Source organism: Amblyomma mixtum, chromosome 2, assembly GCF_055824585.1.
Source record: "Amblyomma mixtum isolate Tamu chromosome 2, ASM5582458v1, whole genome shotgun sequence".
Lineage (NCBI taxonomy): Eukaryota > Metazoa > Arthropoda > Arachnida > Ixodida > Ixodidae > Amblyomma > Amblyomma mixtum.
In genome coordinates, this window is record NC_143013.1 from 279,896,038 (window position 1) to 280,008,769 (window position 112,732).

General features: G+C 47.3%; 2 protein-coding genes across 3 annotated transcripts; one reads left to right on the forward strand and one right to left on the reverse strand.

Annotated features, from left to right (window-relative positions):
* Window positions 1-31,719: 31,719 nt before the first annotated feature.
* On the reverse strand, window positions 31,720-61,845 carry LOC149364138 (uncharacterized). Its single transcript, XM_089574130.1, has 7 exons — window positions 61,533-61,845; window positions 47,742-47,910; window positions 45,983-46,017; window positions 43,382-43,460; window positions 41,910-41,962; window positions 34,485-34,566; window positions 31,720-32,229 (listed from the first exon to the last, which is right to left on the reverse strand). The coding sequence occupies exons 1-7, from the start codon at window positions 61,563-61,565 to the stop codon at window positions 31,991-31,993; spliced, it is 690 nt and encodes a 229-aa protein (XP_089430256.1). The 5' UTR covers window positions 61,566-61,845; the 3' UTR covers window positions 31,720-31,990.
* Window positions 61,846-62,055: 210 nt separating this feature from the next.
* On the forward strand, window positions 62,056-107,467 carry LOC149364139 (uncharacterized). 2 transcript variants are annotated; one of them, XM_089574127.1, is made up of 13 exons: window positions 62,056-62,173; window positions 91,383-91,435; window positions 92,551-92,722; window positions 94,233-94,321; window positions 94,550-94,721; window positions 96,388-96,428; window positions 97,795-97,966; window positions 98,594-98,655; window positions 99,446-99,617; window positions 100,092-100,153; window positions 104,990-105,161; window positions 105,809-105,909; window positions 107,212-107,467. In XM_089574127.1, exons 1-13 carry the CDS (start codon window positions 62,157-62,159, stop codon window positions 107,433-107,435), a joined length of 1,509 nt encoding a protein of 502 aa, XP_089430253.1. In that variant the 5' UTR covers window positions 62,056-62,156; the 3' UTR covers window positions 107,436-107,467. The 2 variants fall into 2 exon arrangements, with proteins under 2 accessions (XP_089430253.1, XP_089430255.1); XM_089574129.1 differs by lacking the exon at window positions 62,056-62,173 and adding an exon at window positions 89,292-89,882.
* The last annotated feature ends 5,265 nt before the right edge of the window (window positions 107,468-112,732 follow it).

The following is a 112,732-nucleotide window of genomic DNA, read 5'->3' on the forward strand; positions in this document are numbered from 1 at the left end:
AGTGAAATTTTCAGCAAGGGGCCGTTTTAATTAAAATAAAGGCCACTGGTAAAGAAGAGAAAGTATTTCCTCATAAGGTCACTTTCAATTAAAAAAAAAGATCGTTTCTGCATGTGACTTCATAAAACCCCGCATGTAACCACTGTTATAGCACTTGTTCCAAGTCTTTCTTTGCGCGTACGTGTGTATTATGATCACACATGCAGAAAATGTTTTAGTGTGCGTACTTGCGTGTAATGCGCGTGCGTATGCGTGTGATTGCGCACTGACCAACCTACGAGAGTCGGGCAACTTTATGCTCATGTAGTGACTGGGTTAGGCAAGTTAATGACAACGTTCCTGATCATAATATAAATTGCATGTGCGCATCGGCGGTTGGGTTATGAAGGGGCAGCCTACGCCACCACAAAACAAGCAAAAAAATCTCCTCTTCGGGGGAAAAAAACGCTGCCAAGGATCCAACGAAGTTTCCACCCTAGTCCTGAGATAAGACCACCGAGATTTTTCGCAACTGAGCGGCCACATTCACGGCTGAACTACTCTTCAATAGGGGCCAGTGGGTTCTTATCAAGGAGCCTGACTAGAACCGGGCCGTCCGACAAGCGTTTCATGCTATGGTGGACGGATATCACTTATGCGCAAGCTCTGTGGTTCGCGTCGTATTTTTTTTTTACTGTTTTCGTATTGTTGGTTTTTCTTGAGCTCATTTCACTTAGAAAGAAAATATGTAAGGTTGACTCTCAAAGGTCGTTCTTTCCTTGTATAAATTGTGTTTTCGCAGTAACAACAACAACAAAAAATATACTTGAAGAGAGAGAACAGAACGAAAAAGAATTGAAAGCGGGAAAGAAAGTGCCGAAGTTATTTTATTGCAGGCTCTCGAACGTCGAGGTCTCAGTAGTACCGAAAATGTTGCACGAAAGGAAAAAAGTTGTGGTGACCGAAGCAGAATGAATTTGCTAGAGCCCATCGTTCACAGAAAGGCTACATTGTATTCGGGAAGCGTGATTTAAAAACAAGTCCAATACTTAAAAAAATAGATACGAACTGCATGTAACAAGGTGCATCGATAAATGGCGAAAAGAAAACTTGTAGCGAGTACCGGTAGTTCTTGTTTTATTGTTTGATTTTCACAGATACGAAAGCTCATTTAACTACACTGCAGACTCTGTGCAAACACATTTTAGTTGTGTAATATAATTGATTGCAACCAACTTTGTAAAGCCTGAAATAATTATGGACGAAATCAACGGGATTTCAGGACGTCTCTGGTAGTGTCTTTTTCTTTTTGAAAAAAAAAAAACAAAAAAAAAACAGCTTCTCTCCCAACGGCTTTTCGCCGGTTGCAAGGCATAAAGCGAAGAAAGCATGGTCTGCAGCTTATGCCAGCAAGCTGGCCATCGACCTATCAATATAATGCTCAGTGCGTTACTGGTCGAAGTATGCACCTTTTATTTTCAGCATACTTTGAGTCAAGACCCTCCTGCAGACAGCCATAGTATCAAATTTTTGCCAATGAAAACTGATATACAAACGATAATGCTGGTGGGCCTTAGGAACATTTGTTAACATAACATGGCTGCTATAGGCATGCTGATGGTTGTATAAGGCCTGTAAGGTGAAGTTACAATACGCATAACAATCGGAGTGGCTCCTAAGGATGGAAGACGAAGTTAATAACCGACTTTTCGCAGTTCTGTATCACCACAGGTTCAGTGACGTTTCCCTGCGTGACCTGTTTCTTGTAAAGAAAAATAGAACTAATTGTTTCTCTGATCTGCGGAAAAAATAGTATGGAGAACGAGCGCTAGCGCATGCTTCAGAATACCGCTAGCATAACTAGTACTGCGCGTCGTTGGAAAGAAGAAATCAGCTGACTTCGTTGAGAAACACAGCTGTTACGAAGAGCTACAACTGTGTGAACTCACCGAAAATCTATATGCGCTCCTATTTGTGCATCAATTTGCAGTCATATGCTGTTTGCTTTTACTTTAAGATAGCATTTAGGCACCAGAAAATTTGGTCATGCACTTTCTCCCAATACTATTCTTAGCTTCATTCATAGTGACACGCACAAATTTTCCTTCTTTCCTCAAACCATCCGAGACTGAAATCTGCTGCCGAATGATGTTGTCCCCTACACATATTTAGCTGCCTTTCAGACGGCTTGTCTAACCGGCATTGGGAGTGAGCGCCGTGATTTTTGGACTTGGTTCCTTTTTGTTACTTGTAATATTTGTGCGATTGCAGAAGTTTGTTTTCTTGTTGTTTTCTTTTGAAGTACTCCATGCTAACCAGAATGTACGCATTTTTTTTAGTCCCTTTTCTGCAGCAGCCACCTGCGTGAGGCTAGCAGTATGTTGAAAATAAAATAAATATCTGTCCCTCAAGCGCGGCATGCCTGCTGAGCACCCTTTCTGGTTTCCCTCACGAGGACAGCGAGAATTTGTCTAGCCGGCTTAACGGTATCAAGGAAGGCTGTGAAAACCAGGGTCACAAAGCGATGAAAAAACTCGAACATATCCCCACAAAACATTCAGATCACAAAATTTTAGCAGCATGCTCGTCAAGCAGTACTACTCTCATCACCGTTATTCCGCATTAAGAGTCTTTAGCTGCACGTTTATTTTAGTGTGAAAGCACTATTGAACTCCTAACGTGGAAAATGCCTGTCCGTGGTAAGGCCTTTGAAGTTAGTAATGGATGCGGGAAATGGCAGGAATTAAACGACTTTTTGAATGTCTGCCGATGGCTATGCTGGTTCCGGGCAGGGTCGTTAATGACAGTGGCACTGATAAAGGCATTTAAGCTGAAGGTCTTTATGATAAAGGCCTTTAGACGAATGGCATTTAGGATGAAGGCCTTCAAGTGAAACGCCTCCGGGGTAAAGGTCTTTGCCAAATACCTTTGGGGTAGATCCCTTATGGTGAAGACCTTTACGGTGAAGGCCTTCAGGGCAAATGCCTTAACTGCAAAAGCCTTCAGGTTCCCAGTCTTTGTGGTAAAGGCTATTAGGTTAAACGCCTGCAGTTCAAAGGCCTTTAGTGCAAACGTCTTTAGGTCTTAAGGATGCTTTTCAATTCACAGCTCGTAAGGACCCCAAGTGCCCATCTTAACATTTTTTTCCGTTTTAGCCTTTATTCTAGCATCCTTCCGTTCCGTTAAACCAACCTCACTCAACGAAAGCTACTGGTTCACTTATTGCCTCTAAAATTTTATTATTGATATAGTGTAGGTAATTTCTCGCCGTTTTATTTCCTGTTACGTTAATTCATGACCGCAGCTCTGCGAACGTTTATCTTGAGAGCCTGGCTCGGCTCTCTTCTCCCGGCTCCTGCGGTTGTCTTCGGAGGACGCTCGGCGGAGCAGTGACAAGTGAAACAAATCGTCCATCTCGCTAAGCAAGGAAGGCACACACAAAAGAAGCTAACAAAAACGTGACCACCAATCAAAAGCTGCAGACACCTCCGTGGGCCTCTATTGACGTCGGCGTGGCGAGAGCAGTAAGGCGTGAAGATTCTCTTAGCTTCGTCCCCCCCCCCCCTCCTTTTATCCTCATCCTCCCAGATTCATTGCACTAGGCTTCGTGGGAGATGGAGGGAATTGACCTGCGGGACGGCAAAATGACGTGAAGACAAAGCTGACAGAAGGCGGCTGTGGTGGTGGGCTCGAGAAATGCCTGCCATTCGGCTGCGTGAAAACGCCGCACTTGGATGAGTGAAACAATAGAGAAGAAAAAGAAAAAAAGAGAGAGAGAATCTTGGCCTCGGCTTCCTCATTGTTGGCTGCTGTGCGCTGTGCCTTTTTTGTCTTTTATTCGTAGCAGTAGAGAAGAAGGAAACAGTATTTCAGAAAACAAAATTTTATCTATATTCGCTGGAAGTTTTCGCCTTATAGTTCTCTGATCTGTTTGTTTCGACCATTTTTGACATTTTTTTTTCTGTCGTCTTAAAGCGCTCAGGCTAAGCGAAGATAAGGGGCTTGCGTTAACACTTAAGGCCAACCCTGCTTTCAGAGCTCGGCCTGTTTCCCGGGAGAATAGCGTCCGCGGTTGTTCGAAAATAAACAAAAATATAGCTGAAGGCGTGCCTTCCACGCCCTGATGTTGCCGGAAAAAAAGCAAAAAACAAAGAAATACAGTAATGTCGTAGTAGAGGTGTGCAACGCAGAAATGAAAGGAAGGGAAAGGAGAAGGCCCTGGAACCCCTGCTATACGTCCTGGCGTACCGCACCAGAAATGCAACGCCACAGCAGAAGCAGCAAGAGCGTAGAAACCAGGCGCTGACCGGCCGTGTGGACGACGCCGCCTGGCGAAAGCAATCCTGCCCGCTGTCTTCGTCTGCTGACTTGAATGTTCAGAATACGAGAAGAAATAAGAAGACCAATGCGAGCGGCGCCAGCCGCCCGTTTTTTCCCAGTTTTTCAGTCCAACCAGCCTTAGCGGCGGTTTGGTCAGCAAGAAATGCGCCTCATATCCCGCCCGCCGCAGCCATGTTTTTGAACCTTTTCTTGTTTTTTGGCGGCTCAACATCAGACCACCTCAAGGGCTTCAGGTCTTCACGGCCATTATTTATTTTCTTTCTGTAATCCTGTTTCCTGGTTTCCTGAAAGGAGAAGGATCTGGCGTGAGGTTTTCTTTCGTATCTGAAGGAATGGTTGTGGACGCTAAGCGTGCTGATTGCACTCTGTATGCTTGTCATTGCGGATAAGCACCACCTGCAGGCGTTGCCCAACAGGGATGCTATCCACTAAACACAGAATGAGAATTGAACGAAGAAGAGCTGAGCAGCGGCCCCGAGGAACTGATACCGCCATGCACTAAGCAGGGAAATATGAGAAAAGTGCAGACGGAACCTGGTTGCGTCATAGCAGGCAAAGGGGAATTAAAAATAAACAATGATGACATTGATGACAATGGATGCGGTTATTAAACATGCGAGTGATCTCGTATGTGAACGGCTAGCCCAGATCACGAAGAAGAAGAGGGTTTGAACAGGGCATGTAATGCAAATGGAAGAAAAAGAAAAACCGATTGTGTGATGTCCGAGGACATCATCATCATCATCATCAAAGCGCGCTCGGAAGCAGCTTGTCCACCGCATCGCGTGCTCTGTTTTACTGTTGTTTGACCTGCACGCTATTTTATCTATACCAACGTGTCTGTGCAAGAGTGGCGCAATTTATTAAACTCTTTTATGCACGAATCAATAAATTGTGTTGGTCTATTTATAAAAATAGTTCAGAGTAAATATTAAATGCCATGAACGCGCCCTTATATGTTCGTATTACTTCCTCAGAGCTAGAAACCTGCTAGGCTATCGCCGAAGGAGCGCATTTCTTGGTCGCGAGTGGTCTTTAAAAGTGCTCTTGGCGATAATTACGTGCGCAGATAAATCTACACTTTTTCTTCGTGCTCAGTTTTAGGCATACTAGGCTGATGTACAGCCGAATGAGGGTAACATCTTCTCCTCTACGACACCTTTGCCGCGTACTCTGAGTTGAAGCGGCAGTTCAGACCAAGACTTCGCGATTTTCTACTACGCGGCCCATTGCCTATACTGCGGTATTTATCTACGCTACTATGTAAGTGCCACAGTGACGCATGGTCAATACAGGCTGCTTCTGCACTTTACGGACACGATGCAGCCGCGCCGTCTCACCGGTATTTGCGGCAGCTAGGGCAGGATTGGGCAGGCGGAACTTGTTCTGCGCAACGTGTGAAATTCACTACGGGCATCAGCGCCAAGCATCTTGTTGACATTTCCGACGTTGCGGTGGGAAAAAGGTCAGAGTGTCAAATCTTCGCTGAAGCTACGATTTCCAGGATCACATGACACGGATCTTTTGAAATTGAAATGTCAGAGGTTCGCACATCAGTTTCACTTGGACCATAGTTTCAGCGAATATATCTTTACCTTCATTACAATTAGTTTTGCATTTACTTTGAGTACATGAATGGAGGAAACAAACACACTGCGTAATGTTTAAAAGACGGAACCTAATGAAAACGCTCAAAGGTGCACGACAATGCGGCGTTGCAGGCATTCTTTATGATACCCGTGTTTGCGGTTCACCATATAAAGAAAATAAATATTAGAGGAAACCTTTCAGAACCATCGGAGAGTATTGAGCAGAGGAAGAGTGCAGCAAGAGCACAGAACATTTGTGAGAACACAGGATTTTATGCATTCACTTTTGCGGGGTCATGTTTACTACAGCACCCTGATATAGACAAAGAGAATGCAGTCTCACCACTGCAGTTTCCGAGCGCAATTAGTTAATTTGCTTTAGCGCAGCCCACCAATAACAAAGAAAAAAGGAATAAAAGAAGAAGGTTATGATGATGATGATGTGAAAATTTATTAAAAAGTAAAAAAAAAAATGGCTGAATAAACGATCCAGATACAAATGACCTTCAAACCTTTCCTGGGCCCATGATACCTGTTTCTCTGAACGAGAACAGCGGCGTCCCTTTCATTTCTTTTTAAAAAGGCGAGAACTTCCGGTTGACCGGAGGTGGTAACGAGAAAATTTCACGACAAACGACATCAGATCTACCCGGGCGGGAATTGAACAAGGGAAGGGAAGCGACCCGTTCCTTACGGTCAAACCGAATTTCGTTCGAACAAAGAGCGTCCAGATAAGGAATTATTGTCTTCGAAAACACGATAAAAAAAAGGAATGTTACACATTGTTGTATTCGCCGCTGAATCAGCTTGAAACCGCCCACCTTCTGAAGACTGCCAACCGGTCAATCGCTAAAAAACGCTGAACACAACAACGACGACCGCAACAAAAACAAAACGAAAACAAAAACGTGATCATGCGCTAACTTAGTTGACCAGAAACGAAGAAAAGTGGCCTGAAAGAAATAAAACTGCCGGAAGCTTACACTAAACAGGAAAGGGAAAAACAAAATGAGGTGTGAACGAGCCGAAAGGAAGACGGTTGTGTACGGAACAATAAAGACGCGTCGGCAACGCGGCCTGCCAACTGTAATGACGCCCACGGCCCGTCTTTCTCTGCGCTTGCCTGCTTCGCCATTTCCTGTCTCTGGCTCGCGTCTTTTTACACTTCACCATTCTTCTCTTACACGAGCACCGAAGCGGCTGTTGGAAAGCAGGAAGAACGTAAACCTGCCACCCTCATTGTACACCTGGTTCGCAGCAGTCGGAGAAAGACCGAAAGGGGGAAGCGGAAAATAGAACACATGTCCCTTGAAGCGTTTTCTTTGGAGGCGTGTAAACAAACTTAGTGGAAGTCTGTGTTTTAGCGGTTGTGTTAGACTGGGAGCTGGAATTGATTGCGCGGTTACGATTGTGTTACTGCTATCAGTCCACAGAGCGGCAAGCAGGTGTAAATCACGTAAACAGTGTGAAAAAAACAAGCATGAGAATCACTGGTTTATTAACTGAAACCGAAAGTTCGTAATACTAGTTTAAAACGAAGCACGCACAGCCAAGGGAAATGCGACCACGAAAAGATATTAGTTGCTTAGAAACAAATACAGGCAGGTTTCATTAACCCTTCCGCACACAGGTCATCGCCTTTTAACAGTGAAAATACACTGCTCTAGCATTCAGTCCTCGATCCCATATTGCTTCTCGCGTTTCAGTTCCTTTGTTCTTCTTTCATCAGACATTTACAGCGCGTCACTCTTTGCACTGGTAGAAAGGTACTGAGCGAGCAGGCTGCTCATGCGTTCCCTGCCGGATGCTGGTAGAAACCTAACGAACTCCTTTTCAGAATTATTCCTATGTGTCATATTGGAGCCCGACTAATAACTGCCTTAAAAATAGCGGCCCTCTTACACCTCGAGTGAAGCCTCCGAGCGTTAGATGACGTTCCGCTTAAATGATGCCGAATGATCGCCCACATTCGGGAGGCATGACTCGCCGCACGTCTTTTTGAATGAGAACAGTTTCGCTTTTACGAATGTTTCTTTCGAGTGTGTGGTCCACGCGGGGACGACGTGGTGGTTCTTCGCTTGCCTTCATCTCAGAATCTTTTACTGCGTTAGCAGTACTAGTCTCACTCTGCGAAAACACTTGTCTGGGTGGTCCAAGACACAGTTCCACCGCCACTCTCAGTCTACCTTCACACCCTATCCCCTCTCACCTACAGTGAACCCTTTGGACGCTCCTTCCACCTCGCACTAACCCTACTTTACCCTTCACAAGCACCACCCTTCATAACGCCCTCACTCAGTAGAAGCCCATGTAGCAGCGTGTTGAACTTAGAAAAGCGCAATAAAAAGACAGGGACAAGAAGAAGAAGAAGCACGCAGGACAAACGCTTGACATCAACTAGTTCTTTACTCGGGAAAAAACACATATATACAGATACATAGAGGGCGGAAACAAATTATTAACTAAACAATGAATCGGCTTTACCACAAGTGTGTTTAGCGTGAACAGGCATCAAGGTAAGCAATTTCCTTGCGTGATAAGGTCAGGGAAGGAGTGCTGATACAATTTTCAGCTTTCTTTACAATACGATAGGCCTCTATAATTTCTCTGTGAAGCCTCTCTTTTCCTTTACCGCACGTGCGTGTGGCATTGAACTGCGGCTCATTTGCTTGGCATTTTTTACATGACTTGCAGTGTTCTGCTAGGTGCCCATCCGTTGCTACAGCTTGCACAGCACGACGGTGTTCCCTCAACCTATCGTTCAGGCACCTGCCTGTCTGGCCAATGTACGATTTCTTGCACGAGAGCGGAATCTCGTAGACCACCCCTGTGACACAGGTTGTGAAACGGGTGGCATGCTTCGTTGTGCACCCAGGATGATCATTCAGCTCGTTGACAGCACGACACATTTGTGAGAGCTTATTGGGCGCTGAAAATACGACGGATACCCCGCACTTCTCGGCCACTTTTTTAAGCCGGTGCGACACGTTGTGTATGTAGGGGATCACCGCCGGACGCCTAGTCTGGGGTGCCTTTTCTTTTCGCTTCCCAGAGTTTAGCTCCTTCACTAGGCTTTCAACCACAGAGGCGATGAGTTCTTGTGGGAAACCAGCCCTTTTCAGGCGCTGTGACTGCATGTGCACACTGGCCGAGACTTTATGCTTACACGATTTGTTGAGGGCCTCACGTATGCAATTTAGGGCAATCCCCCTGTTTACTACCTTTGAGTCGGCCGAATCATAGTTCAAAATGTCTTTTTTGGTACGCGGCTGATACACCCAGCAGACTTTATCCTTATCTAGAGTTAAACAAACGTCAAGGTACTGCAGACTGCCTTTGATAGGATCCTCACACGTAAACTGCAGACCATGGGAATAATTTTCGAACACCTTGATGACATTTTTTATAGCATTGCTACTTTGGCCACCTTCTGACGATTTCATAACCACAAGATAATCATCCACATACCTAAACACTTTGACAACAACAGATTTATCAAGGCTGTCGCTAATGCGCCTGTCACAATGGGCTAAAAAGGCGTCACTTAAAATGGGGGCAAGGCAGGAACCAATGCATATGCCTTCTTTTTGAAGAAAAGACTGTCCGTTATGAATAACAAATGTTGATGCAAGGTAAAAACGAAGCACTTCTAAGAAGTTGTCAATAGATAAACCCGTCAAGTTTTGGAATGCGACAGCACCCGATGCTTTGATAAGATCTCTTACAGCCCGCAGCATATCCGACTGTGGGATAGAATAAAACAAATCTACCACATCCAAAGAGAAAGCGTACAGGCTCTCAGAAGCTTGTCCCCTGTTCTTTAGGTAGCTTGTGACTTCCGACGAACTTCTAATCATGAAAGGATCCATGAAAGGTAACGAGCTGATATGCTTCTGCAAAAATCTGGATACCGCACCTTTCCAGGAGTCCCTTTCCGTAACAATGGCACGAAAAGGCACCCCTTCCTTGTGGGTTTTTGCAGAAAAAAATGCACGCAACCCGTCTCTTTTTGCTGCTGAGATACTTTTGTACAAATTCGGTAGATTCAAACTATCACATAGTTCGAACGCTCGTTTTTTCACTTTTGCCCGGGAAGAGGTAAAGTTAACAAAATTCTTATTAAATGCCTGATCGGCCTTTTCACGGTACAAAGAATTTGGCATGACGACAAACCCTCCTTCCTTGTCGCTAACCAACAGGGCTAAGTCATTGTTTCGAAGGTAGTTAATAGCAGAAATTACATCTTTGTTCCTCTTTCTGACGTTCTTTTTGGATGAAATGCAGTCAACGGCTTCGGAAATAAACCGACCCTTGTCCTCCGCATCAACATGTGCTGCTACTCCCCTGACCATAGCCAGAAGACCAACAGGAGATTCATTAGGTTCTTTGCTAAATTTCGGGCCACAACGCAACACCTCAGCCACGGGTTGCGGTAAAGAACATTCACCGAGGCAAGCCACCTTTCCCGACGATACTTCATTCTTTTGTCTTGACTTGGACCAGGCACACAGAGAGGGCAGAGTCCGATTCCACAGGAAATCCGTTTGCTTGGCGGCTTCACGTGTCAAACGACGAAACAGAACGTCACCGACTTCACCAGCAAGTTCCACTGAAGACGAAAACGCGCGCAGAACCACCTGGAGATGTCGCACCTGTCGCCAAATTTCGGAACGGACTATCTTGGTGATTCTTCTTGCATGCCTCGAAGAAGGGAAGCATGGTTTGAAGATACCTTGCAGCTCGTCAGGAACAAGATGATGACGAAGGCAAAAAGAATAGGATCTTGCTCTACAAGTAGTGACAGCAATAAGGTTGACTAAGGTAACTGAAGGATTCACACATAAAGAAAGAGGTAACACAGGGCCCAGTGTACTAGAAAGGACTTCAAGCAATGCAGAAAGTTGGGGAGTTGGTAATACATGAGACGGGTTGCGTGCCTTTTTTTCTGCAAAAACCCACAAGGAAGGGGTGCCTTTTCGTGCCATTGTTACGGAAAGGGACTCCTGGCAAGGTGCGGTATCCAGATTTTTTCAGAAGCATATCAGCTCGTTACCTTTCATGGACCCTTTCATGATTCGAAGTTCGTCGGAAGTCATAAGCTACCTAAAGAACAGGGGACAAGCTTCTGAGAGCCTGTACGCTTTCTCTTTGGATGTGGTAGATTTGTTTTATTCTATCCCACAGTCGGATATGCTGCGGGCTGTAAGAGATCTTATCGAAGCATCGGGTGCTGTCGCATTCCAAAACTTGACGGGTTTATCTATTGACAACTTCTTAGAAGTGCTTCGTTTTTACCTTGCATCAACATTTGTTATTCATAACGGACAGTCTTTTCTTCAAAAAGAAGGCATATGCATTGGTTCCTGCCTTGCCCCCATTTTAAGTGACGTCTTTTTAGCCCATTGTGACAGGCGCATTAGCGACAGCCTTGATAAATCTTTTGTTGTCAAAGTGTTTAGGTATGTGGATGATTATCTTGTGGTTATGAAATCGTCAGGAGGTGGCCAAAGTAGCAATGCTATAAAAAATGTCATCAAGGTGTTCGAAAATTATTCCCACGGTCTGCAGTTTACGTGTGAGGATCCTATCAAAGGCAGTCTGCAGTACCTTGACGTTTGTTTAACTCTAGATAAGGATAAAGTCTGCTGGGTGTATCAGCCGTGTACCAAAAAAGACATTTTGAACTATGATTCGGCCCACTCAAAGGTAGTAAAGAGGGGGATTGCCCTAAATTGCATACGTGAGGCACTCAACAAATCGTGTAAGCATAAAGTCTCGGCCAGTGTGCAGATGCAGTCACAGCGCCTGAAAAGGGCTGGTTTCCCACAAGAACTCATCGCCTCTGTGGTTGAAAGCCTAGTGAAGGAGCTAAACTCTGGGAAGCGAAAAGAAAAGGCACCCCAGACTAGGCGTCCGGCGGTGATCCCCTACATACACAACGTGTCGCACCGGCTTAAAAAAGTGGCCGAGAAGTGCGGGGTATCCGTCGTGTTTTCAGCGCCCAATAAGCTCTCACAAATGTGTCGTGCTGTCAACGAGGTGAATGACCATCCTGGGTGCACAACGAAGCATGCCACCCGTTTCACAACTTGTGTCACAGGGGTGGTCTACGAGATTCCGCTCTCGTGCAAGAAATCGTACATTGGCCAGACAGGCAGGTGCCTGAACGATAGGTTGAGGGAACACCGTCGTGCTGTGCAAGCTGTAGCAACGGATGGGCACCTAGCAGAACACTGCAAGTCTTGTAAAAAATGCAAAGCAAATGAGCCGGAGTTCAATGCCACACGCACGTGCGGTAAAGGAAAACAGAGGCTTCACAGAGAAATTATAGAGGCCTATCGTATTGTAAAGAAAGCTGAAAATTGTATCAGCACTCCTTCCCTGACCTTATCACGCAAGGAAATTGCTTACCTTGATACCTGTTCACGCTAAACACACTTGTGATAAAGCCGATTCATTGTTTGGTTAATAATTTGTTTCCGCCCTCTATGTATCTGTATATATGTGTTTTTTCCCGAGTAAAGAACTAGTTGATGTCAAGCGTTTGTCCTGCGTGCTTCTTCTTCTTCTTGTCCCTGTCTTTTTATTGCGCTTTTCTAAGTTCAACATGTATTACCAACTCGCCCAACTTTCTGCATTGCTTGTAGCAGCGTGGGCTAGCAACACCCACCAGTCACCTCCCCGTCCGAAGTATTATCCAAAGTCTCCCTCTTCACCCGACCCTCCGTAGCATGGGGGTGCCCTCTATGGAACACTTCCCACCCCATGCAGCAAATGCACCTTTCCCTCATTAAAAAATTAATTTTCTCTGCAACAAAGGTGAAAACATAAAATCATTAGCGAGCCATAATAGCCATGTCGAAATAAAAGCGTAATGAACTGCGGCAAAAGGGAAAGGCGCCAAATCGGTAAGCATTAAAGGAAAAAGCATGATCCTAAAAGCGAATCTTGGTTGCGCATTTCATCGCATAAGACCATTTCAGCATCTGTCACTTTTTCTGTGTGCCTCTGTTCATTAAAAAGGAGTAAGTGAAACCTTCGCATGCACCGTACACGGATGGCTTAAAGGTAGCTAGAATGCCCGACGTGGCGCACTAGTGTCAATGGCGTCATTTTTCCATCCTTTCCTGAGTTTGCAGCCCGGTTTGAACCCCACCCAAGCTATAATTCTCTTATCGGTCCCTTCCCGCGGTGCGGAGATCACGGTATTGAAAAAAAAAATACAGGTGGAACTAAACGTGCGTAAATACTGTACAACATATGTGAAGAATCTGGAAGTATTTTTTTTCTTTCTTCTCTACGTCACCACAATTTTTATTATGTATAGTGCGCATGTGTCTAACGACGTTCACTTCTGTAGCCTCTCTGCGACAGGTGTAATAAAACAGCTGAGTTCAGATCGAAAGCTGAACAAGTAGGCAAGCGCTCTTACTTTTTAGATGCCTAAAAAAAAAGCGAACACACACACACATGACTAAGCGCACAAACATATCAGAAAAGAAAGCAGCATATAAGTTTTTGTCCATCTTGAACTCTGGAGCTCCTCCAATTAGGCACACAGCCTGAGTGTGCAGGCGATGTATTTGTTGTATTTCGGGCACCAGGGTAGACATTACTGGTACAGAAAATAACGCACGTTTCTCTTTAGAGCAACGCCTTTAATTATTCGATTATTTCTGGCAAATGAATTGTCATTTTATGAGTTATTATTTTTTCCACCTCCTCAGCCAGAAACTGAACATATCTCAAAAATTTTTTAATCACATCCTCGCCGCTGCTAACATTTCCGGCTATCTTGACACGCAGCCTTAGAGGATGCGTCCGAAGTGTGGCGGTTACTTCCCATCCCCATTCCGGTAACCAAGACCACGGAAGTGTTCCGGTATCGGGATATCAGGGTCGAAGCACATTCCTTCTTCGCGGTGAGGGAAGTCTCCCCTGGAGATGCAGACGCAGTTTCCTCCGCATCGGTCGTAGGCGTCGCACTACGAGAAAGAGAGAAAGAGAAAGAGAGAGAAAGAGAGACCGCCGTCGCAGCGATTTCCCGAGTAACAACGTTCGGTGTAAAAAGAAAAATGAGTCCAGCGATCGACTATTGCAGCTATGGAATAGATCGCAAAACGTCCGTGATTTAGTTTTCTAAGTTTTGTCGCCGTTGTCCCGCAAAAGATAGAGCTGATACAATGCAGGAAATTGTCTTCTTTTCTCTACATAATTTCTTTCGGACTGCTCAAGCAGCGAAGTAAATTATTCAGCCAATGGCCTGTAAGAGTGTGCAGCACCTAGTGTGTCAAAGTATCTGCCTTTCCTTCTGCTACTCGTGGTCTTCTCATTATCATTATCTGAAAACACTGCGTAGAAGGCATTAGTGCCACTGGTCTAACGAAATCTCCTGCCTCGCTCATTGGTGTTTGATTCTACTGCCCCAGAGGATATATATTTCAGCTCATTTATGCATTTCTTGGCTGTCTTCGGCCCTTGAACGCTTGCTTTCCTTGGAACAGTTACCATCTAGCCGAAAGACACGTTCTTTTTAATGCAATAGCATTAGAACTCACCCCGGGAAAAACTGTGTCTGCGGAAACTAAGCTCGCCGATTGGCTGGAGGGAAGGTACAGGCTTGGTCAAAAGTCTAAAGGCCAAAGGCTTTCGCTTCAGCCGCATAACAGAGCCATTACGGCAATATTAAACACTGAAGTACCTTGAAATGCTACAAAAGGTTTCTTCCTGCGAGAGAGAAGCTTCCTGCTTGACTTGTGTTTTGAATGACCCGCTACAAGGAGCATTCTTTTTTTTTATTCGAGATGTTTGCCATTAGGCATAATGTAAAAGGGAAAGAAAGTTATAAGAAGGAGTGTAAACAAGCCTCGCTTAAAAAGTGGCAAAAGTTCACTACAAAGCGATTGTCATGAGTCCGCTTGCGATAATCGCCTGCAACGTCCCATCGCATTCCGCTGCAGATGAACGTTGTGGCCTTAGTACTTTTGACCTAGACTGCGCGGTACCAAACAGAAGCTTCCCTGGTTCCTGGAGTGCAGTAAGATCACCGGAAGGGAAGTTACCAGACCGGAGCCCTCCAATTGGTTGGGGTAAGTGACCAGACCGGAAACGACATCACTTTCGGTAAAGGCATTAGCAGTCCCGAATATGGTCGTATTGCGAACACATGATGGAATTAGTGTCCATGTGAAACTTCCTCTTAGTCCTACGTTTTCCTTCGCAATACCTGCGAAAGGCCATTTCGTGACAGTAAATACAATGAATAAAATTCTCACTCTTCGGAGACAGTGCATGTGTCGCAGGTACAGCTGGTAGTCTCTCTGGTTTTGTGACCTGGAAATAAATGAGGGTTGGTATTTAGTGTACGGGCATCCTTGGACCAGGTGTACTCGCATACCGCGTACTCGCGTAGCGCAACCCCTCAAAATATTTAGTCAATGTATTCGAGACTGTTGCCTTCCGCATGATGTCGAAAAAGAAAATTTATTTCTCATGCGCGCTGCGAAGCAGCACAGATCGCTTAGCTTTACATAATGATAACTGTTATCTCTATTGTCGCGTGGCTTTGACTTCTTTCCAGAAACGACGGAGGCCATTCCTCAGTCGAACTGAAAACCCGAACCCCATATGATGACAATGTACCACTGCATGGTAGTTAGTAAAGAAGGTGATGGAAAACATTTGCGCTTAATTTCCGAGTTTTTGATTTCCGATACCCCTGCGGAGATTATATGCCTGAATATAGGTTCCTGTGATGCCTGTTGTGTTCTTGATAAATGCATAATGACGCTCTTGTATAATCGGGTACACAAGTTCCCATGACGCGGTAGCACCTGCCAGAAATGTATCGCTGGTGGCGCTATATTGTTGTGTCGCCATGTCCATTCCCGCTAGAAGGGGCGGTCGTCTAAGTATGTCCCCGGAACGGTGTTCCAATCCTTCAGCTTGATACGCGAAGCAACGCTCCGACAGCCCGCAGCAACAAGCAGCCGGCAAAATCGAAAAAGAAACGTCGCTTGCCGACGGCTCCTACTACTGGAGGTCACGGTGGCGGCATACGCCGGATAGGGCGTCAGCTTGTCGATTTTGGCTTGTGAATTGCTTCTCGCGCCGAACGAAAGGAATGCAAAGCAGACGCTTCCAGACGAACGCCCCTTGGCACGCGGAATGGACGTTCCATTTTCGGACCACCAGGTGGATCTGGTGATGCAGCGATGGATTAGAGCCAGCGGCTGCACGTCCTGGACACTTGTGTCTTCTTGTGTACTCTATAGTACAGTACATACACATGCTTTTGTTTGAATTATTTCTCGTAACACGTCTGAAAGAAAGTTATTTGCACAGCTTTATAGTGACACGTCCAGGAAAAACACTGGACCGATCTGAATAACTATGTGCAAGGAACTGTGAACCGTGTTTTCTTGTTTATGTCCAGTACCGTTGCGTTGGTTCGTCGTACTCTGCCAGAAACTTTCGTTCTGATGAAATGTTTGCGGGCAACTCACACTTCAGTATCAGCCGCACGTCGCTGTAGAACGATGAATCCGCACTCAAAACGCGCATATATGAGCTAAATCCATTTAGTATGCCTATTATTTTTCGCTGATGAACTAAAATTAGCCGACCTGGCGCGCGATCACTATGACAAGGTATGAAGGTATGAAAAAAAAAAAGGGGGGGGGGGGGGGCATGTTCAAATGGCCAGCAACGCTAAAGTTTTTTTCTTCTCGTCAGACGCCTGGCCCGAATCAATGGTATACTATGTATAGTTAAGCTGAAGTGAATATAGAGACTTTTGGGAACCTCACGAAAAAAAGGTCGCATGAAATCTGCGGTATTGTTGCACATGACAATATTCTCTCTAAAATTGTAAACCATTCGCGTATAAGTCGAAATGTTGCACGAGTGGCTCTGAAGAAAATTTGCGAACGAAAGTCGAGAACTACACGTCAGTAATTGAGATGCTATGTGCACAATACTTACGGGTATGGATCCGGATAGCGGTATGGATATGAATGTCGCTCCGCCACGACAGCGAACGTGCTCAGGACCAAGCACAGGGATACGACGTGAAGTAGCTTCATGCTAAATGCAGTTGGTGCAGATGACCTGCTTCCGTGCATCGTCGTTGGAGCAACGTGGCTGTGGCTAACGAGTGAGCCGATTTATAGCCCACTGCATGCCCCCCGTTGCAACAAGTAGATATGTTTTCTTAGTACAGTGTTTTCCTCTGAATTCCCAATGACTCAAGAGACTAAGAAAAAATGTATTGTGTAAGTTAAAGCTATTTTAATTCGTACGACTCGCTTTGACGTCGATGAGCCGTGTGGTCGCCTATATTTGCGTAATAGTCCCTTAGGCCATCCATTGTTTCCCAACTTCCTTTTAAATACCGAATGAAGCATTGGCGCTGTTCCAGGATTCACAGGAACTGTGAAGTTCTCTGAAAAAGAGATGGGGCTCAGTTTACACAGGTCATGGGTAGTTACATAATTAAAACCCGAAAAAATAGGACGGACTGTATCCTCAGTAGTGGAAAACAGGCGCGCTCAGCAGTTCATTCGAGGCTTTTTAAGGAAACCTGTGCAGCCTCTCTTCATATGAGCACACAATAGGTTTTATTCGCCCGCTCTACGAGTGAAGATATTTTAATTATTACCGGAGAGGTGCGCCCGATAGTTAACCTGCATGCTACTCCGACGCCCGTTGGTGTTTCTTAATATGCTATAGATGTAATATCAGGCTGCTATGTTCTTTTCGACGTTGCGTTCTTGACTAAGCCATGTATATCGTTTCCACTAAAATTGCTTGTTTGTGAGAAAAAAAATATTGCGAAAAGAAAGGCACGTGTGCAGGAGTGGACGGGACTATTCACTTTGTCCCTAGACTGTTTCACCAACTTGTCGAACAATCCACGCTTTTACTTGTTTCTGCTTTACGGGGGTCGTATAGTTTACGAGTGGATTTAACTCCCGTCGTTTTAGAGCATAATCCATGCTCGGATTAACGATTTTCAGAGAACAGCTAAAACGTAAAGCTGCGCCACACAAATCGAGGAGTTGCAAGGAGAGGATAAAAATATTCGTTTGGGTATTGTGGAAGGCATAGTTGTCCGTGGGTTGTGCAGGACCAGTCCATTTTTCCGCCTTTGAAGTTTCATAAAAGCAGTTGAACAGGAACAGTAGAAGTGAAACGGCTATTGAGTCTTGCGCGCAATACCGTGCGTATAAAAAGGCCGACTGTTCCGCTCTTTTCTGGGAAGCTTGAGTATAGGCAAGGTTTCTTGGAAACGTATGCTGGCGTACTGTGTTTCTGAAAACAGCGCCTCTGTCTCTAAGCAGTTTTTTTCACGGAAGGGCTTCTGCGGTGGGCTTTTGTCACGTTCAATGTTTCAAGCGTTCACAGAAATGACGTTCTTCTCGGCGTGATGGACGTTATTTCTGGTAAAGCGATACGATCCGTTATTGGCTTGAGTCATTGTCCGCAGCTGCTTCATGCTCTCGCACCGCTTCTCGTTCTTTTGTCGCGAAAACATATTAAAGACGCTCCATGGTCTCTACTCAAAAGACTACTGTAAAAAGGCGTGTATATCCATGCCGAGCGTAGATCTGACAGTCCTTTCCCACTTGCAGTCTCGACACTCATGGAGACAGCGGCAACCTGCCCCTGTGGGGCCGTTCACTACCAAGTGGTATTTTGAGCCACCATTGTGCTCGATGGGCATTGGACGCAATTTCGAGACTCGTAATCGAAATTCTAAGAGTAATTGAAAGCAGCCGTTTACTACTTTGAGTGACAGCTGGCAATCTACATCGATGGTGGTACCTCTAAATGTTAGCGCGCAGAAATTGGACGCTGGTCCTGCCCGAATTTTTATCCGGATTCAGTCCTGCCATCTATTAAACGCCCTAAAATGTGCTAATCGTTTATTGAAAAGGATTTCTGCGTATACATACTCCTGATGAAGAAATAGACAGAACATATATTATTTTCGGGAAATGCGCGTGGTAATATGTTTTAATTAATTGGCCATTTACAGTCACACCGGGAGCGAGATATATGTCAGAATCCCGCCCTCCTCGCCGTTGTTGATATTTTGGCGCAGCCTTTGCGGAAGCGTCCACTCTGTGGTGGCCACTTCCCACGATGGTGGCCGTGACCGGAGAAATGTTGCTCTATCCTGGCTCTTGGGTCGAAACGCACTCCTTCTTCGGCGTGAAGAAAAACTCCTCTGGAGATAGAGAAGCAGCCTCCTGGTTATTTATCTCTCGTGGTCCGGATCTGCGTCCACTACCTGCCACAGATACATGTATTTCGTCACCCCTTACAGCGCCTCGCTACCGTTTGCAAACTGCTGTTCCCTTCCGAGACTGTTGAACATTATTTTGGTTTTCTGCGAGTTAATCTTCGGTCCAACTATTCTGCTCTACATGTCCACAGACTAATGCTATACTATTTTCACCCTAATATTTTCAGCAACTTATTCTTCGGGAGCACTTTCATCACGCAGTGGAACCGCCTAACACCCTGTGTTTTTGCCGCACGTGATACTTCAGATTTCGAAGGATGCATGCTTCATTTTATTTGTTCAAATGGGCAGTGAAGATAAATTAAAGTGGCCTGCATCAATAGGCTGAGGCACTACGGCACAACGACAAAGAGACCACTGCCACCGAAAAAGGAGCTTTTATAAGCGAGAAAAGACTCTAAAAACAAAATAAAGGTATCGCCACCACCAGCCGATTTCCCAGGTAAATTGCGTGCGTCGACACCGATTTGCCTATTTGCCTATATATATATTTTCCTGTCGCATTCCATTGTTCTATGTGCAAAACTAGTCGTCTGCGCATATCCTTCTTCCTTTCCAGAAAAAGCGTCGCTGCGTTTCGCCCCTCTTTTGTTGTCTTGACTGTGTTCATGTTCTTTGTTGTTCACGTGTCAGATCGATTGCACGTAGCGTTCGCTTTCTTCTATTGCATTATTGTTTCGCCTGGATTTTGTTTTCTTATTGTTCCTCGCCCGCTCTGCTGGGGCGTCGATCTGCGCTATTCTTCAAAATAAATAAATAAGACGTACTCAATTTTCGATGGCCGATAAAATAAGGCCTCAAGAGGGCTGTTGTAAACTCGCTATACCATGTGCGTGAGCAACATATTCCTTCACTAGGCGATGTAAAGTGTATGAAACTTTACGCTACCTTAAGCCACGCTCGAATGGAGCGCTTTTTGTACGCGAGATGGCGCAGTATATGAAACGCACGCGGCTGTTCAGCCAATCTAAGGCCGCTCGGGGGTGTGCGTTTCATACGCTTCATGGGGGCCAGGCTTTACAGTTGCATCATTCGCCCTGCTTCTAATGAGCCCGTATTGTAGCGAAAGCTACATTGGGCACGAACTTGCGATTTCGCAGTGGCGGTACTCCGTTGCAGTGGCCGTTGCCAAGCAACCGCCGCAGCCGTCGGCCGCCGCGCGCCATCTGGCACCTCTCGCCGAGCCATCTGGCATGACGTCACACCGCGCACCTCGCCACGGAGCCGCCGCCGCCGTTTGGTATGACGTCACACCGCTTGCATCGTCGTTGCGCTTGCTTTCGCTACGTATATCCTGGCATAGCCGAGCTAAGCCACTGCCAATTTTTTCACACACATACTACTCCCGATGCTGGTTTCAACTGAAGCCTAGCTTTTTCATTGTCCTTGTTGGTTTACGTAAAATATATGATACTGTGACTTTGATTCACACCAATAAACACTCAACGGTGGAAGGCCGCGGAAAGATCTTTAATACTGGGCCTTTAGTGCGCAACTTTTCACTGAAAACCCATAAATGCTTTAATATGTGTGAAAATATACCGTCGCCTGCGTTGCGACCAAATAATCGCCCAGTGCAAATACTTGCTGCGCAAACTGAAGCGACTCGTGATGCCGGAAAGGCAAATAGTACCTGCAGCAGGCAGCTCTACTGAAATAAAAGGCCTGCGGTGCGCTTGAAGGGAAAATTGTCTCTACAAAGGGCATTCGGTTCAGAAACCAAGTCCAGAAAATCACCAAAGTCTAGGTTAATACACGAAGCTCTTACAAACAGAGGAAATCAGTACAAACGCATCTAGTTTACACACCTGTCACCATGTGCAGCGTGACGGTGAAGTTAAATATCACCGCGGGAATTTCGAATGTTCTGGACATCCTATCGGTTAACCCCAACGCTGATACTAAACTAAGGGACTACTCTCAATTCACCATAAGCAGTTATGCGAAGGGCAGAATTTCTCAGGCAGCATTGAGTCTACTGGTAAAAAGAAAAAAACTTAGAACTATTGAGTTGATATGGGTCCCGGCTCACTCGGGGAACCCTGGTAACAAAGTGGCACGCATCAAAGCTCGAGTATTCGTCAGCCGTGCAGGGGAAGCGGCAGTTACTCAGAGTTTCTCGAAGGATGTCCTAGCATCATATCACGACATTACTAATCATTTTAAACTAGAAAGGAGGATCTTCCCTCCTCCAAACAAAACCTTAGATAAGGAGCAGGAGACCACATTGAGGCAACTCCGGACGCGATCCTTCATGACTACCTACTTACTATCAAAATTCTATCCCGGTGATTACGACCCGGAATGTACGCTATGTGGCGAAACAGCCACTTAGATCACATATTGCGGAACTGTAAAGAGGAGCCGCCACCGATATCTCTAATACAAGTTCCTACTCTCGAGCAATGGAAGGCCGTGTTGTTCAGCTCAGAGCTGGGCGTTCAAACCCGGACCACTGAATGGGTTACTCACGTCGCTGTCAGCCGTGGACTGATAGCCACCTAGCACAGATCATGGACATTTTGCCTTTTCTGACGGAATAAATGTTTTGAAATCCAATTTATATGGCTGTCGGAAATAGTTGGGGCGGGCGCACGAAGCATTTTATAGGTGAGATTTTGTAGGTATAGGAGATAGAGTGAGCCATGGTAGTCACCAGATGCGCTCAGAATATCGCGGTACTGTACGGTTTTCTAAAAATTACAAGTTAAAAATACCCCGTTTGGGTTACCCAGTGTTAACTGCTGGAGGCCGACAGATGACGCTAGTTGCTGAACAAGCAATAAAAAGCTGTGCATGTAGCACTCGCCACCCAAGGTCGCAAGGTGTCTGAATCCCTGAATAACGCAGATGCACTGGGAACCCGCCGTGGTAACTGGTGACAGCGGCTGCAGCAGCGCAGTACTCACAAAATGAAACATCGCAGAGGAAGCTATATCTTCCTGTGAGCGCACACACAGCTGCAAGTACCTAATATTTTTGGGTGCTCCTGCACCACTACCTCGAAGTGCTTTCCATTTTGCGTCATCTGACGGCACAAAAACTGGTCACAACTTGAAAACAGCAGGCTACGTTAGCCTTGTTCGGGTGCATTTTCTTTTTCCTGTTCTGTAGTTGAATGTTTGTATTTTTACTTCTGAAGCATTAAAGAGGCTATCTTGTTCCACAAGACTTCCTTTTACTGGTCTCCGAACCTTAACTCCTCTCTTCGCCAGTGCAAAATCGCGGCAGTGAGCAGAGGTGGAAGCGCTCTGCTCCATTGTTGTCATCAATATGTCAACAGCACCAGTGATGTAGTAGGCTCAAGTGGATGTACCGCTCTAATATAGAGCCCCGGTCCAGTAATGAAGAGAGATGTCCGATTCCGTTTCAAACATAAGTGGCCAAGAATGTATTTTTGTTTCGAGTTTTGTTTGTGTTATTTTCTAATCATATCTCTCCAAGAAGGTTTGTTTTAGTGTTATTTGTTTTATTTGCTTCCTTTACCTAATTTCCTCTATTAGAATATGATTTTTTTTACAATATCTATTTTCTGAACAAATGAAAATTGTAAACTTCTAGTTTACTTCCATCCGCTTTCATTAGCTTTCCTTTGTGGTGTTACACAGCGTCAAATTTTTCACAATGGCAAGGATGGTCCGAGTTTCATGTTTACCCTGTCTTAGCATTGACGTAACGGGAAAAAAGCCATTCTTTGCAACCTAAGGCAAGAAGTGTTTCCTGGGGCTCGTTCAGCTTTTTATATTGGATGCCTAGTGCTGCTTTCCGAGAAAGTTCAATCACTCTCTTTTTCTCTGTCGTATAACGGAAACCGAATGCAGCGTGGAGTAGTTGCAATTAAAGGCGATGACAGAAAAGAAAACTGGAGAAAGAATGGACAAACAAGGTGTGCCGTTGGAAATTCGTGGGTCTAATCAGAGATTATTCCCTTGCCTTTCTTCCTTCACGGATGGTCGTTTGAAAGGATCTAATGGTATTAGCTGATGCTTCCGAAGGGGCCGCGGGCCGCGAAACAGTTGTCAGGGAGGAGTCGGGCAATGATTTGTGTTTGCCCAGGCAGCGCCGTACACCTGCGGCCTTATCGGCAACGCCCCTTCTCCGTCCAGGCCGGCCGCACATGATGCCCGCTCACGGGTTCCGTGTTTTCTCGCACTTAGCCCGCACGCATCAAAGTGAGCATCATGCAGGACAGGGAAGATTCGTCGGCCTCTCTTTGCGCGCAAGCAAAGAGGGAATACTCAACACATTGTGTTGCTTTACGTGTTGTGCTTCTTCGCCTAGATAACGCTAAAAACGAGTTTCCGACAACGGAAACATATTCAAGAATGCTCAGTGAGTTGTAAAGTTAGAGAAAATACGAAATCCGTCGAGGCTGAATACAAAAGCCAGGGGTGAAAGCAACAAAATATCGACTGCACTAAAAGTTTTATGAAATGTCTGTATTTTTTCAACTCCAAAGGCACGATTTTGCAGGAAAGGTCAAACGATAACAGTGCATTCGAAGCTTGCCCACATGCGAAGCTTGCCGCTCAGATGCGACAAACCATGCTAAGGTATCTGAGAAAGCAGTATAAAATTATGACAATAAGTTCAGCGTACACAATAGCATGCTTAGCTTTCGTTCAGTGGAGAGAAGCACATTGTCAAAGCAGGCACGCAGAGTCCACCATCCTTCCGTGAGATGACAATGTCTGTTTCTCAAAGGCTTCTGCATCGGAGATGTGCTCCGCAGTCGCATCTTTTTACCTATCACTCTAAGTACGAATACGCCTATATGGGAGTAAAGAGGGAGTGACCTGTCCCCCAGCGCACTCCCTTTCGTGTGCACTAGAGGACAACTTTACTCCCTTGCTAGTCCTTTCTGTTTAGAGTGAACACCGGTTTGAACCTGAGCGCACCTTCGCTACCCCAGGGAAAGCGATCAGGAGGTCAGGAACCCGTTCGCAGCTTTAAGCAACACCAGCCGAATTGACCGTCAACGTTGACCGGTCAATAAGCTGCTTCACCTTGTTACCTCAGCAAGCGAACCAGACCCGCCAGAAAAAAAGCAGAACCCAAGCACCTATAAAGAGGTGAGCGAACGCGACCTACATACGAATCATCCGTTCAGAAATATAGAGCGGCGGCTGCTCGGAAAAGATTCCGCTTTTCTGGCGTCCCAAGCTCCGACACGTTTCAGTTCCTTCTTTGTCTTTTCATTGCCCTCCGCTTCATGGCGCTCTTGATGGTGCTCCGGCGGCAGCAAGCCTTTTGTCTTGCGTCTGCTCAGTTCGCCAATCAATCGGCTTCGACGCGCCGACACCCTCGCTGCCTCTCCCACTGGAGCCATAGACGAGACCTGGGAGCCAATGGGAAATTCCATTATACTCATTTCTCGCCTTCCCCCCCACCCGCCCCGAGTCGTCTCCGCTCGATTGAAAAGAAATTTCTCGCCCTTCGCGAAGCGCTATTTCAAGCCGTTATATGTGAAGAACCCTGCAGCCAATAAAAGGAAGCCCCTCAGAAAAAGCAAGAACAGCAGCAGCCATGCCTTGAGCCGTCTCATTCGCTTTTAAAGCTTCCAGAGGGCGCCCCCGTTCCTTTCGGCTTTATTTGCACCGACGAAGGTAACAAGGAAGGCTGATTTACTTTCATTTGGCCCGTAGCTTCTGATTGTCTCCCGCGCCCTTTTCGCTACATCGGCTCAACACGGAGGTGTACGCACACAAATCCACTCTTCTTTTTCGAACAGTACAGTCGAATTGACTCCACCGTAGGGTTTGCCGCTCCATTCTTGTTTGGTTTAGGAATTCCCTTTTCAGCCATTCTCCTTAGTTTTTCATCTTTTCTCGTCGAATAAGCTGTTAAGTTTTTCTTTCCTCGTTGGGTTTAGAACACTGTCTTAGTACGTGCGAGGCTTTACTGACTGTAAAAAAAATAAAAAGGAGGAATGCGCTGGATATGAGAGACTGGAAACTTCAAGTACCGGATAGATACGGCCACGTACCTCGGTCTCAGTAGGCCTACAGAAGAGCACGCTGGAAAACGAGAGTCTAGCGACTTTAACTGCCGACAGATAAGAAAGCGGGCAAGGCACGGCAGTTCGGTCTGAGCTAAATGTAGCGTGAAAGAAACAGACTGGGATTTGGTAAGCAGAATTGAAAACTTGAGTTGTTTGTTGCCGCTACCGACACTGACTTTTTCTCTACGTGTCGCTATCTCCTTCAAGGGTCAGCAGCCACGCAGAATGGAAGTCGTATGTTTAATGTATTTTGGGGTTTATTAAATTTACGACGAAAACTGCTTTTCATGCAGGTACCGAAAAAAGTTTATTTGTCGAGATATAGCGCAGAGCTCACACATGTTTTTGAGTTACCTCTTAAGCTGCTCAGATAGCATTTCTTTCCCTAGGATTAGCTTTCAAGACGAGCTGTCTTATATAAGCGCGCGTCTCAGTGCACCTCGAATGACCGTCAATATGGCCTTCCCATGACAGGGTTGTAACCTTGCGCAGACTTGCGCACACCGAGTCAATCACTAAAATCGAATAAAAAGCTCGTAGGACACCAAATTCTGTCATATGTTGTATTGGTTTAGTTTAAGGTTCTCCGAATAATTTCGACCACCAGGGGCTCTTTTTGATGTGCATTGACACCACACACTCAGGCGGGGTTGTAGTATTTGGTGCCTTTCGAGACAGCAGCCGAGCACCATAACCAATGAGCCACCGCGACGGCATACCTTTCGCATAATAATGAATAGCCCTCTCGGCCGAGAATTTTCATTTCGATCGCGGATTTTTTTGGTTTGTGCTTTCACATGTGCAAGGCCGTATGACTGCAGTCAAAATTTAAAGCTCGTCGTGCAAGTGCTAATGAATTTAGCGGTACGACGTACAAATTGGACATCGGGGCTCAGTGGGTATAAAATGCTTAACGGACCGCTTTGGTTTGCAGCAATTCACAACATAGAAGTGAAGAAAAAGTGTATTACTTTTGTAATAAGGGAGTAATCACTCATTGGCATCCACCCAAGCGCAGCCATACGGCTACAAAGGAAAACTATACAGCTTTCTCAGAAACCTCGTAGTTAAAGAAAAATTCGTCCTGGTCCGGGGTTCGAACCCGGGACCACCGCTTCACCAGCAACGACACCGTGCAGCAGGTCCATGTTTCTTACACCACGCAGCTAAGTGCAAAATAGAGAACAGTGATGCCAATAGCAACAGGAATCCCGTAGGAGTTATCCTAGCAAAAATTAATATCATTTTCACGAATTCCTATGGCGCGAGTGGAAATTTTTGTACTGTGGTGTGAAGTGAGTGATCTACTTTAGGGTCATTCAATGGTCCAATGAACTTCATAGTTGTGAACGTACACTGTTCCAAGCGATTCAGTGTCGACCGCGTCGCTAGTCGCTATCTATGGCTTACAACATGCATCAACAGGGATGATAGTTTGGACGAGTTGGAGTAGATGCACGTTCGGTGCATTCAGCGCGAAACAAAACGAAAACGAACAGCGCTGGTGTACGAGTATGTTTCTCTTTTTCGTCGTGGTTTCGTTTCGCGCTGAATTTTCCAAACATACCTCGGTCAACAACGTGGGCGTTGGCATCGATTCAAGTGTATATACAATTAAATAAATATTTCTAGAGTGCTCCACATCTACGTATACACATACTGGATGTCCCAGCTAAAAGTAACCAGTCATTTAAAAAGGACGGACTTCCCTAGTCGAGTGAAACGAATTGAGTGCTTGCTTTTCTCCGGAGCGCTGACTCCGATGGGGATTTGAGTGTGCTCTGCGCAATGCAGTGTGTGGTAAATGCTTCTGCATTGAAGTCTGTACACTGATTGCATCCTTTAACACAACTTGTTGCAGAGAAAGAAGCTTAGGTATACGCTCGAGCGAAGTTTCAAAGTGCGGCAGCTTCTCATTTCAGTGCCCTTGACTACCGGCAATGTAACAGACATTGGGCGCTATTTGGCCGCGCATAATGAATGAAAGAGTGACATGCATGCAACTGAGTATTACGCACGGCTCGGTATTGAACTTATTTACCCATAATAAATTTAATCCACTTGCCTGAAAGAGTTAAGGAGCAGTTCCTTTATGAAAAGTGCTGGGCCACCGACATCTTATTTGTACTTAGGCGTCTTCTTGTTTAATTTGCAAGCGCTTATTAAATCCTTCGTGTGTGCGGGCACCATAGAGTACGCGCACAGTCATTTTAAAGAAGAAGCTTCTTTTTTCAAGACAGCTACTTAAGAATACAGATATATAGTCCCAAGGAGGCCAAGCTGATTTAATGCAGTGCCATCGAATGTGACGAAGAAAGGGTTAACTTAAAGCCGGTTGACACTTTCAGGCTCCACTTATAATTTCGATTGAAAAGAAATATTACTAGGGCCTAAATAGCCGATCTGGTCTTCAATGAAGCCAACTGGTTACTCTTCCATCTAAACACTTCAATAGTAGTAAATTTTTTTCACAAATGTACATATAACTTCTTGCAACTATAAAAATAGTTTGAAATTGGTATTAAAACACCACGATTTGGGAAACTAAGATCCTAGGACTCGTGCGATCAATCTATTTTGCGTGGGTGCATATGACGGTAAAAAAATTGTGAAGAGCATGCTACTTCGCTCACTCTTTTGAGAATTATTTTCTCGTACGCTAGGTAGTACAAAAATCAGCCTGTACGCAAAATGTAGGATGCCAAATTCACCTGCAAGGGAAAAAAAATCAGTGTTAGGTTGAGCACACACCGTGAAAAAGTTGAGAATTAGCAATGCGCACAAATGTGTACAAGCGCTTTAAAGGATTATATTCAGTGCTTACTACGGGCTTTTACTCTAAATACTCAGCTTCAACATCAGACGAAAGACTCCTTGTATAGGTCTACAATTTTGTTTTTCCGACGCCACCTGTGACAACACCATCAACTCAAATTTTCTAATCATATCTGCGCAACGACTATATAAACCCGCAGGCAGCCTGGCGGGCTATCGAAAGATTATATAAGTAACTTAGAGCAGAAAGAAGTTTATGCGACCACAAGCCTCCGAGTTCCTGAAAATCGTTTGAGGTGCATGCGAGCTCTCACGAATTCTTTACTTCCACAGATCAGCGTGCGCGCCCCCTGCCTGAAGAAAGCGGGGTTTAGGAAGACTGGAAGACACAGTGACCAAACCACCTGGCGCCATCATACGGCTGATTTACCAAGCTCTATGCCTGATACCTGCAGCGGGTTGCTTGAAGTTACAGACACGGGAATAGATGCCAAGGTGCAAGCAAACACGGAATGAAGTACTTCTAGACGTTACCACGTTGCACTTTTTAAAGGTACGTGGGAGATCAGCATGAACTGGAGTTTTCCTTCTAGCTAAAAACAGGCTCGCAAAAAAAAAAAAAGAAGACATTACCGCTGTCAATTTTTTGCTCACTGTGGCGCGAAATCTTTTAAATGTTCGATTCTGCGAAATCTTTGCTTTAGCCTTATAAGCAGTCAGAGGTAGATCAGATGAAGAGCTCGTTGGATTATACAGTGAAGAACAAAATGATCTATTTCAGTTTTTCGAATTTAACTTTTTTTTGTCACACAAAAGTTTTGCACGAGGTGTTTGGGATGACAATGTAAGACGTTTTACTCAACAGCAACCAATGTTTACCATCATATTAAACGACAATTTGTTACCACAGCATATTTATTGGAAACATATCTGCACTAAGTGAAGGTATCGGCGATTGCAAGCTCTTTTTTTTCAATTACAAAATTAGGCAACAGTTTCAAGAATGCCTTTCCACAATAACCGAATGCGTCAGCACTTCACGCGTAAGCATTTTCCGTCGATCACTGCTTGACTACGAGGAAGCATGGAGTCCAAGAAGTTGTCAGTGAACGTCTAATACATCTTTCCCCACTTTTGCAGCTTCTCGACCTCCTGCTTGGCACTGATGGCGCCAAGGTGATCCGTGATTGTCATCCAAATATATTCAATTGAAATAATCTGTGGAGGCAAGCTTGGTAGTCTATAAGGTCCCCCATCCTCTATTTCATCGAATTTTTTTCACAACCGTAGAAGAGTGCTTTGGGTTGTAATTAGTTTTAAGACACAGAACTAAACCCCAGATACTTGCGCGCCTCTGCAAACATAATTTTTTCAAGAATGCCCCGATACACTTCTTCTTTCACGGTACCTTGAACCATGGTACACACCCCGTGCCATGATGTTCCAGCCTCTGAGGTTTAAATGGGGAATTTTAAAACTAGTTTCATAAAATGCGTTTGGGGCGACGTATAAAACACATTGCAGCATTCCCGCACGACAAGAACTTCGATTTCTTTAATGAAATCACTGTTTTCATTCCTCGCCTATCTGCAGCAAGTGCCCATTTTCTACATTATCCTGGAAACACAGTTTTTCAGCACACTGCCCTCGCCGCCTCGCAGTTCATAGATTTACTGTAGAGCCTGATAAAACTCAGTCGATGACACTCCGCCTAGAGCTTAACAATGTCTTTCTCGACAGCTTGGTTGGTCGTTCTGGTGTGTCCCCTGCGAAGATCGAAACGCCAAACTTTTTCATAACCTATATCTCCTCAAAACTTCTGAAGGCGTGGACTGCGTTACACTGAAATCCATGGCAGTGGAAGCTGATGGTGTTTCATCCCGTAGTTGTGGCTGCGGATAATTGCCATCAGAGCATTCTTGATGACGTTATGTTAGCGCAAAGCTACGCCCACTGATTAGAAAATTATAGAGTACTACTTGTATCCCCAGAATATGTTACCTGAAAATGACATCAATTTAATAACTTAGAACCCAGAAACTGAACGCAATGGGAAGCGCCCACGAAAGTACAAAAGTGAACAACGGCCTGAAGGCAACCAGTTACGGCCTCAACAACTCCATGGGGAAGAAAAGTATGCGAAAACTAGCGAATAAAGAAAAAAACCAACACGCACAGCTTTTTTATTGTCCTTGTTATTATGCACATGGTGCAAGTGCTCTTATTACTTGTTTGTATGAATTCTTTTCCGAGACATTCCAGGGCTAGGCCAAAAAAAAAACAACGTTGTCTCTATTTTTCTCTGGAAAGAAGACTAACTACAGTAGAAAGCACAAAATAAGTACATGACGCTCATTAATGTTTATTCTCAAGCCACACCGCGCCCCATGTGCAATCTGCGGTTATAAATCAAAAGCAGGGCACATGCCCTCAACTACTGGACAGACCCTGGCCCGAAACTTGAAGCCCGGCCCGGCACTGGCCTGGCGTAACATGATCTTCCGGTCCGGGCTTTCGGGCCGGCCTGAGCTCGTGCAGTGCTCTAAATTATACAGGAAAAACAGCAGTTGATCTAAAAATTAATATCCTGAAATTTTAAGTAATGTTCAACAGTCTGGGAAGGGAACAATAGGTTACAATAGGCAGGCAGTGACCGCATATCCGGAGCACAAAAGTTATCTAGGAGAAGGAGAATGAAGTGGAGTGAATTCGGCGGCAAGTGCTCTTAGATTATGAATAACAGTTTGTCCATATCCTTCAAGAACTAAATATATGACAGCTGAATCTTACCGGTACTCACCTGATGGGCAGAACCGTGGAGAATGGTGTGTTGCTGGGCGAGTTGGTTGAGGTACATCTTGAGAAAAAACAGCGCTTCCAGACAAAGGACCAGAACGAGAAGGACACACAACTGCGCTGTTGTGTGTCCTCCTCGTTCTGGTCCTTAGTCTGGAAGCGCTGTTTTTTTTCAAGAAGAAATTGCATCATAGTCGAAATCAAGAAGAAAAAATCGACATGGGCAGTGCATGCAACGCAAAGACAAGATAGCCTATGTTAAGGGTATTGGAGTCGACTCCGAGAAGGAAAGCGTAGCAAGGGGGGGGGGGGGGATAAGATTCGGAATTTGGTGAGAATAAAGGGGCCGCGCTGGCACAGGACAGCTTTGAGAGGAAAGGTATGGAAGAGCTCTTTGTAATGCAGAGGGCATATTTAGGATCATCATGACGATTGCCTATATAGGTCTCCGTCCCGACGTAATCTAGTAACGTTGCTCCGTCCTGCCCCCTCCCTTTTTCTTCCTCTCCTCTTCTCTCGGAGCTTGGCGGAAGCACCAAAGAAAAGGTCTCCAAAGTGTCAAAGAAGAAACGAGAAGCAGAAATCCTAGATGAGTAGGATGCCATTATACACAAGAAATTTACCGCGGCAACAACGACGACCAGCGATGTTCGTGGCGAGACCAGAACTGAGCTCAACTTTAACAGCCCGAAATTCACTCGAGACCGGTCGATCCGCCGCAGATGTCACTGGTCATTCACCTTGAGCGTACAGCAAAGGAGACCTGCGATTTATTGCGCTACACTACTTACCGCCAGCAAAGCAAGGAGTCGAGAAAAGGAAACTTCGCACCACCGTGCAGAGTTTACGGTAAACTCTCGTTCTTCGATAGCTCGGCTAGCCGCTTCCTAACTGGCGCACAGTAAGATGAATAATTCCAGACGCTATGGTTCTCTGCTAGACATGTAGGCCAGTTACCTTTATTTCCCGGGAAAAATGTAGGCCGTATTTAAATGTATTTTCTTGTGAATTGCAGACCCATTTGAAAATCTGCACATTTTTGTGAATTGGCACCACTAATGCCAGGCGGCGCCAAGAAATATGGCACATGATGGCATGCAGGGCCATCAAGAAGAGAGTGGAAAGCAACTCAGCGTTACTTTTCCCGCTGCGATTGCTAGTTGGAAGCCACATTTTGTAAGTCTTTTTTCTGCAACGTCTCTAATAAAGCCTAATCCTCTTCTTGATCGGCTGTCGGCACAGTGCGCACCGCCTCACGAGGCTCGAACATGTCCAGCAAAAAGCATGGCCGCACATGAAGACCACCTCCCGTAGCTGGATTCGGCAGATGGGGCAGTTGAGGACGCGTTCCATCTCTGCGATCTTAGCCTGCAGTTCTTCGTGTCTTGAGCAGCAGCGCTGGTCTTCTAGTGCTGCCTCGCCCGGTGGCACACTTGAGCCTGAGCACACATAATAAAAGAAAGCAACATGAATGCCAATCGACATTACCGTAACATTAAAACAACGAAAAGGAAAACAGAGAGGCGAGCAGAGCGGCAGAGTGGCGAGCAAGCATTATTCCGATGGGTAAACCCCGAGAGGTTTCTGGGTTTGTGCAACATCATCATCATCATCATCAGCCTGACTACACCCACTGCAGGGCAAAGGACTCTCCCATGTCTCTCCAATTAACCCTGTCCTTTGGCAGTTGCCGCCACTGTATCCCCGCAAACTTCTTAATCTCATCCGCCCACCTAACTTTTTGCCGTCCCCTGCTACGGGTTAATGACATCTTAGTTGAAATCAAGAGGAAGAAATGGGCTTGGGCAGGGCATGTAATGCGAAGGCGAGGTAACCGCTGCTCCTTAAGGGTAACGGAGCGGGTTTGTGCAAATTGAAATAAATAAAGATAAATAAATATCCACGACTGGGATTTGAGCCCATGGCGGCTCGAACAGATCAGCTTCGCTGGTCGCTGCACGAGAGCACAAGGCTATTGCCGCTTTTTTTTTAAACATGGTATTTATTACAGTGAAGCAATGCTCTGTGTATATGAACAATGTACAAGCCGTGAAGAAACAATTGAAAATCAACACTACGACAAATCTAAACAGCCAAGCACGAGAAAAGACGTGACACAGGGCGCATCACTAGTATTACATCATAATACGACACACTTTAAGCAACGAAGAACAAGAAAGAGGGCAATGAGGAACACAACACTGGGAGTGGTTGCCACTCTCGTTCAAATTCAGTCTGGGCATACAATTCCTTTAGTTGAACAATCATTCTGCTGAAGTGGTCTCTTGTAGAAACAACAGGTTTATAATGTCGGTCCGTCATGCGCGTTTTCCAGAGGCGGCGTAGTCCAATGAGAAAGAACATGTCTGAAGGTTCGCCGCTGCCGAACGCGTCTCGTGTTAAATTGGAGCACACTCTCACGCTGTGCATTGGGCATCGTATGTGTCACCTAATACTACTGTCAAACTAATATTCGCGCTTCGAGCTGTGTGGCGGTAGTGACAGAGAGATGTGCGTTGCATGCGTTGGCGTGGACAACGCTGTGGCAGAAACACGGCACTAGAACAGTATGCTTTGGCGTTGACAACATTGCTACAGAAACGCGGCACTGGGGCAGAGGCCACCGGAGTACATTGGGTAAATTGGCATTGAATATGAAAAAGATCAAGACGCGCTTAACTGGCTCCTGGGTCAGCGGACACCTCAATCACGCTTTCAGGTACGTGGCAGCAATGCCCCCCTTCCCCCCCTCCCCCCCCGCAAAAAAAAATCGTGCTTTCGCACAATATTTCGTGCTTAGCCATGCTAAATCGCCAGCCAGTTTTCCGTACAGAAGAAAGAGCTATTAGCAGGAATAAAAGAAAAATAACGCCAGCAAGAATTACGAAAAAATTGAGGTTTTGTCTTTTCGAAAACAAACCACGGCTAGAGGCAGGAGCAGATTTAATAGCAATTTGGGGCCTTAAGGGTAAATAAAGAAATTTTCGAGATGTGCAGTAGGGAGAAATAGGAGGAAACGGTCGGGGGCAGGGGAGGCGGGTTCCACTTTGTACAATCGGATTTTGAAGCTTTCGCAAAGAACATTGCTTGCTCAATGTCGGCAGATGATGACTGACAGCGAAAAAACAATTAGCAAACACAGCTGCTAAGAGCACGAAGCAATGTGATCTGCTAACCATCTTGCTGATGCGGTGCAGTTGGTCAATAATAACTACTCCTACAGTGACAAGGATAGTAAAGAACACATGTTCACACCTTGTTACGATATCCATGCAAAATTCCCTGCCGCTTTTCCGCCGATTTTAGGAGTACATAAATATCAATTAACAAGTACCACTCGTTTGAATCAACCAATTCAAAAGAATGATTTTTCAGTGTAGCCGCGTACGGGGTCTTTATTAGCTACTCAGTTTTTTCGACGTTTAACTTATAAAACAAAGCTAGCGGGCTGTTTCTTTTTTTAATTCTTCGGCTTGGGTGATCTTCTAGTGTTCTCCTGAGTGTCTTTCGTACTGAACTTACAGTTGCTCCCTTACGGTGCAATCCATAAGGTTTTTGTCAGCCTTCACTTCCCACTAGGGCAAGGAGACTCGAAAGCACTCGGGATGTCCGTCGGATGTAATATTCTCAGCGTTGACGCTCTGGGTGGCGTACCATGATACGCAGCACCACGCACAGGGAGCAATATACTCACTCGCTTCGTCAGCGACGTGTTCCACCGAGTTCAGTTCTGGGTCGCTGTGCGGACGAACGATTCCAATCGCTGGGAGTAAAGGCTGAAGAAAAGAGATAAGAACCCAAGTTTTACAAACATACGCAACAATTCCAGACAAAAGCATTTTTGAGCGGGAAACCTTTATATGTAATATTTCGCTATAACAATCAATATATCTGCAGATCACACGACGACAGTCTTGTGCTTCTTTTTATTAACGTTTTTGCTACCGTAGAAAGCGTTCCCTACTGGTTTTCTATGACATTCTTAACTGTTCGATGTGATCGATGGAATCACTATTAAAGAAAGATTTTGCAACATATCAAAGGAATGGACTATTACGTTCAATATTAGCATATCAGTGCCTTAAAATTTTCAGATTTTCAATTTTTTTTTCCGAGAATGTTGGATACATAAAAGTAGGGACACAGTTCACGAACACGCAGCACGAACTCCTCGAGGCAGATGCATAAAATTGGATATAGAATACACCGCCTGCCTGCTGCTGATCTGCTGGTTAAGGACATGGTTCTTCTTGCGCCTTAAGAGAGCTAAAATAGCGGCAAAGCCTTGTTACATTTCCAAGATTTATTTGTCACTTTTTGCTTACCAAGCCTATTGGGAATCTAACAATGAGGAAGTGTCAGTAAAGTATGTTTATTGTGCCTGTTGACAGCACCACGTCATGTGTACATAACAGCTGTAAGTGGTCGCTGTCGGCGTGCAAATACAAATGGCCTGAGTCTTCCTTCGCTTTTTTGCTACTTGAAGCATTTTGATGATGGCCGAGGACTATGCTATAGTGTCTGAGACACGATGCACGTGTTAGTTACAGTCGTTTCCTCCTTAGCAAGGTGAAGACGTTAATAATAAGTGAATGGTCCGTTTACACCGCACACATACGGAAAACCATTGCCTTATAGGCGCGCTGTTGCTTTTTAATGGAGGGAGATTTGGGAAAGATTCTGCCTTTAAAAACCCTACGACAGAAAAGTAGGCACAACGAATACCTGACACTTGTAAACAATGGATGACGCATTTTGTAAAACCCCTAAGTGTAGTGTGATTCAGGGGCATCATCAAAGGTGGAGTAAATTTATAATAAGGGAACAATTACAGATTAGAATCCCTGCAAGCGCAGGCGTACGATGCAAAAGGAAAGCTATGCAGCTTTCAGAGAAGGTTCGTCCTGGTCTTGGGAAAATTCATACAGTCCGAGATTCAAACCCGCGGCACCATCGCCTAACCGGGGCAGTCGCTCTAGAAAGGGAGCTAGCCAGTACGAGGCCCAATTTATCAACAACTCAAAGCGAACACGGTGTTAACCCAAGGGGAAATAGGGGAATCCCCTAAGGAGGAGTAAATCTGCAATAAGGAAGGAACTACTCCTTAGCAGCCACCCAAGCTCAGCCATACGGCTCAGCTGGTATAGCCAGTGCCAGAATAGGCGGTTGTCCACGGTTAGAACCACGGACAGAAGAATTCTTCACCTGCAAAGATTATGTTTGGTTTGGTTTATTGGGTTTGTAGGGGTGCGTTTATTAGGCGTCCTCAAGAGAAGACCGAACCGCCGTGCAGGATCTGGCAGCGTAGACGGGCGTAGCCAGCACCAAGAGAGCGGGGCAACTTCGTCGTCGTCAGGCGCAGCGTAGTGTCGGCGCATAGCTTCGTCGTCGTCAGGCGCGGCGCAGTGTCGGCGCATGGCGGTAGCGGAACCTGTCACAGTTGGCACACTACAGTTTCCCCGGGTGAAAAGGAGCCATCCTGGCGTCTTAAGGGGAAGGAAGAACAGAGGGGTCGTAGTACGGCTTCAGTCGGTCGACGTGGACGGTTTCGCGGCCACGGCGACGCAAGTCCGCAGCGGGTGCAACAGGCTCAACAATATAATTGACCGGAGATGTTTGCTTGAGAACCCGGTAGGGACCATGATATCGATGCAGCAGTTTCCGCGAAAGGCCGGGAGTTGTGGGAAGCACCCAGAGCCACACAAGGGAGTCGGCAGGGTAGGAGGTAGAGGCCGCGGAAGTGTCGCGGTCATGTTTTTGCTGCCACTGGGTTTGCGTGGTAAACGAGCGAGCAAGCTGGCGGCATTCTTCGGCGCGCCTGGCAGCGTCGGACAGTGGCGTGGACTCGGAAATGTCGGGTCGGTAGCGAAGAAGAGTATCCATCGTGCAGGGGGGCTCGCGGCCGTACAGAAGAAAGAAGGGAGAGAATCCAGTGGTGGTTTGTGTCGCAGTGTTATATGCGTAGGTGACGAAGGGAAGAACTTGGTCCCAGTTGGAGTGGTTGGCGTCGACGTACATGGACAGCATGTCACTGAGGGTTCGGTTGAAACGCTCGGTCAGGCCGTTGGTCTGAGGGTGGTAAGACGAAGCGGTTCGATGGATAATGCGGCATTCCTTGAGGAGGGCCTCAAGAGCGTCAGACAGGAATACGCGTCCACGGTCGCTGAGCAGTTCTTGAGGAGCACCATGGCGAAGAATCAGGTTCTTTAGAAGAAAGGAAGCCACGTCGCGGGCGGAGGCAGATGGTAATGGAGACGTTTCAGCATAACGTGTGAGATGATCCACGGCCACGATAATCCAGCGGTGACCAGCGGGAGTGGGAGGGAGGGGGCCGTAGAGGTCTATGCCAACGCGGTCAAACGGGCGGGCAGGACAGGCTAACGGCTGCAGTGGAGCAGGCGAGGTGTGAGGCGGACATTTACGCCGTTGACAGGATGGGCAAGATCGCACAAAGTGGCGAACAAAGCGGTACATGCCACGCCAGTAGAATCGGAGACGCAGACGCGTATAGGTTTTCAACACGCCGCCGTGGGCACACTGGGGGTCCGCATGGAAAGCGGCGCAAATGTCGGTGCGTAGATGGCGGGGGATCACTAGGAGCCATTTGCGTCCGTCGAACAGGTAATTGCGACGATAGAGGAGACCGTCCCGAATAGAAAAGTGACGGGCTTGACGTAAGAGGGAACGGGACGAATTATCAGTCGTAGGACTCGAAAGGAAGTTAATAAGAGTGGCGATCCAAGGGTCTTTCCGCTGCTCGGTGGACATGTCGGCAGTGGCAAGCGAGGACAAGTCGTAAGCAGACACAGGAGCAGGCGATGAAGCACTAGGTAGCGGCGAGCGGGAAAGAGCGTCCGCGTCATTATGCTTGAGGCCAGAGCGGTAAATGACATGAATGTCATACGCCTGCAATCGCAGAGCCCAGCGAGCTAGGCGGCCTGACGGGTCTTTGAGAGAGGCCAACCAGCACAGGGCATGGTGGCCGGTTACTATACTGAACGGGCGACCGTAGACATAGGGACGAAATTTTCCAATGGCCCAAATGATGGCCAAACATTCTCGTTCGGTAACAGAATAGTTGGCCTCCGCTTTGCTCAAGGTCCGACTGGCGTAGGCGACCACATATGCACGGAAGCCAGGTTGGCGTTGAGTGAGAACGGCACCCAGTCCAATACCGCTGGCGTCAGTGTGGATCTCAGTAGGCGCAGTCGGGTCAAAGTGGCGCAGGATGGGAGGCGAAACCAAAAGGCGGCGCAAGGTGTCGAAGGCGTCATCGCAAGCAGGCGTCCAAGCGGAGAGGTTGGAGCTGCCTGCGAGTAGCTGGGTCAGAGGAGCGATGATCGTGGCGAAATTCAAGATGAAGCGACGGAAGTAAGAGCAAAGGCCAACGAAGCTACGGAGCTGCTACAGTGAGGTGGGCTTCGGAAATTCGGCAACTGCACGAAGTTTGGCGGGGTCCGGAAGAATGCCGTCTTTAGAGACTACATGTCCTAAAATGGTGAGTTGTCGGGCAGCAAAGCGGCACTTTTTCAAATTCATCTGGAGCCCAGCGTCAGTAAGACAAGTCAGAACGCGCTCGAGGCGGATGAGATAAGAAGAAAAGTCCGCAGAAAAGACGACAATGTCATCGAGATAGCAAAGACAACTCTCCCACTTGAGTCCACTAAGGATAGTGTCCATCAGGCGTTCGAAAGTTGCCGGTGCGTTGCAAAGGCCAAACGGCATGACGTTGAACTCATATAAGCCGTCAGGTGTTATGAAGGCAGTTTTTGAGCGATCAGCGTCAGCCATGGGCACCTGCCAGTAGCCTGACCTCAAATCCAGCGGAGAAATACTCAGCTCCCTGCAAGCAGTCCAGGGCGTCATCGATTCGTGGCAGGGGATAGACGTCCTTGCGTGTGATGTTGTTGAGACGGCGGTAATCAACACAGAACCTGATGGAACCATCTTTCTTTTTTCCCAACACAACAGGAGACGCCCAGGGACTGTGGGAGGGCTGTATGACACCCCGACGGAGCATGTCGTCGACGTGATCAGAAATGACGCGGCGCTCAGAAGCCGAGACACGATAGGGGCGCTGGCGAAGAGGGGCGTGTGTACCGGTGTCGATGGTGTGCGCAACGACAGACGTACGGCCCAAGGCAGTCTGAGGAAGATCGAAAGAAGAACTGAAGCGCTGGAGGAGGGCGACGAGTTGATCACGTAGCGCGGGTGGAAGGTCGGCGTCGATGGCACGGTGGAAGACGTCGGAGGGCGGTGGATCATTCTTAACATCACAAGAGCTGAGCACATCGACATCGAAGGAAGCGGTGGTATCAAGAATAGGGTAGGGAAGGCAGGAATCAAGTTCTTCAACACGCCCGAGGCATTCACCTCGGAGCACTACTGACGGGCACGAAGATGGGTTCGAGACGTAAAATTGCACTTTGTCCATGGTCGATCGTCAGAACAGCAAAGGGAAGCAGGAGGCAGGGATGGCGGGAAGCGGGTTCGGAAGGCGTGAAGAAAACAGTTGAATGAGGGACGCCGACACAGGAGAGCGGCACGAGGGCAGCAGAAAACGGAGGAATGTCGGTATCAGTCGCGACCACAAGTTTGGCAGACTGCGTAGGTACGTCGCAAAAGGGAGCGTCACACAGCGGAGAAAAGGCGATTTCAGCTCGAGCGCAGTCAATAACGGCACGATGAGTCGACAGGAAGTCACATCCTAGGATGATGTCGTGTGAGCAGTGAGACAGCACAATAAACTCGATGGTGTACAAAACATCTTGAATGCGGACACGGGCCGTACATGCGGCTGAGGGATGAATACGCTGTGATGAGGCGGTGCGAAGCGAAAAGTCAGAAAGTGGGGTAGTCACTTTGCGGAGTCGGCGGCAGAGAGCTTCACTTATGACAGATACTGCAGCGCCCGTGTCGACGAGGGCGAGAACCTTGGCACCTTCCACGAACACTACGATTACATTAGCGGGACGACACGGAGGACTTGAGGAGTTCGAAACAAGCGCAGTTCTTGCCCCCGGAACTGCGGCTGTTAGTTTCCCTCAAGCGCGGAGCTAGGACGTCGCAGTATCGGGGAAGGGGAACGGCGTCGAGGGGAAGGCGATCGGCGAGAGGTGTAAATTTGGCGATCAGGGGAAACAAAGGAGGGACCAGGTGGCCTTGTCGGCGAGGATAGTTCGGCATCGTACGGGTAGGAGCGCAGATCAGGTCGAGAAGGTGGAAGGTCCTCAAGAGAAGACCGAACCGCCGTGCAGGATCTGGCAGCGTAGACGGGCGTAGCCAGCACCAAGAGAGCGGGGCAACTTCGTCGTCGTCAGGCGCAGCGTAGTGTCGGCGCATAGCTTCGTCGTCGTCAGGCGCGGCGCAGTGTCGGCGCATGGCGGTAGCGGAACCTGTCACAGTTGGCACACTACAGGTTTAACGTCCCAAAGCGACTGAGGCTATGAGAGACGCCGTAGTGGAGGGCTCCGGAAATTTCGACCACCTGGTGTTCTTTAACGTGCACTGACATCGCACAGTACACGGGCCCCTAGAATTTCTCCTCCAAATAAATTCAACCGCCGCGGCCGGGATCGAACCCGCGTCTTTCGGGCCAGCAGCCGAGCACCATAGCCACTGAGCCACCGCGGCGGCCAAAGATTATGTGAAAGCTGTATACGTTCCTTCTTTAGCCATATGGCTACTCTTGGATATGTGCTAATAAGTAATGCTTCCTTAGTAGAAAAACATTTCCATCTAGATTTTGCAATGGCTCGTGTGTAGTCGGACCTTCTTAAGATAGTTTTCGTTTTTTTAGGCCGCCTAGAATCATTTAAGTATGCGAAAGTGCCCTCCTTCCCTTCGAAAGCCTCCAGATATCATTAATGCACGGTTTTACGTTTAAAGCGCAAGAGAAACACAAATGTCCGCACTAAGCTTACTATGGTCCAAAAGCTAAGAAACCCTTTTTTTTTTCATGGCCAACGCGCTTTGAACTGTAAAGAAAAATTATCTAAGCCTTTTAAATTGAATTTATAACAATATTCCATGCATATCACTTTTTATTGCCAGTCTCGGAAAAGTCAGGCGAACATCTTCCGGATACTTCAACGAACTTGATGTGGAGTATAAAGCTGTACCTTTCTTAAATATCGTCAATTTTGTCGCTGGAATGGTATAATACAGACGAAAAAGCCTTGTCATACCAGTGCCCCCCGCGAATTGGAAAGAGTTCCGGCACAAAGCCAGCAGTTAAATTTTCCGATGCCTCAGATACCTAGTCCATTTGGAGCCCATGGCACTGCGTGTTGTATATCTTCATCTCAATCATCTTTCATCATGTACTACAGCATTCCCAATTGCTTGAGGTCCGCAGCACTGGCGCCGTGACCGTGCGATTAAGCAGGTTGAGTCCAGAGTTAGAATGGATTGTCCATACATCTTCAATGGTGGCCTTTTGTAGCCGCACACGATTCTGAGAATGCGGCCACTCCGGCCGACCGCGTCGCTAAGACCGATGAAGAGCGGGCGGCAGTTATTGTACGTCAAGCACTGAAAGCACCGAAGGACGTCTAGCGTACTGCTCAGTACGTAACAGAGAACTGGTTGAATGCTTTGACACGTAAAGCACCAAAAGCGGAGAGGAAGCAGAATGCGCTGGCCAGCTAAACGAAAAGACACGTGGCCAATAGACACCATGATTCTTGTCTAGCTCGAAGACCACAAGCGGAAGAAGGCGGGGACCGATTCAACAGCGAAAGGCTGTGGCCGATACCCGAGTGTCACTACCATCTTTTAGAAGCTCTAGAATGCGCTCTGCTTTTCCTACAATTCATTTCATATTACAGCTACCTCAATGACGATCTAGATAACACTGTTTTTCGACACAAAAAGCTTCTTAGATTCGCCACGAGGTCACCAGTGCACATACAAAGCTAAACGTCCTTCCTAATCAATTACTTTACTAGTAATAAGTATAGTGAATCTCAGTTTCAATGAGTAATTATCCACCAAGAGCATCGGAAGTGCCAAAGTTGCTACCGACACATCTGTTTCGCTCAGTTATAACTGGAGCCTCAATAAGGCTTTACATTAAGCAGAAAATGTGACGAAGATATTGGAGAAGGCTTATACAAACCTCTCGGAACGAAGATCCGGTGTCCGGAGGTTCCAAGGAAGAAATGGGCGAGCCTGTAAAGCATAATGTACGACAACAAAGAGTTTAGTCTTCACGTTTATAGGGTTTAACGTCCCAAAGAGAATCATAGAATGAGGGGAAGGCAGTTTAGTCGGTCACATAACACTGGTGGAACTATTCATAACATGGATTCGTTATGTTGTTATTGTCGCGTGGTGATGACGGCAGCCCGACGATCAGGGAGACAGCGAAAGGGGCATCCAAACAAAACTCTTTACTGGGATGACTAAAGCCCACAAAGGGTATGTGTGCGTGCCTGTGTGTGTGTGTCTGTGAGTGTGTGTGAGTGTCTGTGAGTGTGTGTGAGTGTGTGTGAGTGCGTGTGTGTGTGTGTGTGTGTGTGTGTGCGTGCGTGCGTGCGTGCGTGCGTGTGCGTGTGCGTGTGCGTGTGTGTGTGTGTGTGTGTGCGCGTGCGTGTGCGCGTGCGCGTGTGCGTGTGCGTGTGTGTGTGTGTGTGTGTGTGTGTGTGCGTGCGCGCGCGGTGTCGGCTTCTGAGCGAGTGTACATATCTAACATTCTCAGGCAAAAATTAAAAAAATTGGAAAATTGTAAGGCACTGTTACTTTAATATTGAAGGTTATGGTGCATTTTTATAGCATGTAGCAAAATCTTTCTTTTAAAGTGTTTCCATCGATAACATTGAAAAGGTAAGACTGCCATAGAAAACCAACGCGAAAAGCCCTTGAAGATAGCAGAAACGTTAATAAAAAAGTACCAGACTGCCATCGGCTAACCTGCGGATATATTGATTGCTATAGTGAAATCTTACATTCTATGAAAAAAAATTGTCTTCATAAAGGGTATCCCGTTCAAGAACGTTTTGTCCACAATTGTTGCGTGTGGACACGCACAAACAATAGACAGCAGACTGCTTCACGCTATGCACAAAACAGAGATATTTCTTAATCTTAGTCACGTCAGCGCTGCTTATCCGAGTACCGTCATGATTTTTCTTCGCGTATTGCATGCATCCTTATTTTCTGCAAGGAAAATAATGCAAAATGACGGAACAATGCTGGATCAATATTTGTTCAAGTGTAAAAGAACCTTACAAAACAAGGAGTTATCGCCGCTGTGGCTCATTGAGTAGCATTTTCTTGCTCAGCTGGAGGACAGGGGTTCAATACCGTCCGCGGCGGCCGTTTCCAGTGAAACGCAACGCAAAAGGTCTCCGTGTACAAAGCGGTGTAAGCGGCCGTTAAATGACCTCAGGCGGTCGATGTTGACATAATGGACTGCACTACAGTGCCTATTTCTTCCTTACCTCTTTCCCTCCATTGATCATCCCTTTCCCTTGTCGTGGTTCAGGTGTCTAGCGAGAGTGAGGCACATGCTGCACCTTTACTTTTCTGATAACCAAGTCATCATCATCATCATCATTATTTTATTATTATTAAAGTGATGTGCCTTACCTGGTATGGAATCCAAGAAGTCGCTGCTGCTGTTTGTGCTGAATCCGCTGCTTAGGCTAGTGGTGCGGACGATGGCAGACTGCGAGGTCCCGAAAAGAAAAACTGAGCTCATTGCACCCAGACATATAGCAGTGTATGCAATGAATACTAAGCTTTTAATATTCGACGCTAGACGTAAAGGGCAAATTTGTTTTTTGGATAGCAGTTGAACATGTTTAAAAATTGGAGGGGACACTTGTTCCGCCTTAAGGGAATGACGAGATAGCATTAATGAATTAATGCCCGTGTATGCGAAATTGATCACCCTATACTTTAAATTCATAGGTCCCTGGGAGTCCTCGTACCGCTACTTGGGCAATGGTGCAGCAGTTAAGGGATGCGCCACTGCCCTGCAATGGCAGGTGCTGCCACCGGTGGAGCTTGTGCAACCCAGCCCAAGCAACAGAGGTAATCAGCCCAATTTTGGAAATGGATGGTTTCACTATGGGCCTTTGTAGGACCGGCCTTTACCAGTACGTTTCCAATATGGGATGCGACACTGCCCGTCAATGGCAGGTGCTGCCACTGGTGGAGCTTGTGCAACCCAGCCCAAGAAACAGAGGTAATCGGCCCAATATTGGAAATGGATGGTTTCACTATGGGCCTTTGTAGGACCGGGCTTTACCAGTACGTTTCCAATATGGGATGCGCCACTGCCCTGCAATGGCAGGTGCTGCCACTGGTGGAACTTGTGCAACCCAGCCCACAAAACATAGGTAATCGGCCCAATATTGAAAATGGATGGTTTTACTATGGGCCTTTGTAGGACCGGGCTTTACCAGTACGTTTCCAATATGGGATGCGCCACTGCCCGGCAATGACAGGTGCTGCCAACGGTGGAGCTTGTGCAACCCAGCCGAAGCAACAGAGGTAATCGGCTCAATATTTGAAATGGATGGTTTCACTATGGGCCTTTGTAGGACCGGCCTTTACCAGTACGTTTCCAATATGGGATGCGACACTGCCCGTCAATGGCAGGTGCTGCCACTGGTGGAACTTGTGCAACCCAGCCCAAGAAACAGAGGTAATCGGCCCAATATTGGAAATGGATGGTTTCACTATGGGCCTTTGTAGGACCGGGCTTTACCAGTACGTTTCCAATATGGGATGCGCCACTGCCCTGCAATGGCAGGTGCTGCCTATGGTGGAGCTTGTGCAACCGAGCTCAAGCAACAGAGGTAATCGGCCTAATATTGGAAATGGATGGTTTCACTACGGGCCTCTGTAGGACCGGCCTTCACCAGTACGTTTCCAATATGGGATGCGCCACTGCCCATCAATGGCAGGTGCTGCAACTGGTGGAGCTTGTGCAACCCAGCCGAAGAAACAGAGGTAATCGGCCCAATATTGGAAATGGATGGTTTCACTATGGGCCTTTGTAGGACCGGCCTTTACCAGTACGTTTCCAATATGGATGCGCCACTGCCCTGCAATGGCAGGTGCTGCCACTGGTGGAGCTTGTGCAACCCAGCCAAAGCAACAGAGGTAATCGGCCCAATATTGGAAATTGATGGTTTCATATGGGCCTTTGTAGGACCGGCCTTTACCAGTACGTTTCCAATATGGTATGCGCCACTGCCCTGCAGTTGCAGGTGCTGCCCCTGGTGGAGCTTGTGCAACCCAGCCAAAGCAACAGAGGTAATCGGCCCAATACTGGAAATGGATGGTTTCCTATGAGCCTTTGTAGGACCGGCCTTTACCAGTGCATTTCCAATATTGGGCCAATTACCTGTGCTGTTTGGGAGGTTGCTCTTCCCGAGTAACCTCTAGCGGCTTATCATTAACTTAACTGCCACCTGCCGTGGTGGTCAGTTTGTTCATCATGCGCTGGGAGGTTGTGACGGCGCTACGATGTCACGTGACCAAGGACGCCACATAGATTTCTTTTCCGGTGGCTGGGCACCTGGGCCATTTTATGCCGCCCAATTTTTCGCTCACGACGCTGTCAACGATGCCGATGATGAAGCATGATGAAACACGATTAGGTCGAGTTGTGGCACAATCGAATACACCCAATGTTATTCTTAAGGAGCACTGAAAGTAGCCTCCGCGTTGTGCTGAGGAACGTTAAAACCGGTACAGACCAGCTCAGAAAGGGAGGGTGAGTCCATCATTACAGCTTCAAATCATGAGATACCGCAAGGGCATGCTAGATATTCCGATAAAATGCTTGCTTTGATGAAGCAAGTGTTTTGGAAGGGAGTAGCTTAACAACTTGTAGAAATACCAAGGTCTGTTTACTTAATTATCCAAATAATTGTTAAAGAAGTTTTTCTTGCAAAATCAGAAGCTGAAAAGTGCTGCAAGCCCACAGTTCTAATTCGCACTCTATTAAGCATGACTGTGTTTTTTTTTTCACAAGTGCACAAGTTTATGTGAGAGTTAAACAGCCAAGAATGTGCTTTTTTTTTCACAAGTGCACAGGTTTATGTGAGAGTTAAACAGACAGGAATCGTTGACTTTAAGATCCTAACGACAAGCAAGTTCGACTGTTTGCGCTTGTGACGGCAGGTAAATGTTGGTTTCATTGATTTTTTTACCTTACATTTAGACTTCTCTTACCCGTTCGAGAAACTCGCTCCATGAGGAGGAAGACACTGGAAAAAAAAAGGAAAAGAGGAATTAAATACTAAAACATGGAAAGGAAGAAATCGAGCAAAACAAATGAATAGAAACCGCCGACTGCACACTTCAACGACGCCTAACCAAATTTCTGTAACTAGGAACTTAAACAAGTTTAGCGCAATGTTACTTCCTAGCTTTTTCGAAGCGTTTCAAAGAGCAGAGGTCGACCGTAACCACTGATAGTCAACAAAGAGTTTGTTATGCATGGGGGAGAATCAAGCCTTTTCAAAGTGAAAGTGCCTAGTAGGCAGCCGCAAGCGACGTATTGCTGCGTGAGTTTCCTCAGTATCCTAACCTAGTTTACAATGATCGGAGGCCACTGATGAACCCGAAAAATTCGAGAAACAAAAACTTTTGTTAAGACACTGTAATGACGAACTGCCTACTGTGAGCGTTACGCAGCTTTAAACGGCGTATTTGAGTTTTTAAAAAGGTTTGGTTTGGTTTACTGGGGTTTAACGTCCCAAAGCGACTGAGGCTATGAGAGACGCCGTAGTGAAGGGCTCCGGAAATTTCGACCACCTGGGGTTCTTTAATGTGCACTGACATCAGGAAAAGGCACAGAAACTCTCTGACTTCTTGATAGACACGTGGACTTCGTTATTAGGGAAGGTATAAGGTTTGGTTTCGTGATTTTATAGGGTTGAACGTCCAAAGCCGATTAAGGCTATGAGGGAGCCGTAGTGGAGGGCTCCAGATAATTTCGACCACCTGGACTGTGCACTCACATCGCGCAGTACGCGGGCCTCTAGCATTTCGCCTCCATACAAGTGCGGCCGCTGCGGCCAAGATCGAACACGCGGTCCTTCAGCTGAGCAGCTGAGAACCTCAACCGCGGAGCCACTGCGGCGGCGTAAAGGGGTGAAGGAGAGAATCAAAGATGAAAGAGTTAGGGGCCACACAGTGGCCACACTCAAATAATTTTGACAACCTGGATATTAAAATGAACTGACAAAGCACAGCACAATTGCGTCATCGGAGCTTTGCTTCCATTGAAACGCAGTGGTTGCGGTCAGCCGGCATTGCATCGGGGTGTTAACAATTGTTGGCGAAGGAAAGAATGCAGCGACGACACATGAACTCCCAGTTTCACTGCTGAGCATTTCCGTCCTGTCTATACTGCCTTATAAGAGCTTGTCGGCAATACAGGAATCTTGCTCAGCCCTAAGGGAGGGACTATACAGCCTATCACGTTCTGAACTAATTCAACTAAGACCGCAAATTTTCTAGCGCTCCTAGTCTAGCTAAGACTACTTTAACTGTAGTTCCAGCAGTAAGTTTTCTGTGGACACACTTTTAATGTAAAATACCAGTTACGTGAATCTAATGGTAGAGGGTAAGTCCCCTCTAGAAATCGCTCTATCTGGACAATAATTTCAAGTTCACGCTTCCCCACAACACCCTTCCCACATCACAGTTTTCTCCTCCACGCAGGGCCGTTCTACTCCGAGTAAAGGGCCTGTATAAATAACGCCAGTGATGAAAGCTTCGCCCAGACGAAGACGAATCCTTTCGTAGAAACGTTGGTGCACATCCCGAGGCGTTCCAGCACGTTTAGACTCGCGGTGTAACCCTGAGACATAGAACAAGAGTTTCTCTGCATCAAGCGGGGAGGAGGAGATAACACTCGAAGGAGGTGTTTTCAGACGAGCTCTCCTTCATGTCATCAATTTAGAAAAGCGCTCAGGTACCTTACCTGAAGAAAACGTGCTACCCGAGTTTCCTTCCGAGTCCTCTTCCGATTCCTCTTCCGATTCCTCTTCCGAGACCTCTTCCGAGTCCTCTTCAGTAAATGACAACTCTTGGTGATGATCGGAAAGATCACTGCCGTCTTCCGATGATTCCGTGTCGTGATCCGCATTGTCCTGGGCAGCATATATCGAGGAAAATCTGCAGTCTTCCGACCGAAGGTTCATCGTTTAGAAAAGTTAAAGTTGGACAAAAATCAAACCGTAGGAATTTCGTGGCCCTGGAACTTAACTCCTCTCGAGGCTTGGAAGCCACAATCAATATAATGTTATAGAGTAGAAGCCAGAACTGATTGCAACCAAGTAAAACAAGGAAATATTTTGATTTAGTGATATTTTAGTACTTTTCTGTATAATGAAAAAAAAAAAGAATAGTAATACTCCTAGAAACTTTCGTTAGTACCTAGGACTCTTGGCTTCTTCGATATACAACGTAACAAGCCCCCTTAGCTTCCCTATTCAAGTCTGGTAATACATAGATCTTGATAATTACTTCCATTCATTTAGGTCCACAAATTTCTCTTTCAGGAGGGCTTGCGACTTGAGTGTGTTCTTTCCCCTCTATCAAAGGTCACGGCAAGAGCGTAGGTAGGCTCCATCGTTTTCATGGTGGCAGCTACAAAACTTGAATGTAACTGCCACTCCTGCTCCTAATGAAAATATGAAATGTAATTCGTTCTTCCCCCTAATCCTTATCAGTTTCAAATTAGCGCGTATCCAAAGACACTAAACTCGTAAAGGAATTAAATGGCGATTCCTAGTAGTTCTTGGAGCTCAGCCAGTCACGGGAAGGTGTGAAAAACAAACACGAATCTGTTTTCCATTCTTCTCTGCGTGTTCGCGTCTTGCTGAGCTGCAAGAACTATAGCGATGACAAACCAACTAGCTGAGCAAAGTTGAATTCATTGACTTAGCTTTCCTTTCGAATATGCAACGCCCATTTTTCTAGTGCTGCGTATTCTTTTCAGGGGTTTTGTTCACATTTTGTGGACGCGACTTGAGCACTATGAAACCCTTGTATGCAATGGGCAGTGCTCACAAACAAACATGTACGCAGTGCAATGAGTGTCCCGGCCTATGTCTGAACTACTTCAGCACCCAAATTCAAAATGAACGCAGGATTCAGAGATAGACACCTTTGAGGTTTACGTAAGCTCTGGCACCTTTCAGATAAATGTGTGTCTATTTGCTGCTTTTGTATCCATGAGAGGTTTAAACCACCTAAAATTCGCTTATTTACGTAGCTACCTCTTTGTACGGGGCTTAGAAAAATTTCATAATAATTCCGTAGTTTCTAAATAATCATCATCATCATCATCAGCCTGACTACACCCACTGCAGGACAAAGGCCTTTCCCATGTCTCTCCAATTAACCCTGTCCTTTGTCAGTTGCCGCCACTGTATCCCCGCAAACTTCTTAATCTCATCCGCCCACCTAACTTTCTGCCGTCCCCTGCTACGTTTGCTTTCTCTTGGAATCCACTCCGTTACCCTTGAAGACCAGCGGCTATCTTGCCTTCGCATTACATGCCCTGCCCAAGCCCATTTCTTCCTCTTGATTTCAACTAAGATGTCATTAACCCGCGTTTGTTCCCTCACCCACTCCGCCCTCTTCCGATCTCTTAACGTTACACCTATCATTTTCCTTTCCATAGCTCGCTGCGTTGTTCTTAACTTAAGCTGAACCCTCTTAGTTAGCCTCCACGTTTCTGCCCCATAGGTGAGTACCGGTAGGATACAGCTGTTGTATACTTTTCTCTTCAGGGATATTGGTAAGCTACCATTCATGATCTGAGAGAACCTGCCATATGCGCTCCACCCCATTCTTAATCTTCTAGTTATTTCCCTCTCATGATCCGGATCTGAGGTCACTACCTGCCCTAAGTAGACATATTCTCTTACTACTTCCAGCACCTCGCTACCAATTGCGAACTGCTGTTACCTTGCTAGGCTGTTGAACATTACTTTGGTTTTCTGCATGTTAATTCTTAGCCGCACCGTTCTGCTCTGCCTGTCTAAATGCAGTTTCTAAATGCAGCCTAAAAGTATTTGGGAAATTTTTAAGCTCCCTCTCCGCTTTTCCGAATTATTACCTGAGGGGGCATTCATTGCTCTAATTTTTAAGTGGCTTCACTGTGGAATATTATTAACGTCTTGAAACCCGCCGCGGAGGATCAGAGGCCATGGCGTTCGGCTGCTTTTTTTATTTTGGTTCCTGAGGCTTTCGACTTTTTGCTGTAGCTACTGTCACGGCCCGAAGAAATAGATGCTGAAATGTAACGCCTCATCGCACACGGCAATGTCCTGTCCGTTGCCACCTGTTACGTAGAAAGCTCAACTGCCTGCTACTCGGAGTTGATTCCTAAAAGTTCACATTTGAAGTTCGAGCACCGTTGACAAGCGCAGACCTCAGGCTTATTATACCAATGATGACAACATGCAGTGAAACGGTAATGCTCGGAAAACGAAAGAAAAAGTTCAGAAGAGATTCTTACAATAACGCGAGACATTTTTGTAAGAGGGCACTTCCCACACATTTAGAAAATTGTGATTAAAGTCACCGTAAGACTTTTCTTTAGCATTCATTTGTTGACGCAGCCATGGGAAGCTAGCTTTTATTACTGCTTCACAGATGCCTATTTTCCATGGTTGAAAAACAGCGCACAAAAGACTAGAGACAAGAGTAAAGGCAACGACAGGACAAGCGTTGTCCTGTCGTTGCCTTTACTATTGTCTCTAGTCTTTTGTGCGCTGTTTTTCAACCATGAACCTATACCAACTCGCCCAACTTAACGTTCTACTATGCCTATTTTCCATCTCACGGCTTCTTGCTGTGGTATGGAAGCTAAGGCCGCGGGACGGCGGCTTCAGAAACTGCATAGTTGACTAGCATGGAATTAAGAATAGCAACCTTGTGCAAGCTTTCTTTTCGTGTTCGTAGCTTTCAATCTGATGCAAGAGTTTGTCAGTTGATGGGCAGGTGACACGTAGCTCCCTTGTTATGATAGCAGCGTTTATTCTTCAGGCTTCACGGAGGTTGATGCCGCCTTAAACCTAGCCTTTTCACTCATCCATGCATCACTGATTTCAGTGCTGTTGCGCTATCAGCTGAATGGTCCCAGCTCCTCCCCACAACCAAAGTCAGCGTGTGGCATCAGGTGAAGCACCACGCTCGACGTACCAGCAAGTAAATAAAAAAATATAAATTTAAAGTTTTAACGTCCCGAAGCTAGACATGGGTTATGAGGTACGCAGCAGTGGAGGGCTCTGGATACATTTAGACCCACTCGAGTTCTTTTACGTGGACTTGCATCGCACATCTTAGCAGTGTATTAACGCGATAACGTTAAAGGCTCCGTTAACTAGAAAATCCGGCGTCGGCGTTGTGAGCCAAAAATCACGAGCGTGACTCTGGCAGGTGGTGCCCAGAGAGCAAGCTAGGAGTCAGGTGGGCTAACTAGGTCACGTGACCGTGAGGCGCCATCACAACCTTCCCACTAGATTGGGAGCAAACTACCCACTGTGGCAAGCGGCAGTTAAATTAATGATTGCTTGCTCGGGAAAAGCAACCTGGATCGCACAAGGCCCACCGCTGGGAGCGCCTGCCATTGCAATGTAAAGCAAAGAATGTAAAACAGAGAATAACCTCCTGCATACGTGACAATTTACCCATTACGCCGCCACGTGATACCCTTAAGAAAGACCTTAAGTGTCTGCTCCAATATTGTTGTGTCCCCTTATTGCTTTTGTGTGTGTGCGCCCCCTCCTAACGACCACTCGCATTCCCCTCCTAACGACCACTCAATCTTCCTCCTAACGACCGCTTGCCCCTCGTCGCACGCTGTCGCCGGATGCCCCCCCACGGTGCGCCCCCGCACCCTCCTCCTGTTCTGGGAAGCCACTCCCTGCCGTGGACGCTTCTCCACTCCCTCCTTTCTTCGGGCGGCCAGTTCGGCTGCTGCCTCGGTCGACGCTGGTCGCACCCTCATCGGCTTTAAATAAACGAAGTCTAAAAGTACCGTGTGCGTCTTTCGCTGCATTCAACACAGCGACCGGACACGACAGTGGCGACGAGAAAGTGGATTCGACCCGCGCTACGCAACGCTATTGACAAGCCATGGCTACGCGAGGGTTTCCCAACCAGATACCAGAATTCAACGGCTCATCGTGGTCATCGTGGGTTGGACGCCTTCAGTTCTACTTTGAAGCTAACAACATCACAGACCCAGCCTTGAAGAGGGCCAACCTGCTGACGCTGTGCGGGGAGCAGACCTACGATACTGTCTGCGCCCTTATTCAGCCAAGCACACCAGCGGCAGTGTCTTACGACGACATCGTATCAGCACTGCAAAAGCACTACGACCCAAGGCCATCCGAGGTCTACAGCCGGGCTCGCTTCCAACGACGAGATCAACTGGGAGGAGAAACTGTGAGCGCCTACGTAGCCGCGCTCAAGAAGCTCGCTGCCGACTGCAATTTTGGAACGCTGTCGACAACAGCTACCGGGCAGGAGGGAGACGCAGCTTCTTCTGCTAACACCACCATGCTTCCCTTGGACGTGATGTTACGCGACAGATTTGTGTGCGGACTGAGTGACGAGTCACTGCAGCAGCGCCTGTTCGCTGAGAAGGACCTCACATTCAGCAAAGCTTACGACATCGCCGTTCGAGCGGAGAGCGCCGGTCACCAGCAGAGAGGGATTCGCCGGAACACCGAGCCGGTACACCAGACAAGCAACCAGGTGCGCAAGCCTTCTGTTGTTGTAAAATCGGTCAGAAAGGCACAACGCTGCTGGCGGTGTGACGACCAACACAACCCCCAGGGATGTCGATTCCAGTCAGCCACGTGTAATTTTTGCCACAAGCGAGGGCATATCGAAAGCGCATGCATTACGAAACGGAGACTTGCCAAGATAAAGTCACCTTCCCAGCCTAATCACAGCGTCAACGCCTCAGAGAATACGCCGCTATCTGATCTCCATGGAACAACATCAGCAACACCATCTGTGTTGTACGACCTGAACACCATGAATCTCGGCACGCGACCGAAGATTTTTACAGAAGTAAGCGTACATCACCAGCTGATTAAGTTCGAGGTGGACTCCGGCGCAGCCTGTACTCTGATCAGTGAGGACACGTTCCGAACTTCATGGCCATCTGACGCACCCGCCCTGCAACAAGACGACACGCACCTGCTAACGTGGTCAGGACAGAATCTGCCACTATTGGGCTCTGCCAACGTGCAGGTTAACTACAACGGCCAGACCCATACGCTACCTCTGCTTGTTGTGAAGGGCACAGGATCAAGCCTTCTAGGGAGAAACTGGTTTTCTCCACTAGGCGTGATGATATGCGGCATACACCAGACGCCGAGCCAGAACATGGTTGAGCAACTGCAAGAGAGATACGAAAGAGTATTCTCGGAAGAGATTCCAGGAAACGAAGGGCCCCCGGTCACACTGGAGTTGTTGGACAACGCGCAACCCAAATTTCTGAAGGCCAGGCCGGTGCCGTTTGCTCTCCGAGATTCAGTTGAAAAAGAGTTGGACAAACTGGAGCAGCAAGGTGTCATCGAGCCGACGCAGCATTCAGAATGGGCCACACCACTTGTCGTAGTTCGCAAGAAGAACGGAACCATACGCCTCTGCGGAGACTACCGGAGCACCGTCAATCTTGCGACTAAAGCGTCCTCTTACCCGCTACCGACACCTGAAGAAGTATTCAGTGTACTACGTGGCGCAAGAGTCTTCAGCACATTGGACCTCACCCAGGCGTATCAGCAGCTGAAGGTGAGCGAGTCAACTGCTGAATTATTGGCAATTAACACACTGAAAGGCTTGTACAAAGTCAAGCGACTGCCTTTTGGCGTAGCTGCAGCCCCGGCCATATTTCAAAAATTCATGGAGACAGTGCTTCAGGGCATCCCAGGAGTTTGTGTCTACCTTGACGATGTCATCATCAGTGGCACTTCCACTGAAGAGCATGCAGTGCGCCTAGAGCTCGTTCTCGAAAGGCTAGCAAACGCTAATTTGTGCATAAGCAAATCGAAGTGCTGTTTTGCGGTGCCAGAGGTGCAATTTCTGGGACACCGAATTGATGCGGAAGGCATTCACCCTACCGAGGACAAAGTGCGAGCGATCACAGAAGCACGAGCTCCAACAAACAAGCAGGAGCTACAGGCTTTTCTCGGACTCTTGACGTTCTACGACCGGTTCTTGGAACAAAGAGCTACCGTGGCCAACGACTTATACCAACTCCTTCGGAAAGATGTGACATGGACATGGTCGCCACGCCATCAGCAGTCATTCGATGCCCTGAAAGACCTGATTCGAAGATGTACAGTCCTCCGCCACTACGACGAAAGGAAGCCTCTGCTTTTGGCTTGCGACGCATCACCGTACGGAGTCGGCGCGGTTCTATCGCAAACTGACGAGCAAGGAAGGGAAGCTCCCATCGCCTTCGCCTCACGTACGTTGTCGCAAGCAGAACGCAACTACGCGCAACTTGACAAAGAAGGGCTAGCCATCGTCTACGCGGCGACACATTTTCACCAGTACATTGCCGGCCGGAAGGTGACCTTTATAACCGATCACCGACCGCTATTGGGCATTCTGGGACCACAAAGGCCTATGCCACCAACTTTGTCTCCGCGAATGACACGTTGGTGCATCAAACTCTCAGCGTACGACTACGCTCTGGTCTACCGCAATGGGAGTAAACATCAAAACGCCGATGCGCTAAGCCGTCTGCCACTAGACGCAACTGTTGACGAACCATTTCCACCAGGAGACGTTCTGATGTTCGAAGCACTGCCAGAACCTCCGCTTACAGCAGGCACAGTTGCAGCATCTACGCAGAAGTGCGCAGCTCTCCGGCTAGTTTACACAGCTGTTCAACAAGGCAACGTGCATAAACTCAAAGGGGACAACTTCGACGCTTACCGCAGGCGAGCTACAGAGTTGAGCACCCATCGCGGCTGCATCATATTTGGGTCCCGAGTTGTGATGCCGAGAGAACTACGCGCACAAGCTATGTCTCTCATCCACGCCGGACATCGGGGCATCGTTGCAATGAAAAAGTGTGCCAGAAGCTACATGTGGTGGCCTGGCATTGACAACGACATCGAAACAGTGGTGCGAGAATGCAAGCCTTGCCAGAGCAGCCGGAGCGCCCCGCCGAAAGCTCCTGTCCCAGAATGGGAAAAGCCAGACACACCATGGCACACACTGCACATTGATTTTGCAGGACCAATTGAGGGCTGCACTTTCCTTGTGGTCGTAGATGCCTACACAAAGTGGCTTGAGATAAGGCAAATGGGACAGACGACTTCGGCAGCAGTCATTGACAACCTCCGATCACTATTTGCAACGTTCGGCCTGCCGCGCAAGGTAGTGTCGGACAACGGAACACCGTTTGTGTCTGCGGAGATCCTCAAGTTTTATCGCGACAACGGGATCTCATCAGTTACATCGGCCCCCTACCACCCAGCGACAAACGGACAAGCCGAGCGCTACGTAGCCGAGCTAAAACGCGCCCTTGAAAGAGATCAGACAGGCTCACTGCAGCGCCGCCTTGCGCGCTTTCTCTTCAAGCAGCACACGACGGTTCAGAGCACAACAGGCCAGACCCCCTCGAAAATGATGTTCGAGCGTGAAATGCGAACCCAGCTCACAGCCATCCTCCCCGAGCCAAAGGCAGAGACGTTCCGGGAAGAAAAAGCAATTCCGCGCTGCGGCACGCTTAATGAGGGGCAGCGCGTCCTCGCCCGACAGTTTTTGAAAAAGCCACGCTGGGAGGAAGCTACAATTGTCAGACGCATAGGCCTGCGCTCTTGGCTCGTCAACATACATGGCACAGTAGCACGCCGACATCTCAACCAGCTGCGTAGATTTACGACGCCGTCTGAGAGCTGTCCGCCAGCGGAGAGAACACGTGCACCATTTTCCCACATAGCCTGGCACCTCTTCCCGGAAGAAGAGACTTCGCCCAGGACAGACCCAGGAGACACAGCGAACAACAGCCAGCCTACAAGTGTTTCTCCCCCGAGCGCACAAAGCCAGCGCGCCTCCACGCGTGAGCGCCGACCCCCTGCACGATACCAGGCAACTTTCTAAGGGGGAAGGAAGTGTTGTGTCCCCTTATTGCTTTTGTGTGTGTGCGCCCCCTCCTAACGACCACTCGCATTCCCCTCCTAACGACCACTCAATCTTCCTCCTAACGACCGCTTGCCCCTCGTCGCACGCTGTCGCCGGATGCCCCCCCACGGTGCGCCCCCGCACCCTCCTCCTGTTCTGGGAAGCCACTCCCTGCCGTGGACGCTTCTCCACTCCCTCCTTTCTTCGGGCGGCCAGTTCGGCTCCTGCCTCGGTCGACGCTGGTCGCACCCTCATCGGCTTTAAATAAACGAAGTCTAAAAGTACCGTGTGCGTCTTTCGCTGCATTCAACACAGCGACCGGACACGACAAATATTTATTGGGAAAGCAATATTGCTAGCACTTTTCTGCCGTCGGTGGTGGTCGTTCCTTCGCTGTGACGTGGCACGACCACGTGACAGCGTGACGGCACGACCAGAGGAGAGCAGGGGCCCCAATTCGTGTTTTCGGCCGTAGTCGTTACTTCGCTCGGCGCGGCGGCTACCACGTGACGGCCCTCGGCCCGCCGCGTGAGGGCGCTCGCTAGGAGAGGATGGATGAGAGGAGAAGATGGAGGAGAGAATGGATACACAGATTGTAACGGGAAGTTAATGCTAGACTTGTGTGAGCGGCACAACCTAGTTATTGTCAATAGAGAAACTAAATGTGAGGGACAAATCACGTGGGAATCCCGTAACAGGCAAACAACCATTGACTACTGTCTAATGTCGCAGGGCATTTATAGCAAGCTCGCAATAATGGAAATAGACGAAGAGGGGAAGGACAGCCTAGGAAGTGATCATAAACGTATTAATCTACAGTTGGGAGCCCTAGTCAAAAGAGAAATGCAGCGAAGTCAAAAAGACAACGCAAAATTAAATGATGAACAAATAGCGCTAATATCAGCCGATATAGAAGAAGTAATTGAGAAACGCCACATGGAAAATTGGGATTATAACCAGTTAGAACTGCTCATCGCTACAAAAATGAAACAAGTGAAAGGAGTTGACCGCTGGAGAGGAAAGAGGAAGCCACGAAGCTGGTGGAATATGGAAATTAAGGAGGCCTTCGAACAACGACGGGTGGCTTCAAGGGAGCACAGAGAAGAAAAGAGAGCGCAGTTATCTGAAGAGGAAATAGGCAAAAAATGGGAATCTTATCGACAAAAGAAACAGCAAGTTCAGGTCCTAGTCCAGGCTAAAATAAAGCAGTCCTCTGATAAATGGCTGGCTGAAGTTCGCGAGGCAAATAAAGGGGGGGCCAAGAAAATTCTGGAACCATATAAGCTGGTTGGGAAAAACAAATCAAAGAAAGCAGGAACAGATTATAGATGCTGAGGGAAAATGTTTAGAGGGAGACGATGCTGTGGACTACATTACGTCATTTATAGCTGCGTCTTTTAGCAACGCCAATGGGGTAATTTCCCCAAGTGAGGCGGCAACACAGGACAGCACAATAGAGAACAGCTTAGAACTGACTAGTCTTAACTGGGAAAAGGCGGAAGCGAATATTCCTAAAACCACATCCGCAGGGATAGACGAAATTCCAATTAAGCTGATTAATGAACTTGGCCCAAGAAGCAAGGAAGCGCTGATAAAAGCATTGGAGGCAGTCATAACAAATCAGTATATTCCGCAAAGCTCGAGACAGAGTAAAATGAATTTGATTTATAAAGGAAAAGGAGATAAGATGAACATAAAATCCTTCCGTCCGATTACAATAACATCTGCTATGTACAGGCTGGCAATGCAGGCGGTGAAATTAAAAATGCAGTCATGGGTAGAAGGGAATAGGATACTCGGAGAACTTCAGAATGGGTTCAGAAGGGGTAGGCGGTTAGATGATAGCCTGTTCGTGCTTACCCAATGCATAGAAATAGCTAAGGCGGAAGATAGACCTCAGTTTTTAGCCTTTCTGGACATAAGCGGTGCATACGATAACGTGAACAGGGAACTCCTGTGGAGCATATTGAAAGATTTAGGTATTGGTGATGAGGTAATTGATTTTCTACAGGAAATCTACCGAGATAATGAAGTTGAAATTACATGGGAAGGGAAAAAAAGTACCACAACTGTGGGGGTGCACAAAGGATTAAGGCAAGGTTGTCCTCTATCACCGCTGCTGTTCATGCTTTACGTGATAAATATGGAAAGAAGGCTAGAAGAAAGTAATCTGGGTTATAATCTGTCGTACAGATTAGGCGGAAAGGTAGTTGAGCAGCGACTCCCGGGTTTAATGTATGCGGACGATATTGTACTGTTAGCAGATAGCCAGGAAGATTTACAAACTTTGGTTAATTGCTGTGGAGACGAAGGAGACGCTCTAGGATTCAGTTTTAGCGCAACTAAATCAGGTGTGATGATTTTTAACGATACAACTGATCAGGTGCTTACAATACAAGGCCACGAAATACCCAAAGTGGCGAATACCTCGGGATATGGCTAAACGAAGGGCAGATATACACGGAAAAGCATGAACAGGCTCTTAGGGCAAAAGGACGAAGAGACGCCGGGATAATGAAACATGGGGCATTATGGGGGTACAACAAATATGAAGTACTAAGAGGTATTTGGAAAGGAATAATGGTGCCGCGACTTACTTTCGGCAATGCGGTTCTGTGCTTAAGGGCAGAAGTTCAGTCGAGATTAGACGTAAATCAGAGAGCTGTTGGAAGATTAGCGCTAGGTGCCCACGGCAAAACCACAAACAAGGCAGTACAAGGGGATATGGGCTGGGCATCGTTCGAAGCACGGGAAGCTAAGAGTAAAATACTATATGATGAACGCCTGAGGAAATTGGACGATAACAGGTTGGCAGCTAAGGTATTTAAATATTTATACAGAAAGAACGTTGACTCACAGTGGCGGAAAATAACTAGAAAACTAACCAGTAAGTATGCCGGTCATGAAGACGGAGAAAGAAAGAGCATTAAACGACAGGTTAAAAACGCGGAAGTTAAAAATTGGATGAATTCAATGGAAAAGAAACAGTGTAGAACTATATCGATACTGGAAAAGGCAGATCAGGAAATAACTTTTCTATGATAACTCAAGAGGCAGTGCCCTACTTTTTGAAGCTAGGTCAGGGTGTCTTAGAACGCGCACCTACAAAATGAAATTTACCGAAGAAGATGACACATGTGCAGTGTGTGGTAGATCTGTGGAAACCATTGAACACCTCATAATCAAATGTGATGGTATCCATCCGGATGTCGATGCAGGCACAGTCACTCTTTCTGAGGCCCTAGGGTTTAAAGATAACAGTGGTCATGTAAATAAATCTGCAGTAGAAGTCAGCAAAAGGCGATTGGAGGATTGGTGGCAGAAAAGCAGAGATGTGGCATAAGGTTAGAATTGTAGGAAACCGTAGGTAAAGATGATGGCGAATCTTAATGAGAATTGCCAACACAGTAAACAAAAAAAATAATAAAGAAAGAAAAGCTGAGCATGGTGGCAATTGCCACCACCCCGTTTCAAAGGGGGCGATCCTATCCATCCATCCATCCATCCATACACGGGGCGCCGCAGGCGCGCTCCGCTTAGTCATGTCTGAGGAGTTGTACAGGGCGTCGCTGGAGCGACGTGCTGCGCGCAAACGCCGGCGCCGTGCCGACGAGACAGATGAAGAAAGAGAAAGGCAAGAGCGGATGGCTAAGCAACGCGCCTATGCCGCAGAATGGCGAGCCCGGCGGCGTTCTACAAGTTCTCTTTCTTTCAGTCGCAACAACAAGGCATCGCGTCGAACGGGTGGTGGCGTTCCTCCCTTCCTTTACGGTGCGGTTAGGGTGTCCACCGAGATGACAGAGAGTTACTGCGCCATTTCCTTTACTCAAAAAGCCGGTAGCCACGCGTGACCTGTAGACGCTGCGCACTGCGTTCCTTCAGTAGGAGGCGCTGCGCGCTTTCGCAACCTACCAGGCTTAACCAAAGCTAAGCCCCCACCAATTTTTTATGCGAAGCATATTGCTAGAGCTACCACTCACGCCGTCGGCGTGGGACCCCTAGACATCACACCACGTGACACCGTGACGTCACAGCACGTGACACCTTGACGTCAAACCACTGACGCCGTGACGTCACACCACGTGACATCGGATGAGAGAGGCGGCCTCCACCTCGCGCCGTCGCCGTGGGACATAGAGTTTCTTACTATTACCTAGAGGGAAAGCTGGCAGCCCGTCAATGGGAGTTTGCATGGCGACCCCTCGAGACCACTTCAGCCACCATGGGCGCTCAAAGCATCATGGGGCGGTGAGCTACTTGTTGCGGAACTGCAACTTTTGGCCAAGAAATAATAAAAAAATAAAGCTGTTTGATAACTACAATCGTCCTAACGAGCAGAAAAACATTTAAGTGCAAAGTTTGCCCAAAATTAGAGACGACTCGCTCTCCTATTGGCCTAGTAATGAACACTATAAAAACTAATATTTCGTACTTAACAGGCGCACTTTTAAAAGTAAATATGTTTTCATAAAAGGTGTTGTTGTTTAAATACTATAAGAGGTTTTTTAATGGCATTTCGGAAAAGTAAAACCTTTTATTGGCGTCGTGTGTCGTCGCGTTTTCACTCCTATGGGTTTTGCCCACTGCGTTCTCGCGAAAGTCGTCTGCGCACACACGAACAGCGTTTTCGGAATGAAAAATCTTAGTAGTGCCACTCTGTGTTCCCAAAAAACTACGACTGTCTCGCAACAAGTAGCTCACCGCCCCATGATGCTTTGAGCGTCCATGGCGGCTGAAGTGCAGCGCCGCCAGCTTTCCCTCTAGGTAATAGTAAGAAACTCTATGCCGTGGGACCCCTAGCCGTCACGCCACGTGACACCGTGACGTCGTCGTGACGATGCCATCGCACAGACGCCGGAATGTCCTCGAGCGGCATTCCCGCGCATTTCGAACGCGCGTTCACACTCGGTGTAGGTGGAACGCTCGCTCCACCGGGCAGGCGGACGCGGCTTCCGTGGCAATCCAGGCGCCCACCCAACGCGCGTCTCGGGGTTAGTCGGCGTTCCGCTGTAGCCATGCCGTTGTCTTCCCCCACGACGAAGGCTTCTAGTGGTTGTATTAAAATGATCAAGTATTCAACCAAGGAAAGCCATGTATTAACAAGCCTAGCCATCAATATGCTTCGCATCTGACTAGGCTTAACCTTAGCTAAGCCTCAGCCATAATTTTTTTTCGTTTCGTCGACATCGTCTATACCTAGGACATCATAGTCATCAGTCTGACTACACCCACTGCAGGGCAAAGGCCTCTCCCATGTCTCTCCAATTAACCCGGTCCTGTGCCAGCTGCGGCCACCCTATCCCCGCAAACTTCTGTCTTATACACCCGCCCAACTTTCTGCCCTCCCCTGCTACGCTTCCAGTCCGTTGGAATCCAGTGTGTAACCCTTCAGGACCAGCGGTTACCTTGCCTTCGCATACGTGGCCTGCCCAAACCCATTTCAAGCATTTGGCATACCACAAAAACACCGGCTTGGATTGTGCCCGGGCCGAGCGGTTTCAGGGCGGTATACAAGGGCAAATAAGTCGACTTCCATGTACCGGAACATGGACGGCACCTTCGCAACTACGAATGGATCCTATTTAAGAACTCAAAAAATACGTACGTTGAAAAGTTGCAGTGAAAGAAAGGAGCCCATCTTGATACGACTTCCAGCCTCTGACGTTCTTGTGGGGTGTTCTGCGAGCAGTTGTCCACGTGGGGTTCGATTCTTCTTCTTCCTCAGAAACGCATTTGCGTGATACGATTTTTATTTTATTTTTCATTTTCTGATACGCTTCTTTCTAGTGTCGGTGCTCCTTCTTCCGGTTTATTAACTGTGCAGCCGCAAATTGAAAAAAAAAAAAAGAAAAGTTAGCATTGGAATCGAGCGAAGGCATATGAAGCCACTTTTTGCGAAGCCGCCTCGAAACCGGAAGTTGACACATATCTCCTCCTCCGTTTTTCTCTCTTCTCGCCTCCTTCCTTCTTCGCAGTGTTTCGGGACGCGAATCGCGCCCCGCTCGTGTAACGCCGTGTCGCATGAAAGCGGAACTTCCGAAATTAATAGACTATATGCGAAATGCGCAGCGCCATCTCTCGACGCTCCGAGAACTAAGTCCTCCATGTTGGTTCGGTACAGAAAACGAAACTGCTGCCCACCGTTGGGTTAAAACGGCTGCGCTTCGTTTGAAAAGTAAAATGCCGATGCAGTGTTGCGCTACCCTCTCCACTGTGAAAAGACACTACGATGCGTGCCAGAACTAGGTGCGTTCCAGCTTTTCGCTTTTATATTTTTTTTTACTCCGTCCCAACGTTTTAGTAACACAAAACGCCATGCGAGGTATCATGCGTTAGCACGCGGATCAGTGCGCAGCTTTCGCTTTCTGCGCTGATTTTTAAGGCGAAAGCCTTTAATGTCTCATCGTTGTTAGCAGCAGTTGTCGACAGAGAATGTCACGCTTTTCAGTTGGTCGAAATGGTCGTGACGTCACAGTGCGCCAATTTCAAACGGGGCCAATTGTACTTTGGCTAGTAACCATGCAACCAATTGAAGGGACCATATAGTGATGCTCCAAGTAAGTGGGACTGAGCTTAGTTAAATGCTTAATTACCCAATTAGCCTAATTAACTTCTCTAGTCAGGACATATAAATAAATAAAACCTAGTAAGAAATTGGTCGAGCTTGGGAATCGAACCCCGGTCTTCGGAGTGCGAGACGAGCATGCTATCCACTCCGCCATGCCAGGTGGTGAAAATATTTTAATGAAATGGTTTAGGAGGTTGTAGCCGTGGTTGGAGCTCTCAGTCCGGAACCCCATTGGCGTAGGCTGCTGTCCGGGCTCTTTCGATGAGTTGCTTTTGACTCTTTCCGTCCGAGCTGGACAGAGCTGCCTCCCACCCCTCCTGCGTTGGCTGGTTATTAACAGTGATCGCCTGATTTCGTTGGCAGGCCCATACCATATGGTACAGGTCCGCCTTCTCCCCGCAGAATTTGCATTGTGAGTCAAATGACTCCGGGTCTATGGCATGCAGTCTTCGTGGGTTGTTGTAAGTGTTGGTCTGTAGCTTTCGGAGGTGTTGTTCCTCCCCTTTATCTAGTGTCTTAGCCGGCGGAGGGTAGACCCGACGGGATAATCTTAAGTGCTGAAGTATGTCATTGTAAGTTAGTAGTGGGGTAGGAGGTTCCACGGCATCCGCACTGGGTGCCCGGGGGAGAAATGCTCGGGCTGAGGCATGTGCGCTCTCGTTCCCTGGGATGCCCTGGTGACCTGGTACCCATATTAAGTGTTTGTGTGTGGGTTGGTAGCCACGGATGTAGCTATCTTGCAGGATTTTAGCTGCTAGCGGTGCGACCCTGCCCCTGAGGTAATTGCGATACGCTGTCTGTGAATCTGTGAGAATGTATATTGAGCTAGTGTGTGTTGCAGCTAGAGCAATCGCCACTTCTTCCGCAGCCAGTATGTCCTGGCTAGCCAGTACTAGTCCGTCGACTGTTGTATTTTGGTGCACTACCGCGACGGCCGTCATTCCCTGCTCGGGACCCGCAGCATCGACATAGAACACGCCCTCGCGCCCGCCGTAGTGTCTTTTCATGGCTTCGGCTCGTGCTTGTCGTCTTGACTGGTGAAAATCAGGGTGCATATTCCTGGGTAGTGGAGCTGCCTTGAGTTGTCCTCTCCATGAGGCTGGGATGTCGGTTTTGGTGTCTAGCTGTCGGGGGCAATTGATGTTTAAATCACTCAGGACTTGTCGGCCAGTTCGAGTTGTGGAGAGCCGTACCACCTGCGCCGTAAGGTGTGCCTCTATCAGCTCATCGATCGTGTTGTGCACACCCAGTCGCAAGAGCCGGTCCGTCGATGTCGCAAGAGGGAGTCCCAGGGCCTTCTTGTAGGCAGTTCTGATTATGATGTCGAGGTTTTTGATGTCACGCTTCTTAAGGCGGAGGTAGGGCGCTACGTAGACGACGCGGCTTACAACGAAAGCCTGCACCAGTCGCAGAGTATCGTCTTCTCGCATCCCCGATTTGCGCGTCGTTATCCTGGCGATCATCCTGGCGACTTGCTCGCTCACGAGCCGTAGTTTCTGGAGGGCAAGAAGGTTGTTGCCGTTGTTATTTATGTACAGACCCAGTATCTTCATGGTCTGAACTTCCTTGATGGGTGAGTTGTCTACGCGGATATTGATGGTGTCTTGATTCTTGCGTTGACGGAAGACTAGCAGTTCGGATTTTTCGGGTGAGCACGTTAGTCCACACGCCCGGGCATAATTTTGAACTGTTGTCGCCGCGGTTTGTAGTTGTTCTTCAATCATTCCCATACTTCCCGTGGTTGTCCAGATGGTTATATCATCAGCGTACAGGGCGTGGCGTATGCCCTGTACCTGATTGAGAAGAGGTGGGAGATTTAGGAGTGCAATGTTGAAGAGAAGTGGGGATAGTACTGCCCCTTGCGGAGTGCCTCTCGTGCCCATCTTCACTTGCGTTGTGTGTTTTGAGCCGGTGCTGATGTTGACGGTTCTGTCCGTAAGGAAATCGCAGATGTACGAGTAGGCTCGCTGTCCGCAGTTCATGCTGTGGAGGTTGTTGAGGATTGTGGAGTGTTTGACATTGTCAAACGCTCCCTTGAGGTCAAGTGTTAGAAGCGCTCGGTTACTGTTTGTGCGTGCGGGATCAATGACTTCACGTTTGATTTGCAGAAGCACATCATGGGTGGACAAGTGTGCCCGAAATCCAAACATCGTGTGTGGCAGTAGCTCATTGTCCTCAAGATAATTGGAGAGACGGGTGTGGACTGCCTTTTCCATGAGTTTGCCTGCACACGACGTGAGGGATATGGGGCGCAGGTTTTCAATGCTGATTTTCTTGCCGGGTTTGGGAATAAAGTGTACATTGGCTGTTTTCCATGCTTGTGGAATGGTGCCGGTACGCCAACATTCGTTTATGTAATCCGTGAGTTGCTGCAGAGCCTCCGTGCCGAGGTTGGCCAGAAGTCCGACAGTAATTTTGTCTTGTCCCGGGGCTGTGCCTCGGCGCATATCTGCTAGTGCTGCAATGATTTCCTCTGAAGTGAAATCTCTGTCTAGGTCTTCGTTCGGTTCCCCACGGTACTCCTTATTGTAGGGTTGTGGGTCTCGCGCGGTGCAGACATAGCGACGCGTGAGTTCATCCACGAGTTCATGATCCGTGCCTTGAAAGCTGTGTAGGGCTCGATGCAAATTTCTGTGTTGTTCACTCTTCGCTTTCGGAGGGTCAATTAGGCATCGCAGAAGGTTCCATGTAGCCTTGGTGTCTAGGCGGCCTTTGAGGGATTCGCACTTCGTTAGCCAATTGGTGCGAGCGAGGTCCCATGCGTATTGGTCTGCTTGAATAGTAAGCTTGGCTATTCGAAGTCTTAGTTTCCGATTGTGTCTTTGTTTTTTCCACCGTTTTATAAGACTACGTCTTGCTTCCCAAAGGTGTAGGAGGTGGTTGTCAACAGCTGGGTGGTCCTCCGTGGTGGCAAGAGACTTTGTGAGCTTTTCTTTAAGGTCGAGAATGGAAGCCGCCCAATCTTCGTAGCTGGTTATTTGTTCGGATGTGGTTAGTTTGGTGTCCTTTCTGAATGTCTCCCAGTCTGTAATTCTGGCTTGCCCTCGTGGTTTGCTGTGCTTGTTGCTTTCGAAGATGGTCTGCAGCACGTAGTGATCGCTGCCTAGGGTCTCTCCTGTATTGAGCCACTCATAGTTGCGGGCATTGCGGACGAGCGTGAGGTCGGGAGAAGTATCCCGCGTTACGCTGGTGCCGACTCGCGTCGGGTGCTGCGGGTCCGTGAGTAGGGTCAGGGCCATGTCAGCGATGGCGGATGCTAGTTTTCTGCCTTTCGTGTCTTCCCTGGGGTATCCCCATAGGGGGCTAGAAGCATTAAAGTCGCCAACTATAGCTAGGGGAGCTTTTTGGGCTTCTCTTAGGGCTTTAAGAAAGATCACGTCGAAGGCTACGCGGTGCTGTTTGGGGCGACTATATATATTGAGTATATAGGTGCCCTTGCTGTTTCTGTGCTGTGGCAGTATTTTTATGAAGGTATATTCAATGTCGCTGTCTAGATTAAGGTCTACAGTTATTGCCGTGCATGATTTGTGGACCAAGATGCATGTCGAGGGATTTGTTTGATGTGTTGAGTATCCTCTGATCTTAGCCTCCATATTCACTTCTTGCAGGGCTATTATTTGCGGCGTATCGGGATGAGAGTCTATGTATTGCTGTAATGTTTCCCTCTTCCGTTTTAGTCCCCTGCAGTTCCACTGTAGGATAGTAAGTTTATGTCTACGTTGTGGAGCCATGCTGAACACTAGAAACTTGTGCCTCATCATGTGGTGCGCCCTCAGGTTGTAGATCTGGCTGAGTGCTTGGCAGACGACGAGTTCCCATTTTACCCTGCAGCTTTGTGCCTCTGTTGTGAGAACCATCTGATAATTCCTGAAGTTTGCGGTCAATTCTGATCTCCTGCGATTGCATCCTTATTAAAACTGGTTCGAGGTTTTCCATCATGGGTTTAATAACTGATTCGAACATACTTTTGATTGTCGTCTCGATCATAATTTGTAATTTATTTTCAATGAGGTCTTGAATTGTTTTTTCCAAGCGAGTGATGCGTTCCTGGGTTTGGGGGTGCTCTGTATATTGCTGCTTTAGTGCCTGCGATGGTGGTGCCTGCGGAGTTGGTGCCTGGTGGGGTGCGTCTGGTGTAGTTGCTTGCCTCTCGGGGGTGCCAGCATCTAACTGGTGTGGAGACGGAGGGTGTAGCTCTGCCCTATCTTCTTCCATCGGACATGCCTGTTGCGTCGATGGAGGTAATGTGTTGTTTGGATTGACTGCGATGACTAACTGCTTTTTCAATGTGCTATTTTCTGATTTTAGTTGTTCAATCTCTGCTTTAAGTCGTTTGTAAGCCAACGCTTCGGGGGAGGAGGCAGCTACATCTGCCCAGCTCACCTTGCTGCCGTTGCGCTGCTCCTTGTTATGGGGTCCTGTTGTCTTCTCGGCTGGACGACTGCCGTTGTTGTGCGACACATTATCGGTAGTCCCAGGTCCATTGCTTGAAGAGCGTGAGCCGGGTGGTGCTGAGTTGTTGCTGGACTGGTCCTGGTGGGTCAGTCGGTCCCCGCTGCTCGATGGACCTCTGCTGCCGGACCGGTTCCGAAGCCTGGATCTTGACCGGTGGTTGAATTCTCCTGTCTTGGGCTTGGTTTTTTGTGATGTTCGGTACTTGTACTTGCACTGATTCGACCCCATGGGATGTGGACCTTCGCAGACCGTGCACTTGGGTTGGCAGTCGTGGGATTCTGGAACATCTTGCTGACCGCACTGCGGACATCTTGACTTCGAAGGGCAAGGGCAAACATCCGCCCGGTGTCCAAGTTTCCCGCACAGTGCGCAGGCTGGCGTTGTTTTCTTGTATAGGCGTACTGGAACCGCTTCACCATAGTAGAAGACGTGAAACGGAACCTTTCTTCCTTCAAACGTGATGGCCGCCACGTTGGAGGAACCTAATTTTCTCACGCTCACCACTGGTGCGTCCGGGGAGCGAAGCGCGTTCGTGATGTCTTCGTTGGAAACCCTCGGGTCCACTTGTATTACTCCTTTGCAAGTGTCGTCGGAGGGGCGGAGGTAGGAGTACACTGCCTGTGCCTTGTCCCCAAGCTGAATTTCGTGAATTGCCAGGATCTTTCTGATTATTTGGGCGTCTCGCACCCCGACGACGATGATGTTCTGTTCCCATATGGGCCAAACGCTGAGCTCGGCTGAGCCCTTGTCGACGCCAGCAGCAATGTGCAAGGCGTTTCCGACCGCGTTGCTTCCCCTGAATTTGCTGAGATCCAGCGTTCCTTTAGGTTTGATTATGATCACTGCATCTTGCTTGTCCAGACGCGGCTGCGGAGGAGGCTTCCAACGCTTGACTTGCGTGCGGGGCGTCTGCTGCAGCGGCGTATCCCCTGCCGCGGTGACGCGTCCATCTGGCGTTCGACCTTTTTGCCGTGCCGAGTGGTTGTCACGGGCTGATGCGCGTTCCCACTCTTCTATCTTGCGTTGGATAATCGCCTCCGTAACCTTGTCGAAAACTGGGGTTTTCGCCTGCGGCATGGTGACAATCTGCATCCCCTCCGGGTCGTATCCCATCAGGGTCGTCATGGTTTGCGGCAGAATTTGCCCGCGGAGCCGCGGCGGGCAGCTGAGTCGTGGCCTAACTGTTAGGCTTAGCAACTCGCGCGATCCGCTTGGTCTTCAAATTCTCGAAGGATTTGAGAAAACGGTCCCACCTGAACAAGGGTGGGTGGTCTCCTCGTTGTTCTGGAAGTGTAGCCAGATGGTGTCGCAGCGCTTCGGCAAATGCTTCGGGAAAGGATCATAAAATTCGGCGGAGCCGACGTGAGACACGTCCGCTCTTCCCGACTGCTGAGGCGCGTCTCCCCGCCATGCCAGCTCGATGGTTTGGAATGAACAAAGGCACGTCTAGTGACTACGGTGTCTTCGCTCACTGCCATCCTCCTCCCTTCCCTTCCGGCGAGGTTTAGGTGACCACCGAGATATGAGAGAGAAATACATTTCCTTTCCTCAAAAACCAATTTACCGACGAGCGAGGCGTAGAACCGAATGGGCGATGGTGTTCTATGGACTCCCTGGCAGCGTTGCAAGACGCTCTCGCGTTCCACTCTTAGAGGCGAAGCTTAACATCTTAACCACACATCAGTGACCACACTTTAGGTCAAAAAAGTGAACCCCCCCCCCCCCCCCCCCCCTGAATTTTGACGGGTGTCCACCGAGATATGTGAGACAGTTACTGCGTAATTTTCTTTCCTCAAATACAATTTTCATTTTCTTCATTAGGGGCCATCTTCGTCTTTCTTCTTTCACTCCCACTTCCTCCGTGCGGTTCAGGTGTCCACCGAGATGACAGAGATTTACTGCGCAATTTCCTTTCCTCAAAAACCGTTGCGTTCAAACGGCAAGGCATCGCGCCGAACGGGTGGTGGCGTTCCGTGGACTCCCTGGCAGCGCTACAACACGCTGTCGCGTTCCACTCCTAAAGGCGAAGCTTAAGCGTCATTAATTAGCAGTTAATTAGTATTCAGGCATTATACAGTAATTAACCATTAATTAGTGATATGTCATCACTTAGTAATTAGTACTCAATTACATGTGACGCCACCAGTGCCACAGAAGCAGTGAAAGTGGTGCGGAAAACGCTTTCGCCTCTACGCACTTTAGACAGTCAAAGTGCCCCGTGAATTTTTGACAAAGCTTTCGAGGTGATTCGCGTTTAAATTAAGATAGGGACCACAGCCTTTATTGTTTCTGATCAAAATTAGAAGCCGATTTCGTGCATTTATCAACTCTCCGGTCGGGCGTGAATATATATAGACGCATACTTGAACAACGTAATAGAGAAGGTAATTTTTTTGAGCGGGCGGCCCAATCGCTCGTGCCGTGGCGAAATAAGTTCACTTGAAGAATCATATGCCGATTACTGCTTAGTTTGCTACGTGTTCCGTTAAGTTTTTCCCGTGTTCAATTAGTTTTAGAAGGGCGAGCAAACTCTCTAGACCATACGCATATGTTATGCGCGTTAAGGAGTCTTTGTGAAGCAATACACCCTACGTATAAAAACTGAGGTGCGAATGCTTTATTTCTTGAGGATTCCTATACCTTCGATATCTGCGGCGACGAAAATCTAAAAAGAAAGAAGCCAACAATATAGCTACTTTATTATGAAGGAGGGACGCATTTCTAAGCTAGAAAGTACGTGCAACAGTGTTCTGAAAACGCTTCAGGCCATCAGATTTTATTATCGTTGTGGCAAGCTCCAACAGCTTGCTTCGCAACAAAGCCAATTGTCCAAGTTTGGGAGTAAGCTAATTAAGTTTCGGAAGCAACCGAACATGCTAATTTCGCCCCTGCACATACAGCTTGACCAGCGTATCGAGTCCGTGCATGCACCTACAACTGTAGCATCTTTCTCTAATCAAGCCGCCGCGGTGGCTCAGTGCTTATCTGAAAAAAAAAAAGTTGAGTCATTGCTTACAATATTTTGAATTATATGTGCATGCCTACTTTCCTCTTGTTAATGTCGACTGACTGACTGCGTCTTAAGCAGGACGCGGTTTCAACGAATTGTGGCGAAAATCAACCGATGCCGGGCTCTGAAACGGTGACGTTGAAAAACGCGGATGCGCATTGCACATTACAGTAAAGGAATCGAATTACGCAGCTGGTCGAGGGTCTTGAGTGATTATACTGCAATGCACGAAGCTCCTGGCGTTGGCGCGAACGAAAGTTCGCACTGTCAGAGAAGTTTGTCAATACACGCGCGCACTCAGCGCAAAATAACCGCTCGCTACCCTACCAGATGAATTTGCGTCCAGCTGGGAATAAAATAGCCATGATAATGCGTGATGTTTGAACTGGTGCTTTAATGCGAGCATTAAAACGACAACAGCACACGGTCACGGTTCGGCTTTCCAACCCACTTTCGAGTGCCGATTATTGCGATCATCATCGCCAGACTTCAAGCGAAGCTGAGGACGCGGTAGGAGTAAGCTGGCGCTTATTGAAAGCACCTACATTTGGTTAAAGATCAGCTGTGAAAACAACGCAACAGCTGAAGCTTGCCTGTTGAAATTCCACTCGCAAGAAGAAAGTACGCATAGCAAACGACGCACCAGCTCGACGAGCTCGACCGAACCAAGATGGAAACCGGAAGTTGTAGGCGCGGTGTTGCCAGACCGCCAAGCAATTTCGCATATCGTCTATTGCGTCCTCAGCGATGTTTTCAGATGGCCGTGAATCTCCAGTGGAGTGTCATAAGCCAGCCGTTGTGTTTCACGCTGGAAGTCGCGTACACGACTTTCTGGTATCGCAAGTGACCATTTCATCAATTCATCTGCCTATGCCAACCGAAACGTGCTGCGTAAAGCTCACTTGCGCGCGTTATTAAGGCGAAAGCCTTTAATGCCTCATACTGTCGTTAGCAGACGCCGTCGGCAGCGGTGTCGACAGACGCGTCGGCAGCCGTGTCGACAGACGCGTCGGCAGATTTGTCCGCCTTTCGGCGTCACTGCTTAAAAAGAAACTGCGCCGAGGGTGGGAATCGCCTTTGGCATTTGAAGCGGAGACGCTACCACTCCGCCACGAAGGCTCAAGGTTCGAGCATGAATCGAGGCGCATCTAGTGAATGCATGGGTTTCATAAATAAAAGAAAAGGAATAAAGTGAAGGAAAGGAATAGTAAAAAATAAAAATAAGATAATAAACAAAAATAAAAAGGAAATGAAAATAAGATATGAAAATAAAAAGAAAAAAATAAGAAAAAGAGAAAACAAAAACAAAATATGAAAAATAAAAAATAAATAAAAACAGTGCGCCAGGGAACGCTTTCGCCTTGCAGTCCTTTAGAGAGCCAAAGTGCCCCCTGAATTTATTCGAATATAAGCGCCGTCAAAATGAGTGCGCCGACAGCCTGCACTGTGCACCCTTGGCACCGTTGCATGTCGCATGTGCAGTCCACAAATGAGTACTTACCAGTTTATGTTGCGAAAGCAACTTTACGCCAGTCGCCAAGCCATTTCGCGGAGCACTGGAAAGGCCAAGCTGCGTATGCGCGAGGAGCGGTTGACGTCACACGGCGCACAGCTGACGCGCCGGGGCCACCGCCTGAGCCGCCGTCGCCGCCGCGCGCTCTCCATCGCCTCGCCGACAGCCTCTCTCTCTCCCTCTCTGATGCGCAGTAGCGATTGCGCATCGCCATCTGCGTGGTTTATCGTGTATATAAAATTGTCAGTGCCTTGGCTCTGCTATGCCAGGATATACTTAGCGTGAAGTGAAGGCGAGGTTTCCACATCTCGGTGGACACCTGAACCAGAGGGGAGGCGCATAACTGCCCTCTTTTAACAGTGGACACCTCAACCATGCTTTAAGCTAAGTGGGGGTAGTGACAGGTGCGCGCTGCATGTGTTGACATTGGCAACATTGTGCCGGAAACGCGGCGCTGAAGAAGAAACTCTATGGCTGAAGCCACAGGTTGTTGTTCGTTGGCGTTGGCGTTGACCACGCTTTACACTCCAATCATGTTAAGGAAAGGAAGTACGCATAATGTCTCCCTGGGTCGCTGCACGCCTGAATCGTGCTTACAGGTATGTGGGGTGATTAGAGAGAGATGTGAGCTGCAGGCATTGACAAGGTTGTGCCAGAAACGCTGCGCTGAAGCCATAGGCCATCGGCGTTCATTGTGTTCAATGGCGCTGGCGTTGTCAACGTTTTACAGTCTGATCATTTTAAGGAAAGGAAGGCGAGCGCGCGCGGCGAGGCACGCCAACTGTGCGTAGTGACGCCACTTGCTCCTCGCGTATGCGCAGTATGGTCGTGCAAGAGCATACGAAACGGCGAGACTGTGGGCAATGTAGCTCACGCAACAATATATGGCTATGCGTTGATGTTGCTTTCGCAATCTTCCAGGTTTAACCAGAGCTTAACCACAGGCAATTTTTAATGAGGATTCAGATGATGTCGCGAATCGGGTGGACGCGTCCCCGACTGCTGAAGGGGAACGCTTTCGCGTGCAGGTTCGAATAAACGAACGAAGTAATCAAATAAAACAAAACGAAGCCGTGTTTATATTTTAAAGGAAAGGAGTCAATAGAAGAAGTAACAACATCAAGGAAAACACAGGACGCGCCTCAGCAGTCGGGAAGAGCGGACGTGTCTCACGTCGGCTCCGCCGAATTTTATGATCCTTTCCCGAAGCATTTGCCGAAGCGCTGCGACACCATCTGGCTACACTTCAAGAACAACGAGGAGACCACCCACCCTTGTTCAGGTGGCGTTTTCTCAAATCCTTCGTGAATTTGAAGACTAAGCGGATCGCGCGAGTTGCTAAGCCTACCAGTTAGGCAACGACTCAGCTGCCCGCCGCGGCTCCGCGAGCAAACTCTGCCGCAAACCATGACGACCCTGATGGGATACGACCCGGAGGGGATGCAGATCGTCACCATGCCACAGGCGAAAACCCCAGTTTTCGACAAGGTTACGGAGGCGATTATCCAACGCAAGATAGAAGAGTGGGAACGCGCATCAGCCCGTGACAACCACTCGGCACGGCAGAAAGGTCGAACGCCAGATGGACGCGTCACCGCGGCAGGGGATACGCCGCTGCAGCAGACGCCCCGCACGCAAGTAAGCGTTGGAAGCCTCCTCCGCAGCCGCGTCTGGACAAGCAAGATGCAGTGATCATAACCAAACCTAAAGGAACGCTGGATCTCAGCAAATTCAGGGGAAGCAACGCGGTCGCAAACGCCTTGCACATTGCAGCTGGCGTCGACAAGGGCTCAGCCGAGCTCAGCGTTTGGCCCATATGGGAACAGAACATCATCGTCGTCGGGGTGCGAGACGCCCAAATAATCAGAAAGATCCTGGCAATTCAAGAAATTCAGCTTGTGGACAAGGCACACGCAGTGTACTCCTACCTCCGCCCCTCCGACGACACTTGCAAAGGTGTAATACAAGTGGACCCGAGGGTTTCCGACGAAGACATCACGAAAGCGCTTCGCTCCCTGGACGCACCAGTGGTGAGCGTGAGGAAATTAGGTTCCTCCAACGTGGCGGCCATCACGTTTGAAGGAAGAAAGGTTCCGTTTCACGTCTTTTACTACGGTGAAGCGGTTCCTGTACGCCTATACAAGAAAACAACGTCAGCCTGCGCACTGTGCGGGAAACTTGGACACCGGGCGGATGTTTGCCCTTGCCCTTCGAAGTCAAGATGTCCGCAGTGCGGTCAGCAAGATGTTCCAGAATCCCACGACTGCCAACCCAAGTGCACGGTCTGCGAAGGTCCACATCCCATGGGGTTGAATCAGTGCAAGTACAAGTACCGAACATCACAAACAACCAAGCCCAAGACAGGACAAGTCAACCACCGGTCAAGATCCAGGCTTCGCAACCGGTCCGGCAGCAGAGCACCATCGAGCAGCGGGAACCGACTGACCCACCAGGCCCAGTCCTCCAGCAACAACTTAGCACCACCCGGCTCACGCCCTTCAAGCAATGGACCTGGGACTACCGATAAGGTGTCGCACAACAACGGCAGTCGTCCAGCCGAGAAGACAACAAGACCCCATAAGAAGGAGCAGCGCAACGGCAGCAAGGTGAGCTGTGCTGATGTAGCTGCCTCCGCCCCCGAAGCGTTGGCTTACAAACGACTTAAAGCAGAGATTGAACATCTAAAATCAGAAAATAGCACATTGAAACAGCAGTTAGGCATCGCAGGCAATCCAAACAACACATTACCTCCATCGACGCAACAGGCATGTCCGATGGAAGAAGATAAGGCAGAGCTAACCCCTCCGTCTCCACACCAGTTAGATACTAGCACCCCCGAGAGGCAAGCAACTACACCAGACGCACCACACCAGGCGCCAACTCCGCAGGCACCACCACCGCAGGCACTAAAGCCGCAATATACAGAGCACCCCCAAACCCAGGAACGCATCACTCGCTTGGAAAAAACAATTCAAGACCTCATTGAAAATAAATTACAAGTTATGATCGAGACGACAATCAAAAGCATGTTCGAATCAGTTATTAAAACCTTGATGGAAAGCCTGGAACCAGTTCTAATAAGGATGCAAGCGCAAGAGATTAGAATTGACCGCAAACTTCAGATTATCAGATGTTTCTCACAACAAGGGCACAAAGCTACAGGGTAAAATGGGAACTCGTCGCCTGCTAAGCACTGAGATAGATCTACAACCTGAGTGTGCACCACATGATGAGACCCACGACTCTAGTGTTCAGCATGGCTCCACAACGCAGACATAAACTTACCATCCTGCAGTGGAACTGGACTAAAACGGAAGAGGGAAACATTACAGCAATACATAGACTCACATCCCGATACTCCGCAAATAATAGCCCTGCAAGAAGTGAATATGGAGGCTAAGATCAGAGGATACTCAACACATCAAACAAATCCCTCGACATGCATCTTGGTCCATAAATCATGCACGGCAATCACTGTAGACCTTAATCTAGACAGCGACATTGAATATACCTTCATAAAAATACTGCCACAGCACAGAAACAGCAAGGGCACCAATATACTCAATATATATAGTCGCCCCAAACAGCACCGCGTAGCCTTTGACGTGCTATTTCTTAAAGCCCTAAGAGAAAGAAGCCCAAAAAGCTCCCCTAGCTATAGTTGGCGACTTTAATGCTTCTAGCCCCCTATGGGGATACCCCAGGGAAGACACGAAAGGCAGAAAACTAGCATCCGCCATCGCTGACATGGCCCTGACCCTACTCACGGATCCGCAGCACCCGATGCGAGTCGGCACCAGCGTAACGCGGGATACTTCCCCCGACCTCACGCTCGTCCGCAATGCCCGCAACTATGAGTGGCTCAATACAGGAGAGACCCTAGGCAGCGATCACTACGTGCTGCAGACCATCTTAGAAAGCAACAAACACAGCAAACCACGAGGGCAAGCCAGAATTACAGACTGGGAGACATTCAGGAAGGACACCAAACTAACCACATCCCAACAAATAACCAGCGACGAAGATTGGGCGGCTTCCACTCTCGACCTTAAAGAAAAGCTCACAAAGTCTCTCGCCACCACGGAGGACCACCCAGCTGTTGACAACCACCTCCTACACCTTTGGGAAGCAAGACGTAGTCTTATAAAACGGTGGAGAAAACAAAGACACAATCGGAAACTAAGACTTCGAATAGCCAAGCTTACTATTCAAGCAGACCAGTACGCATGGGACCTCGCTCGCACCAATTGGCTAACGAAGTGCGAATCCCTCAAAGGCCGCCTAGACACCAAGGCTACATGGAACCTTCTGCGATGCCTAATTGACCCTCCGAAAGCGAAGAGTGAACAACACAGAAATTTGCATCGAGCCCTACACAGCTTTCAAGGCACGGATCATGAACTCGTGGATGAACTCACGCGTCGCTATATCTGCACCGCGCGAGACCCACAACCCTACAATAAGGAGTAACGTGGGGAACCGAACGAAGACCTAGACAGAGATTTCGCTTCAGAGGAAATCATTGCATCACTAGCAGATATGCGCCGAGGCACAGCCCCGGGACAAGACAAAATTACTGTCGGACTTCTGGCCAACCTCGGCACGGAGGCTCTGCAGCAACTCACGGATTACAGAAACGAATGTTGGCGTACCGGTACCATTCCACAAGAATGGAAAGCAGCCAATGTACACTTTATTCCCAAACCAGGCAAGAAAATCAGCATCGAAAACCTGCGCCCCATATCCCTCACGTCGTGCGCAGGCAAACTCATGGAAAAGGCAGTCCGCACGCGTCTCACCAATTACCTTGAGGACAATGAGCCACTGCCACACACGATGTTTGGATTCCGGGCACACTTGTCCACCCATGATGTGCTTCTGCAAATCAAACGCGAATTCATTGATCCCGCACGCACAAACAGTAACCGAGCGCTTCTAGCACTTGACCTCAAGGGAGCGTTTGACGATGTCAAACACTGCACAATCCTCAACAACCTCCACAGCATGAACTGTGGACAGCGAGTCTACTCGTACATCTGCGATTTCCTTACGGACAGAACCGTCAACATCAGCACCGGCACAAAACACACAACGCAAGTGAAGATGGGCACGAGAGGCACTCCGCAAGGGGCAGTACTATCACCACTTCTCTTCAATATTGCACTCCTAAATCTCCCACCTCTTCTCAATCAGGTACAGGGCATACGCCACGCCCTGTACGCTGATGATATAACCATCTGGACAACCACGGGAAGTATGGGAATGATTGAAGAACAACTACAAACCGCGGCGACAACAGTTCAAAATTATGCCCGGGCGTGTGGACTAACGTGCTCACCCGAAAAATCCGAACTCATAGTCTTCCGTCAACGCAAGAATCAAGACACCATCAATATCCGCGTGGACAACTCACCCATCAAGGAAGTTAGGACCCTGAAGATACTAGGTCTGTACATAAATAACAACGGCAACAACCTTCTTGCCCTCCAGAAACTACGGCTCGTGAGCGAGCAAGTAGCCAGGATGATCGCCAGGATAACGACGCGCAAATCAGGGATGCGAGAAGACGATACTCTGCGACTGGTGCAGGCTTTCGTTGTAAGCCGCGTCGTCTACGTAGCGCCCTACCTCCGCCTTAAGAAGTGTGACATCAAAAACCTCGACATCATAATCAGAACAGCCTACAAGAAGGCCCTGGGACTCCCTCTTGCGACATCGACAGACCGGCTCTTGCGACTGGGTGTGCACAACACGATTGATGAGCTGATAGAGGCACACCTTACGGCTCTCCACAACTCGAACTGGCCGACAAGTCCTGAGTGATTTAAACATCAATTGCCCCCGACAGCTAGACACCAAAACCGACATCCCAGCCTCATGGAGAGGACAACTCAAGGCAGCTCCACTACCCTGCAATATGCACCCTGATTTTCACCAGTCAAGACGACAAGCACGAGCCGAAGCCATGAAAAGACACTACGGCGGGCGCGAGGGCGTGTTCTATGTCGATGCTGCGGGTCCCGAACAGGGAATGACGGCCGTCGCGGTAGTGCACCAAAATACAACAGTCGACGGACTAGTACTGGCTAGCCAGGACATACTGGCTGCGGAAGAAGTGGCGATTGCTCTAGCTGCAACACACACTCGATCAGAATACATTCTCACAGATTCACAGACAGCGTATCGCAATTACCTCAGGGGCAGGGTCGCACCGCTAGCAGCTAAAATCCTGCAAGATAGCTACATCTGTGGCTACCAACCCACACACAAACACTTAATATGGGTACCAGGTCACCAGGGCATCCCAGGGAACGAGAGCGCACATGCCTCAGCCCGAGCATTTCTCCCCCGGGCACCCAGTGCGGATGCCGTGTAACCTCCTACCCAACTACTAACTTACAGTGACATACTTCAGCACTTATGATTATCCCGTCGGGTTTACCCTCCGCCGGCTAAGACACTAGATAAAGGGGAGGAACAACACCTCCGAAAGCTACAGACCAACACTTACAACAACCCACGAAGACTTCATGCCCGAAGACTACATGAAGACTACCCGGAGTCATTTGACTCACAATGCAAATTCTGCGGGGAGAAGGCGGACCTGTACCATATGGTATAGGCCTGCCAACGAAATCAGGCGATCACTGTTAATAACCAGCCAACGCAGGAGGGGTGGGAGGCAGCTCTGTCCAGCTCGGACGAAAAGAGTCAAAAGAAACTCATCGAAAGAGCCCGGACAGCAGCCTACGCCAATGGGGTTCCGGACTGAGAGCTCCAACATTGGTGAAAACAGCGCGAAAGAAGAAGCCCGAAGGCGAAACGAGGAAGTGACAGGAAAGAGCGCTCTTTCCTGTCACTTCCTCGTTTCACCTTCGGGCTTCTTCTTTCGCGCTGTTTTCACCAATGTCAGAATGGACCAACTAGCCCAGCAAAAAGTTCTTCTATAGAGCTCCAACCACCGCTACAACCTCCTAAACCATTTCATTAAAATATTTTCACCACCACCAAGGAAAACACACACTAGGCACGCGTAAAACACAACAGATAAAAAGGAGAGAGTTCACCGGCTACAAAGCGTCCCAGGTTGTGCGGGAATGCCTTGCAGGTGGTGGTGGTGGAAACTTTTGGAATGGATTCCATTGGATTGGATTGGATTGGATTGGTTTGGATTGCATTGCATTGGATTGCATTGAATTGAATTGGATTGGGTTGTATAACCGATGCATCACCACAAGTCTAACCACAAGCACCACCACCAGCTACACTACCAGGTGTACCATGGCGTACGTACGGATATTGCTTTCGCAATTACCGGGCTTAACCAAGCTAAGCCACAGATTTTTTTGTAATAAAGTTGTTTCCATCCATCCATCCACTCGGACACATTCACCTGATTCCAACTCCTTCTAACCCTTGGCCCAAATACTCGGTTAAAGGGCATTAAAGCCGCACTATTATTGATTGAAGGCATTGAAGAAGAGGGGGATGGGGTTTGGGATGGAGGCCTTCCAACCCCCACCCATCATGCGTCATGCCTTTTGCTTAAAAAACGTCTTTCCTCCAGCAATTTTAATTGTTAAACTCATAATTTTTTCCCGCTTTTTCATTGTGTATTCATCTTACTTAATGTTCTAATTGGTGCCTTTCTGAATATTTCCTTCGATTCTATAGATTTCTGTGTTTATGGAGAACGTGTCAGTGGCAGCAGCAGTTCTCCAACCCGACCTATGATGCCAACGACGGCGCCGATACCTTCATCTTGAAGTATATTCCACCGGAGCTCCCTATTTCCGCTGTAGTACACACCGCTGATGCCTAGGAAGGCTGAATACTGAAGTTTGTTCTCCGCCCTAGCTATTCCTGTGCATTGTGTGAGCACAAATGGGCTGTGATCCGAGCGGCTACCAATTCTGAAACCATTCTTAAGTTGTCCCAATATCTAATTACTTCTATCCACGCGTGCATTTATCCACGCGTGCGGAGCTTCCAGCCACGGCCATGGTAGCTGCGTGACGACAGAGTTGGCACAGCGAATCAATGATAACCCTCCGCCGCTGACGTAACGAGCGCTGCATGATGCGTTCCGCGCGGATTCGGGCGAGCGCCCGGCACCGCTTGTCGCCCCGAGTCGTAGAAGCACGAAATTTTAAAAATGTATTGTAAATGATCGGCTCACTATTGAGGGCTTGTGCGCGCCATGAAAGTTCGGTGGCTTACGCTCTACATATTGCATGCGTCTTAAGTCGAAAGCCTCATCGTTGTCGACAGAAGGTTGTCAGCAGAGGTGTCACGCTTTCTCTAGTCAGACCAAAGAAAAATCTTTGTGCACGATGGGATTCGAACCACCATCCTTACGATCCGCAGCCGAGCGTGCTAATGACTACACTGCTTCCTGCCAACACATATGTAGTTCTCCTTCTCTAGGACGCTGGAGGGTGTTTGAAGAAAGGCGTCGAATCAGACGGAAGCCCCCCTTACGCCCTCCAGTGTCCCCAGCATTTAAGATTCACAGACATTGGTGTACTTAATTAACATCTTAACCACACATCAGGGACACAAGCAGCAACACGGCGCTAAAGGCTTTCGCCTCACCGCACTTTATAATGTGCGGTGAGGCCCCCTGAATTGTTTATAGCCAACGTCCAATACCCTTTCCAGGGACCGTTTAAGACTGTTGAAATGTAAACTGCTTTCGATTATGTTGTCTTCTGCGGTTTCTCCGTTCAAGGGGATTGGCCTATTTTGCTACTAACTTACTGTAACTGATCTAATGTATTTCAAAGCGTGTAGTCAAAGTCGGGAAGAGCGCCCAAGACAGACGACGGTTGCGAAGGCTCGCGCGGGCCGAAAGTTGGAGAGAGAGAGACTTCCTCCTTGCGGGAAAAAAGAGACAGGCGCCGCGTATTAGTCGGGACGGAAGTGGTTCGCGCTTTTCATGTTGTGTCCATATCGTGGCCTCACAGAATACTCGATAAGCCCACCGCCGTCGCCTCCACTATAGCCGTTCTCGGCTCTGAACGCCACCTGTTTACGTCGTCCAAGCGCGGGCAGGGATACTGAAATATCTTCTTTCTGAAGAAAGATATCTTCTTACTGAAGAAAGATACTTCCTTCCATCCTTCGTTGCAACAGCTGCGTTCTTTTTTTTTGCATCCGCGTTGCCCAACCATGGTGTAATACTCGCCCGTGCTCTAGCGGCGCTGTCAGCAGGCCGCCAAGCATGCTGCCAGTAGCCGGCAGTTACGCTGCCTTCATAATGGTAGGGAGGCTAGAAACGCCGATTGGTTTAAAAAAACATGACGTCATGTGGGCGGTCACTTGTGCCGCCAGGAGTCACGTGACTTTTTGTGACAATTCATGTCGGGTTGGGGACGCGCTTGTTTTCCCCAGACTTCTTCTGAATTCTCCCTACACGGCTCCCACTGCCAGCGTCGCCGGAGTGTTTTCTCTGTGCGCCTCCTGACCAAGAAAACAAAGATGACAGAACCAAAATATTAAGCTGCTTGCTTACACTACAGAATCTACTTACTACTAAGACAAGAATACCTGTAGTAAGTGTCGCATCGCCCTAACATCAGTGATGTGACTTATGACAAACAACAAATTGGAAGTATTTCGAACCTTTAATACACTGTTTTATAGAGAATGAGCTCCTGTGGCGATGAATAAATTCCAGAAGGAAGGGAACTTTTTTTTTCGCTTCCTTTTTTGGAATGTCGTTAGATCCGGAAGTAAACAAGTCCAGCGAGTAACGCAGTTAACATAGTTGTTTTCACTCAAACCAAGCGTATATCCCGTTCAGAGCAATTTACATTCGGGAAATGCTGTTCAAAATAGGGGCTGTTCCATGAAATAAGTTTATTATGCGCTCACGCGTGCATAACGCACACGATAACGATCGAGCTGAGTAAATAAATGCTTGCTTCGAAGATTATGATGTATAGCTATTTATTCTCCATGTGGCGTGCCTTTATAGAATCTTTTCCTGATTCTTAATCAGAAGTCGATGTTTGTGGATTGGGGTGCGATCTTCCTACACAAAGCCAGCATCTGATAAGCGCTCAGGCCTGTTCTGGGTGCTGCAGTGATCAAGTATAAAATTTCCTTTCCAGACAATAAAATTTGTTGATTTAAATAGTTCACGCCGCAGTGGATGGTTTTTTGACGTGCACTGACATTGCACAACACACGTACGTGTTTACACGAGAAATGCGGGCGCCGAGGCTGAGATTTCAAGTACAACAATTTCTTTTGCGGACAGAGCAGCTGGTTGACTTAAATGGTCCGTTTCCTGGTTTAAAGTTCCACGTAGGCTATGAAAGGCGCCGCTGTTGAGGCTTCTTAAATGTGCACTAGAATCGCGCAGCGCCCAGACGCTTTTGCATTTTATTTTCATTGAAATTCGGCCTCCGCAGTGGGGACAGTCGAAAGCGAATAAATACGAATGGTTAATTTGATTATTCAGTAGACAGCCAAACGAGGGAATTTGTCTAGTTCGCGTCCTAGCCGATGTCATCTCTTCCGCTGTTTCAGGACAGTGATGCGTATATTGAAACCGAACCTAGAAGACTGTCGCTTAATGGAGACTAGGTTGGAGTCCCGCAGGCCCGGAGCATCCCACCAGCTGGGAGGACTGGGAGACCCTACACTCTGGGGACCCGGTGCGGTAGTAGACCGCCACGTACCGGACTGCCGACGTCATGGGCCGTAGGAACATGAACGTCTGAGAGTAGTGGGGTCGTGCGGGGTCCCAGGGGCCTGTGTGCCCCCAAGCACCTCTGTCAAAATAGAAGTTTGTACCCGCACCATCACCCGCCACGTGTGTACTGTTTGCGGCCCTGCTAATGCCGTTCAAATCTAGCGCGCCTTCTGCATGGTCACGTGGAAGAGAACGTTCCGCCCCCAGTGGATTTCCCGCGCGAATACAAGGACATCGATGACGAAAGTCCGAAATGGGACGCGGGAGAGGGCGCAAGCTGGCAGCCATAGAAACGGCTACGAGAACCGGACGGGGCCAGACGCACGCCAGAGTAGGCAGACGGGGGGAATGGGGAGTCGGCACGACAGCAGTAGAGAGTCTGGAGAGAGAGAAAGAGAGGAAAAGATAAAAGAAGATAGCGAAAGGCTTTGGAGACTGCGCGGCGCCGCCGTTAGAGACGCCGACGAGGCAATTGCGTGCAGTGGATCTTTCCAAAGAAGAAAAGTCCTGACAACTCATTGTCGGGGACCATTCTTTGGTATCGGTAATAACCACTTGGAAAACATTTCAAGAAGAAGCCAGGTGTGCTGCGCAATGTGCCGGAGAAAAAAAGGTAACCAAACGTATGCGGCTGTTTGGTCAGTACGGACGAAAAGTGTATACGGGAAGTAGAATGTATACCATAGATTAAAATGTCAGGGAAAGCATCCACAGGGGTGAAGCCGTTTCGGATGATGTAGCAGCTGGTAACTTTCACCGATCAGTCTTGCAATGCATGTTAATGAATGGGGAACGCGAAATGGGTTTGGTACGGTCATATTTCGTGCGTCTGCGCTATAGAAACTGCGTTGGCGGCCATCTTATAAAGATGGGCCTACCTCAGTAGTTTCACTACAAAACAAAGAGGGGATACGCGTTTACAGGGCTGGTTGCGTACGATCTGCTCGCAAAAGATTGCACGGACCTGAAGGGTCTTTGGGGGCAGCGCAGTTCTTCATTATCGGCCAGTGGCGTAACGTTGCGAAGCGACGTCGGCAGTCCACGTGTTCATTTCGTGTCCCTTGGCAGCGACAACCGCGGCTGACCTCGTACTACGAAAAAAAGAGCGGCCGGTAAGCTAAGCGGTGAGCATTTTACGAGGATCCACATTTTTCCTGGCGTCGCCGACCAGGCCACCGCACTGGAATGGAAGAGCGTAGGCACGCATTTATAGCCTCGCAATTCTTTTAATAATAGAGCAGAAAAAGAGTGAGCGCAAAACCTGCGGCTGGAGCAAGCGTCGTCTGCTAGGCTGTTCTGCTTGGTGCGAAGCAGTCCCTGCCGCTTTATCAGCCACCGAGCAACGGAGCGCCAAGCATTTTCTTCCGCTTCGTTCCGACCGGCCGCCGCACAGAGTGCGCAGTTTTATCTTCAAACAAACACTTCGTTGCGATAAATAGCGAACTAAGTCCTAGAAAACTTCCAATCGTTTCGGAATATAACAACAAAAAGGTATGATCGCTCCTTGCTACGGAACTCCACAAAATTCAGCGAGAGCGCGGGTAAGCGCTGCGTGATTTTTTTTTTTTAAGCTTGCCCTTCACCATTTTGTTTAACTCTTTATTCACTGTATAGTCCAGGTGTGCACCACTGTGAGTAACTCGGTTGAACGTGCCTTATCTACAGCTCATGCTTTGAAAGAAGCTGTGGGGAGCCTTCGATGCCAGCGCCTTCAGGACGTTGAGACTACAGCTCTCAGGACAGTGCCCGCAAAAGCAGCCAAGGCGGAGCGTTCAGTTTGGAAAGGGGCATTGGCGGGAAGCCAGAGCTACAATCGCGCTGCGGGCCGAAAAGAGTGCCAACGCTGAAACACGCAACTCGCCCTGCTCGCAAATAAAGAGCGGAGGAGTTGGTGAGCGTTCAAATGAACAGCCTTGCAGACGACCCTCGCTTTGAGCGGTAGGCTTTCTGCGCATGCCCGACGTCCTCGCCCGCTTTTCGCTCTCCTTCTCTCCATCGCTATCTGGCGCCCCAGCGCTTTGCCTTGCGCCGAGCTGTCGACGCTCGCCAGAGATTGCAAAAAGCACCGAAACCACGGAGAAAGGAAAAAACTTCCTCCATGACTGCAGCCAAGATACGGTTGTATACTTAGTGCAGCTACGATTCAAACGGCGGTCGTAGCGCCTGCACGCGTGTGATGCGACTAGCGATTCGTGAGGTACTCTAGGGACAGGCCCACTCAGGAGTAGTGACGCAATGTCCGGTTGGGGGCAGAGCAAAAATGTCACGGAAGAGAGCATCCCGTCAACGGTCTAGTCACCGTACAGTCTACCAATCAGCGTTTCCAGCCTACCCGCCCTGAGACGCTTCCTGCGGTTGTCACGTGATGTAAGCGTGCAAAACACGTGTGCAGCCATGAGTTCTTTCCGTCCTCCATGTGTGCAGCTAATTTAACGCGCTTGCAAACATGCGCAAGTGATGCTGGGAGCGGTGACACCGACCTGCGGCGGCAGCAAAGGGTAAACACGCTGCGTATTGTGCGTTTTTGTTAATGTTTGTGGGAGAGTGAGCTGTAGCCTTTCCCACTGTGGCCTTGCGGTGCTGCCGGCAAACCAGACAGCCGCGCCGCGCCGTGCAGTAGAAGGCCACATAGAAGCGATCGCAGCGAAGGAAACAGACCTCATAACAACGGTGAGCAGGATACCGCATTCATATGCGCGTTAAATCATCCGAGTGTCAACGTCGGGTTTAAATTTCAGGCTGACAGCGTCGCGTACAAGTACGCACAAAGTAAAACGGAGCACGCCAGCTGTTGACAACTGACTTGCTATATCATTAGAAGCGTATGCAGGCAGCCAAGGTGCGGCTGGCCGATCTTGCAGTTCTCGTCCTGGCCTTGGCGTCGGCACTAGCGCAGCGGAGCTTTTTCCATAAGTGTTCAAAGACATAGCGGCCATTTTTATTTAATTAATTAGCCAAATTTCGTTAATTATCTTTGTAACTCTTTACTTTACGCTGCATATTGCAATCGCAATATTGAAGACTGTAAAGATTCAAAGCTAATACAATTTCCAGCATGTCCCTAAGTGCAACAGATATTGAGATATTCGCGATGTAATTTTCAGCCTTTTCGGATCTGATTCGGGAACTGAACGCTCAGAGTGCGCCGGAAATCCCGCCCATGATACTACGTAAGAGATCGACGAAATGACAACAACCAACTGCACCAAGGCTAGCTTCGACTGCGGCAGGCAAGCGCTCGAGAGGAGCGTATAATCACTGCCTCCGTGAGCAGCACGTGCTCTCTCTCGTCATACCTGGATATTCGTCTGTGACCGCCTGTGCACAACCTACATGGTTAATGACATGTGTCGGTGTTTGTATTGCTGACACCAGTTTTATGAGTTTTATGTGCGTCTACTCACCGCGATGCGAGTGCCAGCCAGTGTGGTGTGTGTGGTGTGTGTGTGTGTAGACATCACCCGAGAAACTCATTGTATTATGCCATCATCAGCCTTCATTCGCACTTTCCTTTTCCTCCTCTTCCCTTTCCCCTGTGTAAAGTAGCAGGCCAGGGCCATGTTACCACCGGCCGACCTCTCCACCTTTCCCTCATTAAAATTCCTTTCTCTCTCTCTCTCTCGTCATAGGCATTGAACTTCGAGGCGCGATTCCTGCCGTCAGAGGCTTCTAAAAAGTAGCACGGTGGTGATAACGCGCAAGATTTCCCTTTCCCCTCTGGCTCGGACAAGCAAGGGCCGGTGGTCTATAGGCTTGCGATTTTTTATTTTTCACCGGAATCACCACTGGTCCGCTACCGGCTGTCGATTCTGTAACAGAACGTGCAAGGCTGCTGCAATACTATACATATGAATTCCGAACGCGCGTTGGCATGGCAGGGCAGCTGCAACCGCGATACTATTTGACCGAGGAGGTGCAGCTGTTTTTCACCTGTGTGAAAACGAATGGCAACTGTCACCTTGCCTCGAGACTCTACGCCTCCGAGAACCTGACCGCCTGGTTCCGTGACATACGATGCTCACTAAAATGCACAAACTGTTCCGGACCACAGGATCTGCGCTTCATTCAAGGAAGGTAAAGGGAGTTATCCTGAGTGAAGAATTCGACATACTAAATGTTCTCGCCTACGTTCGCGCATACCCCGGAAGCCAGCATCCGTCATATCGTCGAGGTCGTTGGATCCTCCCGCTATTCAGTCGGGAGAGTGCTCAAGAAGCCTAGTTTTAGAGCGCAGCTCTTTGGAGCCCATTTCTGCGTTTCGAGGCGTCGCCGTCGCCGTCGCCGTTGTCCGTTGCAACCAGCAGTGGACACCCTTTAAGCTGCGAAAGCAATGGAGCGGTAGCTTGGATAGGAGAAAGTAAAAGCGCAAACTCCTCCCCTCCTTAAGAACCGCCGCGCCGGTGGGGGCGTAGCTGTGCATTGCAACCGTGACATCACAAAGTCGCGCGCGCGACGGCGGCGGCAGCTGCATTTCCGCTCCTTCGCCAGACGTCTCGTTGCAGTCGAGGGAGGGAGACGCATGGCTCCGAAGCGGCCCGGTGATACCGCGCCAAGCGGTTCGGGGAAGCGGCAGTGGGTTGACCGCAAGGCTTTCGTCAAGCACACTTCAGAATTTCCAAAGTGCCTTCGATATTTTTTTGATGAAAGGAAATGCGCAATATCTGTCTCCCACAGCTGCGAAACTAATAGAGCGGGTGCTTGGAAAGCAGAGGGTAAAACTAGTAAATTGGTTTCTGAGGAAAGGAAATGCGGAGTATCTGTCTCAAACATCTCGGTGGACACCATAACCAGAGAGAAGGCGCGTAATTGCCCTCTTAGAACAGCGGACACCTCAATCGTGCTTTAGGCTACGTGGCGGTAGTGACAGATGCACGTTGCATGCTTTGGCAGTGACAACGTTATGCCAGAAACGCTGCCACGTGCCAGGTTGGCAGGGTGGGTGGGACTATAATGTAGATAGATATAAAGACAAGCGGAAATTTCTTACCACTTATGCGGGAGAACATCCCGTTCCTCTCGCTCGTAACAGCTCCCACAGCTGTGACAACCTCGGGAAATACTTGCGCAGACCTCGTCTTTGAGAACCAGGCATTGGTGCAGCAAGTCGAAAATATATCCGTCTATCTCTCCGTCCACAAAGCTTTCTTCATGACATTCAAGAACTGTTAGTGGAGTGTTTCTTGAAGAAGGAATATGTGTGAAAAATAACAAGTTATCTGTAACTGTACTTACTCGAATTCTTTACCTCAGTCTATCGAAAGGCTGAAACAGCTGATGAGCTGCGCTCAAATTTCGCATTAGGAAGTAACGTAATCGTCGGCAATTTTTTTTTCCTTACCACATATCGCTGCATCAGTACCTCAGTGAAGACGATTGTAGAAAGCGGTATGAGTTCAGCAACTGGGCGTTGATCAAATTTGACGAAGACTCAGACTTTTTTTGGAAAGTACTGTGGACGGGCTAGGCGCACTTTTGCCTTAATGGGGAAGACAATGTACACAACGCCAACTACTGGTCAGATCAGAACCCGCACTGGCTCCGGGAACACCACCACCAAGTCCGGTGGTCAGTGAATGTCTGGTGTGGCATTTACTCGAATCGAGCAAGTGGGGCCGTGCATTCTGGAAGAAAGTCTATCAGCAAAGTCATACACAGCGAGCATTCTAAGTGCTGCCGTCAGCGATTTCATGTCCGAGATCCCGTTAAGCCAAGTCCACGGCTCGTGGTTTCAGCACTATGGCGCGCCTGCGCACTTCTAGTCGCCGGCAAGGGATTGGCTCAACAGAAACTTCCGGGTCAGTGTTTAGGGCGCGGTGGAATCATGTTCTGGCCCCCTAGGTCATCCGACCTAACTCCATTAGACTTCTTTCTTTGAGGTTACGTCAAGAACGAAGTCCACGCAACTGAACCCGAACACGTGGCAGACCTCAAAGAATCAAGGCATGTGCGAATAATACCCCCGTAGGTTGTGAAATGAGTGCTGCAGTCTATGAAGAAGAGATTGATGGCATTCGTGGCGGTTGAAGGCAAGCACTTTGAGCATTACTGATGCATGAAACCTAGCCACCGAGATACGACGGGGCCACAGTCATCAGTTCTCGTCTTTTGAAATTACTTTGGACGAAAAATAATAAAGCGCAAGCAATCAACTTGCACACAGTTCCTTTCTTGGCTGAGCCAGAGCGGAAAGGGAAATTTTGCGCGTTATCACTGTGCTGCTTTTTCGAAGCCGCTGATGGAAGGAAACATGCCTTCAAGTTCAATGCCAATGGGGCACTGCTCACGGAAGCAGTGACTATGCGCTCTTCACGAGCGCGTGCCTTCCGCAGTCGGAGCTATAGCCTTGGTGCCGTCGGTTGTCGTCATCATTTCGTTAATCTTTTACATAGTATCGTGGGCGGGATTTCCGGCGCACTCTAAGCGTTCAGTTCCCGAATTGGATCTAAAAGGCGGAAAATTCAATTGCGAATATCTCAATAACTGTTGCACTTAGGGACATGCCCCAAATTGTATTTGTATTTACAATACAATACAGTATTTACAATCACTACAGTCTCCAAAATTTCGATTGCAATATGCAGCGCAAAGTGAAGAGTTAGAAACAAACTAACGAAATTTGGCTAATTAATTAACATTCACCGCTATTTCCTTATCTTGTGTCCGCCGAGCCGAATATACATTCCGTGAAGGCGGCATTCACGATACTACCACCGCATTCTTTTGAAAAATCAGTAAACAGTTAAAGAAAATACCCTGTATGTATAGACACATGAGGACATACACGGTGCTGACTTTCAGTACGTTAGTGAGAAATTTATATAACTTCTTATAAACTTATTTAAAGTCAGCACCGTGTATGTACCCATGTATCTTTGGCGGCGTCTTTTGCGGTGTTTTAAGACTCGTTTTTCGATGAACGCATCTACAGAGTCAACGGTCAGATAGTCACACTGCAGCTATTTGTACTGGCCACATAAAAAAAAATATTTCTGCTAGTGGATAAAGAGGCTATGTTGTTATCCTTTGTTCGGACAGAGTGATAGCACAGTGTTATGCGTGCTATCGCACGCAGTATGACTTACGACGTGCCGCAGAGTGCTTGGGGGCGAGCTCACAGCGAAACACGTGACCTGCACGAAAAAGAGCGTGTGTTTGGCCATTCTAAAGATGAGCGTTGCCCCTCAGCTAGGGCATTGCAAAAGCACTCATCGGAGCGTCCGGTTATCGCTTCGATGAACTATCTAGTTCACGAGAGAGGAGGAGGAGGATAGGGGATGGCTCAGGGGTGACGCGCATCTCCGGAATGGCGGGACCCTCACCTTTTGTCTCGCTCTGAGCTCGGCCGCCAGGGCGCTTGCGGAGGCGGCGACGCGTTGCAAGTCATACTGCGGGCGACAGTACGTGTGCCTGTGGATAGCATATCGTGATAAGGGAGGTCAAAGAAATCGGTTGGGTTTGGCTTGGTTTATGGGGTTTAACGTCCCCAAGCGATTAAGGCTATGAGAGACGCCGTAGTGGAGGGCTCCGGAAATTTCGACCACCTGGGGTTCTTTAACGTGCACTGACATCGCAGAGTACACGGGCCTCTAGAATTTCTCCTTCAAAGAAATTCAACCGCCGTGGCCGGGATCGAATCCGCGTCTTTCGGGTCAGCAGTCGAGCACCATAACCACTGAGCCACCGACAAGGAACTCATCGCTACATCGGGTATGTCTGAAACTCTGCACGGCAGCATACAATTGTTCTTATGAATTCGTGAGAGTATGGAAATAGATATATGGGGTTTAATGTCCTGAGGCGAGAGCTTTGCAACGAGGCATTCCGGACTTCAGGGCTCCATAACAATTTATACCACCGGGCACAGAGTCGAGTGCCTCCCTAAGCAGCACAGATATTAGACCCAACATTGGAAATTTATGGGCAAGGGCTTGTCCTGAGTGAAACCATCCATTTGCATTATTGGGCCAATTGCCTGTGCTGCTGGGGTAACTACTGAACCTCCTCGCCAGGGCCGTGAGTGTTCAGGTCCTAGAGGTACATAAGGACACAAGTAACGCAGAGTCAATGGCTATTCCCCAGTTATCGATACAAATTCATGCCTTCCGCTTTTTTCTAGTTATCATCTATACGCATGATTCGTTTTATGCTTTTTTTAGATAAAATAAGTTTGATTATTCGATGGCGAAGTTACTATTGTGTTTTTGTATTGCCTGAGTGCGCAGTAAATTAGAAGACTTAGCTGGCATACTACTGCTAATTTGTTGCACATATGAACTCTTGGGGGATGCGAATATTCTTTTCTTTTTTGTTTTTGTTTTTTGGAATAGTGAATTGAATACTTCATACTACTTATTTCGCTCAACGAATCGAATAGTGCATGACCTAAATCATTCGAAGCTATTCGAATATGTTTTCAACTGTTCAAATAGTTTTCCTGTATAAGCCACGAAGAAACCCAGTAATTTTCTTGGAATTCGTTTTTAGCGCAGCAAAACAGCACATGAAGGAACGAGCTTGACACGACAGCGCACTAGCCTGCGGAAGTAGATAAATAACTTGCGAGAACGTTTTTACAGGCTAGTTGGTGCATTACTAGAATTCGTTTTTAGCGCAGAAAAAAAAAAAGTTCGTTAGTTCCTGTGCTGTTTTTGTGAGCTAAAAACGAATTCCAATAATGATGGCTGGTTGGTTGGTTTATGGGGTTTAACGTCCCAAAGCGTCTAAGGCTATGAGGGACGCCGTAGTGGAGGGCTCCGGAAATTTCGACCACCAGGGGTTCTTTAACGTGCACTGACATCGCACAGTACGCGGGCCTCTAGAATTTCTCCTCCAAAGAAATTCAACCGCCGCGGCCAGGATCGAACCCGCGTCTTTCGGGTCAGGAATTCCAATAATGAGAAAACTAGCGTGCAGAAACCTTCTCGCAAGTAATTTTCTTACTCGCAGAATTCGCAAAGTTGGATTAATCGTCAAAGAAATAACTTCTGCATTTACTGCAGTGTTACGGCGTTGCGGTAAGAACAAAGCGAAAGGCAAAGATAACAGAATATTATAATGTACTGTCAAAGAGCCAGCAAGAATTGACTGTTGAAAATTTAGAACAGCCTGTAGATGGGACCGACTACTGCTCGTGCAGTGCTTATTAGTGCAATCTTATAATTCAACCAGAGTACGGAGGAAATAACTGCACTGTCATTTACCTTTCAGCCTTCTAAGTGGAGAGCAACGTCGCGGTGATATGGACAGCCCGGAAACACGAAGTGAGTACGCTCAGTTCACGTTGCAGAGAATTTAAAATCCCGCAAGTCACTGTGATATATTCTGAAGGCGTTCAGGATGTTCAGGCTTTACGAGACGGTGGCACTGACGAAGACCGAAAACCGGGAGAAGTGGGCTAACACAGAAGTGAGATATGGAAAGAAAAATGTTACGTGCAAGATTAAGACACCGGAAGCGGGCAGAGTGGGTGTGGGAACAAACGCGGGTTAATGACATTTTAGTCGAGATAGAGAGGAAGAAATGGCTTGGGCAGGACATGTAATGCGAAGGCAAGACAACCTCTGGTCTTTAAAGGCAACGGAGTGGATTCCAAGAGAAGGTAAATGTAGCAGGGGGCGGCAGAAAGTTAGGTGGGCGGATGAGATCAAGAAGTTTGCGGGGATACGGTGGCCGCATCTGGCAAAGGACAGGGTTAATTAGAGAGACATGGGAGAGGCCTTTGCGCATAAGGGTTAGCACACATGCAGGGCAGGGGTAGGTTGAGATTCGGGCAGATGTAGAGTCAGCGCAAAATGAAACAGGAACAAGACGATGAAAATGGAAACTGCAAGACGACAAAATTTTCACTCAATAAGAATGAGCAGTGGTGCACTTAACTTTCGCTTGGAGGGTACGGACTCTGACTCGTAATTATTACTCTGCGATATTTATAACTTAATGCCAAAGCATGGTTGCTGAGGGAGTATGCGAAGCGTAAAGGTTTCGGTTTACTAGTGATTGTCATTGCTACCGTTTTTTGTGTGTGGTTTATTTATTGCTATTGCTATGTGGTTGTGGTAGTTACGCACAGGTACCATATTTGCTTATGCTGCCTGCGCAGTTTTGAAGAATTACAAGACTAAAGCAGGCCGCGGTTGTTTAGGGGCAAATAAAAATATAGCCGTATAAGGCATGTAATATTTTCAAACCAAATACACCGCCTGTCCTAATCTCCTTGAGGTCTTCACCTAAGTGTCTCGGCCTGCGTCTGTCTTTGTTTTACCCGCCACTTCGTTCGTCCGCGTTCTCTTTCGCTCACTATGAGCACATACAGTGACCACGCTAGGAGCATGGGGTAGGAACGGGGCTGTTTACGATGCTCTTCCTACCAACGCAGCAATCCAATTCCGCTACGCCCGTTGTAACAAATGCGGCGAGCTTCCTATCATCGGTGCACGCTGGAAGTGCGATGTGTGCCATGGCTACGACCTCTGCACCACGTGCTATCTGAGTGGCAAGCACAACCCTGAGCACTCCTTTGTACGCTACGACGCGCCGGATTGTGCAGGGTGAGTGTCGGCCGGCCTGTATTGAGACCCCTGTTGCGTGCATAGAATGGCAAAATTTGCCCGGTCACAACGTGCTGCTCCCCAAGCTGTGTATGCAAGTAACACAACTGGTAATGTTTTAATGCCACAGCATTGGAGTTGTCGCACCGGAACCCCGCCGATTTCCGGTGTCACGAAATTGCCTGATTCCCTGGTCGAGACGGGGATAATGTCACATGTGTCACGTGACCACAAATGGATGGATGGATGGATGGATAGGAGCGCCCCCTTTGAAGCGGGGTGGTGGAAATTGCCACCATGCTCAGCTTTTCTTTCTTTATTATTTTTTTTTGTTTACTGTGTTGGCAATTCTCATTAAGAATCGCCATCATCTTTACCTACAGTTTCCTACAATTCTAACCTTATGCCACATCTCTGCTTTTCAGCCACCAATCCTCCAATCGCTTTTTGCTAACTTCCACTGAAGATTTACTTACATGACCATTGTTATCTTTAAACCCTAGGGCCTCAGGAAGAGTTACTGCGCCTGCATCGACATCCGGATGGATACCATCACATTTGATTATGAGGTGTTCCATTGTTTCCACAGATCTACCACACACTGCACATGTGTCATCGTTAAATTTCTTTTTGTAGCTGCGCGTTCTAAGACACCCTGACCTAGCTTCAAAAAGTAGGGCACTGCCTCTTGAGTTATCATAGAAAAATTCTTTCCTGATCTGCCTTTTCCAGTATCGATATAGTTCTACACTATGTTTCTTTTCCATTGAATTCATCCAATTTTTAATTGCCGCGTTTTTTACCTGTCGTTTAATGCTCTTAATTTCTCTGTCCTCATGACCTGCATACTTACAGGTTAATTTTCTAGTTCTTTTCCGCCACTGTGAGTCAACGCTCTTTCTGTATAAATATTTAAATACCTTAGCTGCCCACAAAGGACCAACTGTGGAGCACCACCTACTAGAGGCAAATTGAAACCACCAAATCCAAAGTTAATTTGAAAGGATTAAGTGGCGGATTCATTGGTGGATTAACACGGTTATGGGTTGGATTAAGAAGGATTAAGAAAAAAAACGTAGATGAATGAAGTGCGTGAAACAAATTGTGTCAGAAAGAGAGTATGTGGTAGTGGAGGTCTCCGGAATAATTTCGACCACCTGGGGATCTTTAACGTGCACTGAAATCGCGCAGCATACGGGCGCCTCTTGCGTTTCGCCTCCATCGAAACACGACCGCCGCGGTGGGGTTGCTCTCAAAAAGTGTTTAAGCGCTCCCATAGCTTTTTCGCACGCGTGCTAACCTCTATATGATTAGGATAGGAGTTTAATATTTACTAGAAGACAAGCTGACAAGCCTGACTTCATGTCCAGCGTTGTTCTGTCGACCTCTGTTTTGCATCGTTAAGGGCTCTTCTATGGTTATTAAATACCTGTCATGTATTGTTTCAAACAACGCACGGTATCTTCGTGGCGAAAGTGAATGGTCAAAGATTTTTTGTTTTGTTTTTCAGTATCAAGGTCACCTCGAAGCAAGGATCGCAGAAAAAACAACGCGAAGACGTTGTAGCAGGAGCCACTGCTGAGGGCGACATCGCAAGAGGTAGCCGAGCTCGTGCAGTCGTATTTGGCTCGCGTTGAGATAAACACGCGCTGCGTCTAATCTAAAGTCACAGCCGCGCAGCATAATAGCAGTGCCTAAAGGGTCGCAATGCATTAATACGACAATGTAGCTGTGTATGTAGCCGCTAGACACACGTTTGTTTTATGCCAGAATATTAAGAAAAGGCTAACTGTTGATTTTCGTTCTACTTTCATCCGTATCTCGCAGGTGCGATTTTCAGAACAATTTACTGCGACTCCTGTGGCCAGCGTGAAATTCTGGGGACGCGTTGGAAATGTGCAGCGTGCTTCAACTACGACCTCTGCACTGCCTGTTACAGGGGAGGGATGCACAACCTCGACCATGTCTTCTTGCGCATCGAGGTGCCTGGTGGGGCAGCGTGAGCTTTAAATTTTCCCTCGCATGTTTGCTATACCTACTGTGTAGAAACAAAATGAAAATCTCGGTGGTTGCGTATGCACTGTTACAAAACACGGAATAATTAAATTTTTGTTCTGATGTAACATTAAAACCCCAGAGGATATCGACGCCAGTCATTCCATCAAACATGAGTTTCTGTCGATATCTTGGCGAATCTCTTAAAGGAGCCCTGCAACAGTGTTCAAGAAAGCTTTGGTGTTAAAGGACGCCGCTTCACGAATAGCCTCCAGCAAGAACTTTTTCGAAATAAATTTCGCAGAAGCTGAATTGCCTGCAGTCGAAGTTTGAATTTTACCGTCTTAGCGCCTCTTCCTATCCTCTCGTCACTTTTTGCGCGCTAAATGCTCTTCCGCTGGTCGCACCCACTCGGCCCCACCGCCGGCTACCGACGCGCGCTGGAATTTCCCGGGAGGCGGAGCGTCCTGACCCACCGGCGCGACGCGGCTGATTGGCCGCGGCCATGGTAGCTGCGTGACGTCTGAGCTAGCCTAGCCAAGAGTCACTTTTTAACCGGATACGCAGAAGCGCGACTTGGTGGAGAGCGAGAGTTTCAAAAGGTCACGGTAAAGGGCCCGCCAATTTTCGAGACCGATTCTGAGTTTTCCTCTGCGCGTAGAAGTGTATTATTATGCGAAGCATATTACTAGAGCTACACTACAGCCCGTCGAGCACGGCGGTGGAGCTACCATTGACCTTTAGCGTGACCACGTGACACCACGTGACAACATGACGTCACAGCAAAGGAGAGATGGGCTGCCGGCTCGCGGGGTCGGCCACGGCGGTGGAGGCTCCACATCAGAGGCGCTGCAGCTGACCACGTGACGCTACAGCAGCGGTATAAAGCTGAGCTTGCCTCGCTCTCCGGGCACTTACGAGGCGGCCAGGTGTTGGGATGCCGCCTAGAAGCAGGGCTGATTTGAACGAGAAGCGAAAGCTTCAGCGTGCCACAGAGACCGATGAAGAGCGGGATGAACGTCAACCAAGGAAATCCATGTATTACCAAGCCTAGCCATCAATATGCTTCGCATCTGACTAGGCTTAACCTTAGCTAAGCCTCAGCCATTTTTTGTCTCAGTTGTTCATGACAGCACATTGTAGTTTTGTTGAGTTTATATAAACTGTGTTCAATAGGTATTTCAGGGCGCCTTTAAGATTTGCGTGAAAATTCAAGACAATATAGATATTTGTAAGAGGATGGTCATTTATAACTGTGCGGTTCGAGCCTTGTCTGGCACCCATGTTTGGCGTCTAGATTGAAAGCCTTGATTTTGCATCTTAGAAAAGCGGCCATCGGTACCGTGCGAGTACCTGTTCTACCTTATTGCATTTACACGTGAATGTTGTCCTCAATATATTTTAATTTGCCTACATTTCATATTAAACATTAGTGAGTAACGACGGTCATTGCCAAGAGCCTTTTGGAGAAGCATTTGGCACTCAGTAATACTGGCCCTCAGTCGTGTTTTATAAACTGTGTTTAAATGAGATTCACACAACACATACACCTGACTCATCGAAAAACACATTGCTTACTTGATTCCAAGATAACCTTTTTAAAAAAGTGAGTCATTTAGCGTTCTGATTTCGTCATACAAGTGCGAAAGTGGTGGTACTCATTATTTCAGGTTTAAGGTGCCCCCGAGGCGAGAAGCTGTCAATGCCGAAGGTAAGACTCAATGAATCTGCGAAGTAATCAAAATAGGTTGCGCTGTTTCGCGCAGATGTTGTACGTCATTACCCCGATCCACTAGAAAGGGTACACTGGAACTGAAGTTCTGATTTCAGTAGCGTGACTTGGTCTAGGTACCAGTCTCTCTTTAGAGGAAGGCGAATAAAGCTTCATTCTGCGGTGCGTAAGGACAGGTGGCGTTCAACAATCATCGTATTAAAAAATCGCAATATGGAAACGAGAGACTTATTGTGCCTATGAATTTCCAATATATTCATACACAATTCCTCAGTGCTCACACAGGTGGTATCTTAGACATGTGCGTTCTAATACGCGCGCAGGCAGAAAAGGAGAGATTCACGTGCAACCATGGAAGGCAAGAATTCTACCTCATAACAGGCAGTGGCAAGTGGGACTTGGAGTCGTGGCGATTTCGAGGCGAGGATGATCTAAAGCACCGATTTCTGCGGCTGCTCGCAAATTTTTATTCAAGCCCTGAGGCCGTAAAACTTAAGATATCTCAAAAATGTGTCACAAAAGGCCTGGAAATCAAATAACAGAATCTGGTGTACGGTAGCAGCGGCAGTGTTTTAGCTGCATAATTTTTCATGGCTGATGGAAACGCTTTAACCTTCGTTGGACGTCTGTGACAGAAAGCACACGTTCTCGAAAACGACAGCGCTGTCTAATCTAAAGCTATAAGTGTCAGTATATTCTTTAGAAATGTCTTCTCCATTGTCGACAGAGAAAGGAGCACTCAAACTGCAAGTCTATCCCATGCTTTCGCACTATAATCGGTTTAACCAATTTAAAACCCTGTTATTCTTTTTTTTAATCCTTGGCCCGCGTTACACAAAACCTCTGCAGCTCGGATATATAGCTAAAAATGAGTTAAAGTGCATACATCCCGGATTAACCAACTCATTGAGCTGGTCACAGAGGAACCATCGCATTTATTGCTGCTTCGCCTGTCTCTCCCGCAAACTGCGGCACAAGTTACGGGCTGACGAGGACAAAATACTCTAGGGTGCCCGGAAAGTCATTTAGGCCTGTAGACACCATGTTTTTCTTTTTTCAGCTGTACCATCATTTCGCTATTTCAGACTAAAGAAAATGAGTTTCACTTTCACGTCCAGAAGTTTGGCCTCGATCTGGCGGCTAATAGCAGGCTATCGCCTTCGTTAGTAGCTGAGGAGTCCCTTAGACTTTGGTCCCTGACTATACATTGATCCGATAATTCCGATGAGGAACCGAGCTACGCAAGCAAACGTGACGGAATATTCAGAAATAGTATACTTAAACGATATGACGTTTTGACTCGCTGATTTCTTGAGAGAAACGTTTCCTACTGCCTATTTTCCAGGTGTCAAGTTTCAAGGAATCTACTGCGACACCTGCGAGCAGTGTCCCATAATCGGTACGCGATGGAAGTGCGCGTTGTGCGTCGAGTATGACCTCTGCACGACATGCTACCTGAGAGGCATGCATGACCTCGACCACATGTTCCTGCGAGTGGAAGTGCCCGGCGGTACAGCGTAAGCGTTCGTTCACGTTTTTGCCCCAATTTGTTGAATTTAGTACAAAACAGACAAACAAGAGGGCGTCGTTGATAACATGCGTCATTGCTATTTATAGAACCCCTAACAAGCCATATTCATGCAAAACGTCTCATTGCTTACTACTTTTCTCCAACGGCTGGTTGTGGTTAGCGCGAAATATCGACAACCCCAGATTAACAAATACTGCAAACCTGATTTGTATTTGATTTATAGTTTATAATGAAAAAAAAAAGGCGACACGAGAGACACTTCCGACCTGCTGAAGTTATTAAAGCAAGCGACGAAGCCCCCGATCAAGCAGGTTAAGGAGAAAATACGGCGTGCACACGAACTTATCGCTGAGCACTAATATTCAAACCCATCCGAGGGCCTGCCTAAGGACATTTAGGTAGGGCAGCTGACCTCTTCTGTCGAGTCTGGGGGCGCGTCGTGCGCTTGGCACCACTATGAAATTAATGCTCAGGATGGAGTCGCTGCCCGCTATTTGTCTTGATAATTCAGTTGCTCGATTTATTTGCTGATCTGCATAACTCATAGCAAGACATGAACAAAAACTTTGGGAGAAGGAAGAAATTTGTAGCTTGACATCTTGATCAATTCTAGTGACATGGTTGCCTCGAGAAAAGGAACCGGCAAGCTACCAGTCGAAAACGTCCAGTACAAAGGTAAGATTGCATGTAAATCGGAAATTCTTCCTGAGGGACACGTTTCGCTGGTGTCGTTACGTGCCGTGGTGTATATCGCTCATAACAGGCACACAAGCTGCAAAGAGGGTAGGAATGCAGAAATAGGGGTTTTCCTCGCCACCGAAAGAAATACAGGCTCAGAAGGTTTTAAATAGTGATGAAAGCAAGAGTTCTTGTGGATTTGTACTTACTGAACGTATAGAAAGCTCCGATTTAATGATATGAACCAAACAGTCTATTCATCTTCATAGCCTGATGAATCTGCGTTCGTGACTACAAAGACTGGCAACAGACGGGCTGTTACTCGGGGCTACCTAATGAAAGGACTATAAGTCAGGTAAGACTGTGAGAAGGAAAGTCAGTAAGAAAGGGAGTGACCGAGTGACGTCGCAATGAAGTTTTGCGCAAGGGAATTTCATTAACCTACTTCATTAAACCTGCTAGTTTTCATGGCCTGACGAGCAGGTTAGTGGGATCAGGAACCTGGCGAAGGAATCCCGTTGTAGCCTCGAAAAGATGGCAGTGCTATGCAGTGCAATGCGTCATGCCTGTAGTGCTGCGCCGATGTGCGAATCGATAGCTTTGATCGGTTACCTTCCTAGTGGACGTTCGTTTCCTTGCTTGACGTGCGTAACAGTATGTGGCGGCCCTCAATCATTCTTACAACTATACAGCGCAAAGACAAACATGGACCAGTAAGGAAACACCACAAAGCGCTGCAAAGCGGAAGCAACTTCGATCATTACCCCTTCGCTTCTCTGATCAACAGATGTTACTTTCTCCGGGATCAACTGCGACGGCTGTGAGAAGCGTGGTATTGTCGGAGCACGCTGGAAGTGCGACCACTGCACTGACTACGACCTGTGCACCTCCTGCTACATGACCAACACGCACAGCCTCGACCACATCTTCTGGCGGTTCGACTCGCCCGGCAGAGAAGGGTGAGAGCCAGTCTTTATTGTTGCGGACATTCATGGTGCTATCCTATTTGTGTCTATCATTTTTCCTTACATCAGACTATTGCGCTTAGTTTCTTGTGCGTTTTTTTTTGTGTTCAGTGATTGCAGCTAAGTTCTGAGAGTTATACACCGATACCTTTTTGAAATTATCACTGGCAAATTCTTTTGATGTTGCACGCAAATAAGCGGCTACTAATCAATTCATGACAGCGTTCTTATATTCATTAAGCGAGAATTGGCGAGAACGAACATATAATCGCTACAATGTAGGATATTTTCGTGAAGTAGCGAAGCCGAATTTTCATCACCACAGAGCAAATTCTCCTGATCCCTCTGTGGGTCGCTTGCTTTGACGCCTTTAAGGAATGAATCAAACTCCAGTTTCAGTCGTTTTGTTCTCCTGCGATTACCGCAACGACTCGAACAGAAAAGTCTTGTCCGGATCCGATATTTCAGGTTAAGAGTTTCACCGAGGAATGGATTAATGACTGTGGACAGCAGAGCAGTCCTTCAAGAAGGTGAGAAACAAATACCAGCGTGAGGAGGATGATTCCGATTGCACCTTTTTTTATTTCATTATCGCCACAGGGTTTATCAAGTAATCATGCATAGTTTGTACCGTGCAGTCCTTCATGTGTTCAGTGTACGTGCGGATCGTAGATACTTACCAGCACTGATGACTTTGTGATACGTGTCCACCTCGATATGGCATCTTGTATACCGGTAATGCAGTTACAATAAAACGAAGCGTGATTTCTGGTTGATATAATTTCGGACAGTAACCGTTTTATCCTTATGGCTAACGCTTTGAGACAAATATCCCTTGGCTTATATCTGAGTTTACACTGACGCTAAATACATTGAGCAAAAGAAACCTTCGTGAAGGGTCTCGGCACTACAGACAGTCGCTAGATTTCCACACGTACCACTGGCCTAGCACCTCTTCTTTGTTCTGTTTCGGATATGAGAGACATTGTGCTACGAAAAGGAAATATTTATGATGTTAATGCAGTGGTTGGACGGAAATACTACGCAAGAAGTTAGCAGAAAATGTAGCTTGAGGTATAATCAATGCGATCCATATGTTTCGCGACACTGGCAAATTTCCGTCAGGTCTGTGGAGTGCTTAGTGTGTTTTTGTCGCGGTACTGAGGGTTTGACGTGAATGTGTACCGTCTGTCTTTAATGAGCTAGCAATTGGGGTTTTCTGAAGAATAGAAGTCTCTTAGCCACCTGTTTTGTTGCCCCAGTCGAAACGCCTGCAAAATGGCTTCCACTGGGTGTGGCCGTATAGTGTTGACTTAGCTGCGCTGTTTCTCACTGCCAGCAACAGCACAAGAGACTTCCCTACTGAAACGCTCCATATGAGCTGTTCGTATGGAATTATGGGAATATGGAGCCCATCAAGTATGAAAATATATATGGATATCCAAATGTATTTTGTACCAAGTCCATAAGCATTCCTTATAATTTCCATACAGTGTATGACGTCATATGGAGTTTGTAAGATTCTCTACGCGGTTTTCATATAGTCTTAATCGACTTGATATGCTCCATACTGGACTCCATATAATCCATATGGTAGCATATGGACTTATGGGACTTGTCATATGGAAACTCTCAGTAGGGCTAACTTTGTAAACGCATCTTACGGTGACCTAACTTTAAAATACATATTATGTATACTCCGTCCGCAGACTGGCTGTGTGGAGGACATATCTTCTCAAGCATCCGTCTATATTTGTGGCTACTCGGCCTTTTATTTGCAACTGTCTAGTCCACGACAGACGTATGAGACAGCATTTTGTATAAAATGCAGCCTTTTCGTAGAAAGCAGTTTTTTTGCCTGCGGCAACGAAGCGACGAATTTTTATAACGGTGCTCATAAGCGAATCCCGCAAATTCTTAGCGCAAACAACGGAAGTTACTGTTGGCATTTGATGATAAATAATCTCATCGAAGTGTACGGCTGCTCCTATGATTAGCTACGGGCAAACCTAGCGCCACGAAGGAGAGGGTGAGGTCTCCTAGGCAGCTATATGATTTTATCCACCAAACTGAAACCTAGCAAAAAGAAGAACTATAGAAGTGGCCTCTGGATGGTTTCCTGACTTGCCTTCAAGTGTAAGCTTCTTGTTTTGAGTTCCAATGTTCACTGTTTTGGCGAGGCATAACGTGTCACATGGCTTGACCTTCACATCACATACATTACTTCGTCGTCAGCCTAAGTACGTCCACTGCTGGACAAAAGCCTTTTCCACGTGTCTCCTATGAGCCCCGTCAGGCGCCATCTGCGGTCACCTCAACCCCGCAAACTTCTTAATCTCATCTACCAACTTGACCTTCTGTCATCTCCCGCACGCTTGTATTCCCTAGGAATCCCCTGTGTTGCCCTGAACGACCATCGCTTATTTTGCCTTCTCTTTACTGCCCGGTAATCTTCCGCTAACTGTTCACGCAAAATTTCAGGAAAAAACGTTCTCCCGAGGATAAGCTCTACCTTATTTGGTGAAGTGCAGGACAATTTTAGCCTGCAAAAGGACATCCGAGAGGTAATTATGAGCGAGACAACAAGGGGGGATTTATAGGTCACTCCTAGAGGTAGTAGCACTAGGGGGTGGGTATTGAACTACGTATTTCTAGGGCTGTAAAAAAATGGTCTACAGCATGGTTTTTGTTTCATGAAATTTCTCGCTAGAGGGGGTGGGGGGAGGCGACTGCCCCTGCGGGAGGGATTTCCACATGGATTCATTGGGCAGTTGTGTGTAATTTGCGCCAAACTCGACACACCACAGAAGTTACTTGGTCGTCTCGAGGTGGCTTCGAATTTCGGGCAAGCCTTTCTTTGGCTGACGCAGAATACCTCACAGTGAAAACAAGCATCTTTATACAAGCTCAGAGTGCAGCGTGAGTGAAGATCATGGAGCAAAAACTTGTAAAAGACTTGAAGAATCGGATATCCAGTGTTATACAGCGTTGTATAAGTTGCTGTATTTGATATTTCAGCATCAATGGCCACATCCTGTAGGTCTTTTACTATGTCTATCCACGTGCGCATCTATGGCTTTCTATATATTTCTCTGTTTGCGTTCTTCCCAACACAATACGACTAAGTACGACCATGCGGCGGCTTCTATTCCGACAGCACCGTGCGTTAGGGACGAGTGCACTGACGCTCTCGCTTTTGCATAGTTTAAATCGACGCTGTCTTCTTATGGAACGAAGTGCTCAAAAGGCTAGTTCTGTTTCTACAATGCACAGGTGTCCTAATGAAAAATTTTCATCATGACACCTGCTTCATACTGACTGGTTTGCAGCGGACATGTTTACATCGGACTCCATTGTTCGACTTCAGCCTAAAGAGGCGATGACACAAAACTACTAAGTTAGAAAAAAGAACCTTACTAGCTAACATTCTTTCCTCGCTCCCTGTTGCCCGGCAAGCACGGTAGCCACGCTAGATGGTTCGAACTGTAATTGTGCAGATGGTTTTTTAACCCGTTTTTATTTTTTGTGCTTTCTCAAAATATAGCTGTTTTATTGCTCTGAATTTTGTTTTTTATTTCGTCCTTGCTTTTCTCTCTCCGTAGCCAGCGCCACCAAGCAAAGCAATTCCTTCCTGTATATTACAAGCCCTATTCAACGGCCCTGCTCAGTCAGGTCCTGTATTTAACGTCACACGAGAATTCTCATAATTGAGGACTTGATTAAACTTAATAATACTGAAAGATTTTATGAGCTGTACAGAAGGCCAGCAATAACCAACTCGCAAATCTTCGTGCGCCTAGTCCACTGTAAACTGAGATTGGAAAGGCGACACAAATAAATATATCACAACGGCACGTGTTAAGACAAGGTATCTTCAAAATATTTTTACATATAAGCAATTATTATACTGGGTGCGAACGCGGAGCTATTTTCGCTGAAGAATAGATACGAAATGAAGCATAAGGAGTGGATACGGAACTGCTTGATATGCAACATAAATGCTATATGACTTTGAAATTGCAGGGTTTATGAAAACACACTGAAAAACTGCAGGTAAAGGCGGCAAGAAAAACAGAAAAAATAAGCTTTGTAATAAATCTCGAAGATATTCAGATAGCCTGTGGCTAATAAGATACTTTAAAGAGATAACCTACACAGTTTCTTGTATTGCAATTTTTTTGCTTCAATCGACCGCTTTTGTCCAAATAAGCGAATACCCGGATTTTGTGCTTGGAACCGCAGCAGAACCACGTAACATTAATTTTCCTTTATGACTGTTTTGTTTCGTGTGTAGACGGTGTCTGAAAACGCTGACACCTGCGACAATGTATACAGTTAGTATAATAGACTACCGTGCCGTGTAATAGACTACCGTGACGTGTAATAGACTAGTAATAGACTACCGCGCCTCCTAGGCGGCGTGCAGTGGCAATAATAAGCGCGACATTACCAAGATTCATTATATTGGTTAAAACTACAGTTGAGAGCACTAAGCTGCTTTTTAAAAATGCTATCAATAGAACTCCAGTGACATCTTTTACAGCAGCAGCACCTTTTTTCCAGCAGCGCCAGTGACAGCACAGCGGCAGCCTATCTTTCTAAAAAACATTAGAAGAGATGATGAGGAAGCATGGTTAAACCTTGCAAGCAACGATAATAAGTGGCAAGTGAAATTTAGGACATCTGAAGTTCCTTCCAGCAAATACAAAATTAACGCAGTGTTTAAAAGAGCATGCTGCCAGGCTAGTTGCCATTGCTTGTTGTGAAGTAGTTAGCGCGGATACTAGATGAGACAAAACGTAGTATGAGCAGGTAAAAAAGAAAAATAATATTGCCCAGCCCGCACACTGGACGAGACAAAAGGAAGAGACGCTGAAAATGTTTAGTAGCGCTAGGGAACATGTTCTATGTATGTTCTTTTTTCTACCCCTGGTCTAATATTCACGCTAACTTCTCAACATTGACGCTATGTATGACGCTCATCTCATTCATAAAGTGTGGTAAACAAACTCCAAACGACGTTGCGGTTTACTTGGAGAGCCGCGAAGTTTTAACTCAATGTGTTGCAACCATCGGCTCTTCCCTGGCATTCTTTGCTAATTTAAAATGTATATTTCTGCTGAAGCTTCCAGTTCTGCCCTCTGCTATTGTCGTCGCAGGCAAAGAGCTACAAGCATACACCGATATTTCGGTACTCGTCTGTGAAAATAGGCTGTTCCTTACACATCTTCCTTCAACATTGGCGCCTTCATTGTTTAATAAAGCTGCGGAGGGGATTAAAACATCTATGAAATTTATTCTATTATAATTTAGTATAATTTTAAAATTTGCTCAGTGGACTCAATTGTTAATGTTCTGCGCTGCAGCCGTGAAGTTCAAGGGAATCAACTGCCATACATGTCACCAGCGGGGCATTGTGGGTACGCGCTGGAAGTGCGCTGAGTGTCTCGACTATGACCTCTGCTCTACGTGCTACTTGGGCGGTGAGCATGACCAGAACCACACCTTCCTGCGATTCGACGAGCCTAGCGCTGAAGGGTGAGGGTGTTTTACAGACTCGTTTTTTAATATTCATATGCGCAGGTACGGTGCATAATGACTAACCAGCTTTATACATCTGAGAGTAAATATTTGTAACCAAAGATGAGCGAAATAGCGACGATTGCGTTGCGCTATCAAGTATACTGTCTTACAGAATGCAGGAGTCATGGTAGCCGTGACAAGCATACTTGGGACGCGCAGATCTGAACTGCCGGATGAAATACCTGGGGCAACAACGCGCAAGAACCTTTCTGAAGCCACATATACATAAATACAGTGATAATTAAATTATTTGCTATGCCCAGCCCGGCGCTCTAACTAAGACCTTACCGCAAAGGATATGAGTTTAAGTAGCACACAGAACTCGATGAACGTGCTGGATTAGGAGAGACATTATTATCTCCGAGCTTTTTCATCGGCTGCCTAAAGACCTGCTTGCACTGTAATGTGAAGAGCGGGAGGAATAAGTTAAATTGTGAAAAGTTCGTGCAGTGGCTTAGCTTTGCAAGCTGAAAATTTCTGCACTACGTACTCTAGTGTTTCGAACATTTTGCACGGGAATCTTCTGAGATAGTGCACCTAAAAAGAAAAGGAAGTTTTAGGCTGTTGAGAAACCTGCTACTTTAATTCGTCTATCGTTTCAGGGTACCTGTACTGCCGAGAACGGTTTCTAGAAATACGCATTCTGGGGTCGATTCTATGGAAGAGGAGGATTTCTGTGAAGAACGGAGGATGAAAGAACATGGTGAGGCGTCCCTGGGTTGATGTGGTGTTTCATATTCTTTTCGCTACGAGCTGACGTGCCTCCTTTTCACTGACACAAAAATGCTTATCTGTGCGATTGTGTGTACCTTCTTTGTCAACAAAAAATGCGTATTATCGGGCGTCATATATAGACGGTCAGTGTACCGTATGGTTCTTGTTTATTTGCCACGGCTCTTAAAGACCTCTTTGCAGATCACCACTGTGAGGACCCCTAGCGATAATTATATTCGCGATATTAAAATTAAGAACACCATTGCACCAGAACTTCCAGTTCTGGACAGTTATGGACAGTACCCTTCCAGTACGTTACCATTACTTTGTCAGTTCCTGTACTTTGTCCAGTACTTTGGATAGTTCCAGTGCTTCGTCATTTGGTCTGCTGGCACTGAAGTGTAGGATATATCTTGAGCTAGCAGAGTGGAAACCGAAATGTGAAAGTATGTTGTATGTTTCACGGCTTTTAACATCTATGCTCTTGTCACTGTTTTAATTATGAACCCCAAGCGTACAGCGCCTTCAATTTCTATCACTCGAACACCGTCCTAACACTCTAGAATGTTTATGAATACGGCTTCTTACTCGCGGACGCCTGCTTCAGTTTCTGTTTGAGCATAAAAATTTTCAAGACACAGTGTAAAGGCTTCTGCAGGACAGCCATCTGTGGCCGCTGTCGCAATGTGATGTCCTTTAGGGCCGATACGTGTTCGTGTCCTATGAATACTTCTTTGCTGGAGTCGTTCATATGATGGATTTTGTGTTTGAAAAGAACTGGCATAAATGCATGTTGCTTTCTTGACTGGCTGTTCTACCTTGTCATGGCTGTAGCAAATGTGTTGCCCATGAGAACAGGAGACAAATCCCGAAGAAATACGAATGGCAATATCTGAGGAAAGACATCTGGGAAACTAAGATGTGGCAGGAACCTTTTACGCTCATTACCTCCTGATCTTAAGAACAGAATCAACCCCTACTACTATATAACAAGGAAAAATCACAATACACATAAGCTGGGCTTATATGACATATGACTGCATTGTGTCTTGTGGCTCGTAACCCTTGTCCTGTTGCGTTTTCTGACTTTTTTCAGTCATCCAAAAGCAGCTAGTAGATGCTGAAGCTTTAGTGAGTCTACGCTTTTTCTTCTGCCACGTGCAACCCCTAGCAGATTCTTCGCAACGACTGCGGTTGACAAAAGAGAGCCAACAAGACAGACGAAATCCTCTGATGCTTTCTTTGCCGAGTTACAAAAAATCTATTGTGTTTTTCTGTTGCGTTCTCGCAGCACGAAAACCAAGAGACAGAACTGCCGGAGACCATGGTGGCCGGGATGAACTTGTGACGAAGCTGCGAGAGCTGCAGGATGCCGTGCAGTGCGCCATCTGCATGGAAGGGCAGCGGAACGTGGCCTTCCTGTGCGGCCACAGGGCTTGCGCGGATTGCGCCGAACACCTCAGCGTTTGCCACATGTGCCGCGAACCAATAACGAAGAAAATTACCCTTTATTAGTCTGGTGTAAAATAAATGGTATTATAAACACTTACCCACTGCCGAGTATGTTCAGTGCTCACACTGAACATAATTAGTGTGATGCCGAGAATATAAGTACTGTGTTCAGGCTTTTTTTCTTCTTTCGATATTTGCCGGTACAAACAGTGCACCAGGTGCACGATTCATTACACCGAGTTCGCAGTGTTTGACCTGCTAGATTTAACTTGTTTCTGTGCTTGAATTGGTCGTTCATTGAATACTCGATGCAGCATTTTCTAAGGGACAAAATTCTGAACTGGTTTTGTAAAGTGTTCGATAATGCGGATACGTGGCTGAAAATGGCTGTATAAAACCTTTTCACTGGTTAGGAATTCATTATGAATAACGCGAACTAGAGGACAGAGAAACGAAGCCCGTGGGAAAAAACTCTTTTAATTCCAGTGCATTCTAGAGCGAAAAGAGACTGCTTTTTACACTGATTTGTATTGAAATATAGTTGATAACGCTGTTTCGTTGGAATGTATAATTGAATGTTGTAATGACATTCATAAAGGCCAGCGTTCTTGTCATAAAGACAACAAACAGTCATTAATGCTCACAACGCCAATGCCAGCTAGAAAAACAAACCTTTTGAAACTATTCAATGTCTTTCATTCTACTACAGTCTTGTGCCGGAAAATACACTACATGGAATTAAATTTCACGGTCCGTCTAGATGCCGAGAACAAAGTTAAACACGATACATGCGTACGCAGTTTACCCCGCAATGCATCGATTGTTTCATAACCACCTGTCAGTGGACAACTGAGAGGTGCACTTGTCAGAGCCGTTTCTCATTCTCCGCCTCCTAATTGATTCGCCACTAGCGCAGAGCTCACTAATGACTCCAACCTACCACCAACCTCGCTGAAATCTTCTCGTCGCATTCGGGCTGATCTCCGCTCATTTAGTTGCATTTTTTTTTAATTACTTTAATGACTGCGCTGGATGAAATGGGTTAGAGATCCATTTTCAATCTATTTCGCCCAACTTTAGCTGAGTACTAGATCAGGGAGAACATGTACTGGTTGTATCACCGCTGAATACCCAGTGGCACCAGGGGTTGAACCCTCCACCTCCCGCATGTTGTGCGAAACTGCCTGTCGCCTTTCATATTTGGAGCTACGTGTATCCCTCTGATATACCCTATGCTAAAGTTCTATATCGTTTGTTCTGGCTTTTTAAATGCAACGTTCGGCTCGACTACAATATTGGCGCTGCGCTCTTTAGCCTGTATCTTCCGTTTCGGCTTCGTCTAGTATCTTTTTTAACGGCCTACACCTCGTCATTTTGCTGCTGTGTGCTATTCATCTTACCACTCGCTGTTTTCCTACAGACATGCCTCCTTTTCAGCTTCTTCCCTTTATTGCGCAGTTGTCTGTTTTCTGAACAATACTGAAAAATTTACACAAGGAGTTTGCGGGAATACTGTGCCCTTTTTTTTACGGTGAGATAAAAACACCTCCACCGCTTGTTGTCATTATTTTCGAGAGTCATGCGGGGCTCATAATATCGCTGTGCCTGCAGGAAGCATCGTCGTAACTGTGTTTGTCAGCAGGTTTCCTCTAGATGAACATGGGAGTGTTTAATTAAATTATTATTTATTTCTAAATACTGGAGGCGGCAGTGCTGCCCAGGGGGAAAACGTTACAAATGGTAAGGTAGCAAACAACACTCAAAAGTATTGACATCGGTGTACTGAACAATAAAGGTAGGTAAGCGGTTCCATTGTTATATTGTGTAAGGTAAAAAAGACTCGGGGTAAGGATCGACATCTGAGCTAGCTGGTAATGCATCACGAAAAAGTTTAGCCCACTCACGGCGAAGGACAAGGTAGACAAGGCGACATAGGCGTTTAGATAGGATAACTTTATTTGGCTCTAGCACAAGTGCTTTTTTTATGTGGTCAGATGAGTCCATTGTCTCGTTATTGTTTAGTCCTGGCAAAACATCGCCGAATTACTTTTGTATCGTTCAGTCTTTTTGAACGGTGCGGTTCAAAAGTTTCTTAAGTCAGATAGGTAAGCATGTTGCACCTAAATTTTCAACACAATGGCAGCCCGTCGGCACCATGGATGGTATACAAGGCATGTGGGATTGAACGCAAGGAAGGAATCAGGACGGATCTCGTTCCTTTAAATTGTGCTTTCTGCCTTCGATTATAAATAAAATGCACTAGTAACCATTACAATTGAATTTGCTTTTATTTATTGCGGATTCCCCTCCAAAAATTTTCCAACAAAAAATTGCACACCCAACAGGTGATTATAATATTCCCGCGGCCTTTCTTCGCATATGGACAAAAGTAAACACAGTAGAACGCACTGCAGCGCCACAACTAGAATTTAAAATGGCCCCGTGAATTAATGAAGAAGTCTTTTGATTTCTGTATAGGCAGATGTTTTATTCATGGGGAAGTCAAGGAGGCTTTGCTGAAAGGTGACTGCTGAAAGAGAGCAAGACAGAGCCTAAATATTTTCATTGGTAGGGTAACCTTTTGGTTGCCGCCATGTGCTGGCCCATTTGGCGTATTTGGAATTTATGAATGCTGCCATGGTCTTCCAAGTGCCACCTGAATCCCTCCATGGTGACTTAGACATCGATACCGGGTGAGGGAGCCTGTTTAAACTTCCCACGCAAGGTTTGTCTGGCCATATCACTGACAGGTTTCTCTAGGTGGTACCTGCCAATCTACCATGAGTTCTGTGGCCTCGAAGCCACCACCAATTTCTCCTTAGGCGACTGTCAATGCCCCTTCATTGAGGCCCAAGACTAGGAATGCGCAAGATAGAAGTGGGATGGCATCCTGAGCTAATATTTGTCAGGGTTGCCGTCTGGAAGAGATAAAATCAGGGAATTGAAGGCATGTACACCGATGGAGTTCTCCATGTTGCACCGATCATTCCAAGCACTGGTCTTACCGTCCTGCCCGTTCTGGTGAGTGTTGCATCTATATCGCAGCGACTCCGTCAGTGATCTTGGAACAAATGCTCGTCTGTCAGAATCAGAAAGGGTTTTCTTGATCAGTTATATATATTTTACGAAATAATAATATTTATGCACAGCCGGGTGTAGCGCGCGTGCAAAGGTTAGCTTACAAGCATATGCTGTTCTGTTTTTGGTTATAAAACTCTCGATAATGAGCGTAGTGTATTTGTGACTGTTTGGCAATTTCTTCTGAGGATGCACTTGTGTAGCGCCAGTTCCATGGTTCCGTATTTTAGTCCTACTTGTCGAGCTCTGATTAAACCTATAAAATTTCATAGCTCTTATAGCTTTATGTCTAAAAAATTTATAATGTATAAAATATTTTAGAGCATAATTTTAGGCAATAAAACAACGTTTAAGTGCCAAAAATACGCGTTTAAGAGTACATTTTAGGCACCGAAGGAGAAAAATAGGCTTTATAAATTTTACCGGAATTTCAAACGATTTCAGATCTAAACCTCTGCGCACAATACCTGTAGCAAAAAAGGGGATGATTTGGAATCAGGAAAAAGACGCAGACCTGAAGGGCAGCGTTTTTAAGCGTGTCCCGCCTATATATGACGAACCATTCACATGCTTCAGCACAGCACATGGGCTATCAATTTCTGGCGCTAGAAATCTTTGGAGGAAATAGCTTTAACAGTCTTTTTACAGACACTTTTGATGCGCCTGGCAACAAGCAATGTAATTGAAATGCAATAGTTGAAAATTACCAAGGCACTTATTAAAACACGAGCTGCTTTTCGTTGAGCATCAGAAAATAGGCCTGTCATGCTACAAACCACAATTGAGCAAGAAAAGCATCGACAGGAGGCTGCATATGCAGAAATCACTCCACTTTTCGTATTTTAAAAGTATCGTGGATATGAGCTTAACATCTTCATTCATACAGCAATTAGATTTATCCATTTCGCACATGCATGGTGCTTCAACATTAATAAATACGCTGCCACTTATGTAGACAATGCTTTGTATTTTGTATGAAGGCCAACCGCTTTCTAAGGGTGCCTGACTTCAAGAGGGGAATTGCACAACATGCGTTTCCGGCAACTGCTCTTTCAACGAGCACACAAATGAAAGCGTTTTCAGAACCGAGCCTTGACTGAAGCATTAAGTTAGCAACCTTTCAATGTTTCCTGAGTTCTTCAAAAAAAAAAAAACGGTGAATCTCAAGCGCTAGGCAGGAGACATTGCCCATCTGCAGATAGCATGCCTTCAGCATAAGTGCGCTCTTATGCACGTAGGTTTCCTACATCCATGTATAGCAAAAGAAACTTGTTGTCTTCCGCACCAGATGAGTAGAATACTTTCAATTGGTTTACAAAGTAGGCTTGAGCTTCCCCATTGGTCCTCTCCAAAGGCTTCAAGCATAAGAGGTTTGTCCTTGTCTTCTCATCTGCTTCAAGCTTTTCTGCCAGGTAGTAATCAACAAAGCGTCCTTTCACACCTGTTTTTTCTTCCAAGGAGACCCAAATGCAAGAATAGAAGAGCTCCTTGCACATTTTTCGGAGGGTTGCTTTGTACATAGGGCGGAGGTAGTTTTCTCACTGTGTAAGTTCTGGCGTTACACTGTTGTTGCAATACTTTGAAGAAACTGTTTTAATACCGGATTTGCGATTTTCCTACATGGAGCATTCGCAGCCACTAAAGCTCCGCATAAATTAAAGTTGAAAGCATTTTTCCTGTTGCCCTTACAAGCTTCGGTCACGAACGATTCTCAGGAGGTTGAGGGTTTCTGTCGTTAGACATTTGCCTAGGGCCAGCATAGTTGTTTGCGCTTCTTTTCGCAATGAATCAAGGAAGAAACAGGGATATCTTTTACATAAGACCAAAAAAATTGAATATTTTACGACTATAAGCAGACCAAGATAGTATATAACTTCAATATCTAAGCATTTGGGAAATAACATCATATCAGAGCAACGTGTTATTTTTGCGGCACCACGTTATTTCTGACAAGCTCACGGGCACCCTCCTAGACTTACGAGGACGCTGTGAAATAAATCAAAGCGATCAAATGATGGTCTTGTGGCGGAGACCATGCTGAAGGATCGCAGATGAACGCTTCGCATTTTTCTGGTAAACTGCAGTGATTCCAATAAACAACGCCATTTACGCCTGTTCCGACTGACAACTTTCTAATGTGGCGTGCTGGCGTGCTCCTGCCAGAGTTTCGTTACATCGCTTTCTCAGCACATCAATAGTGCTCTTCACAAAAACCACATTGCAATAGTAATATTCCTCGACATAAAAAGGGCATTTTAATGCGTTTATCACTCTGGGTTGTT

Coding starts and splice junctions, on each gene's coding strand:
- LOC149364138 (XM_089574130.1), bottom strand. CDS start 61,565: ATGGGCTCCTTTCTTTCACTGCAACTTTTCAAC. Junction 41,963..43,381: donor CTTCTTGGATTCCATACCAG/GTAAGGCACATC, acceptor TATGCTTTACAG/GCTCGCCCATTTCTTCCTTG. Junction 32,230..34,484: donor ACACGTCGCTGACGAAGCGA/GTGAGTATATTG, acceptor ATGTGTGCTCAG/GCTCAAGTGTGCCACCGGGC.
- LOC149364139 (XM_089574127.1), top strand. Junction 96,429..97,794: donor AGAAGCTGTCAATGCCGAAG/GTAAGACTCAAT, acceptor CCTATTTTCCAG/GTGTCAAGTTTCAAGGAATC. Junction 97,967..98,593: donor GAAGTGCCCGGCGGTACAGC/GTAAGCGTTCGT, acceptor GATCAATTCTAG/TGACATGGTTGCCTCGAGAA.